Source organism: Ranitomeya variabilis, chromosome 1 (assembly GCF_051348905.1).
Source record: "Ranitomeya variabilis isolate aRanVar5 chromosome 1, aRanVar5.hap1, whole genome shotgun sequence".
NCBI lineage: Eukaryota > Metazoa > Chordata > Amphibia > Anura > Dendrobatidae > Ranitomeya > Ranitomeya variabilis.
This window is the reverse complement of record NC_135232.1, coordinates 95,246,780-95,377,859: the sequence shown is the minus strand read 5'-3', so window position 1 is coordinate 95,377,859 and position 131,080 is coordinate 95,246,780. Positions and strand designations below refer to the sequence as shown.

Here is a 131,080-nt window from a genome sequence, read left to right as displayed (position 1 = left end):
CCATTTTTAGATCTCTCCACAGGTGTTCTATGGGATTCAGGTCTGGACTCATTGCTGGCCACCTTAGAAGTCTCCAGTGCTTTCTCTCAAACCATTTTCTAGTGCTTTTTGAAGTGTGTTTTGGGTCATTGTCCTGCTGGAAGACCCATGACCTCTGAGGGAGACCCAGCTTTCTCACACTGGGCCCTACATTATGCTGCAAAATTTGTTGGTAGTCTTCAGACTTCATAATGCCATGCACACGGTCAAGCAGTCCAGTGCCAGAGGCAGCAAAGCAACCCCAAAACATCAGGGAACCTCCGCCATATTTGACTGTAGGGACCGTGTTCTTTTTTTTTGAATGCCTCTTTTTTTCTCCTGTAAACTCTATGTTGATGCCTTTGCCCAAAAAGCTCTACTTTTGTCTCATCTGACCAGAGAACATTCTTCCAAAACGTTTTAGGCTTTTTCAGGTAAGTTTTGGCAAACTTCAGCCTGGCTTTTTTATGTCTCGGGGTAAGAAGTGGGTCTTCCTGGGTCTCCTACCATACAGTCCCTTTTCATTCACACACTGACTGATAGTAAGGGTTGACACTGTTGTACCCTCGGACTGCAGGGCAGCTTGAACTTGTTTGGATGTTAGTCGAGGTTCTTTATCCAACATCCGCACAATCTTGCGTTGAAATCTCTTGTCAATTTTTCTTTTCCGTCCACATCTAGGGAGGTTAGCCACAGTGCCATGGGCTTTAAACTTCTTTATGACACTGCGCACGGTAGACACAGGAACATTCAGGTCTTTGGAGATGGACTTGTAGCCTTGAGATTGCTCATGCTTCCTCACAATTTGATTTCTCAAGTCATCAGACAGTTCTTTGGTCTTCTTTCTTTTCTCCATGCTCAATGTGGTACACACAAGGACACAGGACAGAGGTTGAGTCAACTTTAATCCATGTCAACTGGCTGCAAGTGTGATTTAGTTATTGCCAACACCTGTTAGGTGCCACAGGTAAGTTACAGGTGCTGTTAATTACACAAATTAGAGAAGCATCACATGATTTTTCGAACAGCGCCAATACTTTTTTCCACCCCTTTTTTTATGTTTGGTGTGGAATTTTATCCAATTTGGCTTTAGGACAATTCTTTTTGTGTTTTTTTCATTGAAGACAAATTAAATGAAGAAAATAATACCAGAGAATTTGTGTTTGCAATCATTTTTAGGAAGAAACTGAGTATTATCTGACAGAATTGCAGGGGTGTGAATACTTTTGGCCATGACTGTATATACAAATTTTTAGAATGGCCATGCGAACGCCTCCTGTTACAGCCTTGATGAATTATGAACAGTATCTATGTGACTGGCATCCATATGTTTAGTGAATTATTTCATGTTATATATATAGCTGATCTCATACAGTATGTGTGTGTATGTACAATAGACACACATCCTTGAATTATGGAAATCACAGGACGGATAGACATGTTACTGATATGCAAATGATATAATGGAAATAAAATTATCGTATGAATGCTGTGGGTAGAGATCTCCGCACTCGCACGCCTCGGCTGCTATCACTGAGGATATTCATCCATTGGTGTAAGTGTACGTCCTGTGTTGGGGTGCCGTGTGTGTAGGGGCCGCTGGAGCTCATCAGATATCTGCTATATTAAATGTCTCTTTCTGCCGGAGCGGCGTTCTGGTTAGTCTCGTGATAGCAGCATGTAAATGACATACCTGTTGTTGTGACAGCTGGAGGCCCTGGCACTGCCATGTTGGTACTTCTTTGAAGCTGAGAACATCCCTCAGACAACTATTAATGACCCCACTGATAGCACTCATGCCCGATACTTGTTTTGAAGAATGTTGTTTCCATTTTTCATCCTTTTGCATATCATTAACAAGTCTATCCATCCCATGAGGCTCCTCTGGAGAGGTCAGAACACTAGCAAGCTGAACGGGGCGAGCAGAAGATGGCGCAGAGGCCATCAGCCTGTTCTGACAGCATCTGCTTACTCTATCGAAGTCCTGTATTCGCCACAGTGAATGTAGTTTAAAGGGTGTGTTCACCTCTGTATAACATTTTACAGTTGATGTGTGGATATAATCTACATTAGAAAAGTTACCGTAAGTAACTTTGTAAATACATGACAAGGTAAGAAATGCTGAGAGAGTTCAGCACTGGAGGTTGAAGAACTTTGAACACAGCCCCAAATCAGAACACAGCCTGTAACTCAGAACAAAAGGAATACAATGGATATTCCACTGTGACCCACCCGTGACTTCTGCAGCCTATCTACTGTATACTTTATATGATTTCTCTTTACCATATCAACTCCTCCAGTATTGGACGCAGACCACCAGAGAGGGGGGCGGCAGCATCAATCACACAAGGTCATAGAGAAGTTACTTTGTAGTAGTGTATATTTTTGGTGTGTGGGGACTTGATATTGCCTTGGTGAAGCACTTGACGAGGGGTCACGTTTGCTCTTGTACAGTGTGAACGCCTTACTATAAGGTTGCATGTTCGTGAAGCCATACCGTCCTGGTACTTGTGGGTTTTTTCAAAGTTTGGGACCTCGTGTTGTCTGGTTAGACACAAATTTTTGTTATTTTTCTTTCTATATATTTCGGCCTAAAACACTTAATCTTGTGACCGTCTTAACGTTTCTCGCTTCTCACTACAACCTGAAATAAACTGATTGTCTCAGCCTTGTGTGGTGTGGACTTCATTTCTTCACGCTTAGTTTTTCTCAGCTGATACTGGGACACTACATGATATATAATGGAGGTGAAAACCTGGTCTCATCCGGGTACAGTCACAACCTTGTGATGAAGGTGAGAAGACGATGCCTGGAAGCACAGAGCTGGCAATGTCATACATCGATAGTGCACATGAAAATAGGAAACCTTGTAATATATCTCATCCAAGAAACCTGCTTCTTTCTCCTCTTGTAATAATCATTTATTCTCAAAATTCTCAACTCGCCGGTAAAATGTGTCTTCAGTGAATACAGACTTTCCCATTACTGTCATGACAGCCAGGGGTCTGCCTATGACCCCCGTTCTAGTCATTACTATACTCCTGTGATCACCGGCATTCATAGATTATTATTTCTGCTATACATAGCAGTGCTGAATCGTTGCTACGTATAGACAAGCGATCAGACGATCGCAGCTTCAGCTTAAATTTTTAAATAATATGAAAAAAATAAACACAAGTTCAGTTCGCCCTCATTGAAAATAAAACTTTTTGTTTTTAAATACATATATTTGGTATCACTGCATGCAGATATGTCCAATCTATAAAAATATAAATTAAATTAATGCGATAGTTAACAGCAAGATTCGAAAAAAAATCAAAATGCCAGAATTACATTTTTGAGCCTCCACATCATTGCAGTAAGAGGCAATGAAGACATCGTATCTACCCAAAATGGTATCATTAGAAATGTCAGCTCAGGACGCAAAAAATAAGCCCTTACACAGCCCCAGATCCTGAAAAATAAAAATGCTACATTTCTGAGGAAACACCGACAAAATAATTTTTTTTTTTGGCATACAAATGATTGACATTTTTTTCACCACTGAAATAAAAAAAGACAACAACTATACATGTTTGATATCTGCATACTCGTATTGACCTGGAGAATCATATTGCCAGGTCAGTTTTACCATATGGTGAACATTGTAAATACAAAAACAATTGTGGGATTGCACTTTTTTTTTTTTTTTTGCAATGTCACCACACTATTTTTTTTAATGTTTTCCAGTACACCGAGATAAAATCTATGGTGCCATTCAAAAGTAAAACTTGTCCGACAAAAACAAGCCCACATACGGCTACATTGACGGTAATCTAAAAATGTTATAGCTTTTGAAAGAAGGGGAGGAAAAAATGGAATATGGCCTGGGGGTGAAAAGCTTGCTTCATCCTATCTAAAAAGGATTCTTAGGGTACCGTCACACAGTGCCATTTTCATCGCTACGACGGCACGATTCGTGACGTTCTAGCGATATCGTTACGATATCGTTGTGTCTGACACGCTACTGCGATCCGGATCCCCGCTGAGAATCGTACGTCGTAGCAGATCGTTTGAAACTTTCTTTCGTCGTCTAGTGTCCCGCTGTGGCGGCATGATTGCATCGTGTGACACAGGTTGTATACGATGTGCGCATAGTAACCAACGGCTTCTACATCGCAAATACGTCATGAAATTATCGCTCCAGCGCCGTGTATTGCAACGTGTGACCGCAGTCTACGACGCTGGAGCGATAATAATACAACGCTGCAACGTCACGAATCGTGCCGTCGTAGCGATGAAAATGGCACTGTGTGACGGTACCCTAAAGCTCAGAATCACAATAGACCTGCAGAAGCATCGAGTTTGTAGATGTAGAAAGACCATGTTAGTCACTTACACTTTATCTACATGGCAATGCAAAGTGCAAGGATCTGTGCTGTATTGTTTATTTTACTCAGTTATATGCCATTAATTCTACAGCACTTTACAGACATCATCACTGTCCCCATTGGACAATCGTAAGCTTTTAGACTGTAGACACTTCCAGAGCCATCACAGCCATGCCAAGTATTGGCATAGCTATGATTGGCTGGCGCAGCACGTGTCATGTCGGACGCTGTTCAGACCAGGTCGTCCGACAGACAGCAGTAATTCCGCTTTTGTCCACTATGCGCTCATTGGCATCGGCTAGATTTTATCTAGCTGGTCCGGGGTTAATTTACCTGGTGCTCGGATTGGAAGCTGGGCCATGCCCACTGCCTTTAAATAGTTCTCCTGAACATTGGGCGTCGCCGATTATAGCTTCTGTCTTGTGCGTGGTTATCTCGGTCTGGAGTGGTGAGCTAAGTAGTTGGAGTATCGTTGCTGGTGGTGTATTTCCCTTTGTCTTATTTTCTCCTTCCCATATTTGTATTTGTTTTGCCCTTTGCATTTATAGTGTATTCCTGAGTGACTGCGGCGTGGTGCTTATTTTTCTGTTTTCCTTGTCTGTGCTAACTGTGGGTATTGGAGTGTGGTCTCTACACTGGTGGGGGGGGGTGGTGATTTCAGCCTAGGGTTGAAACAGGAGATAGAGCTAGGGTGGAGGCCCAGACATGCACAGCATCAGTGTAAACTCTGGGAGAGGGTCAGTCAGGGTTTCCCTAGTCTGAGGGAAATCACAGGGGCCCGGGTTATTAGCTCTTTCCTACCTAGGTCTCCCGTGACATTATAATCGGCCAACATTATTTCCATGGATCCCATGATTTCCATAACCCGCCAGTTGGAGGCGCTGTCCCTACAGGTCAGAGTTGAGGGGGGCAGTGCAGCAACAGGGACTAGCAGTATCTAATGTGCAAGCCGGAGTTACAGGTAAAATTGCTGAGCCTAAGTTTCCTTTGCCTGAAAAGTTTGCTGGGGAACGCAGTAAACTTGTTTCTTTTCGTGAAGCTTGCAAACTATTTCCGTATGTGCCCGATCTCCGGTAATGAGGCTCAGCGTGTGGGCCTGGTGTTGTCATTATTAAGCGGGGATCCCCAAGCATGGGCGTTTTCTTTGCCGTCTGATTCTGCTACATTTAACTCAGTGGAGAGGTTTTTTTCTGCTCTAGGACACATTTACGACGATCCGGACAGAATGGCTCTAGCAGAATCCAAGATACTTACTATTCGCCAGGGGGAGCGTGTTGCAGAGGATTACTGTTCTGAATTTCGCCGCTGGGCGGTCGACACACAATGGAATGATCCCGCGCTGCGGAGTTACTTTATTCATGGAGTTTCTGATAGGGTTAAAAAAGCCATCCTGATGTACGAGACTCCTGCTTCACTAGATTCCGCTATGAGTCTTGTTGTCCGCATTGATCGCCGTTTGCGTCAGGGGGATCATGAGACGCCGCCTGTGGGAGAGGCTGCAGGTGAGCCCACGGAACCTATGCAAATTGCAGGGGTATCACATGTTAAGCATCGAGCCCCTGTACTCAGGAAGCAGGGAGCCTGTTTTTACTGCGGTAAAACTGGTCATTTTATTAATATCTGTCCTCTGCTGTCAAAGAAAAACGCAACGGCGGAAAACTTCTAAGCTCAGAGGGTGTGGAGGAGTCCAATCTGAGCTTATGTATATCCTCCATGATGGTTTCTCAGTGCATGCTCCCTGCCAAAGTTGTTGTCGCTGGCAGAGAGCTGCCAATCACTGTTTTTGTGGATAGTGGTTCTGCCACAAATCTCATTGATGAGGAGTTTGCGCGCACTGCTGGTTTTAGGATCGAAAAACTGCCTCATCCTATCCGCGTGGTCACCATCAATTCTGCTCCTCTCCCACAGGGGGAGATTACTAAGTTTGTGGCTGAGGTTAAACTCCACATTGGGGTTCTTCATTTCGAGCAGGTTACATGTAAGGTGCTCAAGAGTCTTCCGGCACAATTGGTTCTGGGTTTTCCATGGTTGTCTACACACAACCCGGTTATTGACTGGAAAACTCAGGACATAATTCAGTGGAGTGATTTCTGTCAGGAGAATTGCTTGGCCACATGTGTTTGCTGTGACTTCAAGCGTTCCTGAGTCACTTCTGGATTTTGTGGATGTGTTCTCTGAGAAGGGTTGTTCAGAGTTGCCACCACACCGCTCCTATGACTGTTCTATCAGGTTTAAACCAGGGGCCAAGTTGCCTAAAGCAAGGATGTTCAACATCTCCGGTCCGGAGAGACAAGCGCTAAAGGATTACATTGCTGAAAGTTTGAGCAAAGGGCACATCAGGCCGTCATCCTCACCAGTGGCAGCAGGGTTCTTCTTCGTTAAGAAGAAAGATGGTGGACTACGGCCGTGTCTGGATTTCAGGGAGTTAAACCAGATTACGGTTCGTGATCCATACCCTATGCCATTGATACCGGATTTGTTCAACCAGGTGGCAGGTGCTATGTGGTTTACCAAGCTTGACCTCAGGGGGGCGTACAACCTCATAAGAGTCCGTCAAGGTGATGAGTGGAAGACGGCTTTTAGTACCCCTGAGGGTCATTTTGAAAATTTGGTGATGCCATTTGGGTTGACAAACGCACCTGCAGTGTTTCAACATTTCATAAATGATGTGTTCTCGCTTGTTTTGGGGAAATTCGTTATTGTGTACCTAGATGACATCCTCATATATTCTTGCGACCGTGATACTCATTTAGATCATGTCAGGCAGGTGTTACAGCTTCTCAGAGAGAATAAGCTATATGCAAAACTGGAGAAATGTGTATTTTCGGTACAGGAGTTGCCTTTCTTGGGCTATATTGTGTCTGCTCCTGGTTTTAAAATGGACGCCGCTAAGGTGCAAGCGGTGTTGCATTGGAAACGGCCTGATAACCTAAAAGCACTTCAGCGGTTCCTATAGGAAGTTTATCAAGGATTTTTCTATCATTGCTAAACCGCTAACTGACATGACTAAAAAGGGTACCAATTTCTCCGTTTGGCCTGAGGCTGCTGTGCGCATTTGAATCTCTTAACAACAGGTTTGTTTCGGCTCTCATTCTTGTGCAGCCAGATGTATCGAAACCTTTTGTTGTAGAAGTCGATGCGTCTGAGGTTGGTGTGGGGGCGGTGCTCTCACAAGGCTCATCCTTGAGCGGTTTGCGTCCATGCGCCTATTTTTCCAAGAAACTGTCGCCCGCCGAACGTAACTACGATATCGGCAACAGAGAGTTGTTTGCAATCAAATTGGCCTTTGAGGAATGGCGACACTTCTTGGAGGGGTCGGTTCATCAGGTTACTGTTATTACCGACCATAAGAATTTGCTTTATTTGGAGTCTGCCAAGCGTCTGTCTCCCAGGCAGGCTCGCTGGGCATTGTTTTTCACGCGGTTCAACTTTGTTGTCCATTACAGACCTGGTTCTAAAAACACTAAGGAGGATGCTTTGTCCAGGTGTTTTTCAGGGGGAGAGCCTCGGGAAGATCCAGTACCCATCCTCCAAAAGGGTGTTGTGGTTTCGGCTCTCACTACCGAGGTTGAGATTGCCGAGGCCCAGGAGGAGGTACCATCTGAGCTTCCCATCAACAAAACGTTTGTACCGCTTCATCTCAGCTTAAAGGTTTTGGCGGAGCATCATGATGCTGTCCTGGCTGGCCATCCAGGGGTTAGGGGTACCTTGGAGTTGGTGTCACGTCGGTTTTGGTGGCCCAAGATCCGACTGGATGTGGTCTCATACGGGTCAGCTTGCACCACGTGCGCTAGGACTAAGACGCCCCGCTCCCGTCCTGTTGGCACTCTACTTCCTCTCGAGGTACCTAGTAAGCCATGGACGGAAATCTCCATGGATTTTATTACTGACTTGCCCTCCTCAGCTGGGAACACGGTCATCTTGGTGATTGTTGATCGGTTCTCAAAAATGTCGCACTTTGTGTCTTTGCCTTCGTTGCCTAACGCTAAGACTCTGGCTCAGGTGTTCAGGAGGTGGTCAGACTTCATGGGGTTCCGTCTGACATCGTTTCTGATAGGGGTCTCAGTTTGTGGCAAAATTTTGGAAAGCATTTTGTTCACGACTGGGGATCAAGTTGTCTCATTCTTCGGCGTTTCATCCTCAGTCAAATGGTCAGACCGAGCGTATGAACCAAAATTTGGAACAGTACTTACGCTGCTTTGTTTCGGATAACCAGGAGGAGTGGTCGAAGTTCCTTCCTTTGGCTGAGTTTGCCATTAATAATCACCGCCAGGAGTCATCTGGGGAGTCTCCATTTTTTTGTGTTTACGGGCTACATCCTCAATTTTGTACTTTGAGTCAGGGGGGCTCCTCCGGCGTCCCGGAGGAAGACCAGTTAGGAGCACAATTATCATCAGTCTGGAGGAGAGTTAAACAGCGCCTGTTGTGTGGGTGCTAGGTACAAACGTGTGGCTGACAGTAGGCGTGTGCCAGGTCCGGACCTGAGTGGATGACTGGGTGTGGTTATCCACAAAAAACATAAGACTCAAAATACCATCCCTTAAATTGGGTCCACGGTTTATTGGTCCATTTAGGGTTGCCGTTGTCATTAACCCAGTAGCGTACCGGTTGGAGCTTCCTACGGTGTATAAAATACACAACGTGTTCCACAGATCGTTGTTAAAGAAGGTTGTGGGTCTTGTGGACGCGACACCAATGCTTTTCCAGTCTTGGTGGATGGTAATTTGGAATTTGAAGTCTCCAAGGTGGTTGACTCTCATGTAGTGCGCCACACTTTACAGTACTTGGTACACTGGCGTGGTTATGGGCCTGAGGAGAGGTCTTGGGTACCAGCCTCGGACATTCATGCGGATCGGCTGGTCAGGTTGTTTCACCGCTGCCATCCGGACAAGCCGGGTCCTATAAGCTGTAAGGGCCCTGGGGTCCCTCGTAGAAGGCGGGGTACTGTCATGTCGGACGCTGTTCAGACCAGGTCGTCCGACAGACAGCGGTAATTCCGCTTTTGTCCACTATGCGCTCATTGGCGTCGGCTAGATTTTATCTAGCTGGTCCGGGGTTAATTTACCTGGTGCTCGGATTGGAAGCTGGGCCATGCCCACTGCTTTTAAATAGTTCTCCTGAATATTGGGCGTCGCCGATTATAGCTTCTGTCTTGTGCGTGGTTATCTCGGTCTGGAGTGGTGAGCTAAGTAGTTGGAGTATCGTTGCTGGTGGTGTATTTCCCTTTGTCTTATTTTCTCCTTCCCATATTTGTATTTGTTTTGCCCTTTGCATTTATAGTGTATTCCTGAGTGACTGCGGCGTGGTGCTTATTTTCCGTTATCCTTGTCTGTGCTAACTGTGGGTATTGGAGTGTGGTCTCTTCACTGGTGGGGTGGTGGTGGTTTCAGCCTAGGGTTGAAACAGGAGATAAGGCTAGGGTAGAGGCCTTGACATGCACACCATCAGTGTAAACTCTGGGAGAGGGTCAGTCAGGGTTTCCCTAGTCTGAGGGAAATCGCAGGGGCCCGGGTTATTAGCTCTTTCCTACCTAGGTCTCCCGTGACAGCACGTAACCCAGCCTGTATAAATGGTTGCCACCATTATGCTTGCATTCGTGTAGGGATAGGACAAAGCTGGAGTGAGGGACAAATGACTGCACACTCTGCAAAAAAAAACAAAACGCTGTGTGTACTCTGCAACCTATATGTGTGGTAGTACAGTGCTAAAAGCTGCTGTGTGTGCTTTTAAATAATTTTTCAGGACCACTGTGTGTTTTCTAGTAGTTTTGTGAATCAATATATCGCATCAGGCATCTCATTTCCATTTCTAGGCCCCAAAAATATTTTTTTGGGGACTGGTGTGTGTTTTATTATTAGTCTGGGAAATAAATAATTGGCATCAGCCGACTAGTTGTCATTTCTATGTCCAAAAAATAATTTCTCTTGACTGGTGTGTATTTTTTTTTTTTTATTAGTCTGGGAAGTAAATAATTGGCATTAGCCATCTAGTTGCCATTTCTTGGCTAAATAAAAATATTTTTCAGGACCGGTGTGTTTTGTCTAGTACTGTTGCAAATACATCTACTCTTCCTTTATTTCCCTGCAAGTAGTCTTAAGAAAATCAACTTCCAAAAATGAGAAGAGCATCAAATAAGGGATGTGGCCGTGATGGTGCTGGTATAGCTGCAGAAGGTGGTGTAGCTGATGAAGAGAGAGGCCACGGTAGTTCTGTACTTGCTACATGCCTAAATACAACACCTTCCTCTGGTGCACGCAGGTGACGGCATTATGCGTCACAAGACGTGTGAGGTCACAAGATGTTGAAAAGGTGTTAGATTGGATGGCTGAGAGTGGCTTCAGATCACCGCACATTATCGTCCAGTGCAGACAGTGCACAGTTGGCACCTGAAGACCATGGTCTTCTGGCTTCTACCTTACTCCCTTGCAAATCAGCCAAGCAGTCTGAGCCCCAGTCGCTTCTGCTTTTTGATAACTCCGCTGGCTGTGGTTCCATGGCCCATCTGCCTGCCCCTGCACCAGAAGTGGAAGAGACCTCATGGATGCCTAACCACTTGTTATGTTGGATGATGAGTACGTGGGAGGGCTAGTGCACACGGTCAGTCGACCACCACAGCACATCTCAGATGATGACGAAACTCTGTTGCCAGCGGCAGAGTCTTTATGCAGTGTGCAAACTGGCAAAGATGGCAGGGGTAAGGAGTGGGTGGAAGATGATGTGGGAGATGATGATGTGCTAGACCCCACCTGGAGTGAAGGCCATCCTAGTCCCATGCGCAGTTTGGAGGAAGAGGAGGTGGCCACAAGAGCACAGCAAAGAGGGAGCAGGGTGCAAAGGCACAGTGGACAGGGCCTAGCCAGTACATCAGCAGCTACTAACCACAATGCTGTTACTAAGGCCGGTTTCACACGTCCAGATAATTTCGGTACCAGAGTTATCTGCGTCCGTGTGCTCAAGGGGCACATCAGTGTGGCAGACGTGCGGCAGCCGTGTGCCGCCTGAGGACCACACGGACCATGCAGGAGAGACAGCGCTACAGTAAGCGCTGTCCCCCCTGCGTGTGGTGCTGAAGGCGGCATTCATCTCTTCTCCCCTGCAGGAGAGAAGAGATGAAAGATCAAGTTTTTGTTCTTTTTTGTCAAAAATAAAGTTTGCTGGTGACCTCCCGCCTCCCATCCCCAGTGCGCGCTTGCAGAGAAATACTCACCCAGCTCCCGCGATGTCTCCTCTCAGCGCTGGTAGCTTGTCCTGTGTGAGCGGTCACGTGAGACCGCTCATTACAGTGATGAATATGTGCATAAAACAAACTAACAATCACAGACTGATAGAGGGGAGAGGACCCTGCCCTTGCGGGCTTACAGTCTACAGGATGGTGGGGAAGGAGATAGTAGGTTGGGGGGGTTGTAGCAGCTCTGGTGTTGGTGAGGCGGTAGCTCCAGTAGTGGTGAGGAGGCAGCGGGGTCAGTGCAGGTTGTAAGCTTTCCTGAAGAGGTAGGTTTTCAGGTTCCGTTTGAAGGATTCGAATGTGGTTGATAGTTGGACTTGTTGGGGCAAAGAATTCCAGAGGATGGGGGATATTCGGGAGAAGTCTTGGATGGGTTGGGTGAGGAGCGAATAAGTGTGGAGGAGAGAAGGAGGTCTTGGGAGGACCGGAGATTACGTGAGGGAAGATATTGGGAGATTAGTTCAGAATCGTATGGAGGAGACAGGTTACAGATGGCCTTGTAGGTCAGTATTAGTAATTTGAACTGGATACGCAGAGGGAATGGGAGCCAGTGGAGATTTGCAGAGGGAAGAAGTGGAGAAGTAGCGAGGAGAGAGATGAATTAGTTGGGCAGCAGAGTTAAGTATGGACTAGAGAGGTGCAAGAGTGTTAGCAGGGAGGCCACAGAAAAGGATGCTGCAGTAGTCGAGGTGGGAGATGAGGGCATGCACAAGCATTTTAGTAGATTGAGGAAAGGGTTGAGGAAAGGACGGATTCTGGAGATATTTTTGAGCTGGAGGAGACAGGAAGTGGAAAGAGCTTGGATGTGTGGTTTGAAGGACAGGGCAGAATCAAGGGTTACTCCGAGGCAGCGGACTTCCGGTACAGGGAAAAACGTTATGTTGTTAATTGCGATGGATAGGTCAGGTAAGGAAGATTTATGAGACGGAGGAAACATTGAGTTTGAGGAAGCGAGAGGAGAAGGAGGATATGGCTGATAGACACTCCGGGATTCTGGACAGCAGAAAGGTAACGTCTGGGCCAGAGAGGTAGAACTGAGTGTCATCAGCATAAAGGTGTTACTGGAATCCATGGGGCTTTGAGTTGCCCTAGGCCAAGTGTATGGATTGAGAAGAGCAAGGGTCCTAGAACAGAGCCTTGGGGGACTCCAACGTAGAGAGGGTGAAATGAGGAAGTAGTGTGGGAGTGGGAGACACTGAATATGCGGTTGGAAAGGTATGAGGAGATCCAGGTTAGGGCGAGGTCTTTGATGCCAAAAAAGGAGAGTATCTGTAGTAGGAGGCAACTGTGTAAAAAGCAGAGGACAGGTCTGGAAGGAGAAGTAGAGAGTTAGCTTTGGCTGTAAGAAGGTCGTTAGTAATTTTGGTCATGGCAGTCTCAGTTGAGTGATGGGGTGGAAACTAGACTGTAGATTGTCAAAGAGCAAGTTAGATGAGAGGAGGAAAGTTTAGCGTGGACGTGCTGCTCCAGGAGTTTGGAAGCGAATGGGAGCAGCGATATTGGGCGATAGCTGGACATGACAGTTGGATCGAGGGTTGGCTTTTTAAGGATAGGCGTGATTGTGGCATGTTTGAAAGCAGAAGGGAAGGTACCAGAAGTTAGTGATAGGTCCCATGGAAGTGTTCAGCTTTCCATACCCCAAATCCTCGAGAGAAAGAGGAGATACCAACCTAGCCACCCAAGAGCCATGGTGCTGAATGACAGCATTTCAAAATTATTGGCCTTTGAAATGCTGCCATTCTGGCTGGTGGAGACGGATAGTTTTAAAAAAACGATGTCCGCTCATGTCCCGCAGTACGTTGTATCCAGCCGCTACTACTTTCCAGGAGGGCCATCCCTGCCCTACACAAACATGTTGCGGACCAAAGCAACTGCACTACGTAACGCCACCAGTGGCAAGATGCACATAACCACCAATATGTGTACCAGTAAGCATGGCCAGGGGCATTACATCTCACTAACTGCCCACTGGGTAAACATAGTGGTGGCGGAGGTGGAAGGCATTCTAGCTCTTGTCACCTAGTTTTGCTGGATGTTTATCTGTCCAGGTTGCCTCCTCCTCCTACTCTTCTTCCACTGCCTCCTCATTCAATCACAAGAAGATCTACACCATCAATTTGTGCATAGCCAGGGGGAAATGACAGCAGGCTGTTCTTAAACTCCTCTGCTTGGGGGGACAAATCCCACAACGTGCAGGATCTGTGGACTGGGATCAAACAGCAGAGGAGTGGTTGGTGGCAGTGAACCTTTAGGGTATGTGCACACGCTGCGGATTTTGCTGTGGATCCGCAGCAGTTTCCCATGAGTTTACAGTACAATGTAAACCTATGGGAAACGAAATCCGCAGTGCACATGCTGCGGAAAAAACGCGCAGAAAATTTTCCGCAGCATGTCAATTCTTTGTGCGGATTCCACTGCGGGTTTACACCTGCTCCAATAGAAATCTGCAGGTGAAAACCCGCTGAGGAAACCGCAAAAGAAACCGCGATAAATCCGCAGTAAAAACCGCAGCGGTTTTTCACTGCGGATTTCTCAAATCCGCTGCGGAAACTTCCGCAATGGAATACGTGCGTGTGCACATGGCCTAAGCCCGGCGTGGAGGTGTGCATTAATGTGCAAAATCTAATCATAGCAGCATATAGCAGGTTTTTATGCACATCCCTTGCCTAGCACACGTGCTAAACTTTGTGGTACAGAGCTTCCCGAAAAAACTACTCATACATGTTGGAGCTGCTGCTGAACGTGCGGGCAGTGTGCGCGCACTTTCAGAGGTTGTGATCCTGCTGCTGCTTGCCTGTCTGTGTTGCAGCGTCACCTCTTCCTTCCTGGTCGCCGGCTGATATGCAACGTACCAAGGTGGAACTCCACCTTGCATATGCTGGAGACTGTGCGAGAGGCAGCAATGACTGGGCCTCCATGCGGGACTTGTGTGCCGTATTGATCTGCTTTGAATATTCCACTAATATGACCAGTGCTGATGACGCGATCAACAACTTTACTATACCACTTATATGCCTGCTGGAAAAAACAATTCAGGCCATGACAGATGAGGTGGTAGCACAGGAGGAAAAGAAGCAGGAGAAGGAGCAGAGCCAATTCACACTGTTATCAGGCCTGTCATCAACACATGGCTCAGAGTGTTGGTTACTGTCCCAACATCGGTCAGGTACCCAACTGTACAGCCACAGGACAGTTTTGGGAGGATCATGATGGGGAGGAGGTGGAGGAGAAACAACCGTGTTCATAGCAGGTTGGCACTTATATCCGCTCACAGGCATCACTGGAGCGTGGCTGGAGGGATATAGAGTACCCAAACAATATACCTCCCACGAGGATAGTTTGTCATTGTCTCTGGGCAGCTTGGCACACGTGAGCAAATACATGCTGCAGTGCCTGCGGAATGATCGCCTAGTTGCCTGTATTGTTGCTAATGCAGATTACTGGGTGGGCACTCTGAAGGATCTCCGCTACAAGGACAATGTACTATCATTACTTCTGTAATTGGTAATGGATCGTAAAATGCGTGAATACAAGCACACGCTGGTGGAAAAACTAGCAATAGCTTTCCTACCTGACAGTGTTGGCTCAGTGGAATCACAAGGCAGATGTGGAGGAGGAAGTTCCAACGCAGCTGGGAGACAGGCATTACCTCGGAAGGCAGGGTTAGCATGACTGAAATGTGGCAAAACTTTGAGCTCGCCACAACATCTGACACCATCTGATACTGTCCATATTAGTAGGAGGCAGCCTTACTATAACATGGTGGAAGAGTATGTGCCACACGTGTCTACATACTATCACATGGCCTGAGCTTTGCCTATTATGCCTTGGAGGTGCTGGCCTGCCCTGCAGAATGTATATTGTCGGAATGTGTGTTTAGCTGGCAGGGGGTGTCATCACAGGCAGACACATCTGCCTGTCCACATCCAAGATGGGGAATCTAACATTCCTTAAAATGAACCAGGCGTGGATCCCGCAGGACTTGTCCATACCTTTGGATGAGTAGACAACTGTAGCAGCTGCACCCAGCCAGTCTTCAACTCTATTTGCCATTTTTTTCATTTGGGGGCCTCTTCCCCAAATAAAAAGAACCAAAAAACTGTATTGGCTACTTCCTCCTCTGCCTCTTCCACCTATTCACCTCCTCCTCCACTTGGACCTATTCCTCCCAGTTTTAAGATTCTTACTTTATGTTTCTACTTGCTTATTGTACGCACATGACGCAGATGTAGGGAGGGGCAGTATTAGGTTTTTCATGTGCACAGTTTTACAAAAACACCCTCTATGTGTACTCTGCACCCGTGTCTGTGATAGTACTGTGTGTAACCAAAACTTTTACAATCTTCAACTGAGTCGGCGGGAGTGATGTGTGTGTAAACATATTTTTCTACTCTTATGCAACCGTGTCTGTTATAGTACTGTGCCAAAAGTCACGGTGTATATGCTTTAACCCATATCTGTGGAAGTACTTTGCCAAAAGCGGATGTGTGTATTCTTTAACCCATATCTGTGGGAGTAATGTGCATTTAACCCCTTAACAACCAGATGTGTTTTTGGTTTTGCATTTTCATTTTTGCTCCCCTTCTTCCCAGAGCCATAACTTTTTTATTTTTTGGTCAAAATGGCCATGTGAGGGTTTGTTTTTTGCGGAACGATTTGTATTTTTGCACAACAGATTGGTTTTACCATGTCGTGAACTCGAAAACGGGAAAAAAATTCCAAGTGTGGTGAAATTGCAAAAAGAGTGCAATCCCACACTTGTTTTTTATTTGGCTTTTTTTTTACTAAATGCTAAAACTGACCTGCGATTATGATTCTCTAGGTTATTGTGAGTTCATAGACACCAAACATGTCTAGGTTCTTTTTTTTATCCAAGTCGTGAAAAAATATTCCAAATTTTGTTAAAAAAAAAATTGTGCCATTTTCCGATACCCGTAGCGTCTCCATTTTTCGTGATCTCTGGTTGGGTGCTTATTTTTTGCGCAGCGAGCTGGTGTTTTTAATGATACCACTTTGGTGCAGATATGATCTTTTGATCGCCCATTATTGCATTTTAATGCAATGTAGCGGCGACCAAAAATACATAATTCTGGCCTTTTGACTTTTTTTGTCGCTACGCTGTTTAACGATCAGGTTAATCCTTTTTTTAAATTGATTGGGCGATTCTGAACGCGGCGATAAGAAATATGTCTATGTTTAATTTTATTATTGTTTTATTTTAAATGGGGAGAAGGGGGGGGGGTGATTTGAACTTTAATTTTTTTTTAATATTTTTAAAAACTTTTTTTTTTTTTACTTTTGGAATGCTTCAATAGTTTCCATGGGAGACTAGAAGCTGCCATAACCCGATCAGCTCTGCTACATACAGGCGATGATCAGATCACCTGTATGTCGTAGAATTGCTCGCTTGCTATGAGAACCGAACACCGACTGGCACTCATTGAAGCCGCCAGTGACAACCATAGAGGTCTCCAGGAGACCTCTGGGTGTAATGCCAACCCACCGGTGACCCGCAATCACATGACGGGGGTCACCAGTGGGCAGATTTCCGGTGTGATTGCTGGAAGCGCATGTTGAATGCCGCTGTCAGCGTTTGACAGCGGTATTTAATGGGTTAATAGCCGCAGGTGGATCGCAATTCCACCCGCGGATGTCCCGGGCACATGTCAGCTGCCCAAAACAGCTGACATGTATCAGGAAAGATGTGGGATCACCGCCGGAGCCCACATCAAAGGGAGGGAGTCCGATATCGGCGTAAATGTACGCCCGATGTCAGAAAGGGGTTAAGCCACTGTGGGTACTCTGCAACCCTGCCTGTGGGGGTACTGTGTGCCATTGTCTGGGTGTGAAATTTGTTATCAGCTTCTGTGGGGGAACTGTGGAAACATGCTGTGTGGGTGAAATTTTTTAACTGGACTGCCTATAGCAAGCCTTACTGCGGACCGCCAGCTCGATCCAAGATCATACTACAAGCTTCTCAATGGCGGCATTTGGAATGTACGCTACTGGAGCAGACATTTTGGAGCTGTGGGGGTACTGTGCCCCATGTTCTGTGGGTGAAATTTATTATTAGCTTCTTTGGGGGTACTGACCCCCAAAACCTATGTGTACTCTGTGTGTACGAGTAGTGTGCCTAAAAAATAATTTTACTGTACCTTTGTGGCCAGGTTTAAAGCTCTTTAAAAGACTCAACTACTCATTCGAATTAAAGAGCCTCTAAATTGTCATCCATGGCTATTCTATATCACAATACCAGCTCCTGAAGCAGTTGACAAGTGGTTAATTTTCTTCACTGCTGCCTTCCTTGGATGTGGTAACAGTTTATCAGGTTGCGTCTCCGGAATGGAAACCTTATTCTCCGTTACACGTGTGTACTCTGCAACCCCGCCTGCGGGTAGTTCGAGATTGGATGTCTGAAAGTGTTTCCAGCTTCTTCACTTTGTGTTCCACTGGGTCCCCTCTTAGTCCAGGGTCACACTTGCGAGTGCAATACGAGAAACTCGCACGAGTCTCTCGCCTCAATACCTGGCACTGCCGCCGGCACTCGGGACCGATGTGTGTGGTTCCATGTATTTCTATGCAGCTGAACGCTCCGGTCCCGAGTTCTGGTGGCAGTGCTGGGTATTGAGGCGAGAGACTCATGCGAGTTTCTCGTATTGCACTCGCAAATGTGACCCCGGCCTTAATCATATCCCCAGTTAAAACAAACAAAAAACTAGAATCGGAGTACAATTCCATTGCCGCTATCTGAAGAATTTATGCATAGCTGCCTGCTTTGAACAATAAATTTTCCAAGGGAAACACTTTGGGTCCCTGGAACCATAAGGCAACAGCATTGGAGAGGTGTCCTAACTGAAAGTGGCTGGGACTGGCAGTAGAAAGCCTCGCGGCAGACCGCCAACTGTATCCAGAATCAAACTGCAAGCTTTTTATCTGGGGCTGCTCTACTGTAGATAAAAGTTCGGCTCTGTGAATGAACTTTGTAAGGGGTCCTGTGCCTCATGCTCTGTGGGTGAAATTTGAAAGTTGCTAATGTAGGGGTCCTGTGCCTCATGCTCTGTGGGTCAAATGTGTTTGTTACAGGCACGCAGCCTGCATTTCCAGATACCGGGACAGGCCTGGGTAACTGATACCTTGTCTTTTTCAACACCTTGCCTCAGCATTAGGTTTCCATCAACACAGGAAACCAACTGATGCGGGGAAGAGGTACCACCCTTTTATTTTAGTAGGTTTCCTGTCCTTGGTGGGCAGATCACTTTCTCTCAGGTGTATTGTCTTGGGTAAGGTGAAAAACCTTATTTCTGGCCATTATAAGGCTATGGCTCCACGGTCCGGAGGGGCGGCGGTATCGCCGCAGCGGCGAAGCCGCTCGGCGCTAAGCCCCGCCCCCTTCCTGGGACGCAATCATGCCGGATGTGTTAACTCTTCACATCCGGGATGATCGCTCGCTCCCATAGGGCCCTGGGATATGCCTTGCGGGGACGCTGCGTCCCCGCAAGGTGTACGGGCATGCTGCGATCTGAAAAGACGCGCAGCATGTCCGTAGTCGCAGGGCCGCCGCGTGCGGGTTTCCACGCATAGTGGAGACGGGATTTCATAAAATCCCCTCCACTATGCAGGAACATCTGGACGCTGCTTGTTTGACGCTGCAGCGCTGCACAGCGTCGAACAAGCAGCGTTTCCTGACCGTGGAAACATACCCTAAGACTTGTAGCCTGTATTTTCATCTGTAAGCTTTCTTTAATTTTGAATGGTCTCTGAGCTAGAGGGTGGAGACTAGTTTAACTTCCCTATACACAGACATGAGGGACTCCTCTCTTTGTAACATATGCACACACCGGGGTTGTGGAGTATGCCAAACCTCCGACTCCCAATTCCTCAATTTCCTTGACTCCCGACTCCACAGCACGGCCTCACTACTGAACATGTACAGTGCGTATGGAAAGTATTCAGACCCCTTTACATTTTTCATTCTTTCATTGCAGCCATTTGCTAAATTCAAAAAAGTTATTTTTTCTCATTAATGTACACTCTGCACCCCATCTTGACTGAAAAATAAACAGAAATGTAGTAATTTTTGCAAATTTATTAAGAAAATAAGGATTTTTATGTACTCACCGTAAAATCCTTTTCTCCGAGCCATTGATTGGGGGACACAGACCGCGGGTGTATGCTGCTGTCACTAGGAGGCTGACACTAAGTGATACAAAAAAAGTTAGCTCCTCCCCTGCAGTATACACCCTCCTGCTGGCTCTCAGCTAACTAGTTCGGTGGAAAAGCAGTAGGAGATCAATAACAACATATGAGCGTATAGCATGTCAAATTATAAAAACAAGCACAAGATAATAGGGTGGGAGCTGTGTCCCCCAATGAATGGCTCGGAGAAAAGGATTTTACGGTGAATACACAAAAATCCCTATTTCTCCTTCGCCTCATTGGGGGACACAGACCATGGGACGTCCCAAAGCAGTCCCTGAGTGGGGACTACAATAGATCAGGCCCTGTGTAACCGCTACTTACAAGTTCTCCACCGTGGCCTGCAGAGTCTGCCTGCCCAGACTCACATCTGTGGAAGTGTGGGAATTATAGTGCTTCAAGAATGCATGCGGACTGGATGAATCTGCAAGCTTGCAGCCGTGCTTGCCGACGTCTGGTACCTAGAGCCCTCAGACAGGGAGATAGGCTGACATGTAGCACGAAAGGACTCCTGGATGGTGAAACGAATCCACCAGGCTAACATGGCTGATGAAACGGCTAAACCCTTCCTGTGACAGTCAGGAAGCCTTCTTCTTACCATCGGGAAGCCTGAATAAAGTGTCCAACCTTCGGAAGGACGCCGTCCTCGATACGTACCTACTCGGAGAACTCACTTCATCCAGATTATGGAGAACCCATTCCGTTTTGTGGACTGGAGCCGAAAGAGAAGGACGATGCCCCTGTAACAGTGGGAATACAATACCACCTTGGTAACAAGGGAAGGGGATGGCCTGAGGACAACCTTGCCTTGATGGTAATAAGGAAAAAAGTCTGAAAGAACAGAGCGGCAAGCTCTTAAGACTCATCTGGATGACAAGAACGCAGAGAAAAAAGGGAGCGACCTTCCCTGATAGTTAAGTCTGTCCGGATCAAAAAAGGAGTCTACTGTAAGAACCCCAGGACCATTAATGTCCCAAAGATCTAACGGTATGAGATAGGGAAGAACCACAGGTGAAGACTCCCCATAAGGAAGTCCATATTTGCAGTTTTGTTGCAATAAGATGGAAAAATACCAGTACCGCAAGCGAGAAATCCTGACATGGTCAGTGCGTGTCTCCCAGGATCACTGGGGCCCTTTCTGCTTCCAAAAAGATCTCGGAAGTAGTGGAAGAGGGGTTATGGAAAATGGTACCATGGAAGAACAGAGCATGCACTGCGATGCTCTTGGATCTTGAGGCCGAACCATGAACTCGAGTACATTGGCGTTCAGTTTGGACACCATCCGCCTACATCTGGAGTGCTCCAGTGAAGGCAGATCTGATGGAAGACTTCCGGGTGAAGTTCCCACTCACTTAAGGAGAATCCCTGACGGCTGAATATGTCTGCCGCCCAGTGTTCTACTCCAGGGATATGTACTGCTGAGATCACCGAATGATAGATCTTGGCCCATCAGAGAGTGTGAGGTACCTCAGCCATGGCGCTTGACTGAGTACCTGCTAGATGATTGACGTATAGCACAGCAGTGGCATTATCCAATTAAAGTCGGATGGGGTGACCCGCCTGAAGGCAGTGGACCTGCTGTAGGATTAGCCATACCGTTCGGATCCCCAGAGCAATGATCGGGAGAAGAAGACTGGCATTGGTATTCACTAATAACCATTGGACCAGGAGAAGGCCCTGGATGAGAAAGGAGCTCAGAGACGACTCTTTGAAAGCCTTATTGACTTGGTGAAAACGAGTGGAGCGAAGCAAACTGCTTCCATTGTCATCACCATTTTTCCTCAGAACCCTCCTAGCGAATCAAATGAACAGAGGGGATGAGTGATCAAGTGCGCGAGCTCCCTGTTGAAGGGCCACAACCTTGACTCGAGAGAGAATTACCATCCTTCTTCTGCAGGATCATCCTCAAAAAGGATCTGCTGGGCTGGAAATGAGGAAAACTTGTCTAAGTTTAGCTGCCAGCCCAGGTGAGAGGGTATCGCAAGTGATATAGATGACTCAGCGCAGTCCTGGAAGAGCGGCTAGTAAGTCGACCAAATAAAGCAGGACAACCACGCTACTAGGGTGCCAGAGGAACCTGACAACCGCCATGACCCTTGCGAACACTCTGGGTGCGGTAGCCAGGCCGAAGGGCAAGGTCGTGACTTGAAAATGCTGTTCGCGAATGGAAAGGCGAAGGGATTTTTGTAGAGGGGGAAAATAGGAATGTGAGGGTAAGAAACCCGAATGTCGATGGATGCCAGAAACTCCACCTTTTTCTGTTCCAAGTAATGGCTGAGCGGAGAAACTCCATCCGAAAAAGGAGGACCTTGTCAAAGGTTGTTAGAAGTTTGAGGTCCGGGATTGGTCTTACTTTTCCTTCTCCCTTTTTGGAACCAAGATCCCTTAGATCTAGACTGTCCTGGACAACCCTTCCACTGCTGGTTGGGTCTGTAGAAAAAATACGATCCCTTGTTAGTCTCCCGTTCAGAAGATTTGATTGGCCAGCTGTATTGTCTTCAGGGAAAGGTTACTTGAGTGAATCGAAGTAGTTAAGGTCTCCGACCAGGAGACCATTGCTCAAGCAATCCATGTGGCGGCTAAGGAAGGGTAGAGCGCTGAACCCGAAGCCACAAGACGGAACGAACCAGATTTGCTATCCGACAGTCCGTGGTATTTTTAATTGATTATACATCGGGCAGGGATACTGGTAGGTATACCACAAGAAATTCTACCCGGTTAGTCTGCCAAGTGGCAGAATGCGGGGCTGCATCCAGCAGGTCAGGAAAAAGCCGTCTCTTGCCATCGTCGCTCTCTTGACGGTGCAGAGTAGAAAATTAGGAACCCTCAATCCACCATCCTTTTAACAGGGAAGTGGAGAGGAATCGTCTGCCTTCTTGCATCATCCGCCAAATAGTGGTGATGCAAAGGGGGGTGCTCAGATGCCAAAAAGGGGTGCCTCTGTACATCCCCAGAGTTGAGGTCCCCGGGTGGACAGGGCAGGTTTTCTGGCGCTAGGCCTGGATGCAGAAGAGGATACATGGAGGCGACACTCCATGTGCTCGTCTGTTGATGGTGTGGGGAGATCGGTGCCCTTTAAAGGACCCGTTGCCCTTAAAAATCAGACCAGGTATGGCATCCCACGTTGAGGCTCCTGTCCAGTGAATCGCTCGTCAATTTGGTTGATGATATAAATAGGCGAGTCCATCCTTTTCTGAAACTCTGGCAATCCAAGGCAATATCCGATCCATATTCAGAGCCTTGTTCTCAGCAAATCATTGGGGAGAGAGATCAGGAAATTAAACTTCCATTTTCTAGATGCCTGTACGTTTCTAGACTACTTGCGGCCCCTGCTAGTCGACAGCTCCCATGTAGGAGAGGGACCATGTATATCGGTCCTGCGAGCACTCCGAGCCACAGAGGGTTCACGGAGGGATTCAATCTCTTGGCCAGAGAAACCATGGATTGCGGTTAGTGACGAAGTCCACTGAGGGGGACTAGGTACTCTGGGATAAACTGGGATCAGCGGCGGAGGGCTCCTGAGTTTATTTAGGGTGACCAGTTTCGGATTGATCATGTGCCCTTAAGACCAGGGAATACTGGTCGTGCGCCATTAAGACCAGGGAATACTGGTCTTGTGCCTTTAAGACCAGGGCATACTGGTCATGTACATGAAAAAAGAACGGTATTTCAGCTCACCCTTAGTTCAGACGAGATGGTAGAAGTCAGTCCGAGCACGGATACAGAGTGTTGCTGCCACAACACTGATTGGTATGTGGAAAGAAACGGTGTGGATCCAGCTCCGGGATAAAAATACAAAATTTTATTTAAACATTTAAAACGCTGCTAGAACATGACCAGCATGAAGGTGACGGAGAGCAACCAGCACCTGGACGCGTTTCGGGCAACAAAGATGCCCTTAGTCCTCTAAGAGACTAAGGGGATCTTTGTTGCCCGAAACGCATCCAGGTGCTGGTTGCTCTGCGTCACCTTCATGCTGGTCATGTTCTAGCAGCGTTTTAAATGTTTAAATAAAATTTTGCATTTTTATCCCGGAGCTGGATCCACACCGTTTCTTTCTACATACTGGTCATGTGCCTAAGACCAGGGCATGCTGGTCATGTGCCTTTAAGACCAGGGCATACTGGTCATGTGCCTTTAAGACCAGGGCATACTGGTCATGTGCCTAAGACCAGGGTATGCTGGTCATGTGCCTAAGACCAGGGCATGCTGGTCATGTGCCTTTAAGACCAGGGCATGCTGGTCATGTGCCTTTAAGACCAGGGCATAATGGTGAAGTGCCTTTAAGACCAGGGCATACTGGTCAGGTACTTCCTTACCCAGGTACTGATGTAGAGTCGTGCCCTTTTAATGCATAAAAACGTCGCCCCTGTGTGAGCCGGCAGGGTGGACCAAGATGGCCACCGGGAGTTGTAGAGGTGGTAAAATCTCACAGAGAGCGAGAAGCGCCAATTCGGGGGGTGGGGCAGAGCCACAGACATGATGTGGGCGGAGCCTCGAGACTTCCATGAATAGGCCCAAGCCAGGGCCTAAATTTCTGCAGCCGGCAGGGGGCGATACCAGCAGTAGAAGTGAGGCGAGAAAATTGAGCGTTCCCGTGGCAGGCGAGAAGCGCCAGAAAAGCAGGCGGAGCCGCTTTAGCGCGCCATAGTGCGGGCACGGCTTCCGGGAGAGATCGGTGCCCTTGAAGGGACCCGTTGCCCCTAAGAATCAGCCCAGGCCTGGCATCCTACGTCGCAGGAGAGGGTACGGAGAGGCGACACTTTCCGTGCTCGCCTGTTGATGGCTCGGGGAGATCGGAACCTTGAAAGGATCCGTCGCCCGATTCGTCTGCGGCCTACACATTGGCCGAAGCCGGGGGCTACATTTTTGCAACTGGCCGGAGCGTTTCCTCAAGGAAGTGGGTCACAGGGAAGCTGAGGCTGCCTATCAGCATGTGAATATCCCACTGCAGAGGCCCACCACTGACTGGATCCACTCACCATCGGTGCGCGTCCCGGCATGGAGCCGCCGGGGATGACTGGGTTTCAGCGCTGAGGAAAGCGCACACTCTATTGTTCCGCCTCCTTGTGCCATCCGCTTTTACAGTGGTGGGGACAGTGGGGCTGCTCGGACGCCATACAGAGAAGCCTCTGTACATCCACGGAGTTCAGTCCCTGGGTGGACAGGGCTGAATGTCCGGCATTAGGTCTGGCTGGGGAAGAGGGTACGTGGAGGCGACACTCCATGGGCTCGTCCCTTCAGGTTGCGTGGAGATCGGTGCCCTTGAAGGAACCGTCGCCCCTAAGAATCAGCCCAGGATTGGCATACCACGTCGCAGGAGAGGGTACGGAGAGGCGACACTTTCCGTGCTCGCCTGTTGATGGTTCAGGGAGATCGGAACCTTGAAAGGATCCGTCGCCCCATTCGTCCGTGGAAAAAAATAAAATCTAAAATCAAAAATGTAAAAGGTAAAAATAAAAAAAAAATAATGAGTTTTGGGTCTGAATAGCAGACCCGTCCGTATGCCTCCTACGGACACTAAGCAAGAACTGGTTAGCTGAGAGCCAGCAGGAGGGTGTATACTGCAGGGGAGGAGCTAACTTTTTTTGCATCACTTAGTGTCAGCCTCCTAGTGGCAACAGCATACACCCACGGTCTGTGTCCCCCAATGAGGTGAAGGAGAAAATTGAAATATCACAGGGTCATAAGTATTCAGACTAGGGTTGAGCGAAACGGATCGGTCAATTTCATAAGTCGCCGACTTTCGGCAAAGTCGGGTTTCGTGAAACCCGAGCCGATCCCAGGGTGGGATCGGCCATGCGGTACACGATCTTCGCGCCAAAGTCGCGTTTCGTATGACTCTTTAACCGCCATTTTTTCAGCCAATGAAGGAGTGTGGGCAGCGTGATGACATAGGTCTCGTCTTGCTTTCTGCGGCGTCACAGGGGGTGGGGGTATAAACGCCATCATACCGTTTTGGATGTAGCGATTTACACAGTCGGAGGGAGAGGGAAAGGGAGAGAGAGAGAAAAGAAAAAAAAAATCCCCATTGACTTGCATTGGGTTTCGTGTTTCGGTCGGCCCCCTGACTTTTCACAATAATCGGCCGATTTCACACGATCCGACTTTTGAGAAAGTCGGGTTTCACGAAACACAACTCGATCCTAAAAAAGTAAAAGTCACTCAACCCTATTTCAGACCCTTTGCTCAGTATTGAATAGAAGCACCTTTTGAGCTAGTACAGCCATGAGTCTTCTTGGGAATGATGCAACGTTTTTCACATCTGGATTTGGGGATCCTCTACCATTCTTCCTTGCAGATCCTCACCAGTTCTGTCAGGATGGATGGTGAACGTTGGTGGACAGCCATTTTCAGGTCTCTCCAGAGATGCTCAATTGGGTTTAGGTCAGGGCTCTGGCTGGGCCAGTCAAGAATGGTCACAGTTGTTCTGAAGCCACTCCTTTGTTATTTTAGCTGTGTGCTTAAGGTCATTGTCTTCTTGGAAGGTGAACCTTCGGCCAAGTCTGAGGTCCAGAACACTCTGGAAGAGATTTTCATCCAGGATAGCTCTGTACTTGGCCGCATTCATGTTTCCTTCAATGACAACCAGTCGTCCTGTCCCTGTAGCTGAAAAACACCCCCATAGCATGATGCTGCCACCACCATGTTTCACTGTTGGGATTGTATTGGGCAGGTGATGAGCAGTGTCTGGTTTTCTCCACACATACCGCTTAGAATTATTACCAAAAAGGTCTATCTTCATCTCATCAGACCAGAGAATCTTATTTCTCATAGTCTGGGAGTCCTTCATGTGTTTTTTAGCAAACTATTGGGGTTTTCATATGTCTTGCACTGAGCAGAGGCTTCCGTCGGGCCACTCTGCCATAAAGGCACGACTGGTGGAGGGCTGCAGTGATAGTTGACTTTGTGGAACTTTCTCCTATCTCCCTATTGTATCCTCAGCCACAGTGATCTTGAGGTTCTTCTTTACCTCTCTCACCAAGGCTCTTCTACGATTGCTCAGTTTGGCTTGGCAGCCAGGTCTAGGAAGACGTCTGGTGGTCCCAAACTTCTTCCATTTAAGGAGTATGGAGGCCACTGTGCTCTTAGGAACCTTGAGTACTGCAGAAATTCTGTTGTAACCTAGGCCAGATCTGTACCTTGCCACAATTCTGTCTCGGAGCTCCTTGGCCAGTTCCTTTGACCTCATGATTCTCATTTGATCTGACATGCACTGTGAGGTCTTATATAGACAGGTGTGTGTCTTTCCAAATCAAGTCCATCAGTTTAATTAAACACAGCTGGACTCCAATGAAGGAGTAGAACCATCACAAGGAAATGGACAGCATGTGACAAATACGAGTGTCTGAGCAAATGGTCTGAATACTTATGACCATGTGATATTTCAGTTTGTTTTTTTTATTAAATTTGTAAAAATTTCTACATTTCTGTTTTTTTCAGTCAAGATGGGGTGCAGAGTGTACATTAATGTGAAAATTTTTTACCAAATGGCTGCGATGAAACAAAGAGTGAAAAATTGAAAGGGGTCTAAATACTTTCTGCACCCACTGTATATAAAGTGCAGCACAGATTCATCTCAAGTAAAAGCCCAGATCCTTAGATCAGGAATAGAACAGATATATATAGGACATGTCATAACTTTCCCAATAAAACATTTACAGAACATACTGCACTGAACTACTGTACCCAATTTATTATATATTTTAGGAGTCGGCCCATTTTATACCGAATCAAACTCCACAGCCCTGGCAGAAGCAACATGGAGTACAGCATACAGCTCAACTTAGCAGTGTTGCTGTGAATCCAGCTGACTTGAAATAATACAGCAGTAGCACGCTGTGTTCTTGTGCTCCTCTATCTTTCACTCAGCTAATCCCCTTCTCCATATGCTTTAAAGAGAAGCTATCAGCACATTTTTACATGAAGTAATTATTGCTCATGAGTGGAGACAACAGCAAATTTCGCTGATGAGATACATTACAAAGCTTAAACATCAAAGCGTTGCATGAGCAAAACACTTGTTCGTCAGCTGATTTATAACCCGCATGAGGTGCAGCAGTCACTAATCTATGTACAGACCTGTGATGTTTGGCCCCAGAAATGTTTTACATGTCACCACTACCGGAGCAGATTACAGCTGATTGGGGGTGGGGGGACGTGACACTCGTCTTGCTCCAATCTCGCTAATGTCCGCATGGTGGAAATAGTGCCAAGTAAGAGAATTATAGTGATGTAAACTACCTGATGAATCCCCCCATAATTTAAAAGGAGCCAAGAAGAGAAATAAATGTAATTGCAGATGTGTTGCTATTCTATTATTATTATTATGTGTTGCAATTCTACAAAGCCAAAAAAGAATTGCGGACCTCCTACTAATCTAGAATACTGACCACCATTACTAGTTGTCATCTGAATAAATCTCAGCTTTTTCTTTCATAATCAAATCACATTTATATTTATTGACTTTTTTTTAAATAAAAAGTACTGAACAGAAATGTTTGTACAATTGGTATAAAACACGACAATCTCTATATTACACAATATTATTTAACAGTGATGCTGATGATGCTGATGTCTTCGTAAGGCTTGTCCGTCTTAGGGTTAACCTTGGTGTTGGAGATCCTCTGGACGACTTCCATTCCTTTGGTTACCCGCCCAAATACTGTGTGTTTGTTGTCTAGCCAAGGCTGGAAGAGAACAGACTGTTACACAAGAGAACGCGCGTCCTGACACCCTTCTGTGACGGGGACATACTCCTACGTAATGTGCTGTCTGAGCTACAACACTGGAAGGAGGCAACTAAATATTACAGCTATTAATGACGGCCAGACGGCCGCTGGTGCTTGCACACAATTTTGCCGACGACATGCAGTGAAGAATTACATACATATGTGAGGGACGGTTCTGGGAACAGACCTACTGGGAGACATTTACAGTAAATGGAATGAGAGTAACGTAACCCTGACAGCATCCAGTGACCTCACTATCCATGTGAACAAGTACCAGAACTGTGTGTGTAGTCTCATGGATTACTATTTCTCTGTGTCACTGGACCATCGCCAGGTTCCTCAGGGGCTCATTAACTTATTAATGACAATGCGTTACTAGTGATGAGCGAACGTGCTTGGATAAGGTGTTATCTGAGCATGCTCGTGTGTCAACAGATGATTCATGTGCTAGTGGTGACGGAGCCTCAGACGCTGCAGCCCACGTCCGAGGCTCCTTCACTGAATGACGGTACATCGCTAGCGCATGCCGATTATGGGGGGTAATGGCAGCGTTAAAGGACTGCGTTACACCGCGTTATGCCGCGGTGTAATGTAGTCCGTCTAACGAACTGGCATAACGCAGTGTGACCCCAGCCTTACTGAGCATATCATCAGAACAGTGGTTACTATGCAGAAACCACACAGAGGATGTAGCAGTTTATGTAGGACGTGGAGAGTGGCGGGATCCCATAACTCGGAGGTTGGGATCTGACTTAAAGGGTCTGTGCACACCTTGCATTTTTGTCACAAAACCTGAAGGATTTCCTAGTCTCGGCAGAGTGAGATTCCCCACGTTTCTTGAACACATTGATTATTTTTTTACTTGTAGATTTGCAGTAGATTTAAATCTGCAGCATGTTAATTCTTTCAGGGTTTTTGCTGCAGATTTTACCTATTCGGAACACACCAAAATCACTTTCAAAAGCCACAACAAATACGCGGCAAAAAACACATGCACTTTTCTTCTTGCCAAGAGATGCAGAAATTGTGCAGACATTTCTGCAGCAAATGCTTAATATGTGCTCATTCCAATACTAAAAGATTGGTTCTTCTGGGGGCCATTAGAGACACTTGTCAGCATTTTTTCCAATGTGAATTAGCAAAATCGATAATCTGCAGCTTCCAATTGTTTTCTTCAGTAGCAGGGCAACTACAGACTGGTGATCGGTACTCTTTAACCCCTTAAATGCCAATCTTGGACAGCGGGATTTTAGGAGTGCAGTTCAGAGGGTAAGAAGCGTTTCTTGCACCTATTGCCAGCCGCTCCTCAACCCTGCGACATGATTGTTGGGTGCCGATGGCTTTCTATAGCAGCTGTGGGCCTGCTGGAAACCCCACGGCTGCCTTGTTGGTTCTCCTGCGATGCCCTGCCATGAGCTTTGTTGTATAGGGGATCATAGACTGTGATTTCAGTGATAAACTGCAATACTTTGTTATTGCAGTATAAGGCTATGTGCCCACGTTGCGGATTCGTGTGCGGATTTTTCTGCACCGTTTTTAAAACAATACGCAGGTAAAACACACTGTGTTTTACCTGCAGATTTACAGCGTTTTTTTGTGCGGATTTCACCTGCGGTTTTACACCTGCGGATTCCTATTGAGAGCAGATGTAAAACGCTGCGGAATCCGCACAAAGAATTGACATGCTGCAATACAACGCAGTGTTTCCACGCGGTATTTTCCGCACCATGGGCACAGCGGATTTGATTTTCCATAGGTTTACATGGTACTGTAAACCTGATGGAAAACTGCTGCGAATCCGCAGCGGCCAATCCAATGCGGATCCACAGGCAAATCTGCAACGTGTCCACATTGCCTAAGAAAGAAGTAATTAAACGATTGCAGATTAAAAAATAAACGGGTCTTACAAAATGGAGACAAAGACTAAAATTTCATTTTTTTTCAAACCACAAAAAAAAAACAACACCACCACTTATTTGACATCGCCATAATTGTATTGAGTTTGAGAATCATGATGCCAGGTCATTTTTACCATACAATTAATGCCCTAAAAACAATGGCAGAATGTTTTTCATGACATCTTATGGTAAAATGAATGGTGTCATTCAAAACTACAACTTGTCCTGCAAAAAAAAACAAGCCCTATGTAAGCAGTAAAAAAAATAACAAAAAAATAACAAAACCTTATGGCTCTTTGAAGGAGGGGGGACAAATAAAAGAACAAGGAACAGCCCCTTCAGTCAGATCTATGCATTTTGAGCACTAGTGTTCTTCATCACAATTTAAGGCCTTGTATGTTTATTTTTTTCCCCCTTTTGATATTTTAACGGTTACTAACAATGTTTTTATAGTCCTTTGCATTGCGGTTGCTGGATGTCTTCCTGATTAGTGTTAAAGGCGGCAGGACAACTGCTGTCAGATATCGGTCTGCAGCCGGCGGTCTGACAGAGCCTTACATGCCAGATACTGCTCAGATATGATTGCATATTCAGATTTGTCATGTGCCATAATCACAGCACATTCATCCTTATGTGTCCTCCTTAATCAGTAGAATGAGGACAGTAGGACAGTAGGGGCTGAGGTTAAGTGCAGTATGTGCACAGCGCTCACCTGCACAATAGTCAGGGGCAATATGGGCCACTGACTTTAGTAATCTTCTAGCGGATGTAAAACCACACATAAGCAGGAAGTCAGTATATATAAGGTATACTTACCGTTGGGACTACGGTTACGAAGAACTGGGAGCCGTTCGTATTGGCGCCAGCGTTCGCCATGCTGAGTGTGTAGGGGCGGTCATGCCTCAGTGTGGCATGGAATTCATCCTCAAACTCGCCGCCCCAGATACTTTCTCCACCCATGCCAGTGCCCGTCGGGTCTCCAGTTTGAATCATGAACCCCTAAAACAGAGAAGCTAATTATTACAAACACAGAATACTATACATGTTAATTTTCTTCAGATTATGCTCAGTCAAAAGCAATTTCCCGCCTGTGTCTGGGCATATAATACTTGTGTTCTCTGTGTATGACTTCCATATCAATAGTTATAGTTTGAACATAGTGTACAAAACTAGTTAGAAATCACCACTCTTTCAAGACACTGATTAAAAGAGAAATCTGCTAGGGAGTCTGGCTAATAGTCTATGGGATTGTTGGCCATTTCCAGAAGACGCTTAGGCTACTTTCACATTATCGTCGTGCACTGCACGTCGAATGCGTCGTTTTGGAGAAAAAACGCATCCTGCAAAAGTGCTTGCAGGATGCGTTTTTTCTCCATTGACTTGTATTAGCGATGCAGTGCGACGCATTGCCACATGTCGCAACCATTGTGCGACGGTTGCGTCGGACCGTTGCCACCAAAAAACGTTGCTTGTAACGTTTTTTGGTGCGTCGTTCCCGTCTTTTCCGACCGCGCATGCACGGCCGGAACTCCGCCCCCGCACCTCACAATGGGGCAGCGGATGCGTTGAAAAACAGCATCCGCTGCCCCCATTGTGCGGCGCTTGCACAGTATGCGTCGGTGCGCTGCAACGTGCAGTGCACGATGCTAATGTGAAAGTAGCCTTAGACAATGAATGGAGCAGTGGGGCACATGACGGCCACACTTGCTATATAAATGGGCATTTCAGAGCCCGGTTCTTGTGATCAGCGGGGGTCCCAGCAATCAGTAAGTTATGACCTACTCTTTAGATAGATGATAACTTGCTGGGTTGTGAAAATCCTTTTAAACCACACAGTCTGCATCACAACAACGGTATCCTCTTGTCCTCACCTTTATGATCCGGTGAAAAACATGGCTGTTGTAATATCCGTTACGGCTGTGCACACAGAAGTTCTCCACTGTCTTAGGACATCTATAGGAAAAAAGGATCATGCACCTCATTAACTTGTGCGCTAAACATTCATCCCAACAATAAGACTCAACAACATACAGATAATACATATAGATACACATAAAAAATAAATAAATTGGAAAATGAATCCTGGCAGATAAAGACAGGGTTGTAGCGGCGAAGTGATACTGCAGGAATACTGACAACTACAACAGGGTACTGGCTCAGATGTCTGTCTCATATCCTGACGGGGAGAGGATCTGCACATCAGACACTTACTCAACGGGAAAGAGTTTAACGTGAATATCGCCCATACTGGTGTGGATAGTGGCACTGTCAGAAACTCGTTTCGGTCCTTCGGCCTGCGTGGCTGCCATTACTTCTTCTTTAGATGGTTTCTCGTTGAAAATATCTCGGTCAGAGTCTGCACTCTTTGTGTCTTCTGGCTCACGTTTGGTGAACTGAAATTTGAAGATTTCAGGTTTTTTAAAAATTTCAATAAATTCATATTTCTTCTCTGATTTACACAATTAGACTTAATACCTTATAAAAGAGCTACTGCTTAAAAAAAACCCTAAAAATCAAAGACGAAGTGAAGTGAACCCTCTAGATTTCCATTTTTCAACGAAATGCAGTCACCACATCTGGTGGATCTTGTGAAGAGGGAGAACAACCAAAGGCAACAAAGTCATGAAACAGATGACTGCTTAAGACAGAGCAAAAGAAGCTGCAAATCATCCTCGGCCATGTAGATTCATATGCAAAGAGGCAGCGAGGTGTAAGACCACAATATATGGAGTCTTCCCACTATGACTTTCATGACATGCATAGGAACTGAAGTGACAACCAGATTTTTCTTACCTGGAGTTGCCTGAGAAAACAAGTTATAACCTAGTTACACGATAGGTGATCATTTGCCGATTTGCAAGACCTGCACTGATCAAAGATCAGGGAACTTTTATCTCTGCTGCAAAATCATGAGGCAGGTCGGACACCCGGCTGCTGCTCCGTCATTCCCTATGGGGCTGCAGGAACTTCTGAGCCCTGCGCTCGACAGCCCCATAGAGAATTAATGAAGCGGGGATCACACACGGGCACTGTGTGCAGATCGCCACTGGGCCCTCACTGATCAACAAGTTATCACCTCCCCTGTGTATAGGTGATAAAGGGGTTGTTCAGGCGTACCATCCTGAGGACAGGTCACCAATATCAGATCTGTGAGAGTCCGACATCTGGCACTCCCACAAATTAGCCATTTGCAGCTCCGACTGGATGTGAACAACGAACACAGCTAGAACAGCATTCACTGTGACTGTAGAGGACGTTGCAAGAGCTGCAGCTTAGCTCTTAGTCACTTACACAGCAACAGACCTGCTATTCTCAGCAATGGGCTCTACAAATTGAGCAGAGCTCTCAAGGATTCTCATAACTATGGTGTGGATGCATCTCCATTTACTGCTTATATCCGAAGGAGAAAATCAGCAATATCACAGGCCTGGAAAACCTTGTTAATGTCCTGTGTTTCCGTCTCTGTAATCTGTAAATTAATAGTGTTATTAAAAGACAGAATATTGTATATTTACGACTGGACTGGACTGAAGTGAAGACCCCAGTAAATATTATACACAGTTGCTATCTCCCTCCAACTTCCACATACACAGGAACATTGGGCTAGACCGAGCGTATCCTGTGTTCTCTATGGGCACAGTAAAAGGGCCATATAAATCAGGCTGGCCGATGGCTTTTCCAAACAGACCGTGCCAGCTTCATGTATCTCTAAGCAGGTAACACGCTATGGTTGGGAGAGCCGCCAGACAGTCTGTGCACTTGCTCCGATTTATTTGGCCATCTGACTGCGCTCTAAGAGAGCTGCTGCCCAACACCTCCGGCAGTGGCTTATCTAAAAGGTAGAACAAAGGGATTGACAGCTGAAGTTCAGCAGGCCGGATCCTTCTCTCTTCCCACATCACCGGTAGGCGAAGAGTCGGGAGGCCTATATACACAGACCCTTTGTCGATCCCACTGACACTGTCAGGTTTCTCTTCACTTTAGTGTAATGTGCATGGGAGCCTTAAGACCGTGACTTTTCTGAGATTACTGTGCCACTTGTATGGGTGGACTATACCAACCATGTAAAAACGGTTCTTCTTGAAGGACGTGCATACGATGGTGGGGTCTGGCTGAGCGCTCAAGAGGACGGGATTATCTGAAGCCTTCATCTCCACAGTGGAGGCAGCGCGGTGCTTTTTGGCCACACCTTGGAACAAAGCCAGCTGCATCGCCCGGATGTTTTCCTGCTTGCCAAGAATACGCACACACCTGTCAAAAGCATACACAAAGACAATATAAGATTGTTCCCCAAATGTCAGGTTTCATCGCCTTATGAGCTATAAACATCTGGATAACCCCTTTTTAAAAGGAACCCTAAAATAAAAAAATGGCATATTCTCCTTTTATCGCCTCTGCGGATCCAATGCAAGGTGCTCTGGAGGTCTGCGCCAGCTCCCAAAGCAATGCATTGTTCGGAAGTCATGGGGCCGCTGCAACCCATTCAGGACCACTGCAGCTTGTGATTGACTGAAGCAATCAAGTAACTAGAAGAGTGTGTCACCAGATGTTTCTCTTCTAATCACCTGACCGCTACGAGTAATCATAGGCTGCAGGAGATCTGTGACCAAACAGAGCAGGGAATGCTTCCGAAGGTAGCGAAGGCGAGCATGTCACGGTTTTTTATTTTAAGTGCATCCATGCCTTACATACATTTTTACTATACTGGACAATCCCTTTAAAGGGGACCGGTCATCACCCTTAAGGGGTTTTACGTAAATTCTTGTCTTCACGGAAACATCTTTTCTTAGATCTTGTGTTTTGTCATCCTGTTTGTTAGGTAATCCATGACTGTGTTGTGGCTGTCTAACAGCCACGAGACATGCAGCTGCGGCGACTTAAGCCAAAAATACTAGATTAGTACACGAGCATGCTCAGATAACACTTTATCCGAGCACGTTCGCTCATCACTACTGACTATTAGTGATGAGCGAATATACTCGTTACTCGAGATTTCTCGAGCACGCTAGGGGTCCTCCGATGATTTTTTAGTGCTCGGAGTTTTAGTTTTTCTTGCCGCAGCTGAATGATTTACATCTGTTAGCCAGCATAAGTACTTGTGGGGATTCCCTAGCAACCAGGCAACCCCCACATGTACTTATGCTGCCGAACAGATGTATATCATTCAGCTGCGGCAAGAAAAAATAAATCTCTAAGCACTAAAAAATACTCGGAGGTCCCCCGAGCGTGCTCAGGAAATCTTGAGTAACGAGTATATTCGCTCATCACTACTAACTGTCCACATAAGTGATTAAAAGTAAGAATCGGGTCCCAAAATCCCAACTGAATGGAGGGGCGTGTGTATGTCCCAGATAGTGAAAGGGGACGAGGTTATGTATGTGCACTAGCACTTTGTTCACCCGGGTGACGCGGGAGCCCTGTTCTTGAGAGCAGTGTGGGTCCCAGTAGTGAGACCCCAACTGATCATACATTTACCACCTAGCCTGAGGATAGACGATAACTGTTACGTATACATATACTGGTTATATGTACATTACCAGAAAGTCTTTTCTTGTTAGTGTTTTGGAGATTGGAGGTAAGCAGTAACCCAGTAGGTGATCCAGGTAGAAAACACACAAATGTTCGGTATTAAACGTACCTATTTGTTTCTACATTAATCACTTTGATTCCGAGCATTGTCCCATATAACACGAAGTGACCGGTCTCATCAAAAATAATGTTCATTAGTTTAATGGCGTCCACCTTCTCCAGCTCGCGCTCCACTGCCATGCGCCTCCCAAACTCCATGTCTGGAAGCTGCTGTCTCATCTGCTGTAGCTCTGTGAACATCTGCCAAGAAAAAAACAAAAAACAAAACATGAGATCTTGCACCTCAATAAAATACTTAGTTTGATGCCATTTGTATGGAAGAAAGTTTTCTTAAGGAGCTACAGTAAAAACTTATGAGTCGCAAAAGGAGAAGATTAAAAACTTGAAGGATCCCTCTCTTATAATCCAGAACGGAAAGAAACCACAAGAAAAAACACTTTTCAATCTGGAGAGCCTGCCGTTTATAGGACTGTTGATTGGTTTAAAGATGTGCCCATTGCCATAAACCTACTGTAATGCTGCTGTTCTCCTAAAGGTACCTTCACACGAAACGACTTTGTAACGATATCGCTAGCGATCTGTGACGTTGCAGCGTCCTGGCTAGCGATATCGTTTAGTTTGACACGCAGCAGCGATCAGGATCCTGCTGTGATGTCGCTGGTCGCTGAATAAAGTTCAGAACTTTATTTGGTCGTCCGATCGCCGTGTATCGTTGTGTTTGACAGCAAAAGCAACGATACCAGCGATATTTTACACTGGTAACCAGGGAAAACATCGGGTTACTAAGCGCAGGGCCGCGCTTAGTAACCCAATGTTTACCCTGGTTACCAGTGTAAAATGTAAAAAAAACAAACAGTACATACTTACATTCGCATCCCCCGCCGTCTGCTTCCCACACTGACTGAGCGCCGCAAAGTGAAAGTGAAAGCACAGCACAGCGGTGACGTCACCGCTGTGCCCTGCTACTGCCGGCGCTCAGTCAGTCAAGTCAGTGCAGGAAGCGGACGCCGGGGGGCGCGAATGTAAGCATGTACTGTTTGTTTTTTTTACATTTTACGCTGGTAACCAGGGTAAACATCGGGTTACTAAGCGCGGCCCTGAGCTTAGCAACCCGATGTTTACCCTGGTTACCCAGGGACCTCGGCATCGTTGGTCGCTGGAGAGCTGTCTGTGTGACAGCTGTCCAGCGACCACACAACGACGCTGCAGCGATCGGCATCGTTGTCGCTATCGCTGCAGCGTCGTTTCGTGTGAAGGTACCTTAAATCTTTTATTCCTGCTCCTCTCCAATCCACAGACATGGTCCCGTCTTCACTGTATATAAATCTTGTCTTTTCAGCAAGGTGAGTGTGGTTCTTAGCACTGCATGGGCGTCTTCTTCAGGACCGCACCCAGTTGGCTAAAAAGACTAGATTTTTATGCATGTAGGAGAGGGCCATATCTCAGGAAAGTAGAAGGGCAAGAACAAAAGAAACAATGCTAAAATCAGGAGAACACCAGATAAAAATTACTTATATATCGCAAGTGACCCATCTTTAAAAAGAACTATGTAATGCCATCTTTCACCTGCTGGGGCACTGCAGTAAAATGAAATAATTGCAGCCAGATGACAGTTTACAGCTAATCACCGGGGGTCTCCGCAGTGGAGCAGTAAAACCCACATACCCAGCATGCAGGAGGCAGCTGCCACCACTTATGTTCCCCAGCACACTGAAAACTTTAGGAGCTGCACAGATTGATTTTTAGAGGCCCAGGAGTAAAAATGTCCACATGTCAATAGTGTCCATTAGGTGCCGATAAGGAGATTTTTGTTTACTTACCGTAAAATCTTTTTCTCCGAGCCATTCATTGGGGGACACAGGACCATGGGGTGTATGCTTGCTGCCACTAGGAGGACACTAAGTAGACAGAAAGATTAACTCCTCCTCTGCAGTATACACCCCATCACTGGATACAATTTCAACCAGTTCGGTAGTAAAGCAGTAGGAGCATGAACAAAGACAACTATGTCAAAACCAAGAAGTAACAACAAGCCAAAACAGGCTAACAGGGTGGGTGCTGTGTCCCCCAATGAATGGCTCGGAGAAAAAGATTTTACGGTAAGTAAACAAAAATCTCCTTTTCTCCTACGCCTCATTGGGGGACACAGGACCATGGGACGTACAAAAGCAGTCCCTGGGTGGGGAGCAATATGCTAATACCCCATGTACCACTGGCTTACGGCTTAAGGAACTGCCGCTTGCAGAATACGCCTGCCAAGGGCGGCGTCTGCGGAAGAAATAGAATGAATGTGGTAATGCTTGGTAAAGGTGTGCAAACTGGACCACGTCGCAGCCTTGCAGACCTGTTGTGCCGACGCCTGATGCCGAATGGCCCACGAGGCGCCCACCGACCGAGTAGAATGAGCCTTGATCCCAGCTGGGATAGGCACACCCTTGACACGATAGGATTCTTGAATGGCTGACCGAATCCATTTTGCCAGAGTGGCTTTTGAAGCAGGAGAACCCCTCCTGGGCCCCTCTGGAAGTACGAACAGGACGTCTGACGTACGAAAGGGAGCCGTCCTCGAGACGTACCGACGAAGAGCTCTCACCACATCAAGAGTGTGTAGAGCCTTCTCGATGCGATGGACAGGTGTCGGGCAGAACGAAGGTAAAACAATCTCCTCATTTAGGTGGAAAGAGGAGACGACCTTGGGCAAAAAGGTGGGAGAGGTCCTCAATACCGCCTTGTCCGGATGAAAAATTAGGAAGGGAGGGCGGCAAGAGAGCGCAGCCAACTCCGAGACCCGTCTGATGGACGTGACGGCCACCAGGAAGACTACCTTCCAAGAAAGGAGGGTTAAGGAAACGTCCTGCAGCGGTTCGAAGGGAGCCTCCTGAAGTGCTCCGAGAACTAAGTTGAGATCCCACGGATCTAAGGGTGACCTGTAGGGAGGCGCCACACGGGAGACTCCCTGGAAAAAAGTTTTCACCGGCAACCTATTGGCAATCTTCCGCTGGAAAAGAACTGACAATGCCGAAACCTGACCCTTTAGGGAGCTAAGGGCAAGTCCCGACTCTAGTCCGGACTGAAGAAACTCCAGTATGGAAGGAACAGAAAACACTAGAGGGGACCGTCCCTGTGCCTCGCACCATGAGAAAAAAATTTGCCAGGTACGGTGATAAGCACGCATGGAAACAGGTTTCCTAGCTCTGATCATGGTGGAGGACACCCTGGGAGAGAAACCCGCTTGGCCTAGAATCCAGGACTCAACAGCCAGGCCGTCAAAGACAGGGCCCCTGAGTTCTGATGGTAAATTGGGCCCTGTGAAAGAAGATCCGCGCGATCTGGAAGACGCCAAGGGACGTCGGTTACCAGCTGAACCATTTCGGCGTACCATGCCCGACGCGGCCAGTCTGGCGCGACGAGAATCACTGGTACCCCCTCTGCCCTGATCTTTTTGATGACCCTCGGTAGTAGGGGAAGAGGAGGAAAAATGTACGGGAGTCGGAATTGGCGCCAAGGCAGGACCAGGGCGTCCACTCCGAGGGCCCGTGGGTCGAGGGACCGAGCAAGGAACTGAGGAACCTTGTTGTTCATCCTGGAAGCCATGAGATCCACATCCGGAGTCCCCCAGCGATGGCAAATCTGCTGGAAGACCTCCGGGTGGAGGGACCATTCTCCGGAGGCGATGCCCTGGCGGCTGAGGTAGTCCGCCGCCCAATTTTCCACACCTGGAATGTGGATCGCCGAGATGGTCGAATGGTTCGACTCCGCCCAATGGAGGATGTGAGACACCTCGAGCATGGCCGTCCTGCTGCGGGTTCCGCCCTGACGGTTGATATACGCCACGGCCGTGGCGTTGTCGGACTGGATTCTGACTGGATGACCTGCCAGAAGACGGTGAAACTGGTACAGTGCTAGCCTGATAGCTCGAATCTCGAGGATGTTGATGGCAAGGCGAGACTCTTGAGCGGACCACCGCCCCTGGGCTGTGTGATGGTTGAAGACCGCTCCCCAGCCTATGAGACTGGCATCGGTGGTCACCACCAGCCATCGTACTGGGAGAAAGGACCTTCCCTGAGTTAGGGAGGACTTCAGCGTCCACCACCTTAGGGTCTTCCTGACCCGAGGGGACAGGATAAATCGGCGATCGAGGGAGGACGGTTTGCCGTCCCAAGCCGACAAAAGTGCATGTTGCAGAGGACGGAGGTGAAACTGCGCAAATGGAACCGCTTCCATGGCCGCTACCATCTGTCCGAGAACTCGCATGCTGGCGCGAATGGAGTGGGATACTGGGCGAGAAAGACGCTGGGCTCCCTGCTGCAAGGCCAAAACCTTGTCTTGAGGGAGTATGACCAGACCGCGGGAAGTGTCTAGTATCATCCCCAGGAAGGAGATTTGTTGAGCCGGAATTGGAGAAGATTTTTCGAAATTTATCTTCCATCCCAGACGAGAAAGAGTATCCACCGTGAGAACGACGGACTCTTCGCACGCCGGGTAGGAAGGACCCTTTATTAGGAGGTCGTCCAAGTACGGAATTACCACCACTCCCCTGGAATGAAGAATGGCCATGGCAGCCGCCATGACCTTCGTAAAAACTCTGGGGGCGGTGGCGAGACCGAAGGGCAAGGCCACAAATTGGAAGTGTTCCCCGCAAAAGGCGAAGCGAAGGAACTGCTGATGCGGAGGGAAAATCGGTATGTGCAGGTAGGCATCCTTGATGTCTATGGATGCCAGGAATTCTCCCTTTTCCATAGACGCGACCACAGAACGGAGGGATTCCATCCTGAAGTGTCTGATTTTTATGAATCTGTTTAGTAGCTTCAGGTCTAGGATCGGACGAAGTGATCCGTCCTTCTTTGGGACCACGAACAGATTCGAATAGAAACCCTTGAATCTTTGTTCTAGGGGGACCGGAATGATGACTCCGTCCCTTTGTAGTGCCCGTATTGCCTGGAGAAATGCCGTGGTCTTTGACCTTTGAGGGCAAGATTGGAAGAAGCGTGTAGGGGGGAAGGAGGAAAATTCTATTTTGTATCCGGTGGACACCAGATCTCTGACCCACTCGTCGGAAACGACTGAGAGCCAGGTTTGATGGAACAAAAGTAGACGTCCGCCTACTTTGTCGGAGTCCACCGGATGGTGCAAGGAGTCATTGGGCGGAGGATCCCTGGGATGCTGATCCCTTAGATCCGGGAGGTTTAGGCCTGGGTCTCCAGTTACGATTAGGTCTGTAAGAGACCTGGGTGCCTCGGCCACCGCGCGAACCTCGGCCTGATGCGGGGGTAGGAGATGAGGAAGACCAGTTGGTATTGGGCCGAAACGGCCGAAATGGAGGTTGCTGCTGGTACCGAAAGGGCCGGGTAGGCTTTTGCTGGGGGAGAAATTTACTTTTCCCTCCGGTAGCATCCGAAATCATTTGGTCCAATTTTTCTCCAAATAACCGACCAGCCTGGTAAGGCAGGGCTGTTAGAGAACGTTTAGAAGCCGAATCTGCTCGCCAATCCCTGAGCCACAGGGCTCTCCTGATGGAGATTGCATTGGCGGCTGCCTGTGCAGCGCAATTAGCTGCGTCCATAGAGGCATTGACTATGAAGTCTCCGGCCTGCACTATCTGGTTAACCAGGATGCTGGCTTCTGGAGGTAAATCACTGGCTTGGATGTTAGAGGAAAGAGTCTCAGTCCAAGAGACCATAGCCTTAGCCACCCAGGAGGCGGCGAAGGATGGGAAGAGAGACGCTCCTGTGGCCTCGAAGGCGGAACGAGCCAGATGATCAATCTGGCGATCAGAGGGATTCTTAACTGAGGAACCGTCCGAAAGAGACAGGATGGTCTTGGACGCGAGGTGTGACACAGCAGGGTCCACCGAGGGAGACTGTAGCCAGTCTTTGACTAATTCCCGAGAAAAGGGGTATTTGGCCTCTATGAACTTTTGACCTATGAAGCGTTTATCTGGACGATCCCTATGTTTTTGTACAACCTCCTTGAAGTGAGGGTGAGTGACAAAAACCTTTTTAACCCGTTTAGTTTTTTTGAAAGACACCGCGTATTCGGGTTCCGATGCGGAGTCTTCAGTCACCTTCAGGGTCTGATTTACCGCCTCAATGAGAGAGTCGAGAGACTCCTGGGAGGAGGGGGGTTCCTGAACGTAGGAAATGTCGGACTCATATTCAGAGTCATCCGATTTAGGAGAAGGGGACCGAGAAGCAGAGCTTGCGGGTACTGAAGGGCCCGCTAGCTGATGGTCAGGGGATGAAACGCGAACACGTTTTTTAGAGCCCCGGGTGGAAAGTGACCGGTTACGCCCCCTGCTGGTAGACGAATCCATATCGTCGTCTGAATCCTCCACGGTCCGACCTGGAGGGGGGCCCCGGAGGGAGTCAATTGCCCTGGCTAGGGAAGCCACAGATCGTGACAGAGAGGTTGCCCACTCAGGGGGGCTAGGCTCTACCGGATCAACGGGAGCGGCATCGGCGACGGTACCGGCGTCGGCAGGGGGCGGCTGCACAGAGGGTGAGACGCAGTCTACACACAAAGGGTTAGTGTGGGCTCGGGGCAGGGCCGCATTGCAAGTGGCACATACAGTGAAAAACATTGTATGCTTCTTGTTACCCTTTTTTGTCTCCTTAGATTGAGACATAGTGCCTTGGGGACAGAGCGGGCAGTATGCGCAGGGAAGGGGTTAAGCTTTCTTGAAGCAGCTTACCCACGGTCCTTTCTGTGTCCCCAGAGAGAGATGGCGGTTCTGTTGCAGGAATTCTCCTTTGAGCGCTGCAGAAGCGTGGGCTCCGTACAGAGAGAGAGTGAGAATATGGCCCCCGAGATTTGGAGAGCGCTTCTCGTCCCAGACGAGAAGCGCCGGTGTAGGGGGCGGAGCTACGGCCGTGGGAGGAGATTTTTCCCCTGCGGCCTACTCCGGCTGAAGAAGCCGGGGACTAAATTTTTAGGGCCTGCCGACGAATGTGCGGCGGCGGCCGCGACGTAGCGCCGCCGAGCACCACCGACCCCCGGTCGGCGGTGCCTCTCCCTGGGGACCCGGACCGCAACGCTACCGCTAAGAAGGAGCAGGGGGGGTCCCCTGAAGGTACTTACAGCCCCTTGTCCCGGATCTCACAGCGGACACCTCTGTGAAGATGTGCACTCAATCCATGCACCCAGGATGGGGATGGAGAGGCCCCTGATGCATCACGCTGCAGTGATGTGCACTCAATCCATGAGCAGAGGGGACTGCGGCACAATATCCCCTCCGGACTGCATTCTTCTTACATTGCTGTAAAGCAGGGTCCTGGAGGGGATTGGGGGAAAGCGGGACCGCATAGGAACCGTTGCCCTGGCGCAAACCTTTTGTGCGCCATACGTCGCAGGAGAGGGACGGGGAGGTATACTCGCCGTGCTCGCCTGTTGTTGGTTCGGGGGAGAGCGGACCTTATGAAAAAAAGGACCCGTCGCCCCCTTCACTCCGTTAAATAAAAAATTAAAAATTTACAGAAACTTCAAAATGAAAAATCAAAATAAATAAAGTTGGGGTCTGGAAAAAAGACCCAAGTGCCTCCTAAGACACTAAGCAAGAACTGGTTGAAATTGTATCCAGTGATGGGGTGTATACTGCAGAGGAGGAGTTAATCTTTCTGTCTACTTAGTGTCCTCCTAGTGGCAGCAAGCATACACCCCATGGTCCTGTGTCCCCCAATGAGGCGTAGGAGAAAGTTAAATTGCCCACAATATATTATTCGTGCTCCTGTAGTCTGTCCAGTTCGACACATACTAATGGGACTGAATATCGTAAAAACCTACAGGTTGAATCAGTTAACAGAAAAGCAAATCACATCCATCCCAGGAGCGGCCATACATCTGGCAGAAATCAGGACAGTCGTCTCAGGACCACAAATTCTCAGGAGCAAACAGCTGTAGAGCAGACGCTGGCTGGCGAACATGAAAGGGCGGCCGCGCTCTGATGACCTCCTGCTCGCACTATATTGTGTACAAATAAAATGGAAACTATTCCTATTACGGACTGCGGAGGCTTCGTTAAATGTTACAGAGTCAGAGATTTGTGTTTGACAGATTGTTGTGCAAACCACATCATATGGGATCCTTTAGTATGAACACGTACCCTGCGCTTAGGAACAGCAAGAGTCCGGGGCAATGTGGCCACCTCTAGCAGAGAGGAACAGATTTACGGGCACACTCATTCACCACCAGCTAATAAATCCCAGTCTTGCTACAATATCCATCATACAGACATGTAAGGTTACATCAGATAATAAAGCCTTTCATCTGTGGAAACTAATACAGACAAAAAAAGTCTGACTAGATCAGTGATTTAAAGGGGCTCTCTGGAAGTCATACACTGACGGCCCATCCTCAACCTCTGTGCACACAGTGTCCCTGCCTTACTGAAACGGTCCCGGAGAATCCATCAAACCTATCCATTGGGCTCTATTCACCCAATGGAGGCCAAGAGTTCCCCTCTGGTCCCTATCAGGCTGTGGCATTTTGTCCCCACTCCCCCCCATCACGCTGCGGCATGCTGTCCCCGCTACCCTCTCTCGCTGCGGCATGCTGTCCCCGCTCCCCACTTCCCCGTCTTGCTGCGGTATGCTGTCCCCGCTCCCCGTCACTCCGTGACATGCTGTCCCCGCTGCCCCCACCCTGTCACGCTGCGACATGCTGTCCCCGCTTCCACGCCCCCCCCCCCCCCAATCAGGGTATGCTGGCCCAGTTCCCACCCCCCCTTCACGCTGCAGCGTGCTGTCCCCGCTCCCAACCCCCCAATCACGCCACAACATGCTGTCCCCACCCCCATCACGCTGCGGCATACTGTCCACGCCCCCCATCACGTTGCAGCATGCTGTCCCCACCCCCATCACGTTGCGGCGTGCTGTCCCCACCCCCATCACGTTGCGGCGTGCTGTCCCCACCCCCATCACGTTGCGGCGTGCTGTCCCCACCCCCATCACGTTGCGGCGTGCTGTCCCCACCCCCATCACGCTGCGGCGTGCTGTCCCCACCCCCATCACGCTGCGGCGTGCTGTCCCCACCCCATCACGCTGCGGCGTGCTGTCCCCACCCCCATCACGCTGCGGCGTGCTGTCCCCGCCCCATCACGCTGCGGCGCGCTGTCTCCGCCCCATCCCGCTGCGGCGTGCTGTCCCCGCCCCCTCCTCCCATTACGCTGCAGCATGCTGTTCACGCCCCCCATCACGTTGCGGCATGCTGTCCCCACCCCCATCACGTTGCGGCATGCTGTCCCCACCCCCATCACGTTGCGGCGTGCTGTCCCCACCCCCATCACGTTGCGGCGTGCTGTCCCCACCCCCATCACGTTGCGGCGTGCTGTCCCCACCCCCATCACGCTGCGGCGTGCTGTCCCCGCCCCATCACGCTGCGGCGTGCTGTCCCCGCTCCCTCCTCCCATTACGCTGCGTCCACCCCCCCATGCTGTGACATGCTGCTTCCCCAGCATCACACTGCGATAATTTGGTGACACCAAATATTCTTTATTTCTTCATTTCTGATTTGGTGGAGGCCAATTACAACTTTTAGATATATTTTGGTAATATTTTGAAAAAGGTTTGCTAGTTTTTAGGACCTACGATCACTAAATCATTACATTATATACTGCAATAATACGGTATTCCGGCATATAGGAAAATTAATGATCTATAAAACTGCAATAGCATACAGGCCGATTGCAATCGTTTAAAGGGAGTGTCCACTGTGAAGACACATCCTTCTTAACAGCTAAAGCACCCCACATAAAATAGAAAGAATCTGGCACCACTGTTGCAATTTCAGCACTGTGATTTCTTGTGGTAACATGACTGCTGCAGCCAATCAGTGGCTAGTGATTGGCTGCAGTCTTTCAGTGCTCCATCACAGCAAAAGTTCAGTTCCTGATCCTGCTGCATACACAGATACCCGATGTACATGTACGTAGGTTATTAAAGTGTTAAGGAGGGCTCTAGTGATGCATCTCTGCTGTAAGAAATCACATAAAAACCTTTCACAATGCTGGGAACACTTTACTTACACTTAGTGACTCATCAAAAACTCGCATCAGTTTCCCTGTTAAAAAACGGAAGATCCGAACTTTCCTATCAGTTCCAATAGTTGCCATTTTTTTACCATCTGGGGAAAAATTGACACCAGTGAGACACGTTTTACACTTGGCAAACTCATAGAGGTCCGTGTCTGTTTTGAATTCCCAGTTCACATTATTGGGGAATTTGTAACCGCGGGGAGGCCCCGTCCAGTACTCAATCATCCCGCTCTTGTCTGACGAGACCACCACTTTGTACACGGGGTTCAGCCGGATCGCTGTTAGAGACGAGGAGTGCAGCTTGTGAAATACGTGCATCGGTTTATTATCTCCACGACCATCATACACAAAAATCTTCCCTGTGCTCTTCTCTGAGCAGGCGACTGCTGAGATGGCATCCCCCGGGCAGTAAATCCATTCCGACTGCCCAGGATGATAGCTGCAATATACAGAAAGCATGTCAGAAAGGCTGATCTTCTAGTGGATCACTAAATAAAATCGGGTAATGACATTTTGGGTCAAATTTACCACTAAGAATGAGACCATTCTTGCGCACACGCCTTGCTCGGTGAATTATACTAGCCTTACGAGTCTTGCTATCTTTTATCTAGAAAAGGACGTGTGGCTAGGCAGATAATAAGAGCCTGCACCACTGTGGGCACAAACATAAGCCAGTCTTACACTGGGGGAAGGAAAAGTATGTTTAACGTCTAGCAAAATGTGCAAAATCTTTAAGTTTTTTTTTCTGTGTGTTATTTCAATCCAAATCCTCAGAAATAGCCTCTTCGGATCTCTTCTGGGTGGTGAATGCATAAAGAACATGCATTAGATCGGAAAAAGTAACAAGAAAAACAGCGCTCACCCAATCCTTTCAAAGATGTGGTTTTAATCCATGTAAATGGTTACATAGAGATTTGCGGAGGTGCAGGTGTCAGGGTAGTTTTTTCATGAATAGTGAGACCTGCCGGACTATGGCCGTTTCACGCCTTGCTGGCGCTTCTACGGGTCCATATTTGCACCTCCGCAAATATCTATTTAACCATTTTCATGGGTTAAAACCACATCTTGAAAGAAGGATCGGGTGAGCGCTGTTTTTCTTGCTACATTTTCCAGTATAATAAACGTTATTTGTAAATTTGTCCTAGTGTTTCTTCCTTAGTTTGCTATAATTTTCTATTTTCTGTACATGATTTTGAGACAGCAATCTTGTCAGAAAACGGCTGCCTTAATATGAGAAAAGCGTTGAGAGATTTTATTAAAGGGGTAGTCCACTGCGCAGACAACCCCTTCTTAGGCCACTTTCACACATCAGTTTTTTGCCTTCAGGCATAATCCGGCTATTTTTGAAAAAAAAAAAAAGGATCCAGTGCAAATTGTGAAAAACGGATGCGCCGGATCCGTTTTTGTTTACTGAGAGTTTGGACTTCCTGTTCCGGGGATGAGAGAAAGAAAGAGAAAGAGAAAGAAGGAGAACTCTAAAATGGAAAACGAAGCTACGGGGCATGCTCAGTGTAAAAATACCGGAATCAGTAGCCGTATCCAGTCATTGCACCTCACATTTCATCCGTTTATCACTGGAACATTCGTTTTTTTCAACGGACAGAAAAAACGTTCCTCTGTAAGTTTTCTTCGTCCACCGGAAAAATAATTTTCGATGGATCCAGCAAAAAACAGATGAAACGTGTGGCCATCAGAAGCAATCCGGCGCTAATACAATTCTATGAGAAAAAACGGATACGGCAGAAAAAAAAACAAAAACGGGTTTTTTGTTTTTTTTTTCAAAGCTCGCCGGATTGTGCCTGACAGCAAACATCTGATGTGTGAAAGTAGCCTTAATCTCTAGGTTTCCCCCCACCCCAGTAAAATATCACCTACACTCACCTCTGGTGTCGGCATTGGCTCTCCCAGGGATCGCGTGACATTATGCCATGCAATCCCTGTGGCCAATCAGCGCTGGCTTCATTCTCCACTCATTCGGTCAAATCAAGACATCCGGAGGAATTGAGAACGCAGAAACAGCCTTTACTTCCTCCAGATGTGAACTATGTCCATAGGAGAGAAGAGAAACCAGTGCTGATTGGCCACAGGGACCACATGAGATAATTTCATGTGATCCCCCGAAAGCTGACACCGCTGGAATGGAACTTGCATCAGAGGGGAGTTAAAGTGTTAATAGCCTCCTTGGGGAGGGGGGGGGGGACATAAGGACTCAGATGGGGTTGTCAGAGTAGGGGACATGAAAGGCGATAGTCTGGAGATGCTCGATGTTCATTGACTTCAATGGGAGAGTGTTCTTGGCACGCCATGTTTGAGGTATATGCAGTTAACAAATAAATGAAGCTAATATAACAATAACAGCATGAAAAGCTAATAGGAAAAATATATAGGCTGCCCCGGTGTCACTGGCATTCAGCGGGATTTCATGCACAAGGGTTTATATAAGTACAATAGGATATCTGTAGGATATATTACCCGAGCTTCAACATGTTGATCATATCAAAGTTGACGACATCAAATACTTTCATTGCTTGATCTTCTCCAACGGTGCATAGTAGTGACCCTTCAGAGCTGGCCGCAATGCTCTCGATCACTCCTGAACCAGTGGGCAGGAAGAATAAAAGCATGAAAACTGGCGTATTAATGTTACTTCACAACAGAACCATGTCCTCCACCTATGTAATATTAATTCTGACAAATCAAGAATGCAGAACTACAGCACAACATAGATAGCGTTCCCATGGTTGTTTCCTAAAGCATATTAATGTAGTTAGAAGTTTCCATACACACGTTAAAGGTATGTGCACACGTATTCTTGAGGTCTGCGGATTTTTCCGCACAGGATTTGTGAAAACCGCAGGTAAAAGGCACTGCGCTTTACCTGCGAATTTCCTGCGGAATTACAGTGGATTTACCGCAGTTTTTGTGCGGATTCCACTGCGGTTTTACACCTGTGGTTTTCTATTATGGAGCAGGTGTAAACTGCTGCGGATTCCGCACAAAGAATTGACATGCTGCGGAATGTAAACCGATGCGTTTCCGCGCGTTTTTTTCCGTAGCATGTGCACTGCGGATTGCGTTTCACATAGGTTTACATTGTACTGTAAACGTATGGGAAACTGCTGTGGACCTGCAGCTGCGGAAATGCTGCGGATCCGCAGCAAAATCTGCAGCGTGTGAACATAGCCTAATAACGTCATTACCTAATCTTTGGAAACAAAAATGCAAAATGTAATGCAGTCCCTTCTATCTCTGCATTCTCCTTACCTGCTCATCTAAACCAGCAGCGATCTTGTGCTCCCCTCTCTCCTTCATGGAGAGACCCTTCCTGTGGTGCTTTAGGAGAAAGGGTCATGGACCGTTCCTCACTGCACTGTGTGTGACACAGTGTGAGGGAGGGTGGTACGTGACACGAAGTCTACCCTAGCATCACTAGAAGCAGAGCCTACTCAGGGAGCATGGGAGAGGAAGACCCTACTGGATAGAAGAACAATGCCTGCAGGACATCAATCATCATGAATACTTCCCTCAAGCTCTTAGTGTTGTAAATACCATTACGCCAAGTTCATCGCTATAGAATATTCAATTTTTTTTTAAAGTAAATTATAATGCGCTTACCCAGGTGACTGCGGAAATGTTTCACAAATTCAATTCCTTCTTCTACCTTCTTCCAGAACTTAACGTGCCCATCGTGGCTGGCAGTTATGACAAAGTCTGTCCTACAGTAAGAAAAGCATTGTTAAGTTAAAGGGGTCGGCAAACTTTCTTAAATGGTTAAAATCGTAAAGTGTTTGTAAAAAAACAAGCAACTTTGCAATTTACCACTTATTAAATAATCTCTGTTCTAAAAAAAAAAAATGGGAGGGATTCTCAAAACTGTACTTTACAGCTCGCTGCTAAGATTACTGGAAACCCTGCAGACTCAGAGCGGCTGCTTACCTAGGCAAATCACGCTCACTGCTTGCAGGTCCTAGGCTTTAAAGCTGCTTTGAAGACGGCTAGATCTGACCAGCTTCAGTCATTTCCCTGCACTACCCATGTGAAACAGGTAGGGTTCGGAACAGTGGTGCAGCAATGCCACCCATCCGAACTGTAAGTCTTCATAAGCACACCATGGATGCCGGGAGGCAGAGAAGCGATGTGCTCCTGAAGACAGAAGATTAGAACAACTCATTACCTAACAGTAGATTTGCTTCTGTAATGTTCTACTCCTAGCTGCCTACAAAATATATACAGTACAGATCAAAAGTTTGGACACACCTTCTCATGTAAAGATTTTTCTGTATTTTCAGGACTATGAAAATTGTACATTCACACTGAAGGCATCAAAACTATGAATTAACACATGTGGAATTATATACTTAACAAAAAAGTGTGAAACAACTGAAATTATGTCTTATATTCTAGGTTCTTCAAAGTAGCCACCTTTTGCTTTGATGACTGCTTTGCACACTCTTGGCATTCTCTTGATGAGCTTCAAGAGGTAGTCACCGGGAATGGTCTTCCAACAGTCTCGAAGGAGTTCCCAGAGATGCTTAGCACTTGTTGGCCCTTTTGTCTTCACTCTGCGGTCCAGCTCACCCCAAGCCATCTCGATTGGGTTCAGGTCTGGTGACTGTGGAGCCCAGGTCATCTGGCGTAACACCCCATCACTCTCCTTCTTGGTCAAATAGCCCTTACACATCCTGGAGGTGTGTTTGGGGTCATTGTCCTATTGAAAAATAAATGATGGTCCACCTAAACGCAAACCAGATGGAATAGCATGCCGCTGCAAGATGCTGTGGTAGCCATGCTGGTTCAGTATGCCTTCAATTTTGAATAAATCCCCAACAGTGTCACCAGCAAAGCACCCCCACACCATCACACCTCCTCCTCCATGCTTCACGGTGGGAACCAGGCATGTAGAGTCCATCCGTTCACCTTTTCTGCGTCGCACAAAGACGCAGTGGTTGGAACAAAGATCTCAAATTTGGACTCATCAGACCAAAGCACAGATTTCCACTGGTCTAATGTCTATTCCTTGTGTTCTTTAGCCCAAACAAGTCTCTTCTGCTTGTTGCCTGTCCTTAGCAGTGGTTTCCTAGCAGCTATTTTACCATGAAGGCCTGCTGCACAAAGTCTCCTCTTAACAGCTGTTGTAGAGATGTGTCTGCTGCTAGAACTCTGTGTGGCATTGACCTGGTCTCTAATCTGAGCTGCTGTTTAACCTGCGATGGCTGGTGACTCGGATAAACTTATCCTCAGAAGCAGAGGTGACTCTTGGTCTTCCTTTCCTGGGGCGGTCCTCATGTGCGCCAGTTTCTTTGTAGTGCTTGATGGTTTTTGCCACTGCACTTGGGGACACTTTCAAAGATTTCCCAATTTTTTGGACTGACTGACCTTCATTTCTTTAAGTAATGATGGCCATTCGTTTTTCTTTACTAAGGCTACTTTCACACTAGCGTCGTGCGCTGCACATCGCTATGCGACGTGGCGGCGCACGGACGCTAGCTGTGGAAGTGCCGCACAACGGGGGCAGTGGATGCTGTTTTTCAACGCATCCGCTGCCCCATTGTGAGGTGCGGGGAGGCGGGGGCGGAGTTCCCATTGTGAGGTGCGGGGAGGCGGGGGCGGAGTTCCGGACACGCATGCGCGGTCGGAAAAAACGGGAACGACGCACCAAAAAACGTTACAAGCAACGTTTTTTGGTGGCGACGGTCCGACGCAGCACGACGGTTGCGACGTGTGGTAATGCGTCGCACTGCGTCGTTAATTAAAGTATATGGAGAAAAAACGCATCCTGTAAGCACTTTTGCAGGATGCGTTTTTTCTCCAAAACGACACATAGCGACGTGCAGTGCACGACGCTAGTGTGACAGTAGCCTTAGCTGCTTTTTTCTTGCCATAATACAAATTCTAACAGTCTATTCAGTAGGACTATCAGCTGTATATCCACCAGACTTCTGCACAACACAACTGATGGTCCCAACCCCATTTATAAGGCAAGAAATCCCACTTATTAAACCTGACAGGGCACACCTGTTAAGTGAAAACCAGTCCCGGTGGTGACTACCTCTTGAAGCTCATCAAGAGAATGCCAAGAGTGTGTAGAGCAGTCATCAAAGCAAAAGGTGGCTACTTTGAAGAACCTAGAATATAAGACATATTTTCAGTTGTTTCACACTTTTTTGTTAAGTATATAATTCCACATGTGTTAATTCATAGTTTTGATGCCTTCAGTGTGAATGTACAATTTTCATAGTCATAACAATACAGAAAAATCTTTAAATAAGAAGGTGTGTCCAAACTTTTGATCTGTACTGTATCTACCTGCTTAGAAAGCTTGTTACCCTTGTTTCTCACATTTACCCAATAGGGGGATATCGGAATGCCATATTAATTATAAAGAAAGATGCAAAACCCCTTTCTCTAAGGTGTCACAATACAAACGGCGGTGATGGATGACTCAAGAGTCTGCTGACTGGTTAAAGCCTTCTTCACCCATAATTGATTTTTTTTCCAAGTTAATAAACAATGGGTAATTTTTCATCCTTATGCTGGAACCGACGGACATCCGTTTTTGGTCCATTTTCACCATCTACGCATCATTCTTTTTATTCTCATATTTAAAAAATAAAATAAAACTGACAACGATTTGCTTAGTGTCTCGTAGCAGCCAGTCAGTGAAAAACAGATAGCACTAGGAAACCACCCAAGGCCGAGTTCGGTCTGCAACACGGACCAGAAACGAGTGTTTTTTAATTTTGATAAATTTATTAAATGTAGAATATTGGTCGGCAAAAACATATAAGAAACCTGATGTGTTCTCATAGTACATAATAGATTAGTGTGCGGTCAGAAAAAAAAAACACTAATAAGAGAAGAAAGCCCGAGAGATTCTACGTAGCGCAAATAAAACGCACTTACTTGGTGCATACGATGTGGGTTATGACATCTCTGTGCATATAGCTGCGCTCGTACATTGAAGCACTGGGGAGGTTGTCCAGGTACACTCTCTCAAACTCAAGAACTTATGAGAAAAGAAAAACAAAAGACATGTTCTTATATTCACACCCATGAAGTCTGCTGATCGGCAAACACAAAAGACAATAATCACTCCACAAGTGTCACTCCATCCATAAGCAGAAGGAACTACTACAACATCACGGCACTTTAAGTAGCAGAGTGCAGTTCTTTTATTGAAAACAACACTGTTTCCAGCAATGAAGAAAAATAAGTGAACACTTTCAGTCTACAGATACGAAGCCATATGTCACATGTAGCATGCATCAGATATGCAGCACTAATAGATGTAGGACCTGGTGCTTGTTTCGGGATAAATGGAGGTCCCAGAAGTCAGACGCCCATCAAAGACATAAAAAGATATTCTAGCAGTTACCATGTATCCCTCTGTATGGTGCGGCGGTATGCCCATTCTCCTCCAGGATAGGCGATAAGGGTTATGTACCCTTTCAATTGCTGTAATCTATGATTCAGGGGACTGCAGTATCTCATACATATCTACACTATCAGAACGTAGAATACAGGACACTGCCGAGAAGATCAGAACAACACAGCACAGAATAAGCCACAGTCCTGCAGTCAGCGGGGAGGACACAAGGTGCCACATGGCCAGAGCTTAGTGTGGTATCATGTATTATTGCTTCCTGTACTAGGATCTGTCGTTACTAGTTGCATGAACCAGCCTCAAAGTAGTAATGCATTGCTCTAGATATATCTTATGCAGAGCCCCTGAAGAAGTGAGAGCATGAAACGTCCATTGGTGTGAGTTTTTTACTATCACACTGCAGGGTAAGGCATTCCCTTCCTACTATGCCATATAATTGCGCTTCCGTGCCATAGTACTCTCATAGATATAACGCTTGTTACACATCGTGTGAAGATTGCCTCATGTCCAGCCCTCGCTTCCTTCATTATCTGGGTGTTGTCTTTCCAAATATCCGTTTGTCCATTGACACACTGACTATTATAATAGTTATTAATTGGGTAATGAAGGACGCCTCTCCTGGCAGCCCCTACGCTTTGGGTACGAGGGGGGATGGGACACCTCTCCCGGCAGCCCCACACTTCGGGTATGAGGGGGAGAACACCTCTCCCGGCAGCCCCGAGATTTGGGGGTGGAGGGATGCCTCTCCCCGCAGTTTGGGTATGAGGGGGGGGCGCCTCTCCCGGCAGCCCCACGGTTTGGATATGAGGGGGACGCCTCTCCCAGCAGCCTCACGGTTTGGGTATGGGGGAGGACACCTCTCCCGGCAGCCCCGCGGTCTGGGTATGGGGGAGGGGGGGGGGGGGGGAACGCCTCTCCCGGCTGCCACGCGGATTGGGTATGGGGGGGGGGCGCCTCTCTCAGCAGCCCCACAGCTTGGGTATGGGGGAGGACGCCTCTCCCGGCAGCCCCGCTAATTGGGTATGGGGAGGGGGGGGGGGGGAACGCCTCTCCCGGCAGCCCCGCGGTTTGAGTATTTGGGTATGGGGGAGGACGCCTCTCCCGGCAGCCCCGCGGTTTGGGTATGGGGGAGGACGCCTCTCCCGGCAGCCCCGCGGTTTGGGTATGGGGGGAGGACGCCTCTCCCGGCAGCCCCGCGGTTTGGGTATGGGGGAGGACGCCTCTCTCGGCAGCCCCGCGGTTTGGGTATGGAGGGACGCCTCTCTTGGCAGCCCCGCGGTTTGAGTATGGGGGAGGACGCCTCTCCCGGCAGCCCCGCGGTTTGGGTATGGGGGAGGACGCCTCTCTCGGCAGCCCCGCGGTTTGGGTATGGAGGGACGCCTCTCTCAGCAGCCTCGCGGTTTGGGTATGAGGGGACGCCTTTCCCGGCAGCCCTGCTGTTTGTGTATGGGGGACACCTCTCCCGACAGCCCCGCAGTTTGGGTATGGGGGACGCCTCTACCGGAAGTCTCGTGGTTTGAGTATGGGGGATGCCTATGGTTGGGGATGCTTCAGCAAGGCTGGAATTGGGCAGGTTAATTTTTGCAAAGGACGTATGAATCAAGCCGCATACAAGGTTATCCTGGAAAAACAGTTGATTCCTTCTGCTCAGGCAATGTTCCCCAATACTGAGGTCTGATTTTTCCAGCAGGACAATGCGCCATGCCACACAGCTAGGTCAATCAATGTATGGATGAAGGACCACCACATCAAACCCCTGTCATGGCCAGCCCAATCTCCAGACCGGAACCCCATTGAAAACCTCTGGAATGTAATCAAGAGGATGATGAATAGTCACAAGCCATCAAACAAAGAAGAACTGCTTACATTTTTGTGCCAGAAGCAATGTGAAAGACTGGTGGAAAGCATGCCAAGACGCATGAAAGCTGTCATTAAAAATCATGGTTATTCCACAAAATATTGATTTCTGAACTCTCCCCGAGTTAAAACATTAGTATTGTTGTTTCTAAATGATTATGAACTTGTTTTCTTTGCATCATTTGAGGTCTGAAAGCACTGGGTTTTGTTTTTTTCGTAATTTTAACCACTTCTTTCAGAAAAAAAATGTATTGCTTGGAACTTCGGAGACATGTTGTCAGGAGTTTATAGAATAAAAGAGCAATTTACATTTTACTCAAAAATATACCTATAAAGAGAAAAATCAGAGAAACTGAACATTTTGCAGTGGTCTCTTCATTTCTGCCAGAGCTGTGTATATATCTCACAGTAGGGGTGACAGGAGACACCTCGGCAGCTCCGTCCCTCCAGCAGCACGCTCCACCACTGACCTTTCCGCTTCTTGCTCTGAGTTGCCTCAGCTGGCAGAGGTCCGACCCAGCCGCCATCGTCTTCCTCCTCATCCCGCTTCTGCTCATCGCGCTTCACCCGCTTCCCGCCCTCGCTGCTAGAGCTGGAGCTAGAACTACTACTGCTGCTGCTGCTGCTTCTCCTGGCTCGCCTCTTCCTGTCCGCCATGCTTGCCGTAGGACGTCACCATTCCGCGACAAGCCTCTCTGCTGCTGCGCGCTATGATGACGTCACCACCCTGCTTTTGCCAACAGCTGGAAGACGCGGGCGATTTGCTCTTGGATTCACCTCAGCGGTCGGGTTCCTGGTCTCACCGCAGCCGGGATGGCTGGACCGGCTGTTACCATGGTAACATACTAGGGATAGCGCCGGGGTTCTGTTTTATTTCCTGTGTGCTGAGGCCAGACGGAGCCTGCAGTAGTCACCTGACCAGTTATTCTTAAAGGGGCTGTATATGATTAACATGGCTGCTTCCTACCTGGAGCAGTGCGTCACGTGTCCATTCTTGTGTCTGGTGCCGCAGCCCAGCCCCATTTTTTCCCCTTTATTTTATGTTTTAATATTTTTCCTCCCCTTCTTTCCAGAGCCATAACTTTTTCTTTTAGTTTTGTGTCCACACAGTCATACGAGGCTTTTTGCAGGACAAGTTGTAGTTTTAATTGACACCTTTCATTTTATGTTTCAATGTGGCAAAATTACATAATCCCAGCCCAGTTCAGCCTAAGGGTCTGTGCACACGTTGCGGATTTGGCTGCGGGTCCGCAGCAGTTTTCCATGAGTTACAGTACCATGTAAACCTATGGAAAACCAATTCCTCTGTGCACATGCTGCGGAAAAATCCGCGCAGAAACGCAGCGGTTTATTTTCCGCAGCATGTCAATTCTTTGCGCGTAATCCGCAGCACTTTGTAGCCCCTGTAATACACTGATCGGCAGCACTTAGTAGCCCCTGTAATACACTGATCGGCAGCACTTTGTAGCCCCTGTAATACACTGATCGGCAGTACTTAACTGATCGGCAGTACTTAGTAGCCCCTGTAATACACTGATCGGCAGCACTTAGTAGCCCCTGTAATACACTGATCGGCAGCACTTAGTAGCCCCTGTAATACACTGATCGGCAGCACTTAGTAGCCCCTGTAATACACTGATCGGCAGCACTTAGTAGCCCCTGTAATACACTGATCGGCAGCACTTTGTAGCCCCTGTAATACACTGATCGGCAGCACTTAGTAGCCCCTGTAATACACTGATCGGCATCACTTAGTAGCCCCTGTAATACACTGATCGGCAGCACTTAGTAGCCCCTGTAATACACTGATTGGCAGCACTTAGTAGCCCCTGTAATACACTGATCAGCATCACTTAGTAGCCCCTGTAATACACTGATCGGCAGCACTTAGTAGCCCCTGTAATACACTGATTGGCAGCACTTAGTAGCCCCTGTAATACACTGATCAGCATCACTTAGTAGCCCCTGTAATACACTGATCGGCAGTACTTTTATCCCCAGTAATACACTAATCATCAGCACTTAGTAGCCCCTGTAATACACTGCTCAGCAGCACTTTGTAGCTCCTGTAATTCACCCATCACCAGCACTTTGGTAGCCCCTGTAATACACAGATCAGCAGCACTTAGTAGCCTATATAATATGCCAATCAGCAGCACGTTGTAGCCCCAGCAATTCACCGATCAACAGTACTTTGTATCACCTCTAATACATTGATCACCAGCACTTTGCAGCCCCAGTAATACACCGATCAGAAGCACTTTGTAGCCCCTGTATTACACCGATCGGCAGCACTTTGTAGCCCCTGTAATACACTGTTCAGCAGCACATTGCAGCCCCTTTAATACATAACAACTTTTGTCAAATGATAGTTACCCATTCTTTAATAGTGTTGGCGCACTCCTGCCCCCTCTCTTTCTTGTGGCCCCCAGGTCTTCTGCAGACCTATGTGTCTCCATAGTAACAGACCACAGCTAAGCTATGCCTGGTCTAGTACTTATACTTTATTTCATCTGACCCCTACTTCTTACCAAGTGTCCATAGTAAAAAGAAGGTGATAGAAGGAATGGGGGGATGAAAGCAATAGAAGGAATGGGGGGATGAAGGCAACAAAAGGAATGGTGGGGAGGAAGGCGACAGAAGGAATGGGAGGATGAAGGCGGGATCAGTCTACACACACTTTGTTTGTAGTCTGTTTCCATGGAGACCTACATGCCAGTGTAGTAGATGTAGACATAAAATATTAGGACCAGAGCTGATTTACTGTACCCTAACCATATTAATTGTATTATGTTTTTTTTTCTATTTGTTTGCAGGACAGCCTGGATGATCTTCTGAAAGAGGTAAGGAGCAAGCAATATAATTAAAAAGTGTTAAGAAAAACATAATGAAGAAACATCAGCTCACCCACGAGAAGATCTGAGGCACGGAGAATACAGAAGAAAGAGAAAAATTAGAATGTAAAAATGTTCAATAAAACCGTGAATTTATTCAGAATAGTTAAAAATTTGCAATTCCAAAATATAAGAAAATGTATCAATTAATTATTCTGAATAAAATCATGGTTTTATTAAAGATTCTGATGCTGGAATTTTTCTCCTTCAGAAAAGTTTTAAAACACAAACATTTTTAATAACGCACGACTTGATATAGATCGCTATATTTATGGATCTGTTCACAGTGGTGTCATGGTTATGTTTTTGATCAGATGCTCTAGAAAAACTTATCTGCTGCACCATTTTGCCCAGTAGATCCATTACCAGTCAATGGAATCTGTTACCAAATGGATCCATAATTGAAGGGAATCTGTTGTCGGAAAATGACCTATACAGTAGTTTAAATTAGGTTTTTATGTTAAATATATTTTTTAAAAGATGTTTCCGTTTGTATTTTTAAATTTCCATTTTCATGATTGTTATTGAAACAAAAAAATGTACAGTACAGACTAAACGTTTGGACACACCTTCTCATGTAAAGATTTTTCTGCATTTTCATGACTATAAAAATTGTAAATTCACACTGGAGGCATCAAAACTATGAATTAACACATGTGGAATTATATACTTAACAAAAAAGTGTGAAGCAACTGAAAATATGTCTTATATTCTAGGTTCTTCAAAGTAGTCACGTTTTGCTTTGATGACTGCTTTGCACACTCTTGGCATTCTCTTGATGAGCTTCAAGAGGTAGTCACTGGGAATGGTCTTCCAACAATCTGGAAGGAGTTCCCAGAGATTCTTAGCACTTGTTGGCCCTTTTGCCTTCACTCTGCGGTCCAGCTCACCCCAAACCATCTCGATTGGGTTCAGGTCTGGTGACTGTGGAGGCCAGGTCATCTGGCGTAGCACCCCATCACTCTCCTTCTTGGTCAAATAGCCCTTACACATCCTGGAGGTGTGTTTGGGGTCATTGTCCTGTTGAAAAATAAATGATGATCCAACTAAAGGCAAACCGGATGGAATAGCATGCCTTGCAAAATGCTGTGGTAGCCATGCTGGTTCAGTATGCCTTCAATTTTGAATAAATCCCCAACAGTGTCACCAGCAAAGCACCCCCACACCATCACTCCTCCTCCTCCATGCTTCACGGTGGGAACCAGGCATGTAGAGTCCATCCGTTCACCTTTTCTGCGTCGCACAAAGACACGGTGGTTGGAACCAAAGATCTCATATTTCGACTCATCAGACCAAAGCACAGATTTCCACTGGTCTAATATCCATTCCTTGTGTTCTTTAGCCCAAACAAGTCTCTTCTGCTTGTTGCCTGTCCTTAGCAGTGGTTTCCTAGCAGCTATTTTACCATGAAGGCCTGCTGCACAAAGTCTCCTCTTAACAGTTGTTGTAGAGATGTGTCTGCTGCTAGAACTCTGTGTGGCATTGACCTGGTCTCTAATCTGAGCTGCTGTTAACCTGCGATTTCTGAGGCTGGTGACTCGGATAAACTTATCCTCAGAAGCAGAGGTGACTCTTGGTCTTCCTTTCCTGGGGCGGTTCTCATGTGAGCCAGTTTCTTTGTATTGCTTGATGGTTTTTGCCACTGCACTTGGGGACACTTTCAAAGTTTTCCCAATTTTTCGGACTGACTGACCTTCATTTCTTAAAGTAATGATGGCTACTCGTTTTTCTTTAATTAGCTGCTTTTTTCTTGCCATAATACAAATTCTAACAGTCTATTCAGTAGGACTATCAGCAGTGTATCCACCAGACTTCTGCACAACACAACTGATGGTCCCAACCCCATTTATAAGGCAAGAAATCCCACTTATTAAACCTGACAGGGCACACCTGTGAAGTGAAAACCATTCCCGGAGACTACCTCTTGAAGCTCATCAAGAGAATGCCAAGAGTGTGCAAAGCAGTCATCAAAGCAAAAGGTGGCTATTTTGAAGAACCTAGAATATAAGACATATTTTCAGTTGTTTCACACTTTTTTGTTAAGTATATAATTCCACATGTGTTAATTCATAGTTTTGATGTATTCATTGTGAATGTACAATTTTCATAGTCATGAAAACACAGAAAAATCTTTAAATGAGAAGTTGTGTCCAAACCTTTGGTCTGTACTATATGTTTCTGATTTCTCTCATTGGACACCATCTTTAGATGTGAAGCTGATGGGTGGGGTCCAAGATATATGAAATATGATTATACTAGTGATGTGAAAATGTAGAACAAAATGCATTTAAGGCCAGTCTCACACGTCCAGGTATTTCCGGTACCAGAGTTATCCATGTCCGTGTGCTCACGTGGTACATCCATGTGGGATCCGTGTGATGTCCGTGTATATCGTCCGTATGCTGTCTGTGTGCTGTCCGTGTATTGAAACAATTTGTTTCAATTTTAACCCTATGACATTAAAAAAGCACACGGACAGCACACGGACGCCATTCGTGTGCAGTACGTGTTGACACGCACCCATTGACTTTAATGGGTCAGTGTGATTTGTGCGCTCCCACGAACACTGACATGTCTCACGGTCTGTGAAAACACGCTGACATGTGCAGAGACCCATTCATTTTAATGTGTCTACGTGTGTCAGTGTCTCCGGTACGTGAGGAAACTGTCACCACACGTACCGGAGCCACTGACGTGTGAAACCGGCCTAATGCAGTTGTCCACTACTTGGACAACTCCCTGTCATACTCTACGCTTGGCCCCGATAGAATTAAACACCTATGCTCACCTCCCGTGACAACGCCCTTCCCACTCTGTTGTGGGTTATTATGACGCCAGCACCCAATCAGCGCTGGTGTCACTGTCTCCTCCTTCGGACAAATTGATCATGAAGATGAATTTAGAGATCTGCTGTTACATAGACGTCCTCCTCATGTTCCATTTGTCTGAAGGTGGTAGCAGTGACACCAGCACTGATCGGGCACTGGTTGTTGTGACCCACGTGTCACAACACTGCACAAGAGCCCTGGGGAGAGCGTGTGCCAGCGCCGCGGGAACGTCGTCGACATGGGAGGTGAGTACAGACTTTATTAGTTTAATGGGGCCCAGCGTGGGGTATGAGAAGGAGTTGTCCTAGTAGTGGACAATCCCTTTAAAGAAAAAAACTGATTAAAACAATAGGCCATTTTCTAATGACATATTCCCTTTAATAAACCGTATAGATATAAAATATATGATGCCAAAGTGAATCGCACTCTTTTCTGCTTCTTGGAAATTTTAGTTTGGCTGTCACAACCTACTTTGAATAGAACAAGGAAGTCTCTAAACTAAACCATGTACAGTGACGTACCGCACAAAATTTTTATTTCTGTACATTCCTTCAATGTAACTAAAAATGCACGTGAAAGAAGCATTAGAAGAAATTTAGCATTGACCTGTGCACGATGCACAGCAACACTGTGTTGGTCAGAATCTGTGCCTGTGCCATCACCAGCGGGAGCTGGGTGAAATTGACAGGAAATTGTGATCGTTTATCTCATTAAATGCTGCACTCCATCATTCACCCATAGACAGAGTAGACCCTAAGGAGGAAAGCAAAGGAAGTGAGACAGTAATCCGCTCATACACAGAAGTAAGGCAATGCATTATAACAGGGGTCCCCAACCTGTAGCTTGGGAGCCACATGTTGCTCGCGGTCCCATGAATTGTGGCTCGCGACTGTCTGCCACCTTGGTGCATTAGCTCCAGGTCTAGCAAACAGGTATGAAGAGCACATCTGAAAATGGTGAATTTTGTGAGCAGCCCTGCACAGAAGAGCAGATCTGGATGCACATATACTGGTCTTAGGGGTTTTGAGATGATTTAAGTATGGTACGCTGGAGACAAGATGACACCACCACCTGTCAGAGGAGGTGTTTGAAGCTGGATGTGACTGTGTCTTGGGAGTGCTTTATAGGTGAATACTGAATGGGGGGTATTGTAGGAACCCCTGGATCTTTGTATACTGCTTTGGGGTGATTGATTTTTGTGGAAAAGCTTTGTTTAAAATTATTCCTGTAAGGGGGGCTTTGGTTGCCACTACTGTGAGGAGGGAGAGAGGCTCCGCGACCCTCTCTCAAGGTTGAATGTGGCTCGCGACCCTCTCTCAGGGCTGGATGTGGCTCGTGACCCTCTCTCAGGGCTGGATGTGGCTCGTGACCCTCTCTCAGGGCTGGATGTGGCTCTCAAGGTCAGAAACGTTGGGGACCTTTGCATTATAACATAAGAGTCTGATAAACATTTGTAAGTCAGAGTAATGATATTTTTAAAATTATATTTATACTACATAGGGAATCCAGTTACACTTGTCAGATTATGGTGAAGCAAAACTGTTGTTTTCCCAAAATTGTCTACAGTATGTCCTTAACCCCTTTACCCCCAAGGGTGGTTTGCACGTTAATGACCGGGCCAATTTTTACAATTCTGACCACTGTCCCTTTATGAGGTTATAACTCTGCAACGCTTCAACGGATCCCGGTGATTCTGACATTGTTTTCTTGTGACATATTGTACTTCATGGTAGTCTTAAAATTTCTTCGATATTACTTGCGTTTATTTGTGAAAAAAAAAACGGACATTTGGTGAAAATTTTGAAAATTTCACATTTTTCCAACTTTGAATTTTCATGCCCTTAAATCACAGACATATGTTGCACAAAATACTTAATAAGTAACACTTCCCACATGTCTACTTTACATCAGCACAATTTTGGAATCAAATTTTTTTTTTTGTTAGGGAGTTATAAGGGTTAAAAGTTGACCAGCAATTTCTCATTTTTACAACACCATTTTTTTAAGGGACCACATCACATTTGAATTCACTTTGTGGGGTCTATATGATAGAAAATACCGAAAAGTGACACCATTCTAAAAACTGCACCCCTCAAGGTGCTCAAAACCGCATTTAAGAAGTTTATTAACCCTTCAGATGCTTCACAGGAATTTTTGGAATGTTTAAAACAAAAATGAACATTTAACTTTTTTTCCCCAAAAAATTACTTCAGATCCAATTTGTTTTATTTTACCAAGGGTAACAGGAGAAATTGGACCCCAAAAGTTGTTCTACAATTTATCCTGAGTATGCCGATACCCCCTATATGGGGGTAAACCACTGTTTGGGCGCATGGCAGAGCTCGGAAGGGAAGGAGCGCCATTTGACTTTTCAATGCAAAATTGGCTGTAATTGAGATCGGACGCCATGTCGCATTTGGAGAGCCCCTGATGTGCCTAAACAGTGGAAACCCCCCACAGGTGACACCATTTTGGAAAGTAGACCACCCCTACGGAACTTTTCTAGATGTGTGGTGAGCACTTTGAACCCCCAACTGCTTCACAGAAGTTTATAATGTAAAGCTGTAAAAATAAAAAATCATATTTTTTTCACAAAAATGATCTTTTCGCCCCCAATTTTTTATTTTCCCAAGGGTAACAGGAGAAATTGGACCCCAAAAGTTGCTGTGCAATTTGTCCTGAGTACGCTGATACCTCATATGTGGGGGTAAACCACTGTTTGGGGGCATGGCAGAGCTCAGAAGGGAAGGAGCACCGTTTGACACTTTCAACGCAGAATTGGCTGGAATTGAGATCAGACGCCATGTTGTGTTTGGAGAGCCCCTGATGTGCCTAAACAGTGGAAACCCCCCAATTCTAACTCCAACCCTAACCCAACACACCCCTAACCCTAATTCCAACCCTAACCACACCCTTAACCCTAATCCCAACCCTAACCACACACCCCTAACCCCAACACACCCCTAACCCTAATCCCAACCATAACCCTAACCACACCCCTAATCCCAATCCCAACACACCCCTAACCCCAACACACGCCTAACCCTAATCCCAATTCTAACCATAACCCTAACCACACCCCTAACCCTGACACACCCCTAACCCAACCGTAAACGTAATCCAAACCCTAACTTTAGCTCCAACTCTAACCCTAACCCTAGTGGGTAAATAGAAATAAATAAAAAAAAAATATTTTATTATTTTTCTCTAACTAAGGGGGTGACAAAGGGGGGTTTGATTTATTATTATTATTATTATTATTTATTGTTATAGCGCCATTTATTCCATGGCACTTTATATGTAAGGAGGGGTATACATAATAAAAACAAGTACAATAATCTTAAACAATACAAGTCATAACTGGTACAGGAGGAGAGAGGACCCTGCCCGCGAAGGCTCACAATCTACAAGGGATGGGTGAGGATACAGTAGGTGAGGATAGAGCTGGTCATGCAGCGGTTTGGTCTATCGGTGGTTACTGCAGGTTGTAGGCTTGTCGGAAGAGGTGGGTCTTTAGGTTCTATACTATTTATAGCGGGTTTTTATAGCGGATTTTTGTATGGCAGCTGTCACACACTAAAAGACGCTGTTTATTGCAAAAAATAGTTTTTGCGTCACCACATTTTGAGAGCTATAATTTTTCCATATTTTGGTCCATAGAGTCATGTGAGGTCTTGTTTGCGGGACGAGTTGACGTTTTTATTGGTAAAATTTTCGGTCACATGACATTTTTTGATCACTTTTTATTCCGATTTTTGTTAGGCAGCATGAACAAAAAACAGCATTTCATGAATTTCTTTGGTGTGTGGGGGGGGGGCGTTTATATCATTCCGCGCTTGGCAAACTGATAATGCAGATTTATTCTTGGGGTCAGTACGATTACACGGTGGCATGTTTATTTATATCCGTCTTTTTGATCGCGTGTTATTCCACTTCTTATTCGGCGGTATGATAAAGCGTTGTTTTTTGCCTCTTTTTTTTTTTTTTGTACGGTGTTCACTGAAGGGGTTAACTAGTGGGACAGTTTTATAGGTCGGGTCATTATGGACGCGGCAATACTAAATATGTGTACTTTTATTGTTTTTTTTTATTTACATAAAGAAATGTATTTATTGGAACAATATTTATTTATTTTTTTCTTTATTTAGGATTTTTTTTTAAAAAAAAAATATTTTTACACAGTGTATTTTTTTTTTTTTAACTTTTTTACATTGTCCCAGTGTGGGACATCACTATATAGTGTCAGATCGCTGATCTGACACTTTGCAGAGCACTGTGTCAGATCAGCGATCTGACAGGCAGTGCAGGAGGCTTGCCGGCGCCTGCTCTTAGCAGGCGCTGACAAGCCACCTCCCTGCAGGACCTGGAAGGACCCCTGCGGCCATCTTGGATCCGGGGCCTGCAGGGAGGGGGACGGAGGAGACGCTCGGAACAACGCGATCACATTGCGTTGTTCTGAGGGTCTCAGGGAAGTACGCTCCTGGCACATAGTGCCAGATGTCAGCTGTGATAGTCAGCTGACACTCAGCCGCGCTCTCCCTTGAGTACGGCTGATCGCATATGACGTACTGTCCCGTCGATGGTCATAGGGGCCCAGGTCACCTCGATGGGATAGTACGTCTGATGTCAGAAAGGTTTAAAAAAGCACCCCCATGAAAGTTTTTATCCTCGTATTGCAATAATTCATATTATATAGCACTCTGTGCTTACAGTTGCTCATTCTGCCCTTCTACCCAGTAAATCTCTTTTCTCTGCTCTATGTAGAAACAAGTGTAAGGTGGCTCTCGAACATATAGTGGATGGTAGATATGTATCACAGAGGTGATTGTCCTCTGTGATGTAAAGCTGGAGTAATGCTCTAGTACACATAGTGCTAAGAGGGGTTAATCGGCCATTTAATGCGAGCAGCTCAAGAGTTTGGCCGAGATGGCTGCTCACCATATCTCCACCCTTTGATGTGGTTCACATTGTAAAATGGGACCTGTTTGACTTTGACTGTGTGTGGAGGTGTGCAGACCTCCAGGGTTGTGTGCCTTTGCTAAAGGATTAAGAAGCTGGACTCTACACCAAGCATGCATTATTGTATGGACTTTTTACTTTATGTTTCAATTTGTGCTGTACAAGGGCTGCATTCATGTTTTCCTTTGATGTGGTTTATGAGGAGTGAAATAAACCAGCTAGACTTTTAATTAGAAACAGCTCCTGTAATACCTCATCCCGCTCCCAAGTGAGTAGCAGCGTTACATTTGGTGTTAGAAGTGCATTCCCAGGGAACACGTGTGACTGATACATAGGTACTACATGTCTTGGGTGAAGGTGGCTTTAAGCCAGGGAGCAATGTCAGACAGCATGGAGAACCTGATTAAACACCTGGTGCAAGAGCTGCAGCAGAAACAACAACAGCTGGCACAACAGGAGACAAATAAGCTGCTTATGTAACAGCTTCAGTAACAGATCAAGCAGCACCAGATTGAATTACTCGCAGAAGCAGTTCGTGGCTTGATGGCAGTTTCGACTCCAAGGTCAGCTGATGATTTCTCTGTTCGGAAGGCTGTGAGGAGAGTCTTGCAGAAAATAACCCCAGATGACGATATAGAGGCCTTTTTCACCATTTTTGAAAGGGTCGCCAATGGAGAGAAACTCCCACCAGAGCAGTGGGCGGGAGTCCTGGTGACATATTTAACGGGGGGAACCACAAAAGCCCTACTATGATTTAGCCTTACAGGACGTCAAAGAATATACGAAATTGAAAACGGAAATTTTGGCGTGCTTGGGAGTGATAATGACTGTCAGGGCACAACGGTCCACCGCTGGGCATATCACTAAGACAAATCCCCTTGCGCCCAAATATTTGATCTACGGCACCTCATCCAAAACTGATTGCAGCCGGAGTCCTCTACCCCGGCACAGATGGTAAACTGAGTTGTAATGGATCAGTTCTTGTACTCCCTTCCGAGGCCGATGCATACTTGGGTTTCCCAGGAAGATCCCTGGAACACGGATGACCTGGTTGAAAGGTATCATGGGGTCAATTGTTCCTTAGGGAGCAACCCACTCCATACCTGGGGTCCTATCTGGAGGCAGATGCTCAAAAGGGGGTGGGACGTCCAAGGTCCATGGAGGCAGCGGAGGTCATGCCGAAGGTCTCATGAGGGGATGTAATTTGCTGGAAATATCATTGTCCATGTCATATAGCCGCCCTTTATCCCATGACCACTGAGCGAATGCACTGTACACTGTGTGCAGAATTATTAGGCAAGTTGTATTTTAGAGGATAATTTTTATTATTGATCAACAACTATGTTCTCAATCAACCCAAAAGACTCATAAATATCAAAGCTTAATATTTTTGGAAGTTGGAGTGTTTTTTTTTTTAGATTTGGCTATCTTAGGAGGATATCTGTTTGTGAAGGTAACTATTACTGTGCAGAATTATTAGGCAACTTAATAAAAATCAATTATATTCCCATTTCACTAGTTTATTTTCACCAGGCAAACCATTGTCACTGCACACAATTTAGAAATAAACATTTCTGACATGCAAAAACAAAACCCCCCAAAATTAGTGACCAATATAGCCACCTTTCTTTATGACGACTCTCAACAGCCTTCCATCCATAGATTCTGTCAGTTGCTTGATCTGTTTATGATCAACATTGCGTGCAGCAGCCACCACAGCCTCCCAGACACTGTTCCGAGAGGTGTACTGTTTTCCCTCCCTGTAGATCTCACATTTTATGAGGGACCACAGGTTCTCTATGGGGTTCAGATCAGGTGAACAAGGGGGCCATGTCATTATTTTTTCTTCTTTGAGACCTTTACTGGCCAGCCACGCTGTGGAGTAGTTGGAGGCATGTGATGGAGCATTGTCCTGCATGAAAATCATGTTTTTTTTAAATGATACCGACTTCTTACTGCTTGAAGAAGTTGTCTTCCAGAAACTGGCAGTAGGTCTGGGAGTTGAGCTTCACTGCATCCTCAACCAGAAAAGGTCCCACAAATTCATCTTTGATGATACCAGCCCATACCAGTACCCCACCTGCACCTTGCTGGCGTCTGAGTCGGAGTGGAGCCCTTTACTGATCCAGCCTCTGGCCCATCTATCTGGCCCATCAAGAGTCACTCTCATTTCATCAGTCCATAAAACCTTTGAAAAGTCAGTCTTAAGATATTTCTTGGCCCAGTCTTGACGTTTTATCTTATGTTTCTTGTTCAAAGGTGGTCGTTTTTCAGCCTTCCTTACCTTGGCCATGTCCCTGAGTATCGCACACCTTGTGCTTTTTGTTACTCCAGTAACGTTGCAGCTCTGAAATATGGCAAAACTGGTGGCAAATGGCATCTTCACGCTTGATTTTCCTCAATTCATGGGCAGTTATTTTGCGCCTTTTTTGCCCAACACGCTTCTTGCGACCCTGTTGGCTATTTGCCATGAAACGCTTGATTGTTCGATGATCACGCTTCAAAAGTTTGGCAATTTCAAGACTGCTGCATCCCTCTGCAAGACATCTCACAATTTTGGACTTTTCAGAGCCCGTCAAATCTCTCTTCTGACCCATTTTGCCAAAGGAAAGGAAGTTGCCTAATAATTAAGCACACCTTATATAGGGTTTTGATGTCATTAGACAACACCCCTCCTCATTACAGAGATGCACATCACCTGATTTACTTAGTTGGTAGTTGGCTCTCAAGCCTGAACAGCTTGGAGTAGGACAACATGTACAAAAAGTATCGTGATCAAAATACAACTTGCCTAGTAATTCTGCACACAGTGTAGAGTGGGACGCCGCTGTTCATACTACGCATATCTGGTCTGCAGTGTGGACTATCCACCTAGCGAGGAGCCCCAATCTTGTCCCGTAAAAGTAAATGGTCTGCAAATAACTGGACTGCTAGAGTCAGGGAGTCATGAGGACCACACTTCCTCTCCAACTGATCACTGGGAAGAAGGTGGGTGTCCGCTGCATTCACAAGCCCCTGATGCCGATGGGCTTACCTCACCCGCGATTTTGGGGGTGACAGATTCCCTTTAAGAGAACAAAATCGATTGTAGCCAAATAAACTACGGAGGCGTAGATGACCTTAAAAGAACTTAAAGTAGCTCTCTGTCAGCAGGCGATCCTGGTAGCTGACTTTAAGAAGAAATTTGTACTCCAGACAGATGTCTCAGAAGTCGAATTAGGGGTGGTCCTTTCTCAGGAGATACACTGAGAGGAGCATCCTGTTCTCTACTTGAGTAGCAACCTGCCAGCATGTGAGAAAAATTATTCCATTGTAGAAAAGGAATGCTTGGCCATAAAGTGGGCAGTGGACACATTGTAATACTACAGTATTTGTTGGGGCGAAAATTTTAACTAGTGTCAAACCAGGTTCCACACAATCCTGGAGGGCTGCATACCTCCACACCCAGGACATGTGTGAGATAAATAGGTCCCATTTTACAATTTAAATCACAGCCAGAGATGGAGATATGGTGAGCAGCCATCTCAACCAACTTTTCAGGTGCTCACATTAAACCCGGCCCTGTCTTGGCCAATTAACTTTTCGGAATACTAAGTGTACTAGAGCAATATTCCAGATTTACATCACAGAGGACAACCACCTCTGTGATTCATATCTCCCGGACAAGTGCTGTATTTAAGCTTTCCTGTGATGTGGTTTATGAAGAGTGAAATAAACTAGCCGGAAACAGTTCCTGAGACACCTCTTTCCACTCCCAAATGGCTAGCATTGTTACACAGGAAATCTCTTTCCCCTGCATTTATTATCCCCGTCTACAACTCCTGACCCAGCTGCTGCATCCTCCCACCTGCTAGGGATTTATTTTTGCAGTGACTTATGAGTCATATAGGGAAAATTGACCTCCTGTTTTTACATAGAGCTTATAAGGATTCAGCTCAAGGGTTTTTGATGTTATAGACCTAATAGAAAAGAGAAGAATTAGCTGGGTAGAAAGGCAAAATGAGCAATTGTAAGTACACTGTGCTATATAATGTGATGACTGCAATATATTAAAAGGCAAAAACTGTGATGGGAGTTCTTCTTTAACAATGTATTGATCATTGATGAAGGAATTATTCATTTTGATAAAGGTTCGGGGTGTAAACGTATGGACCCCCAGTGTTCACCTGTAGTGGGCTCACATGCATCTCAGATTTATTGTATGAAATATGCCCTTTGGCACAGATCGTCTGTAGTATTCTGTCTTTTGTCTTCTACATCTAAGTGACTGAGTGCAATATTTTCTAAATGTTGTTTTCACTTTTAGACGGAACTTCTTGCACGACACATGTCTGTGTACCAGCAAGATCTCCCCCCCGACTTGCTGACTTCTACCCAGCTAGGCAGTGAGGAGTTGATACAACAGTGTGAAGAAATTTGGGCACAAATTGAGCAGGTATGTAAATGTATAACCATATGGTGACATTCCCAGTGTTTTGTCGATCTATTAGTGCTAGTTTTATCCACAACTCTAATCATGTATCTTACAGTTGACCATTCATCTTAGCTGGATGTCTCTTGTTTGTTCGAATGCAATTTTACCCAGTTTACTGCGATGTAGATGGATGCTGGTTCGGCCAAATGTGCATATATTCTCAATGAAAATTAAGCCACTGAGATCTATACAGGCAGCCTACCTTCACTGAGAATAAAAGGATCTGGCATGTTGGATGCAACAGCAGTGCAGGAGAAATGTAGCCATCGCCATTAAAGTATATTGCTCTCTGCACAGCAGGTGTTTGAATCACCAACATGTAGGGAAATAATGTGAAAAGGCAATATTGCTGAATCAGCTGGGAACCATTCATACTTCAGATCGAATCGAGTTTGGAACCCCGAGATCAAAAAGTGATGTGCCATCATTTGTGATGGAACTAACCCCTTTAATCTTTATTTCTCTAAAACAGAAGCACTGTTTAGAAATTTGTAGAAAATACCAGGTCATCCAACTACATTTGCTGTCCCTGGGGAGCCTGCAATTTTACCATTGCTGTGTGATTATCAGTACTGAATCAGGTAAGTATTGTCCATCTCGAGCCAGTTATGTAAAAATCACAAAATCACTCTTTTATTCATACGCAGTCAAAATCCATTTACAGTATGGTATAACTTTCCACCAACGCATTTCAAGCACTGCATGCATTCCTAGTCTTGGATCGGGAATCCATGAAGCATTTTAAATGTATTTATCTAGAATGATAAATGCATGTTGCATCTAAATACATTGTTGGAAAGCTAGACTGCACTGTAAATGGATTTTACTTACGTGCCAATGGAGTGATTTTTAATTTGCTGGACTATACTTACCTGTCTTCAAAACCCCATCAGATCAGGCCTTATTCACACACTACAGTGGTCAGCGTTTTGTTTCAGTGAGTAAAGCGAACTCCTGGAGTGGAACATAGTGGAGTGGAAAGATTTATATTTTACTACATCCAAAATCAGAAGTGAGTGGAATGCATGGAAAAGATGCAATATTTAAGTGCTTCCCTCTGCTAGGGTGTAGATGTATGTTCTAGCTCCTGAAGCCCAGACATATATCTACAGTCTTCTGTTATGATCCTAGTGGTAGAGTATCTCAGGAGTTCCAGCTAAGTCCGCAAACACAAAAACCAGCTCATAGGGAAGTGGTAACTTGGCTGACCGCATATCTAATCCTGGCACAACAACTAGAAGTAGCCGGGGAACGTACCTACGTTGATTCTAGACGTCTCGCACCAGCCGGAGAACTAACTAACCCTTTCAGAGAAAATAAGACCTCACTTGCCTCCAGAGAAAAGACCCCAAAGTTATTATACAAGCCCCCAACAAATAATAACGGTGAGGTAAGAAGAAAAGACAAACGTAAGAATGAACTAGATTTAGCAAAGAGAGGCCCACTAACTAATAGCAGAAAATAGGAAGAGGACTTATGCGGTCAGCAAAAAACCCTATAAAAATATCCACGTTGAAGATCCAAGAACCCCCGCACCGACTAACGGTGTGGGGGGAGAATATCAGCCCCCTAGAGCTTCCAGCAAAAACAGAAATCACATTTTGAACAAGCTGGAACAAAATAAGAGCAAATGCAAAAGGACAAAAATAAGAAAGCAGAACTTAGCTTATCTTGCAAAACTCAGGGACCAGGAGTCAGGAGGAAAACAGACATAGACTGATTACATCGATTCCAGGCACTAGACTGAGTTTCCAGGAAGTCTAAATAGGAACACCCAAGGCCTAACGAACCAGGTGGGTACCAACCTGGGGAAGGATAATCCAAGTGCCATACCGCTAGTGACCACAAGAGGGAGCCAACAAATATAGTTCACAACAGTACCCCCCCTTTAAGGAGGGGTCACCGAACCCTCACCAGGACCACCAGGGCGATCAGGATGAGCAGCGTGAAAGGCACGAACCAAATCGGCCGCGTGAACATCAGAGGCGGCCACCCAGGAATTATCCTCCTGACCATAGCCCTTCAATTTGACCAGATACTGAAGCCTCCGTCTAGAGAGACGAGAATCTAAGATCTTCTCCACCACGTACTCCAACTCGCCCTCAACCAACACCGGAGCAGGAGGCTCAACAGCAGGAACCATAGGCACAACATACCGCCGCAACAAAGACCTATGGAACACATTGTGAATGGCAAACGACACAGGAAGATCCAAACGAAAAGACACCGGATTAAGGACTTCCAAAATTTTATAAGGACCAATAAAGCGAGGCTTAAACTTAGGAGAGGAAACCTTCAGAGGGACAAACCGAGAAGACAACCAAACCAAATCCCCAACACGAAGTCGGGGACCCACACCGCGGCGGCGGTTGGCAAAACGCTGAGCCTTCTCCTGTGACAACTTTAAGTTGTCCACCACATGATTCCAAATCCGCTGCAACCTATCCACCACGGAATCCACCCCAGGACAGTCAGAAGGTTCAACATGACCCGAGGAAAAACGCAGATGAAAACCAGAGTTGCAGAAAAATGGCGAAACCAAAGTAGCGGAACTAGCCCGATTATTGAGGGCAAACTCGGCCAATGGCAAGAAGGTCACCAAATCATCCTGATCCGCAGAAACAAAACATCTCAAATAAGCCTCCAGCGTCTGATTAGTTCGCTCCGTTTGGCCATTAGTCTGAGGATGAAAGGCAGATGAAAATGACAAATCAATGCCCATCTTAGCACAAAAAGATCGCCAGAATCTGGACACAAACTGGGATCCTCTGTCAGACACGATATTCTCAGGAATGCCGTGCAAACGAACCACACTCTGAAAGAACAAAGGAACCAGATCGGAAGAGGAAGGCAACTTAGGCAAGGGCACCAAATGGACCATCTTGGAAAAACGATCACACACCACCCAGATGACAGACATTCCTTGAGACACCGGAAGATCTGAAATGAAATCCATGGAAATGTGCGTCCAAGGCCTCTCCGGGACGGGCAAGGGCAAAAGCAACCCGCTGGCACGAGAACAGCAAGGCTTAGCCCGAGCACAAATCCCACAGGACTGCACAAAAGAACTCACATCCCGCGACAGGGAAGGCCACCAAAAGGACCTAGCCACCAAATCTCTGGTACCAAAAATCCCAGGATGCCCTGCCAGCACCGAGGAATGAACCTCAGAGATAACTCTGCTGGTCCATTTATCAGGAACAAACAATCTATCAGGTGGGCAAGGGTCAGGTCTACCAGCCTGAAATCTCTGCAACACACGTCGCAAATCAGGAGAAATGGCCGACAAGATTACTCCCTCTTTAAGAATACCAGCTGGCTCTGAGACGCCGGGAGAGTCAGGCACAAAGCTCCTAGAAAAAGCATCAGCCTTCACATTCTTTGAACCAGGCAGGTACGAGACCACAAAGTCAAAACGGGAGAAAAACAACGACCAACGAGCCTGTCTAGGATTCAGGCGCTTAGCAGACTCGAGATACATCAGATTTTTGTGATCAGTCAAGACCACCACACGATGCTTAGCTCACCTCGAGCCAATGACGCCACTCCTCAAATGCCCACTTCATGGCCAATAACTCCCGACTACCAACATCATAGTTCCGCTCAGCAGGCGAAAATTTCCTAGAGAAAAAAGCACATGGTCTCATCACAGAGCAACCAGGGCCTTTCTGTGACAAAACAGCTCCGGCACCGATCTCAGAAGCATCCACTTCAACCTAAAAGGGAAGTGAGACATCAGGCTGGCACAAAACAGGCGCCGAAGTAAACCGGCGCTTCAGCTCCCGAAAAGCCTCCACGGCTGCAGGAGCCCAATTAGCAACATCAGAACCTTTCTTGGTCATATCCGTCAAAGGTTTAACAACGCTAGAAAAATTAGCAATAAAACGACGGTAGAAATTAGCAAAACCCAAGAACTTCTGAAGACTCTTAACAGACGTGGGTTGAGTCCAATCATGAATAGCTCGGACCTTGACTGGGTCCATCTCCACCGTAGAAGGGGAGAAAATAAAACCCAAGAAGGAAACCTTCTGCACTCCAAAGAGACACTTTGAGCCCTTCACAAACAAAGCATTATCACGCAAAACCTGAAACACCATCCTGACCTGCTTTACATGAGAATCCCAATCATCAGAAAAAAACAGAATATCATCCAGATAAACAATCATAAATTTATCTAGATACTTCCGGAAGATGTCATGCATAAAGGACTGAAACACTGAAGGAGCATTAGAGAGCCCAAAAGGCATCACCAAGTACTCAAAATGACCTTCGGGCGTATTGAACGCAGTTTTCCATTCATCTCCCTGCTTAATGCGCACAAGGTTGTACGCACCACGAAGATCTATCTTGGTGAACCAACTGGCACCCTTAATCCGAGCAAACAAGTCCGACAATAGTGGCAAAGGATACTGAAATTTGCCAGTGATATTATTCAGAAGCCGATAGTCAATACAAGGTCTCAAAGACCCGTCTTTCTTGGCCACAAAAAAGAATCCCGCACCAAGAGGGGAAGAAGATGCACGAATATGTCCCTTCTCCAAAGACTCCTTTATATAAGAACGCATTGCGGCATGCTCAGGTACAGATAGATTAAATAATCGTCCCTTAGGAAATTTACTACCAGGAATCAAATCTATAGCGCAGTCACAGTCCCTATGAGGAGGAAGGGCACTGGACCTGGACTCACTGAATACATCCTGATAGTCCAATAAATACTCTGGAACTTCAGAAGGAGTAGAAGAGGCAATAGAGACCGGCGGGGAATCGCAATGAATTCCCTGACAACCCCAACTTGACACAGACATAGCCTTCCAATCCAAAACTGGATAATGGGTCTGTAACCATGGCAGACCCAAAACGACCAAATCATGCATTTTATGCAGAACAAGAAAACGAATCACCTCCTGATGTACGGGAGTCATGCACATGGTCACTTGTGTCCAATACTGCGGTTTATTCTCCGCCAATGGCGTAGCATCAATTCCTCTAAGAGGAATAGGATTTTCCAAAGGCTCCAGGACAAAGCCACAGCGCTTGGCAAACGACAAGTCCATAAGACTCAGGGCAGCACCAGAATCCTCAAATGCCATAACAGGGTAGGAAGACAATGAGCAAATTAAAGTCACTGACAAAATAAGCTTAGGCTGCAAATTACCAATGGCGACAGGACTAACAACCTTTGTTAGGCGTTTAGAGCATGCTGAGATAACATGTGTATAGTCACCGCAGTAAAAACACAACCCATTCTGACGTCTATGATTTTGTCGTTCAGTTTTAGTCTGAATTCTATCACATTGCATTGAGTCAGGTGTCCGTTCAGACAATACTGCCAGAGAATTAGCAGATTTGCGCTCCCGCAAACGCCGATCAATCTGAATGGCAAGAGTCATAGAATCATTCAGACTTGTAGGGATGGGAAACCCCACCATCACATTCTTAATGGCCTCAGAAAGGCCATCTCTGAAATTTGCGGCCAGAGCACACTCATTCCATTGAGTAAGCACGGACTATTTCTGAAATTTTTGGCAATACACTTCAGCTTCATCCTGGCCCTGAGAGATAGCCAGCAACGCTTTTTCTGCCTGAATTTCAAGATTAGGCTCCTCATAAAGCAATCCGAGCGCCAGAAAAAACGCATCAATATTTGCCAATGCAGGATCTCCTGGCGCCAATAAGAAGGCCCAATCCTGAGGGTCGCCACGCAAGAAGGAGATAACAATTTTAACTTGCTGAGCTGAGTCTCCAGACCAACGAGGTCTCAAAGATAGAAACAATGTACAATTATTCCTAAAATTCCTAAATTTAAATCGATCTCCAGAGAACAGCTCAGGAATAGGTATCTTAGGCTCTGACATAGGACTACAAGTAACAAAATCCTGAATGCCCTGCACTCGTGCAGCAAGCTGATCCGCACTAGTAATCAGAGTCTGAACATTCATGTCTGCAGCAGGGCTTCAAGCCACTCAGAGAAAAAGGGGAAGGAGAAAAAAAAACTCAGAACTTTTTTTTTCTTTTAATCCCGCTTCAGCAATGCATTAAATATTCTCTTTTTGGGCCTGGAATACTGTTATGATCCTAGTGGTAGAGGATCTCAGGAGTTCCAGCTAAGTCCGCAAACACAAAAACCAGCTCATAGGGAAGTGGTAACTTGGCTGACCGCATATCTAATCCTGGCACAACAACTAGAAGTAGCCGGGGAACGTACCTACGTTGATTCTAGACGTCTCGCACCAGCCGGAGAACTAACTAACCCTTTCAGAGAAAATAAGACCTCACTTGCCTCCAGAGAAAAGACCCCAAAGTTATTATACAAGCCCCCAACAAATAATAACGGTGAGGTAAGAAGAAAAGACAAACGTAAGAATGAACTAGATTTAGCAAAGAGAGGCCCACTAATTAATAGCAGAAAATAGGAAGAGGACTTATGCGGTCAGCAAAAAACCCTATAAAAATATCCACGCTGAAGATCCAAGAACCCCCGCACCGACTAACGGTGTGGGGGGAGAATATCAGCCCCCTAGAGCCTCCAGCAAAAACAGAAATCACATTTTGAACAAGCTGGAACAAAATAAGAGCAAATGCAAAAGGACAAAAATAAGAAAGCAGAACTTAGCTTATCTTGCAAAACTCAGGGACCAGGAGTCAGGAGGAAAACAGACATAGACTGATTACATCGATTCCAGGCACTAGACTGAGTTTCCAGGAAGTCTAAATAGGAACACCCAAGGCCTAACGAACCAGGTGGGTACCAACCTGGGGAAGGATAATCCAAGTGCCATACCGCTAGTGACCACAAGAGGGAGCCAACAAATATAGTTCACAACAGTCTTCATTAAAACTATGCTGCACAGCATTCTGTTCATCCCCTGCTCATCAGGGGATCATTTGGGATATAGCAGCAATGGCTAGACGAGTAGATGGCATCTACTCGTCTAGCCATTGCTGCTATATCCCAAATGATGGCATCTACTCGTCTAGCCATTGCTGCTATATCCCAAATGATGGCATCTACTCGTCTAGCCATTGCTGCTATATCCCAAATGATCCCCTGATGAGCCCCTATACTGGGAAAGGGCGAAACGCGTAGGGACGGTGACGTGGGACACATTATGTCACATATATTCTGATAAGTTTATCGTTATCATGGCAGACTTATTCAGATAAGTGTATTACTATCATGGCAGATTTTGTATAGCACTTTTCCATAGCAATACTGTAGGTGCTTAAGCTTTAATATGAGAGCCATGAGAGACTAGGAATTTGGCTTCATCTGTATGGGTTTACATATGCTGGGTATATCGATACACAGATATGAGTTATACTACATGAGCTATTTGATAGATATGGATGTGCATCTTTTTCTTTTTATCTGAAGCCCATTGTTTATGTCTGCCCTGATTATTTCTAGGTCATAGCAAATATACTTTATACACTAATGAAGGCAGTGGTATGTTGCTATATATTTAAGAGGTCTTGATATTATGATCTCTTAGCAAGGAGGATAGGATATTTGTGCCCCTCTGTACCCTCTTTTTACCGATAATGAATAGTTTTTCTGTCTATCTTGAAGCTATATCTTGTGCTACGGGTATATTTAGACCATAATCTACTGAGCATATTAGTGAAGACAGCAGGCTATTACTATAAACCTAATAGGATGTCTCTGGAGATATATGATTCTCAGGGTCTCATTATACTCTTTGTGGTTTGACCAATCATGTATTATATACTGAATTAGATCTGGTCCCTTGATGTATCAGTATAGTCCATAGGGTACATATTTACATGCTATTTTTGTAGGTGTATCAGCTGCTGCAGCATTTTTTGCTGCCTTGTTTTTAGTTTTTTCAGTTTTTTCACTTTTCACTTTTTTAGTTTGACCTAGGTCCATTTGTGTGTATGGTGTTTGGGTCATGGGCGAGGGTAGTTGTAAGGGCCCAGGTAGGGTTATAAGGGTCAGTCAATGTTAAGCGGGGGCGCCACGTCGAAATCTAGGGTGCCAACCTCCGCGGCCAGGAAGGTGTGAGCTCTATTAGGGTCACGAACAGGGACTGTGTCAGGAATATTTCTCTCTATTAAAAGAGTTCCTGTGGTATTTTAGCTATTTTTTCTACCCCGTCTGGACTTAGTTGTTTTGATGTTGGTAATTATTACGCATTTAACTATCTATATAGATTTTAATATTATTCATTAAAGATATATTTTTTAGGGTATTGTGTTTTTGGTTGTTAGATTAAATAATCCCTATAATTATTTGGTTTGGTAGTTTATACTAATAGATCACAGACTACACAGTAGTCAACACTATGATGCAGCAGCAAAAAGGCAAACACAGTTCTAGGATGTATTAAGAGAAGCATAGAGTCTAGATCACGTGAAGTAATTATCCCCCTCTACTCCTCCTTGGTCATGCCTCAGCTGGAATAATGTGTCCAGTTCTGGGTACCACATTTTAAAAAAGACATTGAAAAACTGGAGCTAGTTCAGAGCTACCAGGATGTTGAGCGGACTGCAAAGTATGTCCAGCAAGGAACGGTTAAAGGATCTGGAAATGTTTAGCTTGCAAAAAAGAAGGCTAAGAGGAGACTTAAAGCTGTCTACAAATATCTGAAGGGATGTCACAGTGTAGAGGAATCATCATTATTCTCATTTGCGTATGGAAACACGAGAAGCAATGGAATGAAACTGAATGGGAGGAGACACAGATTAGATATTAGAAAAAACTTTTTGACAGTGAGGATGATCAATGATTGCAACAGGCTGCCACGAGAGGTGGTGAGTTCTCCTTCAATTGAAGTCTTCAAACAGTGGCTGGACAGAAATCTGCCTGTGATGAGATGGTTTAGTAACTCCTGCATTGAGCAGGAGTGTAATGATTATAAGGGACAACTCAGGAGACTCTTTGCATGGAACAAGACAACTACAGGACACAGTTTTATAAGTGGTAAAGTCTATATTATTACACGGTGATTCAAACAGGTGCAGAGAGAAACTCAAGTCCACAACACTTGGTGTAAATATTAAACGCAGCTTAACAGACTATAGGAAACTTCAGAGGAAAAATGCAATCACGCAGAAAGTCTATGAAGCACAATTATTCTTGAGGATACTTGACACGAATAAGTCCTTGGTAGTCCAAACACAGATAGATATGCTTATAAGGCAGCTCAAATAATATCTTAGCAAAACCAGGGAGGCCTGGGTAAAAGTCTCAGGTTTAAGCAGAGCAGCAACAGCTTACATGTCCAGCAAATGCAGATGGAAGTAAACACAAACAGCCAGATGGAGGATTTACTTGGAAACCGATGTATGCGGCAGAAACTCAGAGCAGAGTAGCAGGATCTCCACACAGGTTCACAGGAGCAGGTGCAGGTGCAAAGCCAGGGAGTCGTCAGGAGCTGGATGCAAGGCAGAATACTCTAGCACAGACTGAAGGCTGGGGTTGAGTTTTATAGCAGGAAGACACAGTGCACATGAGACCAAAGACGCCATCTTGGAAAAGGGCAGTAATGCACAAAAGGTAATCAAAATGTTCAGAGTCCTGACAAGGAGGTTGGACACGATGAGAGTGGAAGTCCCTTCCAACTCTAACATTCTATGATTTATCACCTGGGGACTAATGTGAGTCAAAGGGGAATAAAACCAAGACTTCCATACCTGATCAAATTTTCAGGACAGTGTCTATTTTTATATACCACCCTCACATAGGAAGCTGCAGTATTTACCATATTGAACCAGTGTGAAATTCACCATGAGATGGATGAATTTCACAATGGGTGAATATGAACTTCCGGTCATGCGCAGTGCACCTCAGAAGCTGGGTGTACGGTTCTCTGCTTCAATGGCGCAGTGCGCATGACCAGAAGTTCAGAAGATGGCTTCCGGCCATGCGCAGTTTGCCTCTGAATCTGGGAAGCGTACATCCAGGTGCAGTTACACTGCTGAAATGTGAAGTGCAAGTTTGCGATATTTGCAGGAGCTGGCGATGATGACAGCTTCTGCAAATTATGTCATCACATCCACAGGGGGTGATAACATGGAAAGACTAGTCTGGGGCAACTAATGCATCATCGACTAGTCACAGCCCTAATTAGCATGTGAAACTGGGATAATATAAATGCTTTTTTTTAAGACTCATTTTTACAGAAAAGCGTTATGCTGGGATGGTTACTCAGGGAATTTCCTCTTATATAAGTGAATGCTGCTGTGTTGGAGGGCATGGGGGACCTGACATGTTCCCTTTAAGCAGAGATATGGGATAACATCAGAGATGTATATGCAGCCATTAACTTGTAGCAGGAATATGGTGAATAGCAGAGATGTATATGCAGTCAGGAACTTGCAGCAGGGATATGGTTAATGGCAGAGATGTATAAGCAGTCAGGAACTTTAAGCAGGGATATGGGTTAACTTCTGAGATGTATTTGCAGCCATTAACTTGTAGCAGGAATATGGTGAATAGCAGAGATGTATATGCAGTCAGGAATTTCTAGCAGGGATATGGTTATATGGTTATTAACAGTGATGTATGTGCAGTCAGGAACTTCCAGCAGGGATCTGGTTACTAGTAGAAACGTATCTGCAGTCAGTAACTTGCAGCAGGGGTATGGTAATAGCGACAGGGGTATGGTTAATGGCAAGACATACAGTATATGCAGTTAGGAACTTGCAGCAGGGATATGGTTAAAAGCAAAAATGTATATGTAGTCAGGAACCTGAGAAAGGGATATAATTAGTAGCGAAATCGAAATGGTTAATAGCAGAGACATATATGAAGTCAGAAATTTGCAACCGTGATATGGTTAGTAGCAGAGATGAATTTACATTCAGGAACTTGCATCAGGGGTACGGGTTAACAATTGAGATTATATACAGTCAGGAATTTGCAGCAGGGATATGGTAATTGGAGAGACATATAATGCCGTCATGATCTTGCAGCAGGGATATGGTTAACAGCCGAGATATAAAGTCTTGGATGAAAGTGTTGACACCTTTCAAATTGTTCAAGAAAATTAAGTGTTTCTCTCAAAAAATTACTGCAGTTATACGTGTTTTGTTATACACATGCTTATTTCCTTTATATGTATTTGAACAACACAAAACAACGGAGAAAAAAAGGCACATAGGGCATTATTTCATACAAATCCCCAAAAATGGGCCATACAAAATTGTTGGCACCTTTCCAAAATTGTGGTTAAACAACTTTATTTCAAGCATATGGTGCTCGCTCAAACTCCCCTGTGGTAAGTAACAGGTGTGGGCGATTTGAAAATCACACATGAAACCAAATAGAAAGGGGAGAAGTTGACTCAATCTTTGCATTGTATGTCTGTGTGTCCCACACAAAGCATGGTGAATAGAAAGAGAAAATGAGAAATTGTTGAAAAATATCAACAATCTCAAGGTTACAAGTCGATCTCCAGAGATTTCGATGTTCCTTTGTCCACAGTACGCAACATAATCAAGAAGTTTTCAACCCTCTCTTAGGGTACTTTCACACTGGCGATTTTTGTCCTCCGTCGCAATGCGTCGTTTTGGTCAAAAAACACATCCTGCAAAAGTGCTTGCAGGATGCGTTTTTTCTCCATAGACTAACATTAGCGACGCATTGCGACGCATTGACACACGTCGTGTTGTGGCGGACCGTCGGCAGCAAAAAACATTGCTTGCAACGTTTTTTGCTACGTCGAGAACGTCTTTTCCGTTCCGGAACTCCGCCCCCTCCTCCCCGCACCTCACAATGGGGCAGCGGATGCGTGGAAAAACAGCATCCGCTGCACCCGTTGTGCGGCGCAAACAACGCTAGCGTCGGTACGTCGGCCCGACGCTCTGCGACGGGCCGAGTACGACGCTAGTGTGAAAGTAGCCTTACCTAACTGCCGTTCCCAGGGCAGAGAACGATGAATCCTAGCAGTGCACAGTGCATGCATTGGGAGGATTCAAAAGTCTGCAGTCACACAGAGTTTTCATTTTAGACCGGACAACCCCTTTAACACTGAGAGAGGGGAGAGGAAGCACAGGAGACCTGACACTTCCAGGAGCAGTGTGGTGTTAGATTTCTGTCAAAAGTAGCAACACAACCTGCTATGTGAAGTAGTTAAACAGACTCTACATCCACAAAATAATAGTTTTTTTTAATTAACTATGTCATTTTAGAAAATTGCGAATAGGAGGCAAATAAATAATAATAATAATAAAAAAATCTTCAGTCCGGTGTTATTAAAGGGTAAAATGTATTAGCAATATTCTTACCTATTTAGTAGTTACCATACAAGGACTTTGGCTGATAACCCGAGTTATGGTTCTAGGATCTCTGTGGCATTCAGTGCCGCTATTTGTCATTTGCACTAGAGAAATGGTCTGATTTTTAGAGGGGTGCTTTTTTTCCTAATTACAATGTCCCAGGGAGAACTGCCAGAAAGGCTCTCTACTAAATATCTGCCATTTTTATCATTACTGAAGCCACTATGTTGGTAAAGTTTTTCTCTCTAATATATTTTCACCTTTTATTAATTCAATTCACCTTTTCTTCTGTCTAATAAAATACTTTAAATAAGATGGTGTTAGAAGAAAAACACCTGCCTTGATAAGACTGTAAACTTGTCATCACTCTGGAAAGTTGCCTGAAATAGGTTAAGGGTTTTGGCACTTGCATAGAATATACGTCCAGAGCATTGCTGTCCAATTTCCTTTCTGGAATATTTTTTTGTAGAATAGAATAATTGTGAGCCAAATACTATAAAAATGATGTAATGTAATAAAATCAGTGGTATTTTTAACCAAATCTGAACAGCGGTATTCTGGTTAACTTTCATACACTCTGCTTTGTTAAAGGATAACCAAACTTTCTAGTAACTTTTCAGACTGAGCAATTCTGTGCATGAGGAATATCAGAATTTCTACCATTATATGACTTGTATCCTACATTGTCAAAAGTTTTCATCTCTGCAGTCTCTGTCTCTTAATTTTTCAATTGACTCTAATCTAGTGGAGATAAGCTGCTATAAAGAAGGGCTGTGGAGTCGGTAAGCCAAACCTCTGACTCCTCAATTTCCATGACACCGACTCCACCAACATGGGCTCCGACTCCACGACTCTGACTCCACAGCCCTGACCTGTGGATTCGATAAGCCAAACCTCCGACTCTTCAGTTTCCATAACTCCGACTCCACCAAAATGGGCTCCGACTCCTTGACTCTGACTCCACAGCCCTGCTATAAAGTCTCTTGATACCCTAACACACGGAAAGCTCTTTTTCTCTTAGGTTGCATCTGTGGGTGAAGTAAAAGTGTACTTAATTATATGTACCAAATGTCAACCTGGGGGTCTGTATGTAGGGGAGACAGGGCAAAAACTTAGAACAAGGATGAATTCTCATTGCCACACAATTAAAGAAAAAAAAGAATAGATTTACCTGTAGCCAAACATTTTGGCTGATCACAGCACCATGGACACAACACTACTTGTATTAAAAGGTAACTTCAAATCTAAAAGAAACAAGAAAATTTGGGAGTATAAACTTATGGCAACCTGTGACACACTCAGTGCAGGAATGAATGTGTTGCATGGATTTATGTTTTTCTATATCGGCTAAGGAATGTGCTTCTCGGACCATTTGGGGGCATCACAACCATGGACCAGACCTCAGTCACAGGAGAATAAAAGTTTCACACTCCTTATCTATGCTGTGTCTTATTCTGATGAAGAGACATGAGTAGTCTCAAAAGCTTGCAATTTGTTACCCTTTTCAGTTAGTAATTAAAAGGTATCAGCCACTGAGGACTCTCAAATTATAATAATCATTGAGATCTTACTGTTTAGACCACGTCATCACTGAAAGCAGCATGTAATGGGGCCCCATTTTTGAGATTGATATGGGACCCTTGGTTGATATGCCATGAATGTATAATATAGCTATACCTCTTTAATTCCGATTGTCTATTTCTAAAATAGAACAGACAAATGGAATATCTGAATACAGGTGTGAGCAGATCCTAAGACAAGTTATGTGTGTGCATTGTCTGGATGTTTGGAAGGAGGAAAAAGTACAAATCCTTAATCGTGTGTGATTTTTAAAACTGGCGTTTTCTTTCTGTGTATGTAGAACTGATTTTCTTCATGTTTCTAAACAGTATCGGAATCAGATCAAGGTAATGAAACCTGAAGCTGAGCCTGTTTCTGATGTGCAGGTGAGACAAAACACCCATGCTATTATTCATCATTTCACTTGTTTCTCACTTCCTCAATAGGGAATATTTAGACTACATTCTCGTGTCTATTTGGGGTCAGTAGAATTAAAAAAAAAAAAAAAGAACAAACACTGATGCATGTGGATACCGAAAGGAAACCAAAGTTTCTGTTTCTAAACAGAATGGAAACTTTGTTTTCTCTTTCTTTTATCTTTTTTGTTTGTTTTTTAACCTTTTTTGAAGGCACCTCTTTAAATGGCAGGTGTCTTTGAACACCATTAGTCTTTAGGGCATTGGGGTCTATTTTTTGGGGGGACGGGGAAAAAAGTTGAGCAGACCAGGTCACTGTGGACTGTATGAAGCAGACTGAAGAGCTGAGCCTACATCAAAAGTGGCAGATGCCGGCTGTGTTATATCTGCCTGTAACAGCAGCAGGTAGCTCCAATCGCTGCTGTTAACCATTTACATGGTGCAGTCAACCACTGCAGCAGCCCCCATCGCTCTCCCACCCCCCTGTGATGCCATCGCAGAGAGCCAGCATGTTACCATAGCAGATAAGGGAATTGTTGAAAGCCCCATGACTGCACCTAAGGGTACCGTCACACATTGAAATTTCCATCGCTACGACGTTACGATTCGTGACGTTCTAGCGATATCGTTACGATATCGCTGTGTCTGACACGCTACTGCGATCAGACACCCTGCTGAGAATCGTACGTCGTAGCAGATCGTTTGGAACTTTCTTTCGTCGCTTGATCACCCGCTGACATCGCTGGATCGTTGTGTGTGACAGCGATCCAGCGATGTCTTCGCTTGTAACCAGGGTAAACATCGGGTAACTAAGCGCAGGGCCGATGTTTACCCTGGTTACCCGGGGACTTCGGCATCGCTCCAGCGCCGTGATTGCAACGTGTGACCGCAGTCTACGACGCTGGAGCGATGATCATACGACGCTGCGACGTCACGAATCGTGCCGTCGCAGCGATGAAAATTTCAATGTGTGACGGTACCCTAAGTCCTCCTCCAAAGTTCAGCTGTAAGCTGAGCTTCACAGGAAACTGAAATTACTCTATGCACTGCAATACTATAGTGTTGAAGTATATAGATCAAAGGTTCAAGTCCCTTAAGCAGATTAACAAATAAAATCAAAATGAAACTTTGGATTTCATCTGGCCTCTTTCCTGACCATGTCCCATCATTTTATGTATGCGCTAAAGCTCAGTTGAGAATGCATTGTGCACCTCTAAAAAGACGGATACCACCAAAGTGACTCAATACAGTGAATGGTTTTAACAAGGGTTCCATCTGAATAACAGTTTTTGGGTTTTTAGATGAAAACTCCAAAGTAAGTGCTCAGTGTAGAGCACAGAATAAATGTGAACCAAGCATTACATGTGATCCAAAATGTTATGTATGTGGAGCCAAAATAGTTTCTACACCCGTAAATAAATTCCCATAGGGGTCTAATTTCTAAAATGGGGTCACTTGAGAGAGGATATTGATCTAATGGCACACTACAGATGGAGTCTGCAAACTAATCCATAAAAATCTACTTTCCAATAGTCAAATAGCGCTTTGTCCCTCCCGAGTCCTGCCGTGTGGCCAAACAGAACTGTACAGCCACATACTGTATGAGGTATTGCAATTTGTGAGAATTTGTGCAAAAAAATATTTTTACCTATTGCCCCTTGTGAAAATTAAAAATCTGCAGCTAAAACATTTTTTCTTCACTAAATGAAAAAAATTATGTGAAACATCTGTACATCTTTGGATTCATATAGATACCTAGATAAATTGATTGAGGGCTATCATGTGCTGTGCTCGAACAGTAGCATCTTACCACATATGCGGTGTCGGTGTTGTTACAGCATTGTCGCAGGATATCCTAAGGCCAGGGACTCCTTACCTATCCCTAAAGCTAGAGGCGCCCTAACTATCCCTGCTCCCCAGATTACTTGTGATGTTGAAGACGCAGGGGCCTCATGCCTTAAGGTACCTTCACACTGAACAACTTAACGATAGCGATCCGTGACGTTGCAGTGTCCTGGATAGCGATATCGTTGTGTTTGACATGCAGCAGCTATCAGAATCCTGCTGTGACATCGTTGGTCGGAGCTAGAAGGCCAGCACCTTATTTCGTCGCTGGATCACCCGCTAACATCGCTGAATCGGCGTGTGTGACGCGGATTCAGCGATGTCTTCACTGGTAACCAGGGTAAACATCGAGTTACTAAGCGCAGGGCCGCGCTTAGTAACCCGATATTTACCCTGGTTACCATTGTAAATGTAAAAAAAACCAAACACTACATACTTACATTCCGGTGTCTGTCACGTCCCCCGGCGTCCGCTTCCCTGCACTGTGTCAGCGCCGGCCGGCCGTAAAGCAGAGCACAGCGGTGACGTCACCGCTCTGCTTTAGGGCCGGCGCTTACACAGTGCAGGGAAGTGGACGCCGGGGGACGCGACAGACACCGGAATGTAAGTATGTAGTGTTTTTTTTTTTTTTACATTTACACTGGTAACCAGGGTAAACGTCGGGTTACTAAGCGCGGCCCTGCGCTTAGTAACCCGATGTTTACCCTGGTTACCCGGGGACTTCGGCATCGTTGGTCGCTGGAGAGCTGTCTGTGTGACAGCTCTCCAGCGACCACACAACGACGAAACAGCGACGCTGCAGCGATCGGCATCGTTGTCTATATCACTGCAGCGTCGCTTAATGTGACGGTACCTTTACTGAGTTCTTATCTGTCCCCTCCCCCACCCGGGGAAGTGGAGAGTAGTAATGTAGAAGAATACATAAACCAGAATAACAAGGGAAGGCGTACAGGGATAAATTAAATAACAATCTCACAAACATGCATTCACAAACAACAGAGTGGAACACCGTGTTGTACGGAAGGAAAAAACAAATAGGATAGGGTGAGGATATGCACACAGGCAAATCACCAATGTACAGTCTTCTGAACAACACTACAAACGCCTTCTCAAACAACCAACACCTCCAACTCCAGAACCAGGCAGTATACAACTAACACTGGCAATCCCTGATTGCCAGAGGCGAGTATATATACTGAGGGGAATGGCCAAACCTAAACAGCTGATACCATCAAAACAGGAAAGCTCCAGGAGCTCACAACTGAACAGATTAACCCGTGCAGGAGTGCATAAAGTCAGACACCTCGGTCTTCTAGCCCCTCTGTGTCTGGGTAAACCTGTGACAGGTGTTCTCAGGAGAAATTACAAAACAAATTGTGGGGTCCACATGCTCCTACTACCCCTTGTAAAAATTAACATTTTAACGTTTTATTAAAAAGAAAAACATTTTAATTTTTCCTCCCATATTTTGTTAATTCCTGTGAAGCCCCTGAAGGGTTATCATACTTCCTGAATGCAGAGTTGACTACCTTGAGGGATGCAGCTTTTAAAATGTGGTTTTGTTTGGGGTTTTCTGACATATGAGCACCTCAAAATAAGGTGATCCCCCCCCCCAAAAAAAGGAACAGGTTTTATACATTTTATTGAAAAAAAAAATGTAAAAAATAGTGTAGAAACGTTAAGATTTTTTAATATTCAGAGGTAGAAGAGCAAAACAATGTCTATTCAAATTGTGCGCATTTGTTTTTCTATGTCTGGACAAATATAAATAAGAGTCATTCAGTTAACAGAGGTAAACAATAATATATTTAGTATATTCAATAAAAAAAAAGTCAAGTGACAAGCGGCGAGTATGAACAACAGAATGAACAACAGAAAACATAACTTGTGGCAGAGCTAATAAACATTAGTAATATTATACTGACATTATATGTAAGAAAATAAATAAAAATGTAGAACAAAGACAATACATGGACTTAATAAGGAGAGGGAACTTCTGATTCATTAGATAAATTAGGTGGATTCTCAACTACAGGTCCGTTTACACTGGACGATTGTTGAGGATGTGATCTCCTAGGAACGCTCGTTTCTAAATAATATTGCAGTCTAAACAGGCTGCCGATCACCTGATGACAGAGCAAAATGCTCGTTCACCATGTAAAATGATCTTTCGGTTAGCACAAAAGATCATTGCTCTCGGCAGCACATCGTAAACTGGACCTATCTATGGCAGATTGTTCATGTGCTGTTGCGCCTGTGTAAATATTTTACCATTCGGCAGTCATTTAACACCACAGACCGCATAGTATCTAAAGCATTTTAATAGGAATCTGTCAGCAGGTTTTTGCTTTGTAATCTGAAGACAGCATGAGGTTGGGGTTAAAACACAGATTTCAGCAATGCCTCTCTGCTTTTGTTTGCTTGCAATGATTGTTTTAGCACCAGGAGCTTGTCATTGCTGGGACACAGTAGTGTGCTTGCTAGTCCGACACACCCCCTCCTGTAATAGGCAGCTCACTGTCTATGGACATTACACTGTATATACAGAGCCTTGTGTGGGCGGGGTTAGCTTCCTGAACTCTGCTGTATTGCTAAATATAAAAACTCTTATTGTACCAGAACGGCTGCACCCAGTAAACTAAGAGATACATCGTTGGATTTAGATTCTCTTTGCCTACATCTGGCTGCTATCAGATGAAGTTGCAAAAACCTGCTAACAGATTCTCTTTAAGGCCATTGTCTATCTTTCTGAAAGTGAAGGGCTTAATTCTCAATGTCCTAATTGTTTCCATTGTAAGCTGATGTAAAGTAGACATTAAAAGGGCCTAAAAAGTCATAAAATTCCAAATTTTTCTACATTTTCCTCAAAATTTTTAATCTATGAGCACAAATCATATCAACCTAAATTTACCCCAAACATAAAGTACAATGTGTCACGAATACACATGTCACAGGTTCCTTCTCCGGTATCACACAATCAACAGAGCAAGAGAATAGTGAACAATCCCAAGACCTTTATTTAGGCAAAAGTACGAAAGGTCCATATACGATCCACCACACAAAGGATGAAATATTCCAGAACACGAATGCAGTTCAGTAACAGGATAAAAGTCCAACAATCCAGCACAGAGGATAACAGTCCATATTCCCTTCTCTCTCTCTCTGACGTGCTGTCTTCACATCATGGGTAGTTGTCACAGGTTCCTTCTCCGGTATCACACAATCAACAGAGCAAGAGAATAGTGAACAATTCCAAGACCTTTATTTAGGCAAAAGTACGAAAAGTCCATATACGATCCACCACACAAAGGATAAAATATTCCAGAACACGAATGCAGTTCAGTAACAGGATAAAAGTCCAACAATCCAGCACAGAGGATAACAGTCCATATTCCCTTCTTTCTCTCTCTGACATGCTGTCTTCACATCATGGGTTCCACACAGGATCTGATTTCCCCTCAGATGGCAAATAACAGCCATTCATCAATTGCCAAATAACACATACTAATAGAGAACACATGATAATCAGTAAAATATAAATATACACAAAATGATACCCGCATAACATATCACACCATCACAACCTCTCCTCCCTCATAATAAGTGAGCACGCCATTAGGTCTACACAGACCTCTGGTCTGCTCACTTTAGTCCACTTTGCTCCACTGTTTATAGTTCCTTGTACAGTGGCAGGGGTTGCAATAATCATGAGCACTTGTCCATAAATTCCTGGGTCCTGGCTTTATGGTCATACCAGGCTTTTTGACTGGACTGGGCTGTTCGCTGATGTTCATTAGCCAAGGTAGCTAGCTGGGCAAGTCTCTGAACTCTCGAACGTAGGGAATGATGGGCGTTTCGGTGTCTGCGATATCTCCCTCCAATTGTTCTTTCAGAAGAAGGAGAGGCCCACGGAACTTCTGCTCCCACAAAATGACTTTGTAACTCCCCAATGTCATTTCCAAGGAGGATATCTGCAGGAAGTCCTCCCATAACTCCAATCCAACACAGTTTTTCTCCAAAACCAAAATCCAAACAATCCAGCACAGAGGATAACAGTCCATATTCCCTTCTTCCTCTCTCTGATGTGCTGTCTTCACATCATGGGTTCCACACAGGATCTGATTTCCCCCCAGCTCCTGTCCTCTCCTTATGTCCAGGAGTAGTCAGACAGGTTGGGGTGGTTTTCAGGCCTCCCACACCTGACAAAGGTGCCTGGTGGATTAAGGCACTACAGGGGTCATTGTTTCAACAAGCTAGTTCAATATGTCATTAGCATATTATCAAACAGGTTTATTCACTGACCCTGTGGGGAGATAACAGTACAGGAATGTGGGGGCTGATATCAGATGGCAAATAACAGCCATTCATCAATTGGCAAATAACACATACTAATAGAGAACACATGATAATCAGTAAAATGTAAATATGCCCAAAATGATACCCACATAACATATCCACCATCACAACACACTCTTAAGGTACCTTCACATTAAACGACGCTGCAGCGATAGCGACAACGATGCCGATCGCTGCAGCGTCGCTGTTTGGTCGCTGGAGAGCTGTCACACAGACCGCTCTCCAGCGACCAACGATGCCGAGGTCCCCGGGTAACCAGGGTAAACATCGGGTTACTAAGCGCAGGGCCGCGCTTAGTAACCCGATGTTTACCCTGGTTACCAGCGTAAAATGTAAAAAAAACAAACAGTACATACTTACATTCGCGTCCCCCGGTGTCCGCTTCCTGCACTGACTGAGCGCCGGCCCTAACAGCAGAGAGGTGACGTCACCGCTGTGCTGTACTTTCACTTTCACTTTACGCTCAGTCAGTGTGGGAAGCGGACGCCGGGGGACGCGAAGGTGAGTATGTAGTTTGTTTTTTTTACATTTTACACTGGTAACCAGGGTAAACATCGGGTTACTAAGCGCGGCCCTGCGCTTAGTAACCCGATGTTTACCCTGGTTACCAGTGTAAAACATCGCTGGTATCGTTGCTTTTGGTGTCAAACACGACGATACACGCCGGTCTGACTACCAAATAAAGTTCTGAACTTTGTTCAACGACCAGCGATATCACAGCAGGATCCTGATCGCTGCTGCGTGTCAAACTAAACGATATCGCTAGCCAGGACGCTGCAACGTCACGGATCGCTAGCGATATCGTTTAGTGTGAAGGTACCTTTAGAATCACTGTGATGTGTGGAAACTTTCCAGAGTTATTACCACATAATGTGACATGTGTCAGATTTGAAAACTTTGATAAAAACTGTTTTTGACAAAAAGGAGTTAAAGTTACCCTCCAGCTCAAGCAAAAATCTTCCCAATTCATTACTGATACATGGACTCTATTGCTGGTGCCCACGGGGAGTCTGATGTTCAGTCTGAACTGAACGCTCTTGCGATGCCATCGACTCTGGTTCATCCCATGGTGATCCCATGGAGGTTTGGGGTGGTGTAGATGTAACGCTGGGCTCACTGTGTGACTGCAGTGGCCATTTTGGACATAGAGGTAGTGATCACAATTTTTGAGAGTGGCAGCAGCGGGAATCACAAGTAGGGCCCCAGGTATGGTGTCTATGTATTAGTAATGTATAGTGAAATTTGTGTAATGGCTGGAGGGCGACTCTAAGTAAGTAATGGTTGTAAACCAAAGCCTGAGTGCAAGATACACCTTTATTCATTCTTGTGGGTTTGTGCAGATGGTCTTCTGTCCTGTGGTGCTTGTGCCAGGCATGTCTGTGCATGATATCCCATGTTATAAGGCTCAGGGCAATAAGACCATGTTCCTTCTTATGCAACGGACAGCAGACTTTTATTCTTTTCTTCGTCCTGTTCATTACTTGTATTTTCCTTCTTAGCTATTTCAACGCATGATGAAGTTAAATTCCCTCCAAGCCAAACTTGAGAAGTGGCAAACGATTACACCTGAAAGTAAGTGCGAGCCTGAGAAACCAAGACACCATGTTAGGTTTACAATGGCAAAAGGAGAAGCAAATTATTGGGTTAAAGGGAATCTGTCCCCCTCTGGGACGTACATGATCTATTAATATGGGCCTACAGGTAATAGAAATGTTACACTAGTCCTACCTGTAAGCCTCATATTATTGGTCTTGTTGTGGAGAAATATTATATAGAGGAAGCACGGGTAAGAACCGCAAATAGAGCCGGAAAAAAAAAATTAAAAACTTCTTTAAGCATTTCTTGTTTTCTGGGAATGATATACAAAAAGGATCTAGTTTTGCTTGCGAGAATACAGCTTTGAAACTTTAAAGGGAAACTGTCACCCCGTATATAATCTATTAATATGGGCATACAGGTGATAGAAATTTTACACTGGTCCTACCTGTATGCCTCACATTAATGGTCTTGTTGCTGAGAAATGTTATATTCTGTCTGTATATTAATGATTTCTTCCAGTCTCAGGGTTGTGCGGTGCCTGGAAGGAATCTCTGCCTCCTGTTTTCGTTACTAGACTACCCACTCCCATCAGCGTCAGTTATTGTCCCTGATTCCCGGACCTGCGCCCTGCACTTCCTCAGAAATACATACTTCATCTTCCCTTGTTTGGGCACTGCATTCAAGGATCTTCTGCGCAGGCGCAGATGACTTCCGCTCCAGTGACCTCCGGTGTGCGTGCCGATAAGGTGCTCTCCCCACTTCCTCCCTGCATAGTCTTTGCTATGTACACATGGTTCTTAGCTATGACTGTGCAGGGGGGAAGTTGGGAGAGCATCTTATTGGTGCGCACACTGGAGGTCACAGTGACGAGCCTGCACAGAAGATCCGAGTGCAGTGCCCACAGAAGGGAGGATGAGGTATGTATTTCTGAGGGAGAGCAAGACGCAGGTGCGGGATTCCGAGCCCATAACTGACGCTGATGGGAGAGGGTAGTATTGTAATGAAGACAGGAGGCAGGGATTTCTTCCAGGCACCACACAACCCTGAGACTGGAAGAAATCATTAACATGCAGACAGAATATAACATTTCTCAGCAACAAGACCATTAATGTGAGGCATACAGGTAGGACCAGTGTAAAATTTCTATCACCTGTATGCCCATATTAATAGACCATATACGGGGTGACAGTTTCCCTTTAAAGTTTCAAAGCTGTATTCTCGCAAGCAAAACTAGATCCTTTTTGTATATCATTCCCAGAAAACAAGAAATGCTTAAAGAAGTTTTTCACTTTTTTTTCCGGCTCTATTTGCGGTTCTTACCCGTGCTTCCTCTGCTACTGACCCCAGTCTTTGTTGACCTATCGGCAGCAGTGATGTCACAACTACAGCAGCCAATCACTGATCATTGGATTCAACAGTGCTGGCGAGGTAGACAGCACGTCACCCCTGCAGCTGTGTCTCCAAATCCTGGGGTAGTGGCAGAGGCAGGGGTGGAGTAGTAGGGAGGGGGTTATTAAGGAGGATGTTATTTTTTTTAAAAGAATGCCCTTGGAGTTAAAAAAACTTAATGTGGACAACCCTTTTAAATTACAGCTGGGCATGGCAACTAACAAAAATATTCTCCTAGGTAATTAAAATGTTCTGGTGTCTCTCAGTGGTGTGTGGTGCCATCCTTTTCAGCAGTCGTGGCCCCAGAATGTCAGCACGACGATTCGCATGGCTCGTAGATTCCTTCCTCCGGAGGGTTCATCTGAGGGCAGTAGTACTATGGGGCATTGTGAGAGGAAAGTGATGGACGGCACTGTACAGGTATATGGACGATTGAGGCAGTGCTGTGGGGCAATTTGGCAGCAGAGGCACTGCTGGTGGAAAGTGTTAACTTGGGGGAACTATTTAGGGATGGTGACAAATACAGGTACAAAGGGGTTAATAGTGACAGCAGAGGTTTGATGATTGCCCTGTTGTGGTACTTTTTGGGCACTGTATCTGCTTTATGGCAGTATGGTGACAACGTCATGTCTGTATGAGCACTGCAAGTACGGTGGAAGGACTCGGTGCACTGCAGCAGGAAAAGCTGTCAGTCACTGTAGGTAAGGAAGCAAGACTCACAGGCTTTATCTAAGAGTCCAGCATCTAAACAGCATTTGTACATGAAATACTGAATTAGAACGTAGAATATAGAGTCAATATAATCGAAAGTGTTGGCTCCCTTTAAATTGTTCCAGAAAATGAAGTATTTTCCCCCACAATTATTGTAATTACACATGTTTTGTTTTATATGTTTGTTTCCTTTGTGTGTATTGGAACAACACAAAAAAGAAAAAAAGGCAAATTGTACATAATTTCACACAAAACCCCAAAAATGGGCAGAACAAAATTGTTGGCACCAACAACATAATATTTGATTGCACACTCTTTGGAATAAATAACTGCAATCAATCACTTCCTATAACCATCAAGAATCTTCTTACACCTCTCAACTGGAATTTTGGACCACCCTTCATTCGTAAATTGCTCCAAGCCTCTCATATTTGAAGGCTGCTTTCTCCCAACAACAATTTTAAGATCTCTCCACAGGTGTTCAATGGGATTTAGATCCGGACTCATTGCTGGCCACTTCACTTTAACTCTCCATTGCTTTATTTCCATCCATTTCTGGGTGCTTCTTGAAGTTTGTTTGGGGTCATTGTCCTGCTGGAAGACCCAAGAACTAGGACGCAAACCAAGCCTTCTTACACTGGGCTCTACATTTCCACCTAAAATCCTTTCGTAATCTTTCATGATGCACTGCACACAGCCGAGGCACCCACTGCCAGAGGCAGCAAAACAATCCCAAAACATCTTTGAATCTCCACCATATTTGACTGTAGGTACTGTGTTCTTTTCTTTGTAAGTCTCATTCCATTTTTGGTAAACAGTAGAATGATGTGCTTTACCAAAAAGCTCTATATTGATCTAATCTCTCCGCAAGACGATTTCCCAGATGGATGTTGGGTTACTCATGTTCATTTTGGCAAACTGCAGTCTAGCTTTTTATGTCTCCGTGTCAGCAGTGGGGTCTTCCTGGGTCTCCTGCCTTAACATTTAATTTCATTCAAATGTCGATGGATAGTTCGTGCTGACACCGATGCACCTTGAGCCTGCAGGACAGCTTGAATTTCTTTGGAACTTGATTGGGGCTCCTTATCCACCATTCGGACTATCCTGTGCTGCAACCTTTCCAATAACCTTTCCAAACCTGTTTCAGTACACACAAAGGAAATAAACATGTGTGTAACAAAACTTGTAATTGCAGTAATTTTCTGGGAGAAATACTTAATTTTTTGTAACAATTTCTAGGGTGCCAACACATTCGACCATGACTGTATACACCCCGAGCTGTGGGGCTACCCCTTTGTTCTATACTGCCCTCAGAATTCGGAACTACACAGAACATCGCTGAAAGGTCCACCCTAAAGGGAGTCTGTTACTAAATGTTTGCGATCTCATCCTAAAGTAGCGTAATGTAAGGGGCAAAGACCCTGATTCCAGTGAAGTGTCACTTACTGGGCTGGTTGCTGATATTTTGATAAAATCCGTGTTCTATTTGATGCAGATTTACCAATTTTCTGAATGCTGCGTGAAATATCACACAGACCACTGAGTGGCAGCAGAGTCGGCAGGTTTAATGCCCCCGTGCTAGAACAGGACATATGGACAATACCAGCTGATCATGTATGCATCCCAACAGGCACGTGTGGACATGACGTTGCCTGTGACACGCACCTCCCTAGTACAGAATTGGGTACCGCTGAAGGACCCCTCAGAGTCTGTAATTACTGGTTATATCCTCAGGTTATATAATGCAATCATAACTTTGCAGAGGGATTAGGAGGGCCCAACGCAGACGATGAAGCTGCACATGTCCATCTGTTTCCCTGATCTGTTTGAGCATCAGAAAAATGGACATTAAATATTACGTTACAGGATCCATTATTTTTTTTAAGCACACAAAAAATGTGGTTTGTACTGCTAAAAAAAATCCCCAGCTAAGAGTCAGACTGGAGGAGTGGATTCTTCTGTTTTGTTTTAGTTATTTTTTGCCTTAAAGGGGTTGTCCGATCTTAAACTACAAGTCTATGGTCACTGTATGTGTCTGCAGACTTGTGAATCCTCACATCGCGCGTGCTGAAGGAGCAAGGCTGTGCCCATCTAGTTGGCATGTGACCGCATGTACGCAAATTGCATATTTGCGACCACAAGACAACCCGCTCTCGGCATCGGAGAACAAGTCTGCAGTGACAACATGGAGGGACTACAGACTTGTAGATTAACACCAGAAAAGCCATTTAAAGTCCATGAAAATCGAATCAGTAAAGACGTTCATTTATTATGCTTTCTGACGGATCGGTATTTAAGTGCTGCACATGCCCAGAAAGCTGGAGGTGTTCAGAGACCCCTCTAGTAAAAACTGATCCCTTCAAAGCTGAACAAAAATGGATGCAAACTGATACTAAAGTTTTCGTTTTTAAAATGGATCCGTTCCATACAGATCTGAAAGGAACAAGAAGAGTCTGTCCGTTCTCCTGACATGTCGGTTTTATTACATATTTGCATTGCCCATAAGATTAATATTCTGGAACCTCTTTTCTTCCATCCTGTAGAAGTATGCGTAGATTGACATCTGGGTGTTACTATTTGGGGGGTGTCCCTGCAGATTCAGGACACTGGTAACGCCCAGTTGTTCATTTATTCATGCATTTCCAGGAGGAACAATAGAGGGCCAGACACCAGAAACAGTTGTAAGGAGAGATGCTTTATGGGGCTGGTAAGCATTGATGGAAGCTGACCTGTCGGGAGGGCTGCTGGCCCCTCGTCACGTGTGTGTGTCCCCCGCAGGTCACTCACTTTCCACTGCAGCCCCTGATGACCTCAGTGCTGCTAACCTGTTTGACACATACATACATTTTTGGAGACAGTAATGGTTTTTATTGCGGCATGGATTTCATCAGCTTCCACCATCTAAGTGATTTGCAAACGAAAGTCCCATTAATCAGTTTTTCCTCGTTCATCCCGGAGCGTGTGGTCTGGAAAATCACAGCCACCTAGCAGCGTGAAGGACCGAGCGATAGAAGTCCTTCATTTTCCAGGTCAGGTCCAGCGCTGCGGCCGGTGCTGTCATTCTTGGCTCCGCGCTCGCCTCCTGATTTCACAGACAGTCGAGGAAATTGAGAAGTCGCCTTCTGTCAATATGTCGCTATGGAAACGCAAACATTAACCGCTATTTACTTTTTTTGTTTTATAGTCCTCTCCAACAACCAGGATATTTTGCTCGTCGCTGGAAAAGAAGAGGTAACCTTCTCGTTGGATTTCCTATAAGCAGCCTGTGTTACTGGCAGTCGCGCGCTAGGAAGGATATGAACCTTTTTTTTTTCCTGTTAAAATACTTATTGATTAGGTTGTCTTTTCCACAGGATCATTTCTATAAGAAGAGCCTGACACAACCTCCTCGTAGCCGTCCAGCTTGTAAACTACCCAGAAAACATACTGCGCCGGCTGACGTCAGCATCGCAGCCCCCCGCTATAACAATGCAGTGCGACACATTAATGCCGCATTAGCATGAGCTCATGTCACAGTTCATAAAGATAGTGTTCGCTTTTATTAGCCGTGGAAACAACCTGAGGAAACCTGGGAGCTGTCAGAGTCTATGATATCATGCCTCCTAGTCACTGCCTGCCGGACAGCGTCTTATTCCCCGGGAGCTAGAGTTCCTTCACTTCTACAGGAAAGATGGAGAATCAGAAGCTCCTGCCCTGGGTATTAGATGTGAACCAGAAGCGGGGAAGTGAGCATGATTGTAGGAGACGCAGCTTAGTTTGGGAAGTTTCCAAAACTTTATTTAAAGGGAACCTGTCAGGAGATTCGTGCTGCCCAAGACAGGTCCCCCCTGCCACCATCTTTCAACTTCCGTGAAATCCTTCCAATCATGTAATATAGCAGTATATAGAAGAAGCAATCAAATGAACGCAGGTTCAAATACCTTAAGAGAATTATAACATAAAGTAAAAATTAATTAAATTTTTTTTTATATATTTTTTTTATATTAATTTTTTTTTTTTTGCACAAAAGTTTGAATCGCACCCTTATCCCATTTTATTAATAAATTTAAAAAATAAACATATCCAATCTATGAAAAAAATAAAAATTACTGGTAACTCCATGAAGAAAAAAAAAAAGTTTTATCAGTCACTGCACATAATCTAAAAAATGCAATAAAAAGACATTAAAATTAGTGATGAGCGAATATACTAGTTACTCGAGATTTCCCTAGCACGCTCGGGTGTCCTCCGAGTATTTTTTAGTGCTCGGAGATTTAGTTTTTATTGCCGCAGCTGAATGATTTACATCTGATATCCAGCATAAGTACATGTGGGGGTTGCCTGGTTGCTAGGGAATCCCCACATGTACTTATGCTGGCTAACAGATGTAAATCATTCAGCTGCGGCAATAAAAACGAAATCTCCGAGCACTAAAAAATACTCGGAGGACACCCGAGCGTGCTCGGGAAATCTCGAGTAACGAGTATATTCACTCATCACTAATTAAAATGTCTTATGTACCCTACAATGATATAATTAAAGACACTCAAGCCGTTATACAAATCTACTGATGAAGGTATAAAAAAAGTTTTACAGATCTCAGAAAATGGTTTGCTTTTTAATTTTTTTTTTAAACAAAGTTCAAAACTTTTTTAATTACTAAAAATACAAAAAAAAACCTAAAGTTTAGTGTTGCAGTACTCCTACTGATCTAGAGAATCATGTTGGCGGTCTTTTTTTTACCGTACAATGTACAGAGTTGAAAAAAAAAAAGAAATCCTTTTTTTTCCCCAGTACATTATATAGTAATGTGAATGGCGTCATTCAAAATGAAAACTGGGTGTTACATAGGTTGAAAAAAAGACTTGGAGCGATCAAGTTCAACCTATCGCTAGATTATTTATACACCACAATGCCATTGATTGTGAGAGAAGCATCCAGCCCTTTTTTAAAGGGGATGTGTCAGCATGTATTCTCAGAGTAACATGATGTAGGGGCAGAGACACTGATTCTGGTGATGTATCACTTACTGGGCTGTGTTTTGCCGTTTCAATAAAAGCTGTGTTTTATCAGCAGGAGATTATCACTACCGGACAACTGGTCCTGTGCCTCCCAGTCCAACCACACGCCCAAGAATAGATTAGCAGCTCTCTGTCACTATACAGAGTGCACAGAGAGCTGTGGTGTGGTCAAGGTTGAAAACCGAGCTTTGCTAAATCCGCAGCAGAGAAAATTGTGATTCTATCATAACTGCTGCACCCAGAAAGTCGTACATCACCGAAATCATGGTCTCTGTCTCTACACCATGCTGCTGTCAGATTACATGGCAGAAACCTGTGGACAGATTCCCTTTTAATGCTGTTATAGTGTCTGCCATTACTACCTTTTGTGATCGGGCATTCCACAGTCTGACTGCTCTAACTGTAAAGAATCCTTTCCTATTTAGCTGTGTCTAAAATTTGCAATGGGCAGAACACCATACTATGTTATCTCTGCTATCAGGCAAAACAGAGGATTGGCCAGTAGAAGTCCGATATGGCTTTATTGTGACTTTCCTCAGCATACATTACATTGTGGGTAGATTCCTCCCGACAACCTCTAGCTACTGGCAGCTTGTGACCTTATATTTGCGTGTAACTTGCCTTTTCTCCTGTGAGTTTTCTAGAAATCCGTTTCCTAACTGGAATCCTGAGTATAGATTGTGCTGGCGATGGAGTAAGATTCCTGCTCAGCGATTACTGGCAGCGATACTACATCTGGCCCGGGGAAGGCTCCAGGCTGGTCAGACCTCGGATTGACCGGTCTCTGGAGCCGATCCAGTGTCATGAGTCATTACCTCTGACATCCGTAATGGGCCTCACTACATCAAACTTTAAAAGCCGCATTAACGGCCGTCCCGAAATAGAGCAATAAGTAGGTGGCTCATGACGTCAGCCCGAACGCCTATTGTATGATAATTGGACGTTTTTTCCTTTTGCTTTATGTACTGCTGACAGATGTCGCCCTCTCGTTGGTGAAGTTCTACCCCGCTCAGGCCAGAGGGGAAAACTTGATTATATTTAATTAAACAAATGGACAAATTACTGAGACCTTTTCCAAAATGTTCTGTTCTATTTCCATCCGCGCACCACCTTTTCCTATAGCCGATTCTTGTGAGATTTCTTTTCTAACCGTATAACCTTTTATCATTAGTCTCAAGATGCTCGGTTAACACCGTAATGTCTGGCAATGGATGATATAAGTACATAGGTTTCATTTAAAGGGCAAGTAAATATTTACAACTCATTCGTTTGGTGATCTGAAACATTGAAGTGTGAAAAATATGCAAAAATCCGGAAGGGGGCAAACACTTTTTCACACAACTGTAGTTGATTGGCTCTTGTTTATGGGTAGAAAGTGGTCTCCGTAAATGAAGCATGACCCCCGGGCTTCACAGGATATTGCTAACTTCGCCATGCACTGTACTACTGAAGTTGAACAGTATAAGGGTCATTCAGAATTACAATAATAAAGATAGAAAACATTTGTTATGTATTAAAAACAGATGCCACACGGATGTACAAAACAGACTCGCTGACGAAAAACAGACTGTTTTGCCCGCGCTCGTGTGAACTCGTCCTGAGTTCGAATTATCCCCTTTGCCCTTTACAAAAATAAGCAAAAAAAAAATATATATATATATATAAAATTAATCAACTCATATAGTAGACAACATATAGAAAGGGAAAATAAATCATGCTGCCATTATTGTCGCTTTTTCCATCATTGCACCTTCTACAAAAAAAATGCAATAAAAAGCTACCGAAACATCACAATGGTACCAATAAAAACTACAGGTCAATACGCACAAAAAACAAGCAACAACATAGGTTAATGGATGGGAGAATAAAAAAAATTTTACAGGTCGACACAAAACAATTACCGGAATCGAATTTCTTTTTTTTCACCACTTGGATTTTCCCCCTGTTTTCCACTATATTGTACGGTTAAGTCAGTGGTGTCATTGAAAGCTACAACTCGTCCTGCAATAAACAAGATCTCATATGTCTGTGCCGACAAAAAAGGGAGTAAAAAGAAAGTTCTAAAATGAAAATTGACCACAAGCGACAACAACTGCACTTAAAGACAATCTGTCAGTAAGATCATCCCTCCTAGCCAGTGTGAGACATGTAATGACTGACAGTCTTCTCTCCTGATCTACATGTGTAAGATCATCCCTCCTAGCCAGTGTGAGACTTGTAATGACTGACAGTCTTCTCTCCTGATCTACATGTGTAAGATCATCCCTCCTAGCCACTGTGAGACATGTAATGACTGACAGTCTTCTCTCCTGATGTCATGGTCTGCTGAGTTTCTGGGATTAGGTGGTTTTAGGGTTAACCTGGATGGCCTCACTCTGGTATTCTCGGAGGCTTCTTATAGCCTCATTGTGGGGCCATTCCCTATCGCTTATACTCTGACCCTTGGCCGAGTGTGTTTGACCCTGTTGTGCTCTGTGCCTGTGCTACGTTACGTCTGTCTGGTTCTGATTTGGCTGTGTCCCTGTTACGAGTTTTGCCTGCCCTTTTTGTACTGTGCTGCCCTCTCTGTGTATGACCCCTTGGCTACTTCCTGACTACCCTCTGCCTGCTTCTTTTGTACTGCACTGCCCTCTCTGTGTATGACCCCTTGGCCACGTCCTGACTACCCTCTGCCTGCTTCTCTTGTACTGCGCTGCCCTCTCTGTGTATGACCCCTTGGCCACGTCCTGACTATCCGTTCTGTCTAATCCCTTGGTAACTTTGTCCTGTAGTTACCTTTCTAGGAGTTTTCCTTCAGCTCCTAGCTCTCTGGAGCTTAAGCCACACCCTCAGCAGTCACGTGCTTCAGGTCCTGTTTGTCTGAAGCACACATCTTCACCACTGCTGCCCCGCTCCACAGGTATCTTTGGGCACAGTTTGTTTTACTCAGGACATGCGCATTCGCTCAGTGAGCAAGTGCAGTGCGGTGTTCCTGACATCTGATCTACATGTGAAAGATCATCCCTCCTAGCCAGTGTGAGACATGTAATGACTGACAGTCTTCTCTCCTGATCTACATGTGTGAGATCATCCCTCCTAGCCAGTGTGAGACTTGTAAAGACTGACAATCTTCTCTCCTGATCTACATGTGTAAGATCATCCCTCCTAGCCAGTGTGAGACTTGTAATGACTGACAGTCTTCTCTCCTGATCTACATGTCGCACACTGGTAACGCAACCTTTCATATATAATGAGCTCTGGAGTACGATCCTTGGGGAGATCTATATCCGGCTCATAAATCTTAACATGTCATATAACAAGATCATTTACATATTAAGAAAAACATGGATTTCTCTGGAATTAAACATCGGATCTCAGATATCAGTATATCATTTTATTCTGCTTACTGAATGTTACATTTTGATGCTATTTTAGATTTAAAAAGTTTTTTTTTTTTTTTTTACGTTTTGCTATGTTTCAGTTTGTGCAGGGAACGTGAACCTGCAATCGTTCAACCACTTACACTATACAGTCAAGGGCGAAAGTGTTGGCAGCCATGAAATTATTCCAGAATATGAAAAACATTATTGCAATTACACATTTTGTTATACACATGTTCATTTCCTTTGTTTGTATTGGAATCACACAAAAAAAACTGAGAAAAAAAGGCAAAATGGACATAATTTCACACAAAACCCCAAAAATGGTCCATACCAAATTGTTGGCACCGACAACTTAATATTTGGTTGCAGCCCTTTGGAATAAATAACTTCCTATAACCATCAACAAGCTTCTTACACCTCTCAACTACAATTTTGGATCACTCTTTTGCAATCTGCTCCACGTCTCTTATATTTGAAGGCGCCTTCTCCCAACAGCAAATTCAATATCTCTCCACAGGTGTTCAATGGGATTTAGATCTGGACTCATTACTGGCCACTTCAGACCTCTCCAGCGCTTTGTTTCCATCCATTTCTGGGTGATTCTTGAAGTATGTTTGGGGTCATTGTCCTGCTGGAAGATGTATGACCTAGGACTCAAACCCAGCTGGGCACTGCATTGCGACCAAAATCTTTTGGTGATCTTCAGATTTTATGATGCCTTGCAAACAGTCAAGGCACCCGGTGCCATAGCAGAAAAACAGCCCCAAAAGATTTTTGAACCTCCACCATATTTGACTGTAGGTATGGTGTTCTTTTTTTTGTAGGTCTCATTCCGTTTTTGGTAAACAGTAGAATGATGTGCTTGACCAAAAATCTCTACCTTGGCCTCATCTGTCCACAAGAAGCTTTCCCAGAAGAATTTTGGCTTACTCACATACATTTTGGAAAACTGCAGTCTAGCTTTTTTATGTCTCTATGTGAGCAGTGGGGTCCTCCTCAGTCTCCTTCCATAGCTTTCATTTCAGTCAAATGTCGAAGGATAGTTTGCACTGACACTGATGCACCCCGAGCCTGCAGGACAGCTTGAACTTCTTTGGAACTTGATTGGGGCTGCTTATAAACCATCTGGACTATCCCGAGTTGCAACCTTTCATCAATTTGTCTCTGCCATCCACAGAGATTACCTACAGTGCCATGGGTTGTAAACTTCTTGATTTTGATATTCACTGTGTACAAAAGAACATCAGGATCTCTGGAGATAGACTTGTAACCTTGAGATTGTTGGTATTTTTCAGCAATTTTGGTTCTCAAGTCCTCAGACAGTTCTCCTCTCCTACTTCTGTTCTCCATGCTTAGTGTGGCACACACAGATACACAATTCAAAGATTGAGTCAACTTCTTCCCTTTTTTCTGGTTTCAGGTGTGATTTTCCTATTGTCCATACCTGTTTCTTACCATAGGTGAATTTGAGACTTGCCATAGGTGAATTTGAACAAGCATCACGTGCTGGAAACAAAGATGCTTACAAACAGTTTTGGAAAGATGCCAACAATTTTGTTCAGACCATTTTGGGAATTTTGTGTGAAATGATGTCCAATTTGCCTTTTTTGCTCAGTTTTTTGTTTGTGTTGTTCCAATAAACACAAGCGAAATAAACGTTTACAGCAAAACGTGTAATTGCAATAATTTTCTGGGAGAAATACTTCATTTTCTGGAAAAAATTCAACTTTTGAGGATCACTGTATACTGCAATGCAAATATTTATCAGTATACAGTTTAAATCACAGTCTGCTATGAAGCTCGGCCTGTGGCTAGGCTTCATAGGAGTACCAAGTTGGCAGGCTGTGGGGTCAATGAGTGTTTTGGGTGCTCAAGAATTGGCAACTTCTTTCTTTAAATGTCCATGTCAGAGATTTAGCAGCGGCATATAAATAGTTAGCAGTGATCGGAGCTGTCTGCTGTGTGTGGAAGGAGCTTTGCTTCGCACACCCTGACGTGCTCCATGACAGATATGTCCGTTGTTGGGCGTTAAGGGATTAAACTCGCATTGGGCATGAATTTTCATAAAATCGCACGCACACAAAACATGGGAAAATGGACATGTTTTATATATGATGCATATAGTATACTAAGCCACTGGATATCATTTTTTATTGCCTTCTCTCCTTGCAGTTGCAAAATATCGATCGAGACGTTGAGATGATGCTCTCTATTGTTCGGGCTGAGAACAAGAAAATGAAGAGTGATCTTGAAAAGTAAGCACTTGAGTAATTCTGCGAAAATGAGAGTTAGTTTGGTGTTTCCCAGTAGAAGTGTAAAATGTGTAACAGGCCCCTCTGGCAGTAAGGTTCTCCTGAGACCACCACAGATCTTTGTGGATTTCAGCAGCCTGATATGATGTATTCGTCCTCCTTCGAAATAAATCCCCACTTCTGTGAAACGCGATGGCCATATGGTCACCATCCTGAGCACATGGAACCTGTGGATGTTCCTCTGGGCACAGACAACTTCTTTAAAAGTTAACACCTGGAAGCCATACTTGCAAGAGACAGACAGGAATGAATGTGCTGCCCTAGGCATATACAGCCCAGTTTGTCTACTGCTTGTAGCTTTTGCAAGAATAAATTGGCAACTAGATAATACCTTTACCCCATTTATTCGTATTTACACACATTGACTTCAGATATTCAGTGCTGACTGCAGGTCAACACCTTCTTGGCAAAGAAGTATGGTAACGCACCGTTATCAATGTATTCATACATTTTCAGGAGGAATAACAGAGGGACAACACTGGTTATTTCATCAGATTTTTACTATAACAGAATAAAGTTGGCATGCTCTTTTTTTCCCCAGACAAAAAGAGTGGCTGGCAGAACAAAAAGAAGTATTGAAGACCCTTACCGACAAAATAGAGCAATTGAAACAAGAAAATGAAAGTTTTTCTGAGATAAGGTACCAGCGTACCGTGACAATGACCATCTCGTACATTTCTGTTCTGCTTCTATATTCATCTCTAAGGCTACTTTCATACTAGCGTCGTTCGAAGCACGTCGCAATGCGTCGTTATGTAGAAAAAATGCATCCTGCAAAGTTGCCCACAGGATGCGTTTTTTCTCCATAGACTTATACATAGCAACGCATTGCGATGGAGTGCCACACGTCGCAACCGTCGTGCAACGGTTGCGTATTGTTTTGGCGGACCGTCGGCACAAAAAAAATTACATTCAATTTTTTTTGCTCGTCGTGTCCGCCATTTCCAACCGCGCATGCGCGGCCGGAACTCCGCCCCCTCCTCCCCGGACATTACAATGGGGCTGTGGATGCATTGAAAAACTGCATCCGCTGCCCCCGTTGTGCTTAATTAACACACTGTCCGTCGGCTGACGGTTTGCGACTGCCCGTACCAACGGACTAGTGTGAAAGTAGCCTAACCCCTTCACGACATGCGCCATACTAGTACGGCGCATGTCATGTCTCCCCCTTTGATATGGGCTCCGGCGGTGAGCCCACATCAAAGTCGCGACATGTGCGCGCAATAGCGGCGGTTGAAATCGCGATTCACCCTCCACTAGATAACCTGTTAAATGCCGCTGTCAAACTCTGACAGCGGCATTTAACTACCACTTCCGGCCGCGCGGCCGGAGATGAGTGCATCGCCGACCCCCATCACATGATCGGGGGTCGGCGATGCGTCAGGATGGTAACCATAGAGGTCCTTGAGACCTCTATGGTTACTGATGCCGGCCTGCTGTGAGCGCCACCTTGTGGTCGGCGCTCATAGCAAGCCTGCATTTCATCTACATAGCAGCGATCTGATGATCGCTGCTATGTAGCTGAGCCGATCGAGTGGTGCCAGCTTCTAGCCTCCCATGGTAAAAAAAAAAAAATGTTTTTAAAAATATGAAAAAAAAAAAATAAATAAATAAAAGTTTAAATCACCCCCCTTTCGCCCCATCCAAAATAAAACAATAAGAAAAAAAATCAAACCTACAAATATTTGGTATCGCCGCGTTCAGAATCGCCTGATCTATCAATAAAAAAAAGCATTAACCTGATCGCTAAACGGCGTAGCGAGAAAAAAATTCAAAACACCAGAGTTACGTTTTTTTGGTCGCCGCGACATTGCATTAAAATGCAATAACAGGCGATCAAAAGAACGTATCTGCACAAAAGTGGTATCATTAAAAACGTCATCTCGGCAAGCAAAAAATAAGCCCTCAACCGACCCCAGATCATGAAAAATGGAGACGCTACGGGTATCGGAAAATGGCGCATTTTTTTGTTTGTTCTTTTTTAGCAAAGTTTGGAATTTTTTTTTCACCACTTAGATAAAAAATAAAAGATAACTTAGATAATAAAAAAATCAGTTTTAGCATTTAGTGAAGCTATCAAAAAAAACAAGCAAAAAACAAGTGTGGGATTGCACTTTTTTTGCAATTTCACCGCACTTGGAATTTTTTTCCCATTTTCTAGTACAAGACATGGTAAAACCAATGGTGTCGTTCAAAAGTACAACTTGTCCCGCCAAAAATAAGCCCTCACATGGCCATATTGACCGAAAAATAAAAAAGTTATGGCTCTGGAAGGAGGGGAGCGAAAAACGAAAACACAAAAACGAAAAAGGGCCGCAGCAGGAAGGGGTTAATAAGTACACATTTGTCTTCTATATTCAGCACATTTGTGGACAATTTTTTGTTAAGTGCAAGTAGTTGGGGTTAAAAATCATTTGGGTTTCATTCAAAATTTTGCACCGTTTGATTTTTGCAGGCTCTTTGTTTTCCTGCTCATTCAACTTTGATGTGGTCTGTGGTCACGAATCAGCTGAGAGGAGCTCAGAAAAAGACAGATAAAAGAGTGAGAAGCCTCATAGCGAGCTAACTGACGGGTTCTCTGCTAACTCATGCTACAGCCAACAACAGTCTGTATAACACAGAAGCTATAGAAAGCAAACGGTGATTTTTTTTTAATGAAACCCTAATTAGCTCTAATTATTAGCATTTAAGTAAAAAAATAAAAATTGAAAAAAAATGTTGCCCGGAGATGGACAACTTTTAAATACTATTTACGTATACAGCAAAATAATTTGAGAATGGTGTCAGCTCTTACTATTTTGTAATGAAAGTCATAAGGAGTCCCAGGGTCGTGACTGTGTCCACATTCTGCTTATATTCAGAAATGGACATCCCAACAAAGTGACAGCTGCACACTGACTTAAGATCCTACTCTCCGACAAATGACAGCGCTTTAACACACCAACATAATCACTCACTTTTTTTATTTCTACACCGTGTGCACAATTATTAAGCCAGTGACTATTTTGACTAGATCATCATTTTTATGCAGAATTTCCAACTCCATGTTGTATAACGTGAATGTTTATTGGACGGCGTAGATCAGGTGATGTGTATTTGTGTAATGAGGATAGTGAGGCCTAAGGATACATCACCCTTCCCCATAGTGTGCAGAATTATTAGGCTATGTGTCCACGTTGCAGAATTTTCCTCATCAAAACCGCACACCCTTGCCAGGGAAAACGCTCTTGTTTTTGTCGCATTATTTTTGCGTTTTTGTGGCGTATTTGTCTCGTTCTTCATGCATTCCAATACAACTCTATGGCGGCGGAATCGCTGCGATTAATGAACATGCAGCGTATGCGGAAAAATGCGGCGGAAACGCTTAAAAAACCCAATGTGGGCACACAGCCTTAGGCAGCTTGTTTTCCTTAAAGAGATAACTGACAAAACTGAAATTTTGAAGTAAAAAATTCTTTCAAGTCTTACAGAGAACACAATAGTTTTGATTTTGCTAAGATATTGGGGTGTGATCACAGAACCAGGAAAACTTTTGTTGCAAAGAGTCAAGCAGGATAGCAAAAAATGTGTAGGAAAAAAAAAAAGACACACATTAACTGCCAAATAGAAGAATCAAACGTGAAGTGACCAGGAAGCCATTATCCTCCCTGGAGGCCCAGAAGTACAAGGTGTTCAGTGCTCAGAGACATGGCCAAGGTGAGGAAGGCTGAAATCCGACCACCGCTGAACAAGACACAGCACGGGAAATGTCAAGACTGGGTATCAGAGAACCCGAACTGTAACGTTTGGGGTTCGTACCGGACACCTAGTGTCCGGTACCGAACCCCGAACACAGACTTTTAACAGGATTTCCGGTTTGCTGTTCAGGTTCGGATGCTTAATAAAGTTTGTTGAAAGGCTGCAGCCCAGCCAGTCAATAAGCTTTTAGGTTGTGGGCACTTAATGAGCCTTCACAGTCATGCCAAGTATTGGCATGGCTGTGATTGGCTGGCGCCTGTATAAATGCAGGATAGCGAGTGCCGCTGCCATTCTGCTCTGATTAGTGTAGGGACAGGACGCAGCTGGAGGGTAGGGACAGTATTTGACTACGCACTCTGCCAAAAAGCCTCTTTGTATACTCTGCACGTGTCTGAGTGGGAGTACTGTGCCAAAAAGTCGCTATGAGTATTTTGCCGTTAAGCCTCTCTGTCTACTTTGCACCCCCTCCTGTGGGAGTAGTGTGCCTTTAAGCCTAAGTGTGTATTCTGCACCCTTGCCTGTGGGAGTAGTGTGCCTTTAAGCCTAAGTGTGTATTCTGCACCCTTGCCTGTGGGAGTACTGTGCCTTTAAGCCTTGGTGCGTACTCTGCCCCCCTGCCTGTGGGAGTACTGTGCCTTTAAGCCTCTGTGTGTATTCTGCAACCCAACCTGTGGGAGTAGTGTGCCAGAAGCCTCTGTGTGTATGTAGTCTGCACCCTCGCCTGTAGGAGTACTGTGCCTTTAAGCTTCTGTGTGTACTCTGCAACCCTACCTATGGGAGTAGTGTGCCAGAAGCCTCTGTGTGTAGTCTGCACCCTCGCCTGTGGGAGTACTGTGCCTTTAAGCCTCTCTGCCTACTCTGCACCCCCTCCATTGGGAGTAGTGTGCCTTTAAGCCTAAGTGTGTGTTCTGCACCCTTGCCTTTGGGAGTACTGTGCCTTTAAGCCTTGGTGCATACTCTGCCCCCCCCCCCCCCCCCCCCGCCTGTGGGAGTACTGTTCCTTTAAGCCTCTGTGTGTACTCTGCAACCCTACCTGTGGGAGTAGTGTGCCAGAAGCCTCTGTGTGTGTGTAGTCTGCACCCTCGCTTGTGAGAGTACTGTGCCTTTTAAGCTTCTGTGTGTATTCTGCAACCTGTTCCCAAAAGCCTCTATGTATATTGCAGCCGTGTCTGTACGAGTAGTGTGCCTATAAAATAGTTATATTCTGTCGCCATGTCTTTCAAGTTTGTGGGGGAAAAAATAATTTTACTCTACCGCTTTGTTTATACGAGTAGTGAGTCTATAGAGTTATTTTACTCTGCAGCAGTCTCTTTTCAGTTTGAGGGCCCAAAAAATAATTTTAAACTTCTGCTGTCGTTTTGCGAGTAGTGTGTCTAAAAAATAATTCTACTCTGCAGATGTTCTCCAGGGTCTTGGCTAGCCCCAGTAGCTGAGACCCCATAGATTTTCCCACTCTGGGGGGCGCTACAGCCTTATTCCCGATCGCTGTTTTAAAACGGCAATGAGGGAATAAGGCCTCTTGACTGCCACCGCTTTAATGTGTATCGCGGTCGTTAAGGAGTTAAAGATGAAAGAATAATGACATGGCCACTTCTTCACCTGACCTGAACCCTATTGGAAACTTGTGGGCCCTTCTTACACGAGAGATTTACAGTGAAGGAAAACAGTCACCTGTCTGACCAGTGTCAGGGAGGCTGTGGTTGGTGTTGTCCAAAAAGTTGATCAACAGATTAAGAAACTGACAGACTCCATGGATGGGAGGCTTATGATCGTTATTGAAAAGAAGAGTGGCCATAATGGTCACTGATGTATTTTTGGAAATGTCAGAAATGTATTTTAGTACATTTTGGGTTGTTTGGTTTTTATTATCACTTTATCACATGAAAATAAACGATTGTGATGGGAACATTTTCATTTTTTATTGCATAATAATTCTGCACACATACTGTAGATATTCTCCTAAGAAAGACTGAAAGTTACCTTTACTTTCTTAAATATTTATTTACCTTTTGGATGGTTTAACAGCACTGTAGTTGTTCAATAATAAAAATAATCATCAAAAATAAACGTTGCCTAATAAATGTGCACACAGTGAAAATTAGAACCGTGCATTTATACTAAGTAAGTCCTATAAAAGGGATCACTGAAAATACTGAAATCAATTTTACCACACGAGGGAACAACATAAAAAAAAATCCTGAATTATTGGTTTTTGTTCGTTCTGCCTCACAAAAATCGGAATAGAATGTGATCAAAAATTGTCATCTGTCTGAAAATGCTACCAATAAAAATGTTAACTTGTCCCGCAAAAAACAAGCCCTCACATGACATAAAAACCTGATATAAACCTGGTATCACTGTAATTGCACTGACTCAAAAAATAAAGTCACCTAATCACTTTTACTGCACGAGGAATGGCGTAAAAAATAAATAAAACCAATTCTTACCTGCTGTTTTGTTAATTATACCTCCCAAAGATCGTAGTAAGGCTCAGCTCACATTTATCTTGTGCTTTGCGCTGAGCGCTTACACCAGGGCTTCCATGTAAATCTCTGAAATACATGATTCAGACGGAACCTCCGGTGGAAGATTTCCTATGATGAGGCATATGGAGGCACTGTGGACGGCATAGCACCAGTGATCCGTAGTGTCCATCATTTTAGGATTGCCTAATAGTGCTGTCAGCCACAGTTTTGTGCACTTCTGAAAAAAAGGACAATGCTGAACAGACGCCAGACGGAGTCCAGAGTTATTCTGCTGCCTCATTATAGTGAAAGGATCCCTCAGGGGTTTCACCTGAACCACGTCACTCAGAGATTTAGATGGAAACCCCAAAGTAAGTGCTCGACGTAGAGCGCCTGATAAATGTGATCCTAAATGTTATGTAAAATTTTCCTAACAAAAGCTTCAACTTAATCCACAAAAAAAAGTGCCCACTCAGGTCCATCATCTGTAAATGGAAATATAGGGGGCTTCCACGTTACTGGTAGCACAAAGGCTCTGGAAAAGTGAAATGGCTCCTCGCCCCTCAAAGACATTCAGCAAATTCTGCACTCCCAAATCCAAATGCCCCCGTCCCTTCTGAGTCCCAGTGTGCCTAAACCACATATGGCTCCCACATTTGGCATTTCTGTTGTGATGAGAGCCTGCCTAATTTACAGGTGTGTGTCTCCAGAAGCCTGAGCTGGGCACAATGTACTGGTCACTACAACGTACTGATCACGACAGCATACTGGTCACTACAATGGCAGTTTGCAATTTTCAAAGGGACATCATTTCCAAACTGGGGTCACATGACGGGGGGGGTTCTGTTCTTCTAGCACTTAGGGGTTCTGTATATGGAGTCCGCAAACTATTCTAGGAAAATCTGCGCTCCAGGCGGCAAGTATCGCTACGTAACTCCCTAGTCTCTCCGTATGGCTAAGCAGTACTGTACAGCCACATATGGGTCATTGCGACATTCAGTAGAAATTGTGGGACAAATTTTAGTACCATTGTTACCCACTTCTTGTGTGAAAATGTAAAATCTGGAGCTAAAACAAAATTTTGGTGTTGTCATGGCACCCGCAAACCATAACAGTAAAATCTGCCCTATAGTTTGGCGGTCCTTCCCTTCTGAGCTTTGCACTGTGAATGAAAAATATTTTCCGATTGCATGTTGAGCATTGGCGCACTGAGGAAAAAATTGACCTCAGTTTGTTGTATAAAAAATTCCTATTATCCCTTAGATAAATTAAAAACTTGGGGCTAAAACAACATTTTAGTGGTAAAAATGTAATTTATTACTTATTCCTTTTTCACTGCTCAATTATATAAAATTCTGTGAGGCACAAAAATTCGGTGAGCCACATGAGTTCACATATGGGGGTTTCTGTTGTTTTGGCACTTCAGGGGCTCTGCCAATGTGAACTGGCACTGTCAAACCATTCCAGCAAAATCTGAACTCCAATGTGGCGCCTCTTCCCTTCTGAGTTTTGCACTGTGCCTCAAAAGTAGTATTCCTTCACATATGAGGTATCGGCGTACTCAGGAGAAATAGCACAGCAAATTGTCTGGTGCAATTTCTCTTGTTACCGTTATGGAATTGCAAAATTTGGGGCTAAAATAACATTATAAACTTCAGTGAAGCACCTGGGGGTTCAAGGTGCTCACCACACGTCTAAATACATTCCTTGAGGGGTCTAGTTTCCAAAATAGGGTCACTTTTGGGGGTTTCAACTGTTTAGGAACATCAGGGGCTCTCCAAACGGGACATGGTGTCCGGTAATCATTCCAGCAAATTTTACTTTCAAAAAGTCAACTTACGCTCCTCCCATCCCATGCGCCCAAACAGTTTTCTCACACATATGAGATACTCGCGTATTGATGACAAATTGCACAACAAATTGTGTGGAGCAATTTCTTCTGATACCCTTATGAAAATGCAAAATTTGGGGCTAAAATAACATTTTTGTGGTGAAAATATGATTTTTTTAAAAAAAAATTTCACGGCTTAACATTATAAACTTCTGTGAAGCACCTGAGGTTTCAGTGTGCTCACCACACATCTAGATCAATCTAGTTTCCAAAATGGTGTCACTTGTGGGGGATTTTCACTGTTTAAACACATCAGGGGCTCTCCAAACACGACATGGCATCCGCTAATTGTTCCAGCAAATCCTTCCCTTCCCTGAGCTCTGCCGTGCGCCCAAACAGTAGTTTTCCCTTACATATGGGGTATCAACATGCTCAGGAACAATTGCACAACAAATTTTGGGATCCATTTTTTTCCTGTTACCCTTGTGAAAATAAAAAATTTGGATCCAAAGTAAAATTTTTGTGAAAAAAAAGTTAAATATTTTTTTCCACATTCCAATAATTCATGTGAAGCATATGAAGTGTTAATAAACTTCTTGAATGTGGTTGTGAGCAGCTTGAGGGGGGCAGTTTTTAGAATGGTGTCACTTTTGGGTATTTTCTATCGTATAGACCCCTCAAATTCACTTCAAATGTGATGTCCATTAAAAAAAAATGGTTTTGTAAATTTTGTTGGAAAAAGGAGAAATCGCCAGTCAACTTTTAACCCTTATAACTTCCTAGCAAAAAAAATAAATACATTGTTTCAAAAATTGTACTGATGTAAAGTAGATATGAAGGAAATGTTATTTATTAACTATTTTGTGTGATACATCTCTTTGATTTAAGGGCATAAGAATTCAAAGTTTGAAAATTGCTAAATTTTCTAAATTTTTGCCAAATTTGCGTTCTTTTTGACAAATAAACGCAAGTCATATTGAAGACATTTTACCACTATCATGAAGTGCAATATGTCATGAAAAAATACTCTAAGAATCAGTGGGATCCGTTGAAGCGTTCCAGAGTTATAACCTCATAAAGTGACAGTGATCAGAATTGTCAAATTTGGCCTGGTCATTAAGGTCAAATTTGGCTTGTCACAGCACTTTGGCTTGTTTAGACACTTCTTGCGCCTCATTCTCCAAGTGGACTTAGTTTAGATGAAAAGTGTGCGCTATGTAAATTCAACACCGTACAAAAAAAGGTAACCTTAGGCCTCTTTCACACTTCCGTCTTTCAGCTCCCGTCACAATCCGTGGTTTTTTGAGAATGCAGGATTATGCAAAAAAATTTCCTGCGCTGTCCATCGTCGGCTATAATGGAAGCCTATGGACGCAGGAACCGTCGCTGCCGTCACACACAGGAATCCAGCGATGGGTCACATTTTTCCCCTCTGAGCATGCCCGGAAGGATTTTCAGATCTGGGAAGTCTTCTCTCTCTCTCGGAAATTTCTCCATTGAAATTGTGGCAACAACACAAACAACTCATCTGTCATTACACTGGATGCGTCACACACGTTTTCCACTATTTTCGTGACGTCCGTCCATACGTCATTTTACTGCACAGCGACACACAGCAGAAGACAGAAGTGTGAAAGAAGCCTTAACCTAAAGGTACCTTCACACGAAGCGACGCTGCAGCGATAGCGACAACGATGCCGATCGCTGCAGCGTCGCTGTTTGGTCGCTGGAGAGCTGTCACACAGACCGCTCTCCAGCGACCAACGATGCCGAGGTCCCCGGGTAACCAGGGTAAACATCGGGTTGCTAAGCGCAGGGCCGCGCTTAGTAACCCGATGTTTACCCTGGTTACCAGCGTAAAAGTAAAAATAACAAACAGTACATGCTCACCTGCGCGTCCCCCGGCGTCCGCTTCCTGTACTGTGTGAGTGCCGGCCCTAACAGCAGAGCGGTGACGTCACCGCTGTGCTTTTACTTTCACTTTAGGGCCGGCGCTCAGTCAGTGTGGGAAGCGGACGGCAGGGGACGCGCAGGTGAGCATGTACTGTTTGTTATTTTTACTTTTACGCTGGTAACCAGGGTAAACATCGGGTTACTAAGCGCGGCCCTGCGCTTAGTAACCCGATATTTACCCTGGTTACCAGCGTAAAACATCGCTGGTATCGTTGCTTTTGGTGTCAAACCTGACGATACACGCCGGTCTGACGACCAAATAAAGTTCTGAACTTTAATCAACGACCAGCGATATCACAGCAGGATCCAGATCGCTGCTGCGTGTCGAACACAACGATATCGCTATCCAGGACACTGCAACGTCACGGATCGTTCTCGTTCTCGTTGTAAAGTCGTTTCGTGTGAAGGTACCTTTACCTTTAGTAGATGTCGAAGAGTGTAAAAATGCACAAGATTTATCATTGTCTTCTGCTAGGGTGATAAATTTGGTACATTTTTAGACGTTCTATCCTAAGTTTTCACTGTCTAAATAGTGGACAGGATTAGTAAATGTGTCTCTTTTATTTTTCAAAACCATATAAGATGTTGGAGCTCATGCACAATAGATAGCTGTTGGCAGATCGATGTCTTGGCCAATTGTTCCGCCGGCAACTATCCCACTCCTCCATACACAGGATCGCTGACTTTGCCAGGTGCTCCTGCGTTCTCTACGAGAGAGCCTGCCAATATCAGGATTTTTGGCTAACATTAATGTGTATAGGGGTCCTTAATCCTTCTCTTATAGGACCTGTAAACCAGATTTTACAGTGTGAGCTACTTTGGCTTCATGGTGGTGAATAATAAGTCTAATTATCTTATCTCTGTTGTGTCCTTTTCAGTGCATTTCATGAACTGAAAAATAAACTTAAGAACGAGAAAGCCTTTAAGGAGGAACTGCTATCTGCATTTGGAAACTTTCTACAGGAGCAGTTTCCTCTTCCTGAAGAGGATGGAAGGTTCTTCAAGAAGAAAAAGGTATGAATGGGATAAAGATCTCCCCCATAACATACTAGAACTCTGCAACCTATGGTTAACCTTGCAAAGTCACAAGGTTACTCATGGCTACTTAGCTTTTATTTTCTAGAACTACATTTGCTGCAGTCTCCTGATAGAAGACTGTTACCCAGAGGCTCCCTTTCAGGGGGCTGCAATCTGAAAGTCTTATTTAGGGTATTGCACTTCATGCCACCCCTGGCAATACAGTGGTGCATTCACTGATGGAAGCTGTGCATTAATGTGATATACTTAGGAAAAATGTGCAATTTCTGACCCTTTTAATGCCATCTCTGTCTTTTAGGTGGTCTCGGAAGGTCCTCCCCCGCAGTGGGTAACGCTACATGTTATTTTAGAGGTAAAATACTACTTTTATTTCTCCCCTATATAATCAGACATTGTTATGAACATAAGGGTGAATGACCTCGGGGAGATCAAAACATCCAACACCGCGGAGACACCATCACGTGTTTCTCAACGCAGTGATCCAGAACACTGCCCCCATCCCTTATGGGAAATATGGAAATGCATGTAGAAAAGCCGCGGAGACACCATCACGTGTTTGTCAACGCAAGCAATGAATAGCCAGGTCTTTCACCGGGAAGGAACAACCACGGGAAGGGCAGCATCCACAAATGGATGGATACCATGTTTTGGCATAGGTGGTTTTCCTTTATTGGATGCTGCCCTTCCCGTGGTTGTTCCTTCCCGGTGAAAGACCTGGCTATTCATTGCTTGCGTTGAGAAACACGTGATGGTGTCTCTGCGGCTTTTCTACATGCATAATCAGACATTGTGTCATGACTCTGTTGTTGGATATCCCGGGACCAGAGGCTCTTTCTCTGTCCCTAATGCTAGGTGCGCCCTAGCTTTCCCTGTTCCCCGGATTACTTCTGATGGTGAAGACACCGAGCCACGTACCTGACTTTAGCTCCTGAATCTGCCTTCAGTCTGTAGCCCTTGCCCACCCAGAGAAGAGGGGAGCAGTAGAGTACCGTAATACACCAACCAAATTAACAAGGTAATACACACAGCGGTAAAGGAAAATACCAGTCATACAAATATACTAACACAAACAACAAAGAAGGGAAATGCAAACCCAAAAATAAAATTCAAAATATTTTATTCATAATGAATTAAAAACAGAAATCATCATAATTACACAGAAGGGGATTGAAACAAGGCAGAATGAACTCAGGCGATCCATAGCATAACATAAATACGAGTACCAATCAAGTATAAATCAACAGTCTAATAATACAGTAGGTATGGAACAACGGTGCACCAGCAGGCCCTGGAATATACTGGAAAAGTTCCACCAAATATATGCAAAACTGCCCATAGAGTATAAATACGTCAGCCACTAGAGTGCGCATGTAAGGCTCTCGAAATATATACAATAAACAATATATGAATACTGCGCCATGTGATGGTAAAAATATCTATATAGTAAAATAATGAAGCCACGACCCCCAGGAAGAAGCTACGTTGCGAAACGCACGTCGGGGTTCTGCTCCTCACGGCGATCCATAGGTGTGCAGGTAACAACATGGTGCTACTGCCTCTATAATGAAATTTTTCATCTTTAGGTGTCCCCTTACATATTTATATCTACTCTAATTAATGCACTTGCACTTTATTAGGATTCATTATTTTACTATATAGATATTTTTACCATCACATGGCGCAGTATTCATATATTGTTTGAATACAATTGTCTTTTTTTTTTTCACATGGATCATCGGCGCTGGTGAAAAATCACTGTTGTGCACGGCTCCATAGGTATGTTACGCACATGCTCAGGACACTGACCGAAAATACTGCTGTCTGAACCCGGCCTTTCGGTCCTGGAGGTGGAGAGGTATTTTTTTTTAAGCCTCCTCTGTGTAGCAGGAATACAGATCCCTGGCCACATGCTGTTCTTGTTTTCATGGCACTGTACATGATTGTTGTAGAAGGTTTTATCCGGCACACATTCTTCTTCCATATGTAGTAGGAGAGTCACATAGAGTCCCAACTCCAGACATTCGCCTTAATGAGCGGAGCCTGCAAAATGATTTTCTTCGTTTTCATGGACACCGAGTTGTGGGTCATTGTGACATGGACTGAGATAAGAGTGACAAGTCTATTAATAAAAGAGAACCTTGTTCTAATGAATCCTCTGATGTACACAGCATCTTTAATAATGTCAAATTACATCATCCTGCGAGTTTTATGATGCGGTAATTCATAACCAGTTACTCCTTGCTTCGAAAATTCAGATCTTCAGCTCATAAGCCCTTTTGAGAACGGTAAAGGGAAAAGTGACATTTAGGTCTAATTCACACGTCCGTGTTTAAAAAATGTATGTAAAAAAATTGACATCAGTGTCATTAGTGTTTTTGATCAGTGTTTTTACCATCATTGTGTCCGCTTTTACAATCAGTGTACAGTCCGTGTCTCCATTTTTACCATCAGTGTCATCAGTGTTTTTCACAGGTGGATTAATAAATATATAAATGGCAAAGCTTCTCCTATACAGGCTCAGACTGGCACATAGGGTAACAGGGGAATTCCCCGGTGGGCCGCTGTGCAGATCTGGGTCCTCTACCCCACTGTATGGGCAGTACTTGGCATAATTCACTTGATTCACTCTGTACAGAAAAAAGCAGCATCTCATCATTCATAACCAAACTACCCAGTTTATTATTATACTAGATGATGGCCCGATTCTAACGCATCGGGTATTCTAGAATATGTATAGTAGTATATTCCACAGGCCTCGTAGTATATAGCACAGCCCACATAGTATATAGCACAGCCCACGCAGTATATAACACAGGCCACGTAGTATATAGCACAGCCCACGTAGTATATGACAGAGCCACGTAGTATATAACATAGCCCACGTAGTATATAACACAGCCATGTAGTATATTGCCCAGCCACGCAGTATATTGCACAGCCACGTAGTATATAGCACAGCCACGTAGTATATAGCACAGGCCACGTAGTATATAGCACAGAGATGTAGTATATAACACAGGCCATGCAGTATATAACACAGGCCATGTAGTATATAGCACAGCCCACGTAGTATATAGCACAGCCCACGTAGTATATAACAGCCACGTAGTATATAGCACAGCCCACGTAGTATATAGCACAGCCCACGCAGTATATAACACAGGCCACGTAGTATATATCACAGCCCACGTAGTATATAGCACAGCCACGTAGTATATTGCCCAGCCACGCAGTATATTGCACAGCCACGTAGTATATAGCACAGGCCGCGTAGTATATAGCACAGAGATGTAGTATATAACACAGGCCATGCAGTATATAACACAGGCCATGTAGTATATAGCACAGCCCACGTAGTATATAGCACAGCCCACGTAGTATATAACACAGCCACGTAGTATATAGCACAGCCCACGTAGTATATAGCACAGCCCACGCAGTATATAACACAGGCCACGTAGTATATATCACAGCCCACGTAGTATATAGCACAGCCACGTAGTATATTGCCCAGCCACGCAGTATATAGCACAGGCCACGTAGTATATAGCACAGGCCACGTAGTATATAGCACAGAGATGTAGTATATAACACAGCCCACGCAGTATATAACACAGCCCATGTACTATATAACACAGCCACGTAGTATATAACAGCCACATAGTATATTGCCCAGCCACGCAGTATATTGCACAGCCACGTAGTATATAGCACAGGCCACGTAGTATATAGCACAGAGATGTAGTATATAACACAGGCCACGCAGTATATAACACAGCCCACGTAGTATATAACACAGCCACGTAGTATATTGCCCAGCCATGTAGTATATAACAAAGCCCACGTAGTATATAACAGCCACGTAGTATATTGCCTAGCCACGCAGTATATTGCACAACCATGCAGTATATTGCACAGCCACATAGTATATACAGCCCACGTAGTATATAACATAGCCCACGTAGTATATTGCCCAGCCACGTAGTATATTGCCCAGCCACGCAGTATATTGCACAGCCACGTAGTATATTGCACAGCCACGTAGTATATAACACAGCCACGTAGTATATTGCCCAGCCAAGTAGTATATAACACAGCCCACGTAGTATATAACAGCCATGTAGTATATTGCCTAGCCACGCAGTATATTGCACAGCCACGCAGTATATTGTACAGCCACGTAGTAGATAACAGCCCACGTAGTATATAACACAGCCACGTAGTATATTGCCCAGCCATGCAGTATATTGCACAGCCACGTAGTATATAGCACAGGCCACGTAGTATATAACACAGCCACGTAGTATATTGCCCAGCCACGCAGTATATTGCACAGCCACATAGTATATAGCACAGGCCACGTAGTATATAACACAGGCCACGCAGTATATAACACAGCCCACGTAGTATATAACACAGCCACGTAGTATATTGCCCAGCCACATAGTATATAACAAAGCCCACGTAGTATATAACATAGCCACGTAGTATATTGCCTAGCCACGCAGTATATTGCACAACCATGCAGTATATTGCACAGCCACGTAGTATATAACAGCCCACGTAGTATATAACATAGCCCACGTAGTATATTAGATAGCCACGTAGTATATTGCCCAGCCACGCAGTATATTGCACAGCCACGTAGTATATTGCACAGCCACATAGTATATAACACAGCCACGTAGTATATTGCCCAGCCACGTAGTATATAATGCAGCCCACGTAGTATATAACAGTCACGTAGTATATTGCCTAGCCACGCAGTATATTGCACAGCCACGCAGTATATTGCACAGCCACGTAGTATATAACAGCCCACGTAGTATATAACACAGCCACGTAGTATATTGCCCAGCCATGCAGTATATTGCACAGCCACGTAGTATATATAGCACAGAGACGCAGTATATAGCACAGGCCACGCAGTATATAGCACAGGCCACGCAGTATATAACACAGGCCACGCAGTATATAACACAGCCCACTTAGTATATAGCAATGTGGGCACCATATCCCTGTTAAAAAAAGAATTAAAATAAAAAATAGTTATATACTCACCTTCCGTCGGCCCCCTTATCCAGCCCAGGCCTTTAGCGATGCTTCTCGCGACGCTCCGGTCCCGAGAATGCATTGCGGCAATAACACGTGATGATTTAGCGGTCTTGCGAGACCGCTACGTCATCTGGGGTCATTGCCCCAATGCATTCTTGGGACCGGAGCGTCGTGATGAGTGGGAAAGGCGCCGGAAGGTGAGAATATAATTTTATTTTTTTTTTTTATTATTTTTAACATTATATGTTTTTACTATTGATGCTGCATAGGCAACATCAATAGTAAAAAGTTGGTCACACAGGGTTAATAGCAGCGTTAACGGACTGCGTTACACCGCGTTATGCCGCGATGTAACGTAGTCCGTTTAACAGACTGCTAAAACGCTATGTGGATGCTGACTGAAGGGGAGTATAGAGGGGGCACTGACTGGAGGGGAGTAGGGAGGGGCCAATTCGTGGCCGGACTGTGCCTGTCGCTGATTGGTCGCGGCCGGCCGCCCTATGGGAGGCGGAGCCGCATATTCCATATTCATCACTGTAATGAGCGGCACCACGTGACCGCTCATACAGGACAAGCTGCGGCGCTGAGAGGAAGCATCGAGGGAGCTGGGTGAGTATTTTAATGCCAGCGGGCGGGCGCACAGGGGGTGGGAGGCGGGATGTAACCAGGAAATTTATTTTAACCACAAAAAAAATAAAAAACATTGATTTTTCATTCCTTCTCTCCAGCGAACGCTGCTGGGGAGAAGGAATGAATTCCGGCTTCAGCACCACACGCTGTCGGCACACGGGCGGCACACGGACAGCATCCATGTGCAGTACGTGTTTACACGGGCCCATGGACTTTAATGGGTCCGTGTGATCCGTGCGCTCCCACGAACACTGACATGTCTCCGTGTTTTGCACACGGACACACGGTCCGTGAAAACACGCTGACATGTGCAGAGACACATTGATTTTAATGTGTCTACGTGAGTCAGTGTCTCCGGTACGTGAGGAAACTGTCACTACACGTACCGGAGCCACTGACGTGTGAAACAGGCCTAAGACGCCTCGGACCATAAGATGCACCTAGGCTTTAGAGGAGGAAATTAGGGGGAAAAAATGAAGCAAAAAAGGGTCAATTCTGTACTGTAATGGCATGCATGGCTCCCTCATCCCTATCCTGGCATGTACGGCCCCATCCTCATCCTGGTATGATTGGCACCATCTCGGTCCTGGTATGCACGACCCCATCCCAGTCCTTGTATGATTGGCTCCATCATGGTCCTGGTTTGATTGGTCCCATCCCTATTCTGGTGTAATTGTCCCCATCCCAATCCTGGTATGATTGGCCTCATCCTTTTTCTTTTATAATTGGCCCCCATCCCATTCCTGGTATGATTGGCCTCATCCTTTTTCTTTTGTAATTGGCCCCATCCCATTCCTGGTATGATTGACCCCATCCTTTTTCTTTTACGATTGGCCCCATCCTGTTCCTGGTTTGATTGGTCCCATCTAGTGATGAGTGAATATACTCGTTACTCGAGATTTCTCGAGCATGCTCGGGGGTCCTCCGAGTATTTTTTTAGTGCTCGGAGATTTCGTTTTTCTTGCCGCAGCTGAATGATTTACATCTGTTAGCCAGCATAAGTACATGTGGGGGTTGCCTGGTTGCTAGGGAATCCCCACATTTACTTATGCTGGCTAACAGATGTAAATTATTCAGCTGCGGCAAGAAAAACGAAATCTCCGAGCACTAACAAATACTTGGAGGACCCCCGAGCGTGCTCGAGAAATCTCGAATGCTCATCACTAGTCCCATCCTTTTTCTTTTATAATTGGCCCCATCCCGCTCCTTGTATGCATGGCCCCATCAGGAAAGATAAAAAAAAAAAAACATTACACTTACCTTCCTCCACTCCCTCGCAGCGTCCTGCTTCGGTGCCAGCAGCTGATTAATGCTTGTAAGCAGTGCATGGCAGGGACGTCATGCGCTGCTCACAAGCAGGGCACAGGTGCCAGAATACGGTACTCACCGGGACCGTTCATCACAGAGAGCGGTGAGTATCCATTCCTCTTCAGTAGCGCGCACTGTCTGCCGCCTGCTTCCTGTTGCTGCCTCCGGTCATGGGTGCCAATACTTAAGAGAAATTAATACTCTGAATATTCATTTCTCTTAAGTATCAGCACACGTGACCGCCGGCAGCAGCAGGAAGCAGGCGGCAGACAGTGCGCGCTACTGAAGAGGAATGGATACTCACCGCTGGTCCCAGTGAGTATTCCGGCAGCTGTGCTCTGCTTGTGAGCAGCGCATGACGTCCCTGCCATGCGCTGCTTACAAGCATTAAGCAGCTGCTGGCACCGGAGCAGGGCGCAGCGAAGGAGCGCCGTGTAGGTGAGTGTATCTTTTTTTTTTTAATCTTTCCTGATGGGGCCATGGATACCAGGAACAGGATGGGGCCAATTATAAAAGAAAAAGGTTGGGACCAAAATTCCAGGAACAGAATGGGGCCATTTCTACCAGGGATGCCATAGGCGTGGAATGCAGTGCATATTCGTTTCTCTTTAGCAGCGGGCACGGGAGTTAGTCGGAGCCGCCGGCTCCAGCGTCCTGTGACCCATTGCTCCACCGAAACCGCTCCCTCACCTCCCCACCACAGCCAGAGCCCATACATCCAGACTCTAAGATGCACCCCCCATTTTCCTCCACGTTTTGGGAGGAAAAAAGTGCGTCTTACAGTCCGAAAAATACGGTACTTTGCCAGAGTTGCCGTTTTTGTAGGCAAGAAGCACAGCGCTTTCAAGCTCTTAAGCTAGGCAGATCAATGTATCCGACCAGGTTAAAGTGCTCCTGCACTCGCCCGATGCTGCCTCTGTTTGCGGCATCGGAGAGAGCACTTTGTCGCTGGTCTGATCTTTCATTCATCAGGACTGCATCGCCTCCACCGCAAGCATGAAGCCGGGAGGCAGAGGAGCGGGGTACTGCTGAAGATTTGTGTTGGGAAGAACACTTTAATGTGATCATCACATGTAATCTTTATAGTGAGCCCATGAACCATCATCGCAGTCTCGTTCTTGGCCTCTGTAACTTTGCTCTTCCATGTAGTAAAGCTGACAACACACACTGTATATCAGAGGTTTAAATGCTTAACTTTTCACTATGTAACCTAAACTATAAACCTGCAATGAATAAACTGTGACTTATACAGCAGGCCTGAACTTAAGGTCCACTTACAGAGAACGATTATCAGGAATGAGCCTTACTTGCAATGCGCCACATTTCATGATATTCGTGCAGTGTAATTTGTCTGATGATCACCCAGTGAACAGCTTAAATGATCTTTGGTGAACTAAATTATCTTTTGGATTGCATAAAAAAAATCATCCTCGTCAGTGCATCATCCTGTGTAAACAGGTCCTGTTCTGTAGAGAGCAATGGCAGCCTAAGAACACAGATCGTCCAGTGCATATCTTAAGTCCTGTCTAAATAATTCAACGACATGACAGGTTTACCAGTCATAGTCATTTAACTCTGCACATCACATAATGTAGATGGACCTTAGGGCATGTGCACACTTTGCGGATTCTTCTGCGGATTTTTCCGCTGCGGATTTGGAAAATCCGCAGTGCAAAACCGCAGTGGTTTTCACTGCGGATTTCCCTGCGGTTTCTTCTGCGGATTCCTCTGCGGGTTTTCAACAGCACTTTCCTATTGGAAAATCCGCGCGGCTTTTTCCGCAATTTTCCGCATCGTGGGCACAGCGGTTTTTGTTTTCCATAGGGTAACATTGTACTGTACCCTGCATGGAAAACTGCTGAGGATCCGCAGCGTCAAATCCGCTGCGCATCCACAGCAAAAACCGCAAAGTGTGAACGAGCCCTTAAAAGTAACATTTCCAGTTTCATTTTCCTTGGAGATTTAAGAAACCATGAGGTGCAAATATTCATATTATTATTATTTATTTTTAGACCTCCATTGTTTTCATGGTGCTGTACATGTAAAAAGGGGTTTGCAAACAAAATACAGATATAATGAATAAACTAACAATGTCAGACTGTAAGAGAGGGGAGAGGGCTGTGTCCTTGCCGGCTTACAGTCAAGATACTGGGGAAGGAGACAGTAGGTTGGATGGTTGCGGCTGCTTCGCTGGTGGTGAAGTGGCAGCAGGCTGTAACCTTTCTTGAAGAAATGGGTTAGCAAGTTTCATTTGAAAGTTCTGATTGTGGTGAATAATCAGATGTGTTGAGGTACAGAATTTCCAGAGGATGGGGGATACTTGGGACAAGTCTTGGAGGCAATTGCGTGAGGAACACAGGAGCACAGAGAAGAGAAGACGGTCTTGTGATGACCGGAGGTTACGTGTGCAAAGATATGGATTAGCTTGCAGATATATGGAGGAGACAGATTATGGACGGCCTTGTAGGTCAGTGTTAGTAATTTGAATTGGAAGCCAATCAAGGGATTTTCAAAGGGGAGAAGCGGAGTAGTGAGGGAAAAGAATGATAACTCAATCTATGCCTGCACAATTCAGCAGGAAGCCACCAGTGACGGCCCCAGAAATGTGTCCCAATTTTCTAATAGCCACATAAAAAAAATTGCACTCTACCAAGGGAATGGTGGTTCAACTATTCCACCTTTTTCAGGAATAGTTGTAAATTAGCACCTGAGTCTACTGGTGCAGCACAATATGGCCAACAAATTGAAGCTTTCACTGTTCAATATAAATTCTTAGAAGTCCATTTGAGTGAGGCCATTGTGAGCTGTGTATTACCACAGAGATGTTACTGTAAATGTGCTCTTCTTAATTGATGTGTAAGAATGTAATGAACTCGATTAAGAATTAATTTCACCAGTGAGAGGCTGTAATCCACCATGTCCATTCTCATGCTTTATACTGACCAGTACCTTCAGTTTACTAGTTTGTATGGAGCAGGACAGAGTTGGACTGCCATCCTTTGGCTGTACATACCGGTATGAATATTCACAACAGGTTGTGATAACAGAGGGATAGACAAAGCAAACAAAGCTCCCGAGTGCAGCAATGTCACAATGATCCAGGTCCATGGGCTAGCAGAACGCCTCTGGGTTGGTGAGCGTCTGTTATGTTCTGAACACACAGCTGTACAGTAGGTTGGTATTCTTGCTGCATGAATCTCCATAGGTGCTGCAGCCACTGGATGGAGTGTCCCACCAAAGGATCTTGGTGGCCACACAATGTAGGAAAACGTCTGAGTAAACACAAATATTTTTTGTGTGTGCTGGCAGAGATAGTATCCAGAGTGTCAAATATAAAAAAAAAACAACTATATTAATAAATACAATGTGTTTCCATCCCTCTGTCTGGGATCTTCATCACGCAGAATTTTTTTTGTTAATATATATCCTACCTCTGACAGCAGAGGTTTCTTAAAAGGGTAAACACACTTGTGATGAGTGAACGTGCTCAGATAACACCTTATCTGAGCATGCCCGGGTGCTAACCGAGTGCCCCTGCGGCTGTTGAGCCACAACACATGCAGGGATTGCCGAACAAACAGGCATGTGTTGCAGCTGCCAAACAGCCGTGAAACATTCAGCCGCAAGGACTCGAACATATTTTTCGAGAGCGCCAAAGACATTCAGTTAGCTCCTGAACATGTTTGCTCATCACTAGTAAACACACACAAAAAAATCTTTTTGCCCAGGTTTCATTCTATAATAGGTGACAGTAGATGGACACAAGGTTGCCTGGGTCATCGTACAACATGTAAGTCAATCATGCAGGTCATTAAAGTGGTTTTCAGCATTCGTACAACTAGACCGATCTGTCTGACACTGCATCCTATGTCTCTAAATGTAAACTACTTGTGTCCTGTAGGTGACGTATTTCCCCCATCGCTATATATTCTCAAGTATTCCAACATACCCCACTTCACTTTCCATTTTTCACCTCTCACCTCCTCCAGGTGGGTATAGTTTTCTAAATGTGGACTGTTTTAAAGCAAAAAAAACTGACTTAAGCCCTGCCTAATTTATCTTTCAGACTCTCATCAACCAGCTCATGAGCACCCCAAATGACCCCTACATCATCGTAAAGGGCGAGTACTGGCCTCCTTACATCGAGTTGATGCTCCGTTTTGGAATCGCATTAAGGCACCCGGCTGATGCCAAGCGAATACGTCTCGAGGCTTTTCATCTATGATTATTATCATTTTAAAGACATTATTTTAATAATACCACACAGCTTCATTTAATTGTTTTTACTATCATGTATTTTTGGAAAATTATTTTAACTGAAATATTTTAATCTGTAGATTTATGACTTTGTTTTATTCTAAAATAAATTCTATACTTTTAAATTTGTAGTTCCCGTATCACAAGATACAGAGAAATAAGAATGGCCAGAGCGCGATTTCAGTATTTCTGTGCTACATGTCTGTGCATCCTAAGAGTGCGCAATCATTTTTCGGGTAAATTCTTCTGAGCACCAGCATACCAAAAGCACTTTACAATGATTTCCCAATTCTTCTTGTGACCATGTAAATCAAGCTAAATATGATGATAACATGAAGCGCCTCCTGCAGGACCCCCATAGCCGCAACACTCACAGGACCCCAATAACAGCAAGTGGACCCAAAATACAGTGACATCCACAAGACCCTTTGCAGTGACAGTAAGAGAACCTAGTTCAGTGCCAATTAAAGAATTCCTACAACATCCTTCTCAAAGTGACAGAGTTGTGCTGTTGCCAAGCTAACTGCATGATGTTCAAAGTAATTTCTGCAAAACGATTTGACATTTCAGCAGGAGATGTGGTTTGTTCCTCACACATGCCAGGAAATCTCTTCACCGGTGCCAGTTCCAGAAGATGTGCCATGTGTTCACCACCCCTGTGCTATAGCGTGACATCAAATACGTGGGCAACATATTCATTGTGAGTAAAAAATAATGGCACTGGGTATTAGATCTGTATACCTGAAGCCGGTACAGTGAGCAGCAGTGGCTGGAATACTATGTACAAGCTTTGGTAGAGTTGTGACGGTTCAATGTCCATCTTGACCAAGCGGGTATTTCTACATTTGGTAACTCATTCCCGTTAGTCAGACATTTCTACACTATGGAGTGCTGCTTTATAAAATAAAATACCATCTGATGAAGGAGTAAATGCTGAACGATTGTTTGGCTGACAGCTTACTCCCAACTCCACTTTACACAGGAACGTTGGGTTCGGCCAAGTGCTCCTGTGCTCTCCTGGCAGACTCCTCTGTCAACGGCTTATCACTGCCCCCAAACAAAACAGATGGGATGGAGAAATTCAGCTGGCTGGATCTTTTTCCCCAATATTATCAGTCGAGGAACAGTTGGGGTGGCCCCTGTACACATTAGACTGTCAGCTAAACTACTTTAGTCTGTGTATCCCTTCCCGACATGGTGATATTCCTGTTTTGTTTTTTGTAAGAGCCATAACTTTTTATATTTTCTTGTTGATATAGCAGTATAAGGGCTTGTTTTTTGCAGGACAAAGTTATATTGGAAAATTTCAAGTGTGGTGAAATTGCGAAAAAAGCACAATTCCTCAAATAGTTTTTTGAGGTTTTGTTTTTACAGCATTCGTAATATAGTAAAAATAATATGGCACTATAATACTCCAGGATAATACAGTTACGGCGATACTAAACATGCATATTTTTTAAAATATATTTAAGGGGTGGAAAAAAAAATAAGTAAAAAAGAAAACTGCTTGTGTCCCCATTTTGTGAAACTCATGTTTTCATTTTTTGGTCAGTGAGGCTATATGATTTCTTGTTAGGGTATGTGTCCACTTTCAGGATGGCCGGCGGTTTGGACGGAGCGGCAAACTTGCTCCGCCCAAAGCTCCGCCCCTTCTGGAGGTCCTACGCGATGATGCTGGATGTGTTCATTGCACACATCCGGCATCATCACACCCCACATATAGGGCCCTGTGATTTACCTTGCGGCTGTGCAGCGTCGCCGCAAGGTAAACGGACATGCTACGATCTAAAAAGACGCATGTCCGTAATCGCAGGGACGCCGGGTGCGTGTCACCACGCATAGTGGAGACGGGATTTCATAAAATCCCCTCCACTATGCTGTAACATCTGGACGCTGCGGATTGAACGCTGCGGCTCCACGCAGCGTTCAATCCGCTGCTGTTCCGGATGTAAAACGGCCCGTGGACACATACACTTACCGCAGCTATGCTGTGTGAACTGCGGTAACCTTACTGACGTCAGCTCTCGCAGCTTTAGAACTTTCTCACTCTGCACAGGGTGACGACGGTAAGGTTACCACGGTTCTCAGGCCGGCTAACACAGAGGTTATTGAGAGAACTGCCACCTGTGACCTGTTGTAACCCTAATTACGTCACCGCTCATCTTTGCATCCGCGTTCACACACTACTGCCAGTGTGTTCCGGCGGCCGTGCTGAGTGGTCACATCACTGATGTCACCGCTCGTCAGAGCGTCCAGATGTAGCAGAGTTGGGGATTGTTGTGAGATATGGAATAAATTTACCGCAGACCAGTTTGGATTATTATTTTTTAAGGGTAATAAATGGGTAAAAGAGGGGGAGTGCTTTTTACAATTAAATTACTTTTCTGTGTGTGTGTTTTACTTTTGATTACAAGGTTAGTAATGGGGATATAATAATAATCTTTATTTATATAGCACCAACATATTCCGCAGCGCTTTACAGTTTAACAGTTTCATTCACAACAGTCATAAGTAACAATGTTAACAATAATACAATAAGTAAAGCAAAATAAGATGACCCTGCTTGTGAGAGGTGGGGGAGACACAAAGTACAGATGCGTATTTACAATGATGGTCCAGCCATCTTGAGAGAGTGGGGGATATTGTAACGAATGGAAGCAGAGGCACAGATGGTGAAGTGCGCATTCGTTTATTGCTATTTTGGTGGAACCACTGGACCACGGTCTGGGGGGCTCCGAAGGGGTCGTGACTAGGCGAATCCCTGACACCCGTAGTAAGACCCCTCAAACAGGATCAGAGTGGAATGTTAGAGGGACACAGGTGCTACCACCAGTTAGACCCCAGACACGTGGCAGCTGGTCCAGCGAAACAGGTGCTCAAACAGGGATAACAGAAAGCATAGAACTCAACAGGCGGGATGCGGCTGGCCAGGACCGAGCTAGCAGGCAGTACTGACTTCGTCGTGGGTAACGGAAAGACGGACGTCTGAGCTGGATGGAACTTGCACAAGTAGTACTGGAGTCGTCCCAAGGATGGAGTAGCAGGCCACAGATAATCTGAGAAGACAAGCAATATAAGCTAAAGCTGGGTACTGGCAGGACACAGGCAAAGCACGACGGGATGCAGGAATGTCGCATCACAGAACCGGAAACTAGCAACAGGAAACACTTGTTGCTCCGGGGCCCTCTCTATGGCAGAGGGTCCAGAAATAGCTCACACAAGAATATCATTGAACAATATAGTAGAAAACAGTGAAGTGGCACAACTCAGCTTCGGAGGATCTTACAGGGTGCATATAAATGAAAGGGAATCCATGGACGTATAACAAGCGGCGGTGCTAGCGTTAGAAAAAAGTCTCAAACACTGAAAAAATGAAAGAAGGAACGCAGCACTCACCGTTGTCTGTGGTCAAATCTTCTTTATTACGACATGCGGTAACACATCTTCACGGCACGGGGGAGTTTAGTGAGGAAAGAACATGTGAGGCGGGACGACGGCCGTTTCGCGCTAGGTAGTTGCCGTAGAAGCGCAACTACCTAGCGCGAAACGGCCGTCGTCCCGCCTCACATGTTTTTTCCTCACTAAACTCCCCCGTGCCGTGAAGATGTGTTACCGCATGTC

General features: G+C 45.1%; 2 protein-coding genes across 4 annotated transcripts; one reads left to right on the top strand and one right to left on the bottom strand.

Annotated features, from left to right (window-relative positions):
* Positions 1 to 28,237: 28,237 nt before the first annotated feature.
* On the bottom strand, positions 28,238 to 55,976 carry PPWD1 (peptidylprolyl isomerase domain and WD repeat containing 1). The gene is made up of 11 exons (XM_077286186.1): positions 55,767 to 55,976; positions 52,959 to 53,061; positions 49,671 to 49,771; positions 48,528 to 48,648; positions 46,047 to 46,494; positions 36,078 to 36,268; positions 34,501 to 34,690; positions 32,651 to 32,832; positions 32,311 to 32,392; positions 31,256 to 31,438; positions 28,238 to 28,499 (listed from the first exon to the last, which is right to left on the bottom strand). The coding sequence occupies exons 1-11, from the start codon at positions 55,951 to 55,953 to the stop codon at positions 28,356 to 28,358; spliced, it is 1,932 nt and encodes a 643-aa protein (XP_077142301.1). The 5' UTR covers positions 55,954 to 55,976; the 3' UTR covers positions 28,238 to 28,355.
* A 50-nt stretch (positions 55,977 to 56,026) lies between these two features.
* Positions 56,027 to 127,581, top strand: CENPK (centromere protein K). 3 transcript variants are annotated; one of them, XM_077286209.1, is made up of 12 exons: positions 56,027 to 56,133; positions 58,113 to 58,139; positions 70,284 to 70,412; positions 84,584 to 84,640; positions 92,371 to 92,443; positions 97,695 to 97,741; positions 105,045 to 105,127; positions 105,726 to 105,824; positions 116,050 to 116,185; positions 116,508 to 116,561; positions 127,104 to 127,191; positions 127,269 to 127,581. In XM_077286209.1, exons 1-12 carry the CDS (start codon positions 56,110 to 56,112, stop codon positions 127,301 to 127,303), a joined length of 852 nt encoding a protein of 283 aa, XP_077142324.1. In that variant the 5' UTR covers positions 56,027 to 56,109; the 3' UTR covers positions 127,304 to 127,581. The 3 variants fall into 3 exon arrangements, with proteins under 3 accessions (XP_077142324.1, XP_077142315.1, XP_077142334.1); XM_077286200.1 differs by lacking the exon at positions 127,104 to 127,191; XM_077286219.1 differs by lacking the exons at positions 105,726 to 105,824; positions 127,104 to 127,191 and having other exon boundaries at positions 127,269 to 127,562.
* The last annotated feature ends 3,499 nt before the right edge of the window (positions 127,582 to 131,080 follow it).

Excerpts from the sequence above, each read along its gene's own strand:
- PPWD1 (XM_077286186.1), bottom strand. The coding sequence starts at position 55,953 with ATGGCGGACAGGAAGAGGCGAGCCAGGAGAAGCAGCAGCAGCAGCAGT. Across the intron at positions 53,062-55,766 it reads TCAGAGCAAGAAGCGGAAAG|TTCTTGAGTTTGAGAGAGTG; the intron begins GTCAGTGGTGGA and ends TTTTCTCATAAG. Across the intron at positions 32,393-32,650 it reads GTTAAACTCTTTCCCGTTGA|ATGTCCTAAGACAGTGGAGA; the intron begins GTAAGTGTCTGA and ends TTTTTCCTATAG.
- CENPK (XM_077286200.1), top strand. The coding sequence starts at position 56,110 with ATGGCTGGACCGGCTGTTACCATG. Across the intron at positions 70,413-84,583 it reads TTTGGGCACAAATTGAGCAG|TATCGGAATCAGATCAAGGT; the intron begins GTATGTAAATGT and ends GTTTCTAAACAG. Across the intron at positions 84,641-92,370 it reads AGCCTGTTTCTGATGTGCAG|CTATTTCAACGCATGATGAA; the intron begins GTGAGACAAAAC and ends TTTCCTTCTTAG.